The following is a 109,347-nucleotide window of genomic DNA, read 5'->3' as shown; positions in this document are numbered from 1 at the left end:
TAAGAAAAAAAAAACACAACTCTTCCAAAGTGCATGTAATTAAAATGCATGAGACATATTAGTTCAATTCCTTTATCTAATGCCTCGGGGATTTTTTTATTGATTTATCAGGGCAACATTTATACTGACAATTTCCAACAAACGATTCACACGTTTTAAATGACACGCTCTTTTAATATTGGGAACAATGCACATCAACGTAACTTTTTGCACTTATAATTTCTGTTAATCGTCATTCAGGGTTTAGATAAAGCTAAAATAGGTGGACAAAACATTATTTTTAATTACCATTAAAAGCTACAATAAGTTAAACAGATATGAATCAAAATTTGGAAAAAATAAATAGATAAACATTTATGTTGAATATTTGCATACTTACATGCCTTTATATAGTATTATGATATCAATTCTATATATGCATGTGCACTTAAATAAAGATCATTAAAATGTATTTAAAAACACATCATTCTATTAATTATTCGATTTAAACAAATTCATTTAAATTTTATTACAGCAGAAAGATTGATGTAAATCGTTGTCTTACATAATAGAATTATTTTAAGACATTGATTTATAATTCAAAAGTGACAAGTTGACCCAAAGAATGGGACGATCGAATTGACCATATTAGGGACGAGTTGACTCGTTGAGGACAAGTTGACTAAAAGTAGGGGACAAGTTGACCAAGTATGTGATGAGTTGACCACGGGACGAGTTGACCTGACATTATAAATATGATACTCAGAATATATGATATGATATCTCAGAGACTTGGGGCCGGAAACGACCGGAACGGCAAATTAAATAGCCCCGACATAACTGTATGAATCCGGTAACGGTCCGTACATGAATTGAAAAAAGTCAAGCCCCAAATCATTAAATATGAGGATTGTAAGTAATTTTTTCGTTAAATTTGTGATTTAGGTCCACTGGTCAGTCTTTAGAATGACATTGTTTTTCTTCTTTTTTTCAAATTGAAGATGCATTGTGTTATACATTAAAATAGTTTGTAATCAGCTGATAACACATGCTGATAATCAGGACCAAGAAAAGTCTATTTTTTAGAACCTGTCAGAATTTAGAGGGAGGGTATTGCCTATTCATAAGATAGTTTCAGTATCTAAACTTGTTGTGGTACAAATACGTAGACTAATGAAACCCTACTTGGGGACCTAGACTTTAAATGCCACTATTTAGAAAAAGTTCAGTCCAAATTAGACTTGTCAAAGAGACATCATGATCATTTTTTGACATCTTTTTCCAAGCCCAACCAGGACTGCATTTATATATCAATATAAAACAACTTAACAAGTGAGAAACAAACATATTAATTAATGTTCCTGAAATATGATATTTTATGTCCTCCAGAAGATAGCAGAAAAACTGCTGTCTTGCTAATATTTCAAAATCCTCCCTCAAAAACATTATATAGTTGAAAGAAATCGAAATGACACTTTAAAATATTCATATTTTAACATTATTGCTCAGAAAACAAACAGTTTGCTTTCCCACCAACGGGAAATACCTTCTTTTATTATACCACCGGGTTTTTTTTCTAATATCACGTGATCGTACAGGACAATATCGCGACCTGTGCTCCGGAACGCACGGAATCCTGGATTTTATCAAACATACAGGGATATGAATAACCACTTTTGTTTTTAGCTCGACTTTTCTATGAAAAGGGGAGCTATCCTACTCGCCCCGGCGTCGGCGTTGGCGTCACACCTTGGTTAAGTTTTTCGTACCACCCCACTTTATTTCAGAAGTATTACAAGTATGGCTTTGAAACTTACCATACTTGTTCACCATCATAACCTCCATCTACAGACAAGAGTACATAACTCTGTCAAGGTTTTTGACAGAATTATGGCCCTTTTTTGACTTAGAAAGTGTATTGAGCTTGGTTAAGTTTTTTGTACCACCTCACTTTATTTCAAAACCATTGGAGGTATTGCTTTGAAACTGACCATACTTGTTTACCATCACGACCTTCATCAACAGACAAGAGGACATAACTCTGTCAAGGTTTTTGACAGAATTATGCCCCTTTTTGACTTAGAAAATACATTGAATATGGGTAAAATCCACTTATTGCCTTAACCCTTTGAGATATTGCTTTGAAACTTTTAATGCTATTTCACATCATTACCCCCATCTGTACGCAAGAGAAGGTAACTCTGTCAAGGATTTGTTTTAAAAATTAAGGCCTTTTATCGACTTAGAATCTTGGTTAAGTTTTTAGTACCAGTCCACTTTTTGACTGAACTGTTTGAGATATTAATTTGAAAGTTGGAATACTTGTTTACAATCATGATTCCCAAACATGTCCAGGAGAAGGTAATTCTGTCAAAGATTTTATTTGAATTATGGCCCTTAACTGTCAATGTTTTGTATTATAGGCAAGCACTAAAAAACTTAAAAAATGTAAAAAAATTCATTCCTATCCACTTGTTCACTTTACCATAAATTATGTCATAATAAAATAATTCTTCACTAAATATCTTAATGCTCATGGCCATTGTTCACTTTAAAAATACAGAGATTCTTGTATTGCCTTTTACTGCAAAAACTTTTTTTATTGGCAAGCAATAAAAAAGTCGAGCGCGCTGTCTTACGGACAGCTCTTGTTATACTTGTAGTAATTCATGGCACTAAAAATTATAATTGATTAATTATTTCATATATATGATGACCAATTTATCGATTTAACCTTTAGCTTGAAATAAGATAGGGGCCTACTTAATGACGAAAATTGATAAACGATTCCAGGCATACCAGATACCGGGATTTTTCCAGATCACTGTTGTGACATGTGACGGCGTTAAATGAATTATCTTCTCCTATTTACATTGGCTACTGCGTTAGTAACGTAGTAGATTATGGAAAAGAAAACCCGATATATTAACGCTTTTGTCAACATTCTTTCTTGAATTAAGGTGTCAGTAATGATGGATTTATACAATAAACCTTAACAAGATCAGTTATTACCATTTACTTGAAATTTTATTTCATTTTTTTCATTTTACCATCTGGAGGTCAGTGGCTTTAAGCCCGAACGGGCATTTTCACCAGCCTGATAAATGCAGTCCTGTTTGGACTTGGAAAAAGATGTCAAAAAAAATGATCATGATGTCTCTTTGACAGGTAAAGGGGAAATAATTCTCACAAAAGTGACAGTAGCTTAATATTTTTCTTTCTGTTTATGTCAAATATTATTCTCAATAAACAAACAAAGTATATATATTTCTTTTCTAGAAATATGATTTTTTATGACATTAGCCCAATCGGGCATTCACCAGCCTGTTTATGTACATGACAATTAGAAGTTGTTGGGAGTGAAAGCTACCAAAGCACGTCCACTTCCTCTTGAGTCATGGTCCGCCCAGCCCTGTCCAAATGTACAGTCCGCCCTGGTATGGTCCGCTTCATCCTCTGATCATCTACTGGCTATGGACATTGTTCATTCCAAACATAAACCACAGCTGATACCTTTTCAAGTTCAGATGTAAGCACAAACTGACTGACCTTATTACAGGCTTTAAAAGTAGAGTTTTTGTCATGATCCTCTCATCAGCTTTTGTGGTGAAGTTAAGATCCATTTTCTGAGAAAATATCAAAGCTGTTAAAAGCTTTACACATTGAATACTTGAATATCTGATTTACATGCAAAATCAATATTAGTAACAACCTCCTGAAAATTAGCCTAAAAATTATGGCATGACTATTGCCATAGCTCTTGCATGGATTAAGATTGATTTGAATAATACTAATAGCCCTTAGTGAATGTTAAAGTTCTGCCTTAAAGGGTATAAAGCTATATCTTCTGAAATATCTTTATAAAATTATCAGCAGTAAAATTATATTGTTTCAATAATCTTATGACAATGACAATGGTGGATTCTTGAAAGAGTTGTAACATAAATTACCATATAAATATTGTTAATAAACAAAATAAAATGTTCCGGCACAAAATATTATGCTGCTATTTCAAGTAAAGTTTTAACCATTTAACAATGATTTATTACGTGCCCCATTCACTTTTGAGGCAATATACTACCATGTTTTTTTCATAAAGGCAATTTAGAAGTAAAATTTTTGAAAATCAGAAAAATAATTTTTGCAGCAGATATTCATTCACACTGTATAGCATTTATTATACATTAACTACTCAAGGTATAATACATGTCATCATGATGATAAAAGTCGAAACCATAACTCTGGCATGGATTTGGAATGAAGAATTGGGGATTTGGCAGTATGCAACTTTTAGATTTTTTGCCCAGAAAAATTTCTGACAAATTGTTGAGAGTAAATTGTATTTATTACAATTATTCAAGATAAAAATTGGAGAAAAGCCAAAGGTTATTTCAAAGCACTCACATATATACAAATATTTTGGCTTGCTAGATTTTTCCGCAATACCGAAAAACAGCTGTATGTACAATGTTATGTAAGAAAGCAAGCTTGACTGTACACAGACTGTAATAAAATAAAAATATTTTGTTAACAAGACCACATGGGCTAATTAAACTAGAGGGCCATCCGACTGACTTACAACATAAAAGAGGGCAGTACACTTCAGTAACATTAGAATAAGGGGCCATGGACCTCTGTTAAACAAAAGAAATGGTCCCATGATCTATTTAAAAGGCATGTCCATCTGGCTAAAATTGAATAAGGGGTTTTGTTCTGTTTACAGTTAGATGGCCACTTATACCTTATATGTGGTCATATGGACAGTCCATGTCTGAAATTAAACTTGTCTGGACTACTCATTGAAACTACAAGATTGATAGATACCTCAAGAAGCTAAGCATATTTAATGGGTTTTCTGGTTGAATGATTTTTGGCCCTTGAATAAAAAATGTGTTTTGGCCAGTTAATTTTTTTCGTATCTCCAGCTGCACAGTAGCTGCAACATGCAATCGGCTATCATCAGGCGACACATGTGATCAGTGATTACTCTTGTATTGATTTATTGAAGAGAAGGAAAGTACTTTTATTTATCTTCTGTCTGTGCAGTTATTGTCTTCATACTACATACTGATTATAATGACAGTGAACTATAAAATCTCCATATTCCAATAGCAGTGACTTCCAGTTTAATTATCTATATATACATCTTTACTCTGATTGCAGGTGCTTGCCGATATTTGTTGGTAATAAAGTTGTGTATTGAGACAGTAATAGACACAAGCTTATAATTGATCAGCTGTTCAGTTAGCAGTGACAATGCCTATTGATAATGTGAATAAAAGTAAGAGTAAAGGACCAGGACAAACTGCACGACAACATAGTACGGGAATGGCGGGACGTTACGATTCTGACACTGATAATCCACTGCCTGTAGCATTTAGGTATGTTCTATTGATTTCTTTAGTTCTTTAATTGTAAACATGTACTTAATTGAAACTACATGTATATGTTTACAATATGTTTCCTATTATTGTATTGATTAATTAATAGGATATTGCTGTGGTGGGCAATGAAAACAGGAGAAAAGAAATCTCTATTTAAAGTAAAATGTAGAAAAGTTTGGTCACAATGTAAAAATGGTGAGGTATTATACCTCTGCTCAACAATGTTTAAGTAGGGAAAACTGTCCATCTGTCTGTCCTTCTGGATGGCTGTTAGTTTTTGTTTGTTAGGGGAACCATTGGAGATATCATAAATTACATGTAAAAATAATGTTTTTATACAATGATGAAACATCAAAAAAATACAGGTCAAGTTCAAATTTGGCCCCAGATCAAGACCAACCACTAAATTTTCACATAGATAAGATGGCAGGTGAGGGTATGAATTGCCTTTTAATAAGGCAATGCTAATTTTTATGAAAGTCTTGAAATTGTATTTAAAGTGAAATATTGTCAAGTGATCAAGGAAAATAATTTACACATTGCAAACGTCACTTTTAACCCATATAAATCATCAAATAAAGGTCAAAGTGTACACAAATAATCTTTACTTCATTTACCGGTAGTCACTCAGTAGAAATATGGTGATATATGCTGTAAAATCAGTCATTCTTTGAAAATAGCATGTACAGCATTACTTGAATTGGGAATATTTTTACTTTTCTTAAAGTCTTAGTACATTGTTCTCAAAGTTGTAATTATCAGAAGTATATTATAAGAAATGGTTTAAAATATATTATTACTCTTTGTTTGGTCAATTTATGGTCACTAGCAATCTTGTGTCTCAATATGTTGTCCAAGGGCTCCATAACCACCATTAAAATGCATTGCATCCAGTCTCATAATATGTCGGACATAATTCCTACAAAAGTATCCTGGGAAAGTGTTTCTTCAAGTCTTTACTAAAATTAACTTGATACTACTTTTACACTTAAGTGAATATAATGACTTCTAGGAAGAAAGCATAGGTAATGTGTCTAACCATCCTGGACCTCTTGTTAATTTTTCAGGTCAAGATTACATCACTTGTTTTCACAGATTGAAAAAGAATTTGAGACAGTTTATGCAGAAAATCTTCTTTGTAAGTAATAACTTGAATCAAAAACACTAATTTAAATTAAGAACAGTTTATGCTTACCTGAGAATTCTTTGGATTAAAGTTTATAAATTTTTCAGTTGACATCAAAACTTGGTTCAAACTGAATTTGACCATCAACTTAATTGACCCTGACTGTTAAAGTCATATTGAATTTTGCTAATATTGGCTATAACTTTGTAATTGACTGATTTGATTTAGATAGACTACAAAAATGGCATGATGAATATTTTTAAGCTTGACCTTGAAATGACCTTGACCATCAAGGTTGAATTATTGAATTTTACTAGAATTTCCTTAACTTTGTTGTTAATAGCCAGATTTTATATATTCTTAAGCATAACAACACTTATGAGAAAAATCAGCATGTTGAATCATTTAAATATGAATTTGTCCTGAAGTTGTTGAGATGATCTTTTGTTGGCAGTTTGTGGTTAGTAATAACCAGTATTTGGTCTCGGGATATAAATTCAACAAATTTGCTTCTTATATATAGATGATTACTATATATTACAGTACAGGACAAGGTGGAAGGTCTTCAGGAGAGATTAGATGCTTACATTGCTGGAGATAAAAGTGGAGTAGAGAACCTTGAGATACCTGATGGTGCTGCCAAGGCTAAAAGATGTAAGATATTAAAACAAACCTTCTGTCACAGTTGTAGACTTAACCACAATAAAGGGATATTTTTTGCCGCCAGAACTAAAGATTAACAGTGAGGTTATTGCCATATTTAGGGACTTTTAAAGTAACAATTTTTGATGATTTTGTTGTCTCTCACATTGTTTTACTCAAGGGATCATAAGCTGCTCTTCATAAAACAGACAGAAATTGTCATATTGATGGTACCATGATGTCAAGTGTGTGAACAACTAATGATGCTTCAAACTTATCTATTAAACATTTTCATGATGAAATGTTGAGTTCTGAATTCTGATTAAATTTGGTTCCCTATAACTTGCATTTTCCACAAATGAGTATGACGAGGCTCTAAATCTGAGCCTGCAAACTTTTTCAATTTAGCCATATTGTTAATGTTTTAAATCAAGTCCCTGTGGTCAATTTTCTGAATTTCAAGATATATTAATGCCTTACTCAAATTCTATTTAGTACAGAATTGTTTGGTTTACCACATTTCTATTGAATATAATGTTTTCAGCGGCCAGTCATATATCACAGAAGATAAAGAAGTCTTATATAGCATCCACCAGTAAACTAGTGTCCAGTTTTAGACAGGCCACACCAGCATATTCTGTTGTGAAAGATTTTCATGGACACAAAGATGGAGTGTGGGAGGTGAATGTATCAAAGTTAGACAATAATATTATTGGAACAGCTTCAGCAGGTACTTTAAGTGATGCATCCATGTACAATGTATCCCTAGTAAACTATCATGTATGCATTTTGAAAGTTGACAAAGTTAATATTTTTTAGCTCGACTATTCGATAAGAATAAGTAGAGCTATTGTAGTCACCCGAGCGTCGGCGTAACCACTTATGTTAAATTTTTTGTAATAGTTTAAATATTTTCAAAGTCCATTGACATATGGCTTTGAAACTTTGCACACTTGTTCACCATCATTACCCCAACCTGTAGACAGGAGGAGGTAACTCTATCAAGCATTTTGACAGAATTATGCCCCTTTTTCGACTTAGAATTTACGTTAAAGTTTTTGTAATACCTCAAATATTTTCAAAGTCCATTGACATATGGCTTTGAAACTTTGCACACTTGTTCACCATCATGACCCCAACCTGTAGACAGGAGGAGGTAACTCTATCAAGCATTTTGACAGAATTATGCCCCTTTTTCGACTTAGAATTTACGTTAAAGTTTTTGTACTACCTCAAATATTTTCAAAATTCATTGACATAAGGCTTTGAAACATGTTGAAATTTTATACTCTTCTTTGAGAGCATAATAGGACTCTCTCCAAGGCCTATAACTGTAATATGGATTTAAAGAAAAATTTTGCCTTTTTCTTTACTTAGAAAATTTTACCTTTTAATCAAGGCGTTTTTTACTATCAAGCACTAAGAATAGTCGAGCGTTGCTGTCCTACCGGCAGCTCTTGTTAAGCATGTTGGAAATGTTCAAAGTAACAATCAAATAAAAATGTCACATTGTAACTGTTTGGTATTAAGCATTTTCTTTTACCATATGTGTTTAAGTCCTGACATTTGGGTCAAAAGTAGCCTCACCTACTTACATAGTTTCATATAGGAAAAATTTTAAAATTCTTTTTTCAAACATCAGTGCCTAAAGCTAAATACAATGTATATGTAGCATAGTCTACCAAGATTTTACTTATTATAACATTTTAGTCAAAATTTGCCCCACTCTCTTGATTTAAAATGTCAGATAATCATAAGGAAAATGTATAAATCTTTAACCCTTTACCACATGAGCACATTGTGAAAATGGCCGTTTTCATTAAAAAGCCTCCTGTTACTAGTTCAAACTGCTATGAAACTATGAAAAATGCTTCAGTACTGATGAAACTTGGCACTAATGTTGACTGGACCATAGCCTCTGTAACAGCATGCTCAATTTTTAATTTCCTTTTACCATGACAACGAGAGGACATCTCAAAATTGCCAAAAATCACTATTTTGCCTCGATTTTTTCCATCAAATTTATTTTAAAGTGCTGCAAACAAAAAATTGTGTTTGAGGCCCAAACAGGACATTTTTTTTACTATTTGAGGCCTAAAAAGGGGGGTATAAAGTGTGTTGTTTCAAGTATATATGAGGTAAAGGGTTGGGATGTTCTTTTCCCAAATACTCTGAAGACACGGATGGAAATCATAAAATAATCAGTAACATTTTAGATCATGTCAAGTATAAAATATGTATATAGAAATAATAGTCATTTACATGATGAACATAAAAGTATACAGCTGAAAACACATGACATTGTTAAAAAGAATCCCATGTACCAAAAATGTTAGCAACAAGGTGAATTTTTTATAGGGGGAAGAACTTTAGAAGACAGTGGCTTGTGGTTGACAAATGATTTGATTGTCATAAGATTTTAGTACATGTATCTTATGTTTCTACTTACCAGATCATACTGCTAGAATATGGAACATAGAAACTGGTCATTGTTTGCTACAGTATGCCGGACATCAAGGATCTGTGAATGCAATCCGGTTTAATCCAGTAAAAGATTTAGTTGTAACAACATCTGGTGCAGGGTTTGCACATATCTGGTCTCCCCAAGTGAATTTACCACCTCATGAAATCATTGTAAGTATTGTTTACAGTATCAGCAGTAATCTGTGAATGTTTCCCTATACCCTACAATATATTTAAATAGTATTTAGCTCACCAGAGCATTTTGTGCTAATAGTCTGCTGGTTCTGTCTATCAATAGTTTGCTCATACAGTTTCACTATGTTTAAATCATCTTTTGTTTTCTTTCCGTTTATTATAACCATAAATGTGAAAAATGTAATTAAAAATAATAAAGGAAATGATCCACATTATTAATTTCAAATAGAAGAAATCACAAAGGAATTCTTGTCTTACATTGCTGTAGCTGATTTAAATCACTTTCTACTTCCTGAATAGAGGTAGGGCAAATATCAGATTTCTTTTATTCAATGTAATATCACAACATTAAATAATAAATAACATATACAGATATCTAATAGCTGTCTGGTTAGCTCAATAGGTAGAGCATTGGATTGTGAATCAGGTGACCCAGGTTCGATTCCCTAACAGTACTTGTGGAATATGAGGAAACCGGGTCATATCTCAAGTAGGGCTCAAAATTGTAATAATAAATCACTAGCTTCAGAGGCAGACACCTTAACCTCTCTGCATCATATCTTCAGTTGAATGGATACTAAAAAAGTTGACAAAGACAAGTTATTAGTTGTTATTCTGCTTGTAGATATGTACATATATATATCTGAATTTGTTTACAGAGATCACATTCATCAGGAGAAGATGACCTTGATATGTCCGAGAAAGAAGACATGGCTGAAGGTATTTGTACTCTTCTATACTTTAAATACCCTCACTTTGATGTGGGGGTCATGTAGATTTGCTCTTGATTGTATATCAAACGTGAACCCAACCTTACAATGATGTTTACTGAATGTTATCTTATGCATGATACCACACCAGTTATCCCAGAGTTATGGCCCATTATGTAATTTCTAAACACTGCTCCTTGAGTAAATGATAAAATATTACAAATTTTACACAAATATTTACTAAGATGAGATGATATACATATATTGAATATGTTAGTTCTCTTGCACAAATTTGAATCATTCTGATTCAGATATTTTAATTGACCAATAAACTAAGACTTTGTTTTTGAGAAGTTTCAAATGCTAATTTATTTTTTGGTTTTAGAAGCTGATATGAACCAAGGGTTTAGGGTGAGGTATAAGTTTTTTTGGGTGATGCTCCATCATCCTTTGCAGATCTTATATGCTGTTTCCTTTAGACTGTCTGACTGAAATTTATTCATGGCCCTTTTAACTGGTCACTCAACTACATACATGTGAAATCTGACTGTTCTGCCTTAGACTACTGCTTTTAAGCTCACTTGTGCAAAAAGTGCTTAGATGTATCTTAATGTGAATGTTTGTGATATGAAACTATTGTATTATTCAATATATTGGTACAGACTTACCTGAACAAACAGTCAACAACACACTCCGAACTCCAACCAGAGAACTGGTAGGTCATCACAGTGTGGTTATAGCAGCTGATTGGCTGAATACTGGAGATCAGGTGATCACAGCATCATGGGATAGAACAGCCATTTTGTTTGATGCAGAAACAGGAGAAAATATTTCCATTCTCACAGGTATTCTTTTCTATGCATTTGAATTTATATACAAATTGCTGTTGTAGATTTACTTTATCCATCATTATTTAAAAAAAACATTTGGTCATATGGCTGAAGAGACTTATTATGTTAGTTGTCCTTACTCCTTCTGTTAACAATTTCATGTCCTTTCTTTGAGATCATGCATCAGTGAGATGATGCTCAAAAAATTAGGTAAAAGGTCACATTTCAAGGTCAATAGTTTGAGAACCTTTGCACATTATGTTACTTATTCCAATCTGATGCAAAAGTAGGTCACCTGAGCTTAAACTTTATCTTAAAAATGAAATCTTTCAGAAACATATTTAAGAACATCTCTCAACGACTAGATATTCACCAAACTTCACAGGAATTATTCTTACCTTTGGTGATAGGTGATCATCACCAAGTGAAGTACAATATAGGTTTTTAGCTTCAGTTTTCAAATTTGGATCACTAGTCACTTAAATATGTGTTATCAAAATCTGACCATTAATGACTTTGAATGTGACTTAGCAATCTACTTGATGTTTGAAGAAATGAATCTCAAGTAAGTTGTTTTACAGTTGTCTTGATATTATTCTGAGTTAACCTTGATATTTTGTAGGTCATGATCAAGAACTAACAGAAGTCAGAGCACACCCTGCACAAAGTTTAGTTGTGACCTCTTCAAAAGATACAACTTTCAGACTTTGGGATTTCCGTGACCCTAACATGCCAGTGACTGTATTCCAAGGGCATACACAGTTTGTACTCATTTTAATGCTTATACAAACATTATACCATTTACATGTACACCTTCATTTTCAAATTATTGTTATCACCAGTTAATAAAATCGAAATGTATAATGAACTGCAGTTGTCTTCAACAAATGGATACTTAGGTTTTTACAGGAACAATAGGAAACAGTAAAAAAAAATTGATGCCAATATATTTATATTTTTATGGCTAAAAGAACAGTTGTAAGACTAGCCACTTAAATGCCAATTTATAGGAATGTCTTTCAGTTCTTCAGTCTGGATCATACCTTAAAATTGGTTTGTCCAAACTTTTATAAAACTTCATAATTATACAATGTATATGAATAGAGAGATATACTATAAAGGTCACAAAATGCCATAAAGGTATTTTGTTTAGGAAAAGTATAACTACTGATAGTTGGTTTAATTGTAATAAAACTCTGCAGGATATTTTCTTTTTATATTATAGAAAGAAATATATGCTGGTCAAAAACTATTTGAGTCATATGTGTGCTTTTTATTTACAGCCCTTTTAAAAGGGGAAGATTTAGATGTTAGCTATATAAAAGAATTAAAAAGTCTGATGATAATGATAATATTTCATGATAATGATGATAATTATTTAAATTATATTGAATATTTGTTTTAAAGGCCAGTAACAACAGCTGTGTTTGCTGGACAGGAGAAGGTTGTATCTGGTAGTGATGATAGAACAGTTAAAGTATGGGACCTTAAGAACATGAGATCACCAGTAGCAACTATAAGAACTGATTCATCTGTTAACAGGTAAAACACTCTCTTTTTTGAAATAACTAAGAAATTTTTTCTTACCTTCCCTGGGCATAATGTGCTCAAAGATAAGCTGGTGAGATTTTGTGACATCCTAATTTCTGTCATATAGTTATTCATTGTTATCCACAAAATCTTTATAAATTATCTATTTCTTAACCACTAGGTAGAATTTGTACAAACTTTACATGAAAGATTAATTGGTGGTTCACTGTTATAGTTACATAGGTGGTTCACTGTTATAGTTACAATTTGTATTGGTCTAATGCACAAGGTAGTGACAGGGGTTAAAATGAATTTTATGACATGAAAAGGGTTTAAAGTGACTGAATATTTAAATGAAAATTTTCAAAAATTGTACAATCATGTTTTCATACAGATGATACAGAAATTTACTGACATTTTTTAGCTCACCTGTCACAAAAGGACATGGTCAGCTTTTGTGATCGCTTTTCGTCCGTCTGTCCGTCCGTCCGTAAACTTTTACTTTAAATGACATCTCCTCATAAACCACTAAGCCAATTTCATCCAAACTTCACAGGAATGTTCCTTTGGTGGTCACCTTTAAAAATTGTTCAAAGAATTTAATTCCATGCAGAACTCTGGTTGCCATGGCAACCGAAAGAAAAAAACTTCAAATATCTTCTTTTAAAAAACCGTAAGAGCTAGGGCTTAAATATTTGGCATGAAACATCATCTAGTCAGTGACTACCAAGTTTGATCAAATAAATGCCCTGGGGTCAAAATTGGCCACGCCCCGGGGGTCATTGATTTTCCTTATTTGTATATAGTAAAAACTTTAAAAATCTTCTTTTAAAAACCCCAAATAGCTAGAGCTTAGATATTAAGCATGAAACATCTTCTAGTGGGTGTCTACCAAGTTGCTCAAATAAAAGCCCTGGGGTCAAAATTGACCCCGCCCCAGGGGGGGTCATTGATTCTCCCTATATGTATATTGTAAAAACTTAAAAAATCTTCTTTTAAAAACCCCAAAGAGCTAGAGCTAAGATATTTAGCATGAAACATCTTCTATTAGGTGTCTACCAAGTTTGTTCATGTAAGGGCCGTTTGGTTAAAATTGGCCCTGCCCCAGGGGTCATTGATTTTCCTTATATGTGTATATATAGTAAAAACTTTAAAAAAATCTTCTTATAAAAACACATAGAGCTAGAGTTTAGCTACTAAGCATGAAATATCTTTAAGTGAGTGTCTACCAAGTTTGTTCAAATAAAAGCCCTGGGGTCAAAAAAGTTCCCTTTCAGGGGGGAGGAGGGGGGTCATTGTTTTACCCTATATGTATATAGTAAAATCTTAAAAAATCTTCTTATAAAAACCCCAAAGAGGTAGAGCTTAGATATTTATCATAATCTTTTTCTGGGTGTCTACCAATTTTGTTGAAATAAAAGCCCCTGGTTTAAAATTGCCCTTGGCCCAGGGGCCTATATACAGGTGAGCGATTTCAGGGCCATCATGGCCCTCTTGTCTCTTAATTTAGGTGATTTAGTTTGATTTTTTTTCAAGATACAAAGAAATATTCATATTATACTGTGCATTCATCAATATTACAAAATTTCATCATGTCTGGTGCTTTGAAATGATGATATTTAGCACATTTTATAAATGAAACTGCATACCTAAGATGAGGTGATTGTGCCATTATAAATGAAGTTGTAAATTTATACCCTGCTGTAAAAAGGAATTAATGATGAAATTAATTTTCCTCTGGTTGTTTATTACGGAATTGTTTTGTTGCACTTTGTGATTGGTTTGAGGAATATTTTCAGAGATTATTATTAATATTAGAGATTTATCTTTTGATATCAGATTATTTTAGCCTATAACATTACATACTTTTATACATGTAAAGAATGTAATAATTTCTGCCATACAGACTTTGTGTGTCTCAACAAAACATAATTGCCATACCCCATGACAACAGACACATACGTTTGTTTGATATCAATGGTAACAGAATAGGACGTCTGCCTCGAAGTAACAGAACTGTAAGTTCAAAGTTGATGTATTGATAACTTAGTATGTTTAAATGTTTTGATTTTGGTAATTTTTGAATTTGCATTCTGGGAAAGTAAATGATACATAAAGAGGAGAAAAGTAAAGAACTGTATAACTTTTGTTTAACAAGCATGTCTTTGATTTATCTTATACAAATTTTATATTGTTTATATGAATCCAGTTATGCTTTAGACAATAAAATCTTTGATGTTACAAGTTAGGTACACTTCCATTTCTGACTTAAAGCTTAAGCATCTGAGAGGGGCCTATCAGAGATTTATTCCCAATTCAATGCTTAAAAGTACATAAATGATCTGTGCTTAAACTGTATTGGTTTGACTCCAACCCTGTATTTTAAAGTGATCTAGAAACTTGTCATTGTTAATTATTAATTAATATACATGTATTATTACGCACTTTGCAGGGTCACAGTAAAATGGTATGTAGTGTTGCATGGGCAGACGACAACACCGTCTGTAATCTATTGTCCTGCGGGTTTGATCGCAAAGTGCTAGGCTGGCATATAAACTTACAAGTGAAGGAATAGTTGAATACATGTCTGTGTTTACAGAATAGTGACATCTCTTCTTACAATATAACTTACAGAGTGAACATTTCAAAGTAAAAGTCCAACAAAAGTAAACAGTGAAGATCTTAATTTATTTATTTATTTATTCATAAAATGATTTCAATTAGTTATGAAATGTTGTCTGAACTCTATACTAACATGAACCATGTTGAGATTATACAATCGAACATTCTGTTTGCAAGAGATAAATTTTACAAAGCTTACAGCTTGTATTGTACAAAAAGTTAAGAAATTAACTATTTAAATGTGATGGTGGCAGCTCTGCTTGGGTTTCAACCGTTCTAGGTGGAGATGTATCTAGCACAGAATGCAATGCCTGGAAAAATCTAGACAGCAGAAAAAACTATGCTGAACATTGACTAAGAAGAGGAAACTCATCAGTTATTGTACCATTTTCAATATGATTGATTATCAACAAATCTCAATGTTCAATGCTTGCAATCGTTTCTTTGACATGTTATTATTTATTTAGCTGTTTTTATTTAAGACTATATTTACTTTGTGTACGTTCTCAACTCTGATATAATTATGAAAGAATCTTAATATCATTTTGTTACATATTTGTAATACGTAATGTTTGGACACCTATTGTCAAGGGGAAGTGGGGTATTTATTTCTTTAGGTGATATTTCAGTTTGTTTTACTGTCTTTTTTACAACATGAAAACTTTTCAAATCTGGTAATACACAGAAGCACATGGTATCTTATTTCAGTTCCTATTCATCAGTCATATGTAAATAATGTTAACCTTTGATTATTTTACCCTAATTAATCAAGTGAAAGGAAAATATACATTTTTTAAAAATTAAAATTCAGATTACTATAAAATATAACATGTCCCATTTTTTCAAGCTCAAAGTAGAATATATGGTTCCATAGAATAATTATGTTTCATTTTTACAATAACGCAAAGACTGTGTAGTATTTATAGGTATTTTTGAAATATTAAATTTAAGCATAATATATCTTTAATGATTTTAAGGGGTTATCAGAAAATAGAAAGGTGACCTGCAATGTATTAATTACCGTAATTATCTGAGATAATCAATACTTGTAAAGTGCCATATACCAATAAATGGTAAAGTTTCAATAATTTTTTATAAACAATAAATACGGGATTGTACTGTTACTTCAATTTGGTATTTAGATGTTTAATTTGGGAGGTATTTGTTTTACTGTTAAGTGTATCAAATGCTTTTGCCTTGTATAGCTAATTCTCTCCTGTCTCTAATAGTGAGCAATTTCTAATATATGCCTAATATAGCTTGTAATTTGTTATTACTTACATAATTAACTTTATTGATAAGCAAATTGAAGTCTACACTATTTTGACATGTTATTTCCTGAATGAAACAACTTGTATGATTATTTTACTGTCAGCTGGGGGAAAACGTAGCCAACATTGACAAGTAAAGTAGTTATATTACTCAGCTAGTCATCTAGAAAGTCTGTTTGTTGATGTTGATCATAGTGACATAGACATTGATGATTTGATTCACGAAACTTATAATGACATCACTTCACTAGTACCTTCTCTCTGTTAAATTTAGTTGTGATTGAAACCAAATGAAATAAACTACTTTTAGATTCCAGAATTAAATTAGAAGATAGACGTATATGAGATGAACTTGCAGACTGATAAAATTGAAACAAAACATTGTAAAAAGTCCATTGTTATAGGTTTTATTTTTGTAATCAAATCAATAGGGTAGTTGACAGTGTTCATTTTGCTCATCAATAGAATTGGGAAGAAATAACCAAGAGTTAACTAAAATATGGTGACTTACATTAAGCCAGCCAGTTGCGTGAGCAACGATTCTTTGTGCAATATCACATTATTTATTGTATATTTACTAATCTCTAGTTTTCAGCTTGACTATTTGAAGAATAGAGTTCACTCTTTGGGTAAGTTTTTGTGTGAAAGTTGATATCTTCAATATCACTGAAAGTGATGGGTTGAAACCTCACACAAATAGCATAATAGAATGTTACTGTCCAAGGCACGTAACTCTTACATGAATTATAGACTGTTTTGAACTTGGAAAATTTTACATTATCCAGGCTCTTATTTTACTATCAAGTACTGAGAATAGTCGAGCATGTTGTCCTACCGAAAGCTCTTTTTTTTCTTTTGTTGTTAATATTTATACTGTTGAAAATGTTCAATTCTTTTCAATCTCGATAAAATATGTATTTTTTTTGCCAGCTTTTTTTAAGCTCACCTGTCACAAAGTGACATGGTGAGCTTTTATGATCGCTTTTCGTCCGTCCGTCCAGCGTCCGTCCGTAAACTTTTACTTTAAACAACATCTCCTCATAAACCACTAAGCCAATTTCACCCAAACTTTTCAGGAATGTTCCTTTGGTGGTCAATTTTAAAAATTGTTCAAAGAATTTAATTCCAAGCAGAACTCTGGTTGCCATGGCAACCGAAAGAAAAAAATTAAAATATCTTCTTTTAGAAAACAGTAAGAGCTAGAGCTTAAATATTTGGCATGAAACATTATCTAGTCAGTGTCTACCAAGTTTGTTCAAATCAATGCCCTGGGGTCAAAATTGGCCCCTCCCCGGGGGGGGGGGGGGGTTTATTGATTTTCCATATATGTATATAGTAAAAACTTAAAAAATCTTCTTTTAAAAAACCCAAATAGACTAAGTACAGAGTTATTGCCCTTTGTTACTTTTCCTTGTCCGGGGCATAACTTGAAAACTACTGGTTGGAATTCAAAACAACTACATACAATTGTCAAACACAATAAGGGGAAGTGCAGTGCACAAGAACCATAACTCTATCTAAAGTAATTACAGAGTTATTGCCCTTTGTTGCTTTTCCATTGCTTTTTTTTTTGTCCGTTGCATTTTCCTTGTCCGGAGCATAACTTGAAGACTTATGGTTGGAATTCAATATAACTACATACAATGGTCAAGCACATTGAGAGGAAGTGCAGTGCTTAAAAAACATAACTCTATCTTTACTAATTACAGAGTTATTGCCCTTTGTTACTTTTCCTTGTCCGTGGCATAACTTGAAAACTACTGGTTGGAATTCAAAACAACTTCATACAATTGTCAAACACAATAAGGGGAAGTGCAGTGCACAAGAACCATAACTCTATCTAAAGTAATTACAGAGTTATTGCCCTTTGTTGCTTTTCAATTGCCTTCTTTTTTTTGTCCGGAGCATAACTTGAAGACTAATGGTTGGAATTCAATATAACTACATACAATGGTCAAGCACATTGAGAGGAAGTGCAGTGCATAAGAACCATAACTCTGTCTTAAGTAATTACAGAGTTATTGCCCTTTGTTACTTTTCCATTGCTTTCTTTTGTCCGGACCATAACTTGAAGACTAATTGTTGGAATTCATTATAACTTCATACAATGGTCAAGCACATTGAGAGGAAGTGCAGTGCATAAGAACCATAACTCCATCTTGACTAATTACAGAGTTACTGCCCTTTGTTACTTTTCCTTGTCCAGAGCATGACTTTAAAACTACTGGTTGGAATTGAAACCAACTTCATACAATGGTCAAGCACAATAAGGGGAAGTGCAGTGCACAAGAACCATAACTCCATCTTGACTAATTACAGAGTTATTGCCCTTTGTTACTTTTCCTTGTCCAGAGCATAACTTGAAAACTACTGTTTGGAATTCAGTACAACTTCATACAGTTGTCAAGGACATTCATATGAAGTGCAGTGCACAAGAGCCATTACTCCATTTTGACAAAATACAGAGTTACTGCCCTTTGATACTTTTCCTTGTCCGGAGCATAACTTAAAACGTACTGGTTGGAATTCAAAACAACTTCATACAATGGTCAAGCACAATAAGAGGAAGTGCAGTGCACAAGAACTATAACTCTATCTTCAGTATTTATAGAGTTATTGCCCTTTGTTCTTTTTCTTTGTCTTTCTGGACTTATTACAGAGTAATTCAATTAAACTTCATCAATGGCCAACCACATTGAAAGGAAATGCAACAATTATCTTTAATTGCCCACAACCATAACTGTATGTTTCAATTCTTTTACAAGGTATTCTGTTACTCGTAACATCCTCATTTCCATCGCAGACTTTTGGGGGTATTAATCACATTTAGTGATAGTTCTAGTTGTTTTTCCCTTTATGTATATTGTAAAAACTTTTAAAACCTTCTTTTAAAAAACCCAAACAGCTAGAGCTTAGCTATTAAGCATGAAGCATCTTCTAGTGGGTGTCTACCAAGTTTTTTTCAAATAAAAGCCCTGGGGTCAAAATCGGCCCCACCCCAGGGGGTCATTGTTTTTCTCTTTATGTATATAGAAAAAACTTAGAAAATCTTTTTTTAAAAAACCTTAAGAGCTAGAGCTAAGATATTTAGCATGAAACATTTTCTAATGGGTGTCTACCAAGTTTGTTTAAATAAGGGCCCTGGGGTTAAAATGGCCCGCCCCGGGGATCATTGATTTTCCTTATATATATATAGTAAAAACTTAAAAACTCTTCTGTTAAAAAACCTAAAGAGTTAGAGTTTAGATATTAAGCATGAATAATCTTCTAGTGAGTGTCTACCAAGTTTGTTCAAATAAAAGCCCTGGGGACAAAATTGGCCCGCCCAGAGGAGGGGGTCTTTGTTTTTCCCTATATGTGTATAGTAAAACCTTAAAAAAATCTTCTTAGAGCTAGAGCTTAGATATTTATCATGAAACATCTTCAAATGGGTGTCTACCAAGTTTGTTCAAATAAAAACCCGTGGGTTAAAATTGGCCCTGCCCCGGGGGCCTATATACAGGTGAGCAATTTCAGGGTCATCATGGCCCTCTTGTTGTTAAAAATGTTATCTTTAAAATTCTTTTCCAAACTTCTAGGCCCACAGTCACAAAGGTCACTTTTTCACTATATAGTGTTTCAAATAAAAAAAACTTTAAAAAAAACAGCAGCACCTAGTGTGTTATGATATTTGGGTAGTTGTATGGTCTGGTAAACTTCTATCATATTTCATGATATCAAGGCTCAACATATTATTTATAGCATATTTTGCTGTATCTCAAAAGGAATTATTATTAGATGATTTTTGACAAGAATAGCTAAATTTGTTATGGTCTGCAGAGCTTAATTTTGACAGAGATAAAATTGATTTTAGGTTTGAACGTTATTTCTTCAATCACTGGTTAGATTTTGACTTAAGAATGAGACCCTTGGGAAGTACTTTACAATAATAGCTGAAATTGTTACTGTTCACAGAATAAAATGGCTACCAAAGCTAAAAATAGACATAAACCTTTTAAGGTTAATGACATCTTTTTAAAAAACAACAGACAACTAAACTTTGACTAAATTAAACAAGAATGGTCTTTGGGTTGTACTATACAAAACAATTAAAATTGTTTCAGTCCAATGACCTTAGATATTTTTCTCTGGTTTGAATTAGGGCTCTCTTTTGTGTTCATTTTTATTTTCGCTATGATTTATCTTTGGACAGTATCCGTCTTTGATAAAATATACATGTAATATATAATAATAAGTATTTGCTTGTTACTGAAATATTTTCTGTTTATATTATTAAAAAGTAAATTATATTTTGACTGTTTTGTATTCATTCTTTATCATGAGGGAACACTTGTTGTTGTGTTATATTATTTCAAAACAATTTAATGATAAATTTGGAAAGTCATTGTAAAACTGATAAAATTTTGAGGTGATATATGTAGGAGATATTTCGCTTGTAGCATTGCACAATGGACCTCTACTTGAGTTTTATATCATTGGCAGGGGTATAATTTAGCCCTGCCTAGATTAATGATCACAATGTGGACTAAGGGATCTACCGCTTTGAACATACTTCAAATTTGAACCGCAAGTTAACTTTCATAGTGTTTGCAAGAGGATGACGTTGAATGTGACTCACCTGTATCGAAGAAATATGATCTTTTCAAGCAGTAGATTTCAGGTGAGCGTTCATAACTAATGATGGCTCCATTGTTAAATTATCTTATAAACTTCACTATTTAGCTCATCTGGACACAGTGCTCTTTTAATAATAAGGTGATGTTTGTATGTAATTCACAATTTCTTAAAATAACATCTCAAACCACTTGGTAAATTTTCACCAAACTTCAGGAATGATCCACATGTTTACCTCTTCAAAGATTATACTATACAAATAGTTCCAGTTTGATTAATTAGGTCACATGAGAAAAATATAGACTAAGAAAGAAATTAAAAAATTTCAGAAATTTTATGCATAATGCCCAAATCTTAAATAAATGTATGGCATGACACATTACCTTTTGGTTCTCTACAGAAGTTTCCTGATCGCCCATGTTCTATACGTTTGACACATTTAAATGATTTTAAAAACAAGAGCACGCTAGGTGGAGCGTTATATGCCCGAAAAGTATTTTTTAGTAAGGATGAAGCATTTGTAAGGCATGGGAATATTTCATATGAATATCATATGAATAATTGTGGAAAACGAAGTAGAGATAAAAGATACCATTCAGAATGCTCCTTCAAAAAGCAATTCTATATAGTTGAAGAACCTTCATATATATACAGTTGCTATTTCCAAAGCACCACCATTAAGTTGCTATCTTGTAAGTAAAAATGTTAAGATGGATGGACGGAAAGACACCAGGGGTATAACATAATATAAGCACATTTTAAGGGCATGTAATTAATGTACTCAGTATAAGTGATCATCCTATGAAGTTTGACAGTTGTAAAACTGTTAACAATAGTAAGGTCATTTGATATTGACCTTGTGACCCCAATATAGATATGGATCTCTTATTCATATAGGCAATCATCATATGAAGTTTGAATACTGTAAGCCAAATGGAACTTCTATTATGCTCCAGAAACCACAATTTTCAGTGTTAAGGTCATTGTGACCCTGACCTTTGACCATATGACCCTAAAATCAATAGGGGTCATCTATTGGACATGGCTGTTCATCCTACACAATTTTACAGCTGTAGGATTTATACTTAAGTTATTGAGCGAAAACTGTTTTCAGTTTTAAGGTAACAATGACATTGACCTTGTGACCCAAAAATCAATAGGGGTCTTGTACACAATATTGACAATCTTCCTATGAAGTTTAAACACTGTGGACCAAATGGAACTTAAGTTATGCTCCGGAAATCAAATTGCTAACGGGCGGACGGACGTCAGGGGGTATAACATAATATGTCCGAAATTCTTTCGGGGATATAAAAAATGCATAATAATTTACAAAATCATCAAAAACAAACGCAAGTCCCGTTGTTTACTCATAAAAATATGCGTAAAGCTGCAGGATATACCAAATATCACCTTGCATTAAAACATAATTAAAAATTTACAATGACGTTTATAACACCAAATTTTTTATTACATGTAGATAAAAAAAATAAAATCTGTTTCAAAAAGCAAACGTGTACTTGTACAAACATGGGTTCAACAACTATTTTACATACAGGAAAAGGATAAGTCTTATAGAATTCTTCCCCTTTGGCAAACAATATGGTTTGTCTGAGATAAGTTGTAAAATAGAATATACTAGACGAGGGAATAAGCAATATAATGATAAAAAGGTAGAATTTCAGTCTATTATAGAAACTTTTTTATGTAAAAAAAACCTGAAAGGCTATAAAAAGAGAGGAAGAAAGGCAGACAGAAGAAATTATTGTGTCATATAATGAATAAGTCAGAAGAAAAGTTTTTTATGTTCTATTGAAAATTGATAAATTTTCCTCATATGAAAGACCTGGGACTCCGCAGAGAAAAACATGAAGATTAATGTTTGAATTACCAAGCCGTAGGTAGGAATGTTTACCAACGACATCGTATGTACAACACTCAAATAAGAAGCAAGAATAGTATTGATTTACAACATTAATACGGCACAGACAATTACACAGTGTGATAAAAAATATTCCCAGAGATGTACAATATATGAGCCGCGTCACGACAAAACCAACATAGTGCGTTTGCGACCAGCATGGATCCAGACCAGTCTGCGCATCCGCGCAGTCTGATCAGGATCCATGCTGTTCGCTTACAAACCCTATTATAAGTAGAGAAACAGATAGCGAACAACATGGATCCTGATCAGACTGCGCGGATGCGCGGGCTGGTCTGGATCCATGCTGGTCGCAAACCCATTATGCTGGTTTTGTGTAGGTGCTGTTTATAAACTTTATGTGCAACTCATGTTAAAAATCACGCATTTTAGTGTTGCCATAATATACTTAGTCCCAAAAGACTAGTGTACTTCGGTTATGATATTCGATCAGGAATAAAATTAATGGGAAATTCATCGAGTGACTTATTGCTATAATAGATATATGTTGAAAGCAAGGTAATTAAAACAAAATTGAAAGATCGATCTTTTAGATATTGAATTGAATTTTATTCTCTTTCTTTCCAAATTTAAATTTGCACCTGCTAAAATTAAATTGTTTCAGTTTCTGATGTAAGATTTCGCTTTTCACTACACATCAGTTGATGAAATAAAGTACATGTATATCGCAGAATAACGAATTTAGATTCTTTAATATCCTTCAAGCAAGATATTCACACTGGTAAAACACGTAGCATCATGTACATGTACAATCTTTTTATCACTTGAAGGGTGCTTGTCCTAAAAATACTTATAATAATTATAATTTTTAAAAATACTTGAATTTCTATAGTAGTGCCTTTTGTAAAAAAACAAACGCTGAGGCAGGGCAACATACGCCCGAAGGTATCACAGACAATAAAACCTGTACGGAAACCATTTATTTTACGGAAAATTTGGTTAAAATGGGCATAACTCTTTCAATGATATGTTGATTTTCAGCGAAAATCAAACTTGACAAATGTTTTGATATAAAATACGTATATAATAACATACATATATGCCAAGTAGAATAGAATAACTTTTATTTCCAATCAAGGGCCATGTTAAATGACACATAAATCACAATAATAATGAGATCGAGCAATGATCAAAAAAAGATATTATAAACACAATCACTGAAATTGCCTACGGAAGGACAACGTCATATCAAAATACATCACGAAGTTTCTTCGGGCTTATAAAACATTGGGAATTGCCCAAACTCATTATGAAGTAAATGTTTCTGAAGACAAATGACACGCTTCTTCACTTTTGAATAGAAAGAAACGAAATGTAATGTTGAAGGCCCAACATTATCAAACATGATATGTTCATGTTATCATTTTTTTGTTCCATGTTATTGTCTCGTTTACATTTCAGAAAAATAAAATTCGGTAAATTAACATAGTATTATTGATAAAAAGTATGTATTCGTAAAAACAATTAGTCAGCAACCTTTAAGTTATCAAATACCTAGAGTTACGCCCGCCCTCATGTAATGATACAGAATGGTCAGGAAAAATGATGCACGGGAAATTTCGACTTCCTACATACAAATATTTTGCCATCTTCGTCGTCTTTAACAATGAACTAATAAAGACAACTGACTTAATTACAAATGTCATATGCTATATCTTTGTTTTTGTGTGGTTTTTTGTTGTTGTTGTTTTTTGTTGTTGTTTTTTTTTTGGGGGGGAGGGGGTGGGGTTAAGAAGAAGAAGAAGACAGGGGTTGATTCCTATCACGAAGCAAAGAGATCAAAGACGGGTTATAATTGCAAAATAATTCTAGAGCATGTTCCTTGATTGATGAGGATAGGATATTAAAGATGGCAGATATTCGGGAACTTTTAATCGAAGGTTGTAAAACATTATATTAATGTGTTTATATCTTCTATCCAATTAATTCCCATCTGAAGATTTTCTTGTGAAATAAGTGTTTTTACACCAGATGCGGTACTTGTATCTATACACATGTATTTGTTCTTGTTGAGAATGCGTTGAATTTTACCAAAATACATCACCAAATTACACAATTGGTTTTCATTTGTTATCAATTATAAAATATGTGTTTTTTCCTGGACTAGTCTTGCTTTCAATCGACCTCAACTGTTTAGTTTGTACTGAAAACTGAAATAGCTGTGTCAAAATAAACGTGTTTTGATGTTACAGTTATTAAAATACGTTCTTGGGGGGGGGGGGGGGGGGGGGGTATCAAAATACGTACAGTCCGATAACCATATTTTTCCAAATACAAATGTAATTATAGCATAAAATAGAGTCATTTGCCCAATGTTTTAGATATAAAACGGCTTGAAAAATGCCACATGGCGTTGTCGGGGAATATTATTTTAAATTCTATTTTATTTTAAATATTATGTCTCATTTAAACAATTACATATATAATCAAAATAATATTTAAAACATGCATAGCAAACAAATATTTTGTATAAGCGATTACCAAACAAATCGGGCGTTTCGGCAGAGTCTTGAAGAGGACAATAAAAGCAATAGAAAAAAACACGTTTCTAAACATTAGTTCATACATTTACTTGCACCAAACATGACAGCACAGGACGTGTTCACTTTATTTTTAAATGTCTGGCCGTCATCCTAGACTGGCAGCTGACACTTTGCTGGAAACTGTTCTCAATGTGTTATATAAGTGAACAAGAGATATAGTAACGAAACAGAGAGGACATATCCTAAATTAGTTCCTGGAGTTAGTGTATTAGCTCGTAATTTGTCATCCAGAGGAAAGAATAAACTAGCTCATGATTAGAATCACCATCATTATGTCATTATCAATCAACCAAAATTCTGGCATACCTGTCAAGGGCAACACTAAGGAAACAGATTTAGAAAAAATAATAACAATAAAGGCATCGAAATGATTTCTTCAACAGATTTTAACAATGATACAGTCAGGTTATGTTAAAGATATGAATGGTTGGTTGGTTGGTAGTGGTTTGTTGGTTGATTGGTTGGTAGTGGTTTGTTGGTTGGTTGGTTGGTAAGTAGGTAGTGGTTTGTTGGCTGATTGGTTGGTAGTGGTTTGTTTGTTGGTTGTGTCACATCAATTTTTTTGTAAACTTTTCAGCTTACCTAATGCAGGAACACACTAGGTAACATTCCGCGCATTTTTCCTGGCACAGCGGGCACCTGAGTAGAAACACCTACCTTCCGTATGCTAACTCGATAGTTTCCTCACTTGAAAGAATCGAAAGTTCCTAGCCGGGTTTGTACCCACTGCGGTGAGGGTCATTGGCTCGAAGTCAGTGAGTAAACCACTCGGGCACAGTGGCCTCAGTGAGTGTGAAGATACAATGTGTAAGTTCTATTCAATACTAGACAAGATCAAGAGATACATAATAATACCATAATTAAAAGTGGTTGTAAAAAACATCTCCTTATTTAGACAAATAATTTTTGTTATTTAAATTATTTGCTTGGGCGTTTATATTTAGCTTTCAATATTAAAACTTTTTGCATGATAATTACGTGCATAATTTATATTATGGAGAAAGCTAGGTAGACTCAGTGTATGATTTACGATACGTGTAATACTTGGCTCAATACGAAGAACCTGATGGACAGGAAGAGTCGTAATTTCCGCTATAGTTCTAGAATTTCTCAAACAGATTTCGTGGGGGAATCCTTTCACTTGACGAAAATTTATTTGGACAAATAATTTGGTTCCTTTAAGAATTTTCGAAGAAAACTTCACGCGCCGTAAGTACCAGTATCTTTATGCTATGTGTTTAAATAATTAGCACAAAAATGAAAGCGCAAGTGTTGATGTAATCGGCAATTTTAAAGCAGAAAACGTTTTTACGATGCACAACAATTTTCTAAATGGCAGTTTGAAACGACATAGCTGTAGAAATATTGAAAATTATATTTTTGCATTAATTTTTATATCACAATCGTAAATTTGTATTGTAGCCTCATAAAATCAAGGAATATAATTGATATTGAACTTGCTGTGTGATTTTTGTGCCCTAGTATTAATCTTACAAACATATATCTACAATTATAGTTATGGTTTATCGGCAAAATTCTATTTCTTGAATCAAAGTCACGCTGCTTTCCATTAGTTCAACAGTTTTCATCTCATGGGTTAATTAACCTGTTAACCATACGGTTATTTTGGTACTTTCATTAGAACTTACAATAGTAATTTAGAGAATTCTCAGTCACGTGTAATTTTCTTCTACATTTGAAATAGCATATCCCCGTTTATTTTCATTATACACCTCCGAAGAAGTATGGTATATTGCTTTGCCTATGTCCGACGGTAGACCAAACCGTTTCCGCCCAATAACTTAAGAACGCCTGGGTTCTAAGAGCTTCAAAACTTGGTATGGAGATTGGTCATGACCTGTCTACCAATCTGTATACCTGTACTTTTGATTCATTTTTACGTTTTTGTAAACAGGCAAAAAAAGCTTCAGCTATTGTGGTTTAGCAGATGTTTTTAACAAGAGTCCGAACATAATTTTTGTGAAAATTACAATCTATCTTAAAATCTGATCAACACATTTTGACAAGATCTTCCCATTTCTTTTTGGTTGCCCATAACAACCAGAAATCTGCCGAGAAACAATTTTTGTACAACTTTGAAAGAGGATCAAACAAAGATCGACATGACATTGCCACAGTGCTCTTTCAGAGTAGTTGGAGGAATGTGGACAGGTAGGCGATGGACTGCATGTGATAACAAAAGCTCACCTGTGTGCTGTGGTGAGTTACTATATGTAATGTATATATATGTTGACAGTGCCAGTATCGTGACAATACCTCACTTGATTTAGGTGAGCTGAAACATGTCTCATTTGCATCAAAGGCTTCTTTAGTTATTGATGTGAATAAACTAAAGTAATTGATATTCTTTCTCAGCAGAACAATCAATCCATCATTACCCACATTATTTCATTGAGAACTCTGGAGATAGCTGGATGACTACTACAGCCGTATGCTTGTATGTTAATTTCTAGTCAAGCTTGTATGTTAATTCCTAGTCAAGCTTGTATGTTAATTCCTAGTCAAGCTTGTATGTTAATTCCTAGTCAAGCTTGTATGTTAATTCCTAGTCAAGCTTGTATGTTAATTCCTAGTCAACATTTCTTTAAAACAATGGAGTTCGTTTGTTGTAATTGATTTAAAGTCATATGAACATTTAATGTCATATGGCGACTTTCCAGAATTACTGGTGTTTTAAATGTGTTCATTAGTTCAGGCACAAACGGGCAATGGAGTAGAACCACAAATCTTATTACATATGCTAGGGTTGATAGCTTTCTCATGAAATAACTTAACCGGAACCAGGGTCTTTCAAAGACCATGCCGGGACCCAAAACAGTGAGCGACAAGTGATTTCCAGCCAGCTACCTTCACCACTTAGTCATAGAGGTCTTCATTGGCGACGCCGGTGAGCGGCGTCGTCTCTTATGGAATGCTTTTTATTTTGGCCTATGGAAGGAGTTGTTATTATTAGCAGTTAATGTCATGTTGTGTTAATTAGTTTAAAGTCTTGAATGATAAAAAATAACACAAATGTACATAGAGACAAAATTTATTCGCAATAAGGAAAAAGAATGCTCCAAGATTGACATGTCATCTCATTAGACTATTATATGAATAATTCAACAATATTTATTCATATATGCATGCTTTTCAGATGATAACAGTGGTTTAACTAACAATGCTAATAAACACTAACAAAACTATTTTTTTTAAAAATGATTTAGTAAAAGTATGTTTCAAAAAACACTGATCATTTTAAAAATACTAAAAAAAATAAACAAGGAACAACTGCTTCATAATACTATGGCTCTATTTTTACTTTTTCAATATTATTCAAATGTACAATTAAATGATATAGTTCTAAAATTATTAAGCTCATCTGTTAAGAAGAAATATTGGTCAATCTTGCGTAGTTTACCAGATACAAAGTAATGAGCAATACATAATGGATTTGCTTAGAAAATATGCCATAAGCTGAGATAATGTGTCTAACAATCAAAAAGTTATGCTGACTGTAAAAACAGGAAAGTTTCTTCAACAATTATCAAAGAAACTGCAATTAAAGCCTTATTTTTCACTATTTCTGATAGCAACAAAAATTCTTAATCCTTATTTGCTCACCTGGTGTGACCACTCCAGAGGAAAATATCCTAGTTCAGCCAACTTAAATTGATTTTGTCTTTGTACACGAGTAGTGACCCCAGGGGTCACTAAAATCTGCTTAGTGACCAAGTGTCATCAAAAGGTTAGTTCTATTTCTTTGCTATAGGTAGTCAGTCATTTAATTATGAGAACTAGAACAATTTAGCTGTTAGGATCATTCCTATTGAATTTCATTAAAATCAACCAAGGGTACTAGGGTTGATAAGGATATTTTTAGATCAGCAGACCTTAAAGTTTACATGTCGTAAAAAGCTTCATTGCGGCCTATTTGAGAGATGTTTTGCTTTGGCAGCCATCTTGCCCAGCAGACCAAAAGAATCTATGTTAAATCACCCAGGGATGATTCCAATTGAGTTTCATTAAATTCTTTGCATTACAATCCATAGCAGACGTAAGGTATCAAGAAAGACAACCTTCACTCTGGCACATAACATAACAATGTGTATAGGTGAGGTCAACAAATCAGCATTTTTAAGATCTGATGAAAGAAACATAAAAGTACAATATTTTAAAATATATTAAGAAGCTAAAACTAAAAATTTAAGAAGAAAAATTGTCTAGCTGATATAAAAAAAGTACACTTACTAGACTAGACAGAGAAAAAACAACAAGCATTAAACGACACTCAAGTTTGCCAATGTTGCTCACCTGAGTATACATATAGATATAATTATAGAAAGGTACCATGAACAGGCTTTTTCTTACTTTAAGACTATAACTTTAATTTCTTTTGATGATAGCCGCTTTACAATGCTACATACAAAATAAATTAGCTTTAATAAATCTTTTGGCCACATAGTTTCTAACGAAAGGATCTTCTTACCTGTATTATTTTAAGAATAACACAAGGCATTAAAACAAACATCAGGATAATTTTTAAAAGCTTTTTGCTGTTCATTTACATGTACATTTAGTGACCTCCTGTATCAGGTCAATTTTTAATAAAGAGAAATTAATCCAACAGCTATCATTGGGGATTGCTAGGAAATGTTACAATCTAAATATCTTAATTCTAGGTTTTCTACATTGGTTTCTATGACAAACACATTATTAAAGATTTAAAAAAGAAAAAAAAGGAAGCTTACATTTCAAACTTTTAACTTTGAAGAACCATACAATCATTCCCATGAAGAAACAAGAGGGCCATGATGGCCCTGAGGTCGCTCACCTGTATATAGGCCCCCCAACCAACACCCCCCCCCCCCCCCAACGTTGCAGGGCAAATTTAACCCAAGGGCTTTTATTTGCACAAACTTGGTAGACACCCATAAGAAGATGTTTCATGCTAAACATCTAAGCTCTAGCTCATTGGGTTTTTCAAAAGAAGATTTTTTAAGTTTTTACTATACACATAAATGTATAGTTAAAAACAATGACACCCCTGTGGCGGGGCTAGTTTTGACCCTAATTCTTTTATTTGAAAAAACTTGGTAGACACTTACTAGAAGATGTTTCATGCTTAATATCTAAACTCTAGCTATTTGGGTTTTTTCAAAGAAGATTTTTAAGTTTTTGCTATACACATATAAGGAAAATCAATGACCCCCGGGGCGGGGCCAATTTGGACCCCAGGTCTTTTATTTGAACAAACTTTGTAGACACTCACTAGAAGATGTTTCATGCTTAATATCTAAACTCTAGCTTTTTGGGTTTTTTCAAAGAAGATTTTTTAAGTTTTTGCTATACACATATAAGGAAAATCAATGACCCCTGGGGCGGTGCCAATTTTGACCCCAGGGCTTTTATTTGAACAAACTTGGTAGACACCTATAAGAACATGTTTGATGCTAAATATCTTAGCCATAGCTCTTTGAGTTCTTTAAAAGAAGATTTTTTAAGTTTTTACTATATGCATATAGGGAAAATCAATGACCCCCCGGGGCGGGGCCAATTTTGACCCCAGGGCTTTTATTTGAACAAACTTGGTAGACACTTATTAGAACATGTTTCATGCTAAATATCTTAGCTCTAACTCTTTTGGTTCTTTAAAAGAAGATCTTTTAAGTTTTTACTATATGCATATAGGGAAAATCAATGACCCCCTGGGGCGGGGCCAATTTTGACCCCAGGGCTTTTATTTGAACAAACTTGGTAGACACCTATTAGAACATGTTTGATGCTCAATATCTTAGCCATAGCTCTTTGAGTTCTTTAAAAGAAGATTTTTTAAGTTTTTACTATATGCATATAGGGAAAATCAATGACCCCCGGGGCGGGGCCAATTTTGACCCCAGGGCTTTTATTTGAACAAACTTGGTAGACACCCATTAGAACATGTTTCATGCTAAATATCTTAGCTCTAGCTCTTTGGGTTCTTTAAAAGAAGATTTTTTAAGTTTTTACTATATGCATATAGGGAAAATCAATGACCCCCCGGGGCGGGGCCAATTTTGACCCCAGGGCTTTTATTTGAATAAACTTGGTAGACACTCACTAGAAGATGTTTCATGCCAAATATCTAAGCTCTAGCCCTTATGGTTTTTTAAAAGAAGATATTTAAAGTTTTTTCTTTCGGTTGCCATGGCAACCAGAGTTCTGCATGGAATTAAATTCTTTGAACAATTTTTAAAGGTGACCACCAAAGGAACATTCCTGTGAAGTTTGGATGAAATTGGCTTAGTGGTTTATGAGGAGATGTCATTTAAAGTAAAAGTTTACGGACGGACGGACGCCGGACGGACGGACGCCGGACGAAAAGCGATCACAAAAGCTCACCCTGTCAACATATTTATAGAACATATGGAGAAAGATCAAAATCAATGACAGATGATGGCCATGTTTAAATAATAAAAAAAGATTACCTCAGAGCACTAGTGAACTAATTATAACCCAGTCTCCTAACTCATAAACAACACCATTTAACACTTAAATTCTATTTGTTTGGGAATACTATAACCACGACAACACCACAAAATGTATGATCTTTATACGATATCTAACATGCATTTATTATTAAAATCTTGTTACCAAAGAAAAAGTAATATTCACATGTATATAGTTTCATCAAACTAGCTTAAATCATTTTTAAATCATTTTTTTTTTTTATAAATTTTGTCGATTTTTGTTATTTGCAAGCAAATATGCTTATTCTTCATAAAGTCATCTATTTACATAATGTTTTCTCAACAAAAATCATCAAGGGATCTGCTATTAAAGCCTTATTTTTCACTATTTCCTGATACATCTATCTATCTACCCATAGTTTCATTAATCTCGACATTTACATTTAGACTTATTTGGGCCTTCCCTTTTAATATTAACATCATAAGTGTCAAGTAACAAGAATTCTGAAGAAGAAGAAAAAGGAAAGAAAATTTTGTGTAACTACTGCCAGAGAACTAATAAATGGGAAAACACACTTTTCGAATCTGCATCTTCTTTCTCAACAAAAACAACATAAAAATACTAAAAACACAAAAAAAATATGTAAAAAGAATTCATCAAAATATGCACATATTCTCAAATGTGAAGTTATATGAAAATAATTGATCCCTCGCCAGGGAAGTTTAAGCAAAAAACAGGCATGATAGCAAGTTCTCTTTATCTCAACTTCCAGCTGGTATGATAATAACTATAGGAGCCGTGTCACGACAAAACCAACATAATGGTTTGCGACTAGCATGGATCCAGACCAGCCTGCGCATCCATGCAGTCTGATCAGGATCCATGCTGTTCGCTAACCAACTCTTTTACAAGTAGAGAAACTGATAGCGAACAGCATGGATCCTGATCATGCAGGCTGGTCTGAATCCATGCTGGCCGCAAACCCATTATGTTGGTTTTGTCATGACGCGGCTCATATGATGATTGTAACTTTGATGTACAGCACTGATGTAGAATGACACCCACAGCGACTGATATTTTAACTTGACATTTATATCATCAACACAAACATTGGGTCTGAAAATCATAATGACCAACTTTAGAGAGATGACGCTGGTACATTCCATATGTACGGAGCCCCTAAGGTGACATTTTCCACACTTTTTTCCCCGGAATTTAATTCGTTTTTACGAAATAATAATTCGTAATTACGAAATAATAATTCGTTTTTACGAAATATTAATTCGTTTTTACGAAATATTAATTCGTTTTTACGAAATATTATTTCGTTTTTACGAAATATTAATTCGTAATTACGAAATATTATTTCGTATTTACGAAATATTAATTCGTTTTTACGAAATATTATTTCGTATTTACGAAATATTATTTCGTAATTACGAAATATTAATTCGTAATTACGAAATATTATTTCGTATTTACGAAATATTAATTCGTAATTACGAAATATTAATTCGTAATTACGAAATATTATTTCGTAATTACGAAATATTATTTCGTAATTACGAAATATTAATTCGTAAAAACGAAATGTTATTTCGTAATTACGAAATAATAATACGTAAATACGAAATAATATTTCGTAAAAACGAATTAAATTTTTTCTAGCGTTTCAAAGAGTTTTGGTAATAGTTATAAATAAGGCCTCAAAACTAAGTTCCTGACTTAATATAAGGCATGTACATGCAATATAAATAGTGATTTTTGTTCTCCCCAAGTTTTTTAACTTTACACTATTGCACATAAATTAAAATAATCGCATGTTAATAGCGTTGAGCCACAGCCGTGATGGTACACGCGCTAGGAAAATTTACTTAAAATGGGGGTCCTGTGCTTCAAATCGTAACACGGACATTTCTTATAATAAATTGTGAGGAAATATTTATTTTAAATTGATTAGATTAGTGAAAGTCTGGACCAACCCCCCCCCCACCTCGTCCCATTAGTTTTACTAATGTATATGATAAAAGAACGGAATAATATAGCATGTTTCTGTTTTAAAGATACATGTCGTAAAAGATTGTCTCAAACATTAAAACATTGCTGATAGGAACATGTATTTGACAATGGGGAAAAAAGACCATTTTGGATAGAGAATGACTTCTCACTCAAAAACCCTGTTCACATAAATATAACAACTTGAGAACCATTCGGCTTATAATCGCAAAGTTGATCAAGGCATGTAAATGACCCATTTGTGAGATTAATAGGTTCTTTATCAAGCTCAAAATGACCTTAAATAAGATTTCGTAAAAACGAATTAATATTTCGTAATTACGAAATAACATTTCGTTTTTACGAATTAATATTTCGTAATAACGAAATAATATTTCGTAATTACGAAATAATATTTCGTAAAAACGAATTAATATTTCGTAAATACGAATTAATATTTCGTAAAAACGAAATGATATTTCGTAATTACGAAATAACATTTCGTTTTTACGAATTAATATTTCGTAATTACGAAATAATATTTCGTAAAAACGAATTAATATTTCGTAAAAACGAATTGATATTTCGTATTTACGAATTAATATTTCGTAAAAACGAATTAAATGCCGGGGGAAAAGTGTCGAGAATGTCACCTTAGGGGCTCCGTACATATGAGAGCCATAAATGATGTCTTTTAATTACTGTTCAATGAGGAAAATATTTTGATCTCGCCTGCACGACTTCATGAAGGAAGTCAGAAAATAAATAAATACTATATCAGTCTATCTAAAATCAATTTACTCCTACCCCTTGGGTATTTAAATAAACTTGGTTGAATTCCGAATGCTTGATATCAAATATCTAAGCTTTATGGCTTACACTTTCTGAGAACAAGAGCTGTCCGTAAGACAGCGCGCTCGACTTTTTTATTGCTTGCCAATAAAAAAAGTTTTTGCAGTAATAGGCGAGATAAAATGTGAAATATGCATATACTACTGATTTTAATTTCAAGTACAAAAAGAGAAAAATAACTAGTTGTTTGATACCCTTGAATATTACAGCAATGTTTATATGACATAATTTATGGTAAAGTGAACAAGTGGTTAGGAATGAATTTTTTTAGATTTTTTAAGTTTTTTAGTGCTTGCCTATAATACAAAACATTGACAGTTAAGGGCCATAATTCAAATAAAATCTTTGACAGAATTACCTTCTCCTGGACATGTTTGGGAATCATGATTGTAAACAAGTATTCCAACTTTCAAATTAATATCTCAAACAGTTCAGTCAAAAAGTGGACTGGTACTAAAAACTTAACCAAGATTCTAAGTCGATAAAAGGCCTTAATTTTTAAAACAAATCCTTGACAGAGTTACCTTCTCTTGCGTACAGATGGGGGTAATGATGTGAAATAGCATTAAAAGTTTCAAAGCAATATCTCAAAGGGTTAAGGCAATAAGTGGATTTTACCCATATTCAATGTATTTTCTAAGTCAAAAAGGGGCATAATTCTGTCAAAAACCTTGACAGAGTTATGTCCTCTTGTCTGTTGATGAAGGTCGTGATGGTAAACAAGTATGGTCAGTTTCAAAGCAATACCTCCAATGGTTTTGAAATAAAGTGAGGTGGTACAAAAAACTTAACCAAGCTCAATACACTTTCTAAGTCAAAAAAGGGCCATAATTCTGTCAAAAACCTTGACAGAGTTATGTACTCTTGTCTGTAGATGGAGGTTATGATGGTGAACAAGTATGGTAAGTTTCAAAGCCATACTTGTAATACTTCTGAAATAAAGTGGGGTGGTACGAAAAACTTAACCAAGGTGTGACGCCAACGCCGACGCCGACGCCGGGGCGAGTAGGATAGCTCCCCTTTTCATAGAAAAGTCGAGCTAAAAATGGACTCTTACATTTTTTCTTTTAAAAATTGTAAAAGGTAAAATATGTTTATAATACAAGCTGTATTAAGGCCCATACAGTTCACTCAGAAAAAATCTGGATAAGAATCAAATGTGCTGATTTTATTTTCATTTCTTTATAAAACTGAAGTTCACCACATAAGGCTAAAAATTAAATCAAAATTATCATATCAATTTTAAGATTAAATTCAATTGTGAATTGCCCGTATCTTGTGAAATAATAATAAATTTATTCTAAATCTCATGAACGTGCTTTTTCACGTAAATCTATGAGAATAAACAATGTGGAATATTTTTCATCTTTGTTTTTAATTTTAATCCTGATCCTTAAATCTAAGTGAACACGTGGCCTGGAGATCAGTCAAAGATATATTGGCACTGAATCTGTTTTTGCTTGAAATAAAATTAAAATAAAACTATTACCATGCAAATTGAGGCAAAATATGGCAGTTAAGGCCTCTTTCAGTGGCCATAACTCTAAAAGACATATTATGATGAGGTCAATTAAAATATAGCAACAAAATCTACTTGTTATACAAGTTCTCGGTAAGTTTGTTTTAATGAAAAAATAAAATGGAACTGCTATGTTGCAAACAAGGCAAACTTGAGAGCAAACATAAAGTGACTTTTGAAATCTTTTGTTTCAAGTACAGTTTACATTACAATGCGTGATGAAGATGAAGAATTATGCTCTTTGGTCTGTAGAATACAAGAACTCATCCTGTTCAACAGGCTTTTTCACCCATTGGCCATAACCAGACTTCTTAAAATGTTCCACGAGTTTATTTCGCATCTCCTGATATTGAACGTTCATTGCTTTGAGCTCTCCATAAGATATATTTGGAATTTTAGCCAAGTCAGTAACAGTTGATATTCTGCCTTGTAATGCATAGAAACGTTTCAACATTTCTCGTTTACAAAGCCTGGATTCTGTTCCTTGTTCCAACTTTCCGGTAGTCATGTTGATCACCTCAAGGCCCTCATCTCCATCACACCAGTTGACAGCAAAGTTTGGGGCTTTGCCAAGTTGCCTTTGCTCAGGATTGTTGATTCCACTGAGGTTGGGTTTATTGATGCAGTAAGGCTTAGTAATACCTTCCATGTTTGCCAGACGTCCGTACACAGCTCGTGCTAGATGTTCGTTGTGGTATAAAGAGCCCAGAATGATGCTCTCTATATACACAGGCTGAATGTAGTGGCCCAGCAAGGCACCTGAAAAAATAACACTAAAATATATCAAAAGGTAATTTAATAAGAAGTTAAAAATATTTTATGATTTTTTTTTAAACTTTGCACGAAAACAGAATTATTTTTGTTAAGAAGTTATGAATATTTTATGATTATTTTCTAAAACTTTGCAAGTGCAAACAAGTATTACATAAGTTATTTTTATTATGTTAAGATGGTGTCATTTTTACAAACATTCATCTATTAACCATTATTCTGCTATTAAGAAATAAGATTTCCCCTCAAACTACATGTATATTGCAATTTTCTCAAAATACTTAGCAACAGGTTCATACATTCTTCGATTACTTTGATGTCAAAGACAAGTCAGTATTGTCTACAGATTTATTGTGTAAGAAATATAAGTCATGTGTAATGTTTGCCTCAAACCACTTAATATTTTCTTTACTTTTGAAATATGCCTTGTTGTAAAAACAAATTAAGACACAAAGTAAGAGTGACATAAATCTAATAAATTATTCGAAGTAGAAATTAAAGACTATCTATCAAGGTATTTGGCAGATACCAGTATATAAGCTTGGACACTACTCTGGCAGTCACATACTTAATTGACCGAGACAAAATAAATCTACCAGAGATCTAATATTGTCAACTTATTATTACAAACATAAGAATCTTGAAACAAATGTTACACTGTTTACCAGATAATAACAAATTCAACTATTTGAACAGAAAGTATATTCTATTATGGAAAGCAAAGTCTTCTATCAGCAATGTAATTTAACAAGAGACCCAAATGGGCCTAATTGCTCACTTTAGTTATTGGAAAAAGAGGAAAAGAGCACCCTGATGACCCTAATTCAACAAATGTGACTTTTTAGAACTTGATGAATCTTTTTAAACAATTTTTCAAATTATGAGATCAAAATGTGAAAAGGAAAAAAAAGCTATGAAACAGGGGCACATTTTTAACTTATGGACTTGGTACATAACCAATAAACAAGTTTAAAGTTAATACCTTTGTCATTATTTTGAGAGTAGACAATATTTTATGTCAAACCAAAACTTTCTTAAGAACACAGATGTCTTCACATTCTCCCATCATGTCAGTGTACCGACAGACTTTCTGACCAACCCCATGTTAGTATGTATGCTTATAATAATAAATTCTAGGATTACACACCCTTTTAAAATTGTGTCCCATTTTGATAACAAACAATCATACCAAGTTTAAAGCAAATATTTTGAAAGTTTCTGAGGACATGGACCTTTACAATAAACTAGAGGATGCTTTTGTAAAAAAGCGCATGTCTCCCCCACTGCTGAGAATAACTGTGAATGGAAACAGGAATGGAAATGGAGATAAGATAATGTAAATACCCGGTAGTCACTTCAATGAAGGCTGTCTATGGATGGTTTCTATTGTTAAGGTTGTATGAGAAGATGCTTCCTAAACTGTTTGTTTTTAACCAGGTATTCAATTTTGAAAATCCTGGTTATTCAATCAGCGTATGGCAGGCGGGCGTCAAACGAAATTGCACTTGATGGTCATATCATATATAGTTTCACAAATGAAATTAAATGAAATTGTGTCTGCTCCATAATTCTTCAAACCTTTAAAGGATTTTGATGATACTTGAAACAAACGTTCATATTGTCAGATTTTTTTACACTATTGAAAGACAACTCAAATTACAATGTATGTAAAATCATGATAACTGTAGTGTGTTGGGATGACTCCACTCGTTTTCACAATGAAGCCTCTCTGGTAGATACTTGAAACAAAAATTCACCACATCCAGAGAACGTGTAGAGTACATGTTTCGTATGGCTGGTTCCAAGGTCAAGGTCTACTTGACACTTGAATGTCATATCATATATAGTTTCACAAATGAAATTAAAGGAAATTGTGTCTGCTCCATAATTCTTCAAACCTTTAAAGGATTTTGATGATACTTGAAACAAACGTTCATATTGTCAGATTTTTTTACACTATTGAAAGACAACTCAAATTACAATGTATGTAAAATCATGATAACTGTAGTGTGTTGGGATGACTCCACTCGTTTTCACAATGAAGCCTCTCTGGTAGATATGGTCAATAAGTGTGTTGTGTGCTGTAGTAGCCTTGTTTATTATTTGTTTAAAGCGATGTCGTAACATAGTGTGGGTCAATGGATGTTCTAAATATTGAATGAGGTCAATGTTGAAGTCTCCTAGAACTATGCAGTTTTCTGTTGGTGAATTTTCCAAGACAAGGGTAAGCTTTTGAAGGAACAAGTTAATCGGCAATGACGGAGGTTTATATACAGAGTAGACAGACAGTTGTTTAGCTAAAAGTTTTACAGCAACACACTCGATTCCACATGCATCCGTGGGTATTCGTTCATAAGCAAAGTCTTGATGAATGAAGAGGGCTACACCACCTTTAACAGTTGACTGATTAGTGTCCAATGTATTCAGATGATTATTATTATAATCTCGACACTGTAATTCTACATTATAGGTCTGGAGGGGATTTCTGAATGTAGAATTCTGGTTCATCCAGGTTTCTTGCAGGGCAATGATATCCATATGTTGAAGGAACAGATTGGAGGTAAATTCTTGAAGATGTGGTAGTAAGCCTTCGCAGTTGTGACTTGCAATATACATATGGTTGGTATGATCAAAACCTTGATCTGGTTCAAGAGAATTCCATCCTGGTAATGTGTTAGCCTCTGGCATATGAGACAATTTGTTTTGTATTGATGGGTCACAATATATTGCGTCAAGGTTGAAGTGGTCCTCTAAAAGGTGCAGACCAGAAGAAGATGTGACACGACTGAGAGCTACATAAAACATTCCAGGTTGAAAAGCTCCTTCCAGAGTGTGACCTTGACCTTTGACCTACTGACCCCAAAAACAATAGGGATCATCAGCTCTATAAGACCAATCATCCTATGAAGTTTGAGGGCTGTAGGTCAAATTGAACTCTAGTTATCATCCGGAAACGAGAAATTGACCAACGGTCACTGTGACCTTGACCTTTGAACTACTGACCCCAAAAACAATAGGGATCATCTGCTCAATAAGACCATTCATCCTATGAAGTTTGAGAGCTGTAGGTCAAAAGGAACTCTAGTTATCGTCCGGAAACGAAGAATGGACGGACGGACTGACGGACGGACGGACTGACGGACGGACAGGGCAAAAACAATATGTCTCCCCCAGTTTGAGGGTTGTAGGTCAAAAGGAACTCTAGTTATCATCCGGAAATGAGAAATTGACCAACGGTCACTGTGACCTTGACCTTTGACCTACTGACCCCAAAAACAATAGGGATCATCTGCTCTATAAGACCAATCATCCTATGAAGTTTGAGGGCTGTAGGTCAAAAGGAACTCTAGTTATCATCCGGAAACGAGAAATTGACCAACGGTCACTGTGACCTTGACCTTTGAACTACTGACCCCAAAAACAATAGGGATCATCTGCTCAATAAGACCAATCATCCTATGAAGTTTGAGGTCTGTAGGTCTAAAGGAACTCTAGTTATCATCCGGAAACGAGAAATTGACCAACGGTCAGTGTGACCTTGACCTTTGACCTACTGACCCCAAAAACAATAGGGATCATCAGCTCTATAAGACCAATCATCCTATGAAGTTTGAGGGCTGTAGGTCAAAAGGAACTCTAGTTATCATCCGGAAACGAGAAATTGACCAACGGTCACTGTGACCTTGACCTTTGAACTACTGACCCCAAAAACAATAGGGATCATCTGCTCAATAAGACCATTCATCCTATGAAGTTTGAGAGCTGTAGGTCAAAAGGAACTCTAGTTATCGTCCGGAAACGAAGAATGGACGGACGGACTGACGGACGGACGGACTGACGGACGGACAGGGCAAAAACAATATGTCTCCCCCCGAGGTGGGGGAGACATAATTAAACCAATGCCAGTGGAAGGGTCATGACAATAGTCAAAAAAAATATTCTACGAAAAGTTAAACAAACAAAAGTATGTTAACAATTAAAATATTGTTACTTATCCACATTCCAAATGTTATCAACATTACTTAATTACATTTTAAGTTATTTCAGGATCACTGTCCAGACAGTCTAATGGAAAGAAGGCAAAGTTGAAGCACCCAGTGGTGTAATCACTGACTAGTTATTGTGGTCTTCATACAAGAGGACCAACACATGGCAAAGCAATATATCTCCATTTCTTTGAAGAAGAACATAATTAACATACATGGTAAACTCCACTTACTATGATATCATATACAAAGATATTCTATTTACAGTGATACAAATAAGTTGACAAATAAGTTAATCCCTGCCAGTTACCTATATAATGCAGTGAATATACTAAAGATAATATTTGTTTGTTTGTTTGTTTAATTTTACGCCTTTTTCCAACAGTATTTCAGTCATATAGGCGGGTAGTTTCCTAACCATCGTTCCTGGAGAGTTACACCAGTACTAGACTACCTTCCTCCGCGCTAAACTACCAAAGCATCTCCCGGGGATCGAACCCACGCCAGAGAGGTACCTGAAGTAGAAGTCATCGACTCTAACCCCTCGACCACGGAAGCGGTCTAAAGATAATAGATTTAGCAACATTTGGGTTTAAGCTATGCAGAAAGTGATATAGTGACTTGATGCTCTGTAGCAGAGTTTACTATTATTTATAAAATTCCCTTTCTAAAACTCACCTTGAATGCCAAGAAGGTTCCAACGAGCAATTTTATCACTGCAGGACATAGTTAACAGCCTTTCTCCTTGTATGACTCCATCCCAGGTCTGCACACCAACTGCCATTCTGACAGGAATCGTCCCCTCTCCAGACTCTATCTTTGTTCGAAGCTGACCTCTGGCCTTTCTATTAGGATGTTTATCTCCCCCTTCATTCTCACTTCCTTGCTGAATCTCATGTGGAGAAAATATTCTGGAATCACCACATGGTGCAGTACTGATGTACAAGTGGAATTTTACATCATCTTTAAGCTTACAACCTTTCTCACACATCTCAAACACAGAGTCTTCTATCTGATAAGGGTCATTGGAAGCCATTTTTTCCAGTTGAGAATACAGAAATCTTATAGTTGATCTGCGTGCTAAAATTTCAGCATGAAAGTCATTTACACTTAACCCGCTAGTGCTGAGGTACTCGCCATTTATACATTTTGTTCCCGCTGATACACATAGCACCTTTGACTGTGACAGGTCCTCACCACGTGTCATCACCATACCAGCAAGCACTTTTCTCCGTGCATACTGACTCTTCAAGTCATCAGTAAGTTCAGCAAACTTGCCCTGTACTAACTTGGCAACATGGTCTGCTAATGCTGAAGGTGGTTCTCCACTCTCTGTGTTGTTAACAGGCATAGCTCCTGTAACATAAATAAAACATTACAAGTCAAACCATCGAACAGTACAAAATTTCTAATCATACGATACAATTAAATAAATAGCAAGAATAACTCCATTGGTCCTAGAGAAATTAACATTACAAAAATAGTGAAGGATAATAACTTTGCCTGTACATTACCAGGCCAATAACTACAACAATAAAATTTTACCTCAAGCACCAGTTGCATTAGGATAAGATAAAATTTTCTACAAAGTAAAACTTGGTAATTGAGTCATCTTTATAAATAAAGTAGAAAGGGCCACCCATGATATAACCAAAAACTAAAAAAAAATGTTGTCAAAATTCTATTTTTAACTTTTGCATTACTCTATAATGTTTATTGACTTCAAATATAAATTGAGTCCTGAAAAATTAAAACAAGAGCACCGCTAGGTAGAGCAATATATGCCCGAAAGTGTTTTTTTTTTAGTAAGGATGAAGCATTTGTAAGACATGGGAATTAGCTGTTCATCCTATAAAATTTTACAGATGTAGGTTGATTAATACTTAAGTTATAAATAATGACCTTAACCTTTGACCTTGTGACCCCAAAATCAATAGGGGTCTTCTGCCTAATATGGACAATCATCCTATGAATTTGAACATTGTGGGTCAAATGGAACTTTAGTTATGCTCCGGAAACTGTTTTCAGTATCAAGGTAATAGTGACCTTGACCTTTGACCTTTTGACCCCAAAATCAATAGGGGTCTTCTACCCAATATGGACAATCATCCTATGAAATTTGAACATTGTGGGCCAAATGGAACTTAAGTTATGCTCCGGAAACCAAATTGCTAACGGACGGAAACTGTTTTCAGTTTTAAGGTAACAGTGACCTTGACCTTTGACCTTTTGACCCCAAAATTAATAGGGGTCTTCTACCTAATATGGACAATCATCCTATGAAGTTTGAACATTGTGGGCCAAATGGAACTTAAGTTATGCTCCGGAAACCAAATTGCTAACGGACAGAAAATTGCTAACGGACGGAAACTGTTTTCAGTTTTAAGGTAATAGTGACCTTGACCTTTTGACCCCAAAATCAATAAGGTTCTTCTAACCAATATGGACAATCATCCTATGAAGTTTGAGCATTGTGGGCCAAATAGAATAAAAGTTATGCTCCGGAAACCAAATTGCTAACGGACAGACGGACGGACAGACGGACGAACATTTGATTATTATGAGCTTCATTCTGTAGTTAAATAAAGAACAAAAACTCATAAAATTCAAATTAAGAGCTATTTTTTTGTTTTTATGAGCTTATTTTGCTTATGGACGTTGGTCCAGGTGGTGTTTATGAGCTGATTTGCCTCATTAACATCAAAAGTTGGTACGTCCGCCAGGGGGTATAACATTATATGCTCTTTCGGGCATATAAAAAGGAAAAAAATTCTAAGAAGACTGAAGGCATGCATGATATTTTCATTTGCTTTTTTTTCATAAATAATACATAATAAATAAAGTTTGACAGAAATATCTCCATGGTTTGTCGAGAAATATTAGACTTTATGCTGTAAGCCTGAGTGGGTATTGCGGACAGACTGTTTAATGTTCCATTATATATGTTCCATTACATGTAGATGATATTTTATAGTGAGGATAACATGTGGTATTCCCATTCCTAATTCACTTTAGTTAGTTCTATCTTCTACTTTCCCAGATCAGCAATTAGTTCCAGATCTGTACATTTAACAGGCCAATATCCCAGTTAAGGATAAAATAATTCAAACATCAACTGAGCAAAACTGGACAAGTAATCCCTAAGGTATGTCACTTCTAAACAGATATTATTTCTGCATTAATAGAGAACACTTAGAAATTACCAAGCAACAGGAATCTCTTTTAACCCTTTGTCCTGCTGAAACCCGAATTGACGGACTTGTACAACTTTTGTCATGACTTTTTGTTAAGTATCCGATTGATATTAAGTGTTGTTACTATTTTTTTTTTTTTTGGTTGGGTTTTTCATTGTGCCAACACTACAGGTCATATTGAGACTTTCCAGATTTATTGGTGGAAGAAGACATCATATGGTGGTACTCAAGTGTCCTTTCGTGCCTGAAAATGCACAGAGGGGCACCTGAGGTCTTCCTCCAAGAATAAAACTGGAATGTCACTATATGACGTATACAGTGTTGGTGCGAAAGAAAAAAACAACTCTAAATAGAACAGTTCTATTTTGGTAAATTTATTTATAACCTTTATAAGCTTTAACCGTCTCTACATCCCTGTAGTTTTATTTCATTTCCTTCTCATACAATTAAAACTGTGTATTTATAGCCAAAACATATTCTTTGTTCAATAAAATAAGGATTAAGAGGAAGTTATCTGGAGTCTATAAATAAATAATTTCTGTAAACTATAGACCATGTATAAGATGTCTTGCCCTCAACTCCTAGAAACCAATTATGTACCTTGCTAAATCTATAAATGCGTTTTATTCACACCTGATGTCTTATAAAATTAATACTGTATAGTAGGAATTTCATGCGGAGCTTTAATTTTCACTAAATCTGCTGTTACGAATGACAATGCAGAAATAAAGAATACAAAATAATATGAGATTGTGTTTGTAAGATTATCTGTGGTAAACAGTTGTCAATGGGAAATAATTAATAGTGTTGCTTTCAGGAAAAGAAAATCAATAGGTGAATAATACACATTTTTACAAACCTCTATTCATATGATTTAAAATTTACACATAGAACAAGTGAAAGAAGCAAGTCTCAAAATACCAGTCATATTGTAATGAGTAGTTTATGCACATAATTATTATATTTACTTTTTTTATTAACATAGTTTTAGTAGATTATTGTAAAATTTTCTACCGTCAGTACAATAAAGTTGAGGTTGCAAGTAGAGAGATGATTTCAAATATCAATGAACAAAAGCACCATTGTAATAGAATAAAAGCACATCTAATGCTGTTATAGAGATTCTAGATTTAACATGTTTATGAACTGTCTATTATAAATTTGAGGGACATCAATTACGTATTTTGGGAAAATTTAGATAACAATTGAAAGTTGGCCTAGCTCTATACTCTATAGACAAAGGCTAATCACTTTAGGTTTCAGCAGGATAATCTTTAATCATTATGTATGTCTGCTAATTTCACAGTTACTTCCTTTATATTACAGTAATTTACTTTGCCTTAAAGTGATGTCTCTTGTCACAAGTATGCTATTTGCTTCCGAGTTCATTAATGATTGTCAGAGAAAAATAGTTTTTCCATCAGTGCCATTATCTCAGTAATAAAATAAAGACATCATCTATAATATTGTCACCCTTGCACAATCATGATATATCAACTTTGACTTTGTCAAAAACAGTAACCATACCTTTCAATGTATGTAAATGAAATGGTTTTGTATTTGTAAGTAAGTTTACAAATTAAGTAATATAAACTAGCCTATGGCATTTACTATAAGTTGTCAAATTATGCAGAAATTTGTCTTACTCCATTAGCAACAGGGTTAAATTTGGATATAGAAATAAATTTTGCCGTGTTTTGCATGAAACATTCCAAGATGTGCCTGGACTATATAACTATTACTATAAATAAATATTTTTAAGTTTGATTTTTGAAGTGTTATTTTACTCATCTCAAGTTATGCTGCTTTTAAAGTAACTGTGGGAAATGAATAAAACAGTTATTTAACTTGATAGTTTTATGGCTTTTGTCTTGGTAAGCAAGTGTGTAGTGTTAAGCAATTGGTATAAGTAAAACATCCTCAAAATGTTAAAAGTTTAGATAGACTACAAATCTGACAGTTGAATTATTATATGTCTTTCTTCAGAGACATAAAAAACACCAATGTTTGTCTCCGCTAAAATAGCCTTCTATACAGTATTAATATGCAGACTTATTACATATACAGCAGTAGTAAAATATACAGACAAAAGATAAAACACGTTTTGCAAATCAGTTCCTTTGAGAAACATTTCTACATTAGCATCACGCCACTCAGTAATTTATTCTTACTTAATGTAAATAATAAAAAGAAAAAACTTACCAGGTCCCCATGAGAATGTAAGATTGTAGATTTTAGCTAGAGCAGCTTGGGCCGCTCTTGCCTTCGCCAGCTTTTTGTTTTTGGCTGTTCCAGTAAATGTTTCCCCATCAACAGTCACGGCCATTGTGAATGTTTTAGAATGTTTATCACCAGTTTCTGACATACACTCATACTTGAGGTTTGGTTTGAGTTCATTGAGGATCATTATAGGGTTCTTGCCCTCATGATGTTGTAGAGCTTTAGATTTTTTCCCAGCATTCACACCAAGACCATTACCATTCTGGGACTGTGATTGAGCAATTGATTTATCTATACCATCTGCACCTTCAAAATTCTGAATAAACACTTCAGGATTATCAGAAGTAAAGTCAACATTCATCTGAGGCTGACGTCCAAGGGCTGCGTGAGCATCAGAAGCATTTGGAAACTGTACAAATGATTTGAGTGCCTGCTCCGCAGCAGATAACTTGGCTGCTTTCTTAGAATTTCCTTGTCCAGTGAAAACTTGATTATTTACTTCAACTGACATGGTAAATACTGGAGCATGAGTTGGGCCGGTCTGTGAAACCACAGTATACTGAATACCTGAAATAGGATTTATAATAATTTTACTTTTTTATTTTGCTGTTTTATATCCTTAACAATTTTAGTCAGTTTATACAGACAATAAAATGTTTAATTACTTTAGTCATCATACTGGTCAACAATATTTAAAACAAGAGCTGTCGGTAGGACAGCACGCTCGACTATTCTAAGTGCTTGATTATAGTAAAAGAGTCTTGATAATGTTAAATTTTTTAAGTTCACAAAAGGGCTAATTTTTTTTTATTAATTCATGTTATAGGCCTTAGGGAGAGTCTAATTATACAGTATTGGCTTGACAATTTGGAAGGTAATGTCACAAGGGTGTTTTATTGAGTATAATAATACTAATTACCTATGAATACATAAATTTGACAGAAAATGTACAAAGTCTTGTTATTAAGATGTTTTATCAAGTAAATCACTGCTTTATTATTATGAATGCATAAAATTGTCCCAAAAAAGGCACAAACCCTTCAGTAGTTACTGAGTTAACAGCTTAGAAGCAAAACTTTACCATGAACAGCTTACAAGCAAAACATTACCATGAATTTCTAAGTTGAAGAAGGGGAGAAAAATCAGCCTAAATGCAAGATAGAATTAAGGATATTTGTCAGTGACCTACAATTATGACCCTAAATGCATATGTGAAGTTTTAAATAAATATCTTTAATAGTTATTGAGATATGTAAAACTTGCATGTAAACATTAACCTAGAGACTAAGTAGAAAAGGGGATATGAATCAGCCTTAATGCAAGATAGAGTTATGGAACTTGGTCAGTGGCATACAATTATGACCCTCCAATTATGACCCTAAGTGCATGTGTAAAGTTTCAAGTAAATATCTTTGAAGACCTTTAACCAAAATTTCTAAGTTTCAAAGGGGCAAATAATTCTGCAAATATTGCAGGCAGAGTTATGCAATTTTGCAAACGGATGTACATTGTTACTATAAAAAGTATTTTAAATTTCAATTGAATATCTCAAGCAATGATTGAGATATTCGACTTTACAAAAAAACTTTAATCAAAATTTTTAAGTTGAAAAGGGGCATAATTCTGTCAATATTGTAGGCAGAGTTATCCAACTTGTCAATCTGATGTACCTTGTTACTATAAATAAGTATTGTAAGTTTCAATTGAATATCTCAAGCAATAATTGAGATATTTGACTTTACAAAAAACTTTTACCAAAATTTCTAAGTTAAAAAGGGGCATAATTCTGTCAATATTGTAGGCAGAGTTATCCAAATTGTCAACCTGATGAACCTTGTTACTATAAATAAGTATTGTAAGTTTCAATTGAATATCTCAAGTAATAATTGAGATATTTGACTTTACAAAAAACTTTAACCAACGCAGACGCCGACGCGGGCGCTGACGCCGACGCCGGGGCGACTACAATAGCTCTCATATTCTTCGAATAGTCGAGCTAAAAACATTATATTCTCAAAAGCTAGGTTAAATTTTTATGCTGACATACCACAATTATATAAGAATATGGCATACATAAATCACCATCTTCAAATGAATATTACCATAAATGGAACCTTACACTTTTTTGTATCTTAAATTTTGACCACTATCCATTGCCTTTTTTTTTACAGAAAGAATCATATTTTGCTAATTTTTAAATCGACATATGCATAGGTTAACCTCTCTATGTGAGAAACACTTATAAAGAATATGTTAAGAACATTTGCAGTACTTTTCATTATTTGTTTCCAAATAAAACAAGATGAATAATCCCTATACTAACTGGCAGGAATTATGCCTATATTATTCTCATCTCTTTTTTTCTAACTGACTCTGAAATACTCAGGCGCCTACACTTCCCCATTCACATGACACTGTTCCCATTTTACATAAATCAGCAAAATGTGTTTGGAATACTTGAGGAAATTTTTTTTTTTACAATTTTAGGACTTGTTCAGTGCTTAATATTTTTAGTAAAATATTGGTCCTTATCTGTGATTTTTTTCAGTCATCGAAGAAAAATATCTTTTTAAATGGCATAATCATATGTTAATAACACAGTTGACAAGTTATAGGCCTGACTTTTAAGTGATTTTTACCCAGTATTATCACCTTTATATATTCTATGTTCAGTTACAATAACCTGTGAGTCTCCTTCAATAATCTGTTAACCATCCTTCAGTAAACTTAACTTATGAGATATCTGATAAGGAAGTCTAGAATTTCAAACACCTTCCACAAGCTTTTACAGAGTAAATTTTTAGACTCTGCCCCATCATTCGGCCTGTAATTGAATTTAACCTAAGAACTCTCCCAGGAATAAACAACTAAAATTGAAAATTTTCCTTTAAGGATAATAATCAAATTAAGACACAATTTCAAGATATTTAGACAATATTTGCTTAGAGTTAGTTGACTGACAGAACCTTGCTGTACTTCCATATTTTAATATTTTCAAGATGTATGTTCATTCCACACTTTAAATTATGAAGGAAATTCTACGGTCATATTATCTTGATACAATGTTGTTGTACATTAATGAATTAACTTTACATCCTTAACATCTCCTTCTTTGGCGCAAGGATGGAGAAAAGACTTAGCATATATCTTCTTAAACTCATTATCATAGTTAAGTTGGCTTTAATCATATATATCAAACGAATTTTCCTTAAATATTTTGTACAATATTTCTAGTTCTAACCTTAAAATCAATTGGTGTCACTTACTGCCAATGGGAAATGGCCATACCAAGCTTTACAAACTTTTTCTCAATAAGACAAGGATTTTACACAAAGTGTAACTGTGACATTGATCTAATGACCTCAAAATCGTCAGCGGTTATCTACTAGCGATGGGTAATGTCTCTACTCAGTCTTATGCCTTGTTAAGTTACTGATTGGACATAGGAACTGATGTACAAACAAACATGTAAAGACCATCCAACATAGTATGCTCCCCACTTTTTAAACGGGGATATAAAATTAAAAGTATCAAATCTTAACCTGGTTTCAATTCATACAGATGCATCAATGCATTCTTTGGCTGAGCTTGAGCTTTGAGTCGTTTAGCATTCTTGCCCTGGGGCCCAGGAAAGGGCCGTTTTTTCCCCTGCATATCGGCGTCCCCTTCACCTTTGTCTGTCACTTCTGATTCATCTGGAAAAAAACCCAAATTAAACACAGCTTGAAAATAACAGTAAAACAATAGAATATTATACAATCTAGTAACATATTTTAAAACAATACAAATGCAATAATGTAAACTTTACTTTTCAAAATAAGTACAGAAACAGGCAGCCAACAGGTAAGTCCCACTCTACATCATGAATAGCAACATAGAGTAAGTTTATCTACAGTTATGTCGCTTACATGGAAAATTCAAATATGCCTTAAATCCTAGTCAATAATTCTTTCAACCTCAAATACCCAACAGGTTGTCAAACAAAGTAAACCAAATAATGACTAAAATCATGAACATTCTTCGAAACCAAGTCCCAAACATCTGCTAATGAAAACACTTGTAACCATCAAGTTATCACAGATAAAACAGATTGTGTAGTAACCTCACAAAATTACCTTCATAATAAATAAAACTGGCAAAAAAATTACATTCTGACAGTTACCTAAATACTGGTAATGTTGTTTCATACCAAACCATCATTCTGTGCGTCACTGAATTATGAAACAACTGCTGTTGGAATTCAGTTGAACATCTGGTTTTCTTATAACCTCTAGAACATGCTTTTACATTAGATATGCTGTCTTGTAATTTGGTATTAACATGGATGAAAAAAAAGTTAAGTCAACAAAAAATACAAAATGCAATTAGCTGTTACCTATAACCACATCTCATCTGAGACCAATTTGTAATTGAGTTTTGTAAACTTAACTAAGCTGAAAAAGACTATCCAGGGGTGTCAAGGGAAATGTCAATTTTGTCATTATACCAAAATGTAATGTTGAAAAAAATATATACATGTAAAGCCTTGAGGGACTTCAGGTAAAAGTTCAAGCAAAGTACCACGCATAAAATATCGGATGACATTTAATTAATAGAGGGTTGATGCATCTTTTTAAATGCATAAGTATCTGCATGAGTACAAGAATGTATTTAAAGCTCAAGTCCATAACTGTCGCATCCTGCATTTCAAGTGTAACTGTAATGTCATTTGCAAGTAATGTTTTGATTATGCAATAACCAGGGCCATTATTGCAGTTAGCTTTTGTTACATGGTGCCCTGAGTCAGGCATATAAAAAAACAACAATGTACATGGTGCATGCTTATATCCTATTAATGCAGTTTTTTTTTCCTCCTGCATGCCCAGTTTATATGAAAGAATAAAGTTTCTACAACTAAAGATAAAAATATCTATTTAAGCCTTGGTGACCTTATCTCAAATGATAAGTTAATGATGAAATGTGTCCTTTCAAATGAAAAAAATTCTTTTGTATATTTTTTTCAATGAATACAAAAAGTTTAGCTGAGAAAAGGACATTTTCTATTTGTTTCAGTTATGAAAATTACTGGCTGACCTCGTTTTGTTTAAATGATGCTCTAAATCAAAATATTTATCAAGAGAAAATTAAGTATTCAAATTACAGATATTAAGAGTTTTAATGGTAAGATGTCTAATAAAATAACATAATAAAAATCAGTAATGTGTTCAGTATTAATTAATAATCTCTAAAAAAACTATCTAGGTCTGTTCAATAGTTAAATGATATTTAATTATTTACATGAAATACTGCAATTTATATATGGAAAGAATTGAAGGGAGAAATAATATTTTAATTAAGTATGTACAATCTAAGGATGTTTAATAAAAACAGCTACAAATTTCTTGTCCTTTGATTAACTTAACCCCCAATGATAATACAGGGACAAGTTGTAACCCCCACTCACTGAAAATACAAACTAGTTTACTAAAACAGTTAATAATAAGTTCTAACTTGTAGGCAATAACATATATATATCTTACATTTTGTCAATGTTTTGAAAGGATAAGGCATTAAATAGGTAGTTTATCAACACAAACATCTTTTTTAAATGTATTGTTTTTGTATAATTATGTCTATTAATGGACTTTGGACTAAAGAGCCATTGTTTAAAAAAATATTTATTTTATAAAGGTCTACTAGGCCATCATATTGTAAACAATGGCCTCCTATGTGGTTTTTTGACACAGAACATTTTCTTAAAACTTTTAATTTTGGCCCTTTAAAGGACAATAACTTTGGAGTCCATTAATGATTTTATCCATTACTTCTATTACTGGTCAATGTTTTATTTAACTTGGTTGAAACAACTACAGACTGACCTTGCATGCACGATTTAATCTGGGCAACTTATAATTCAGTCAAAAGCCAGTGATGGTCACCAACCAGTAACAAATGATCACCATGAATATATACCAGTAAAGTATGTGTATGAATTAATGTTTGTCACATTTAAGATCTGAAATTTCCAGTCTGAAAATGTTTATAACAATTAGTCAATATTTCACTAACTCAATGAGAACGATCAGCTGACAACATCAACATCTGCTATATTTCACAAAGTAATGGAACATCCACTCTGTTTTTTTTTCTTTTCAGCAACAATAAATATACAGATATCATTTACCTTGTGGTAGAAATAAATCCTGGTTAATACATAGTGACACAAGAAACTGATAACATTTTACAATCAATAATTTGACCAGTACAGCTGCTACCTGATCACATATGGTAGAATATAAAATACTGGCACTAGTAATTTGTTTGACAGTTGTCATGGTATTAAAGTCTTCCTTACATTCTGTCACACACAGGTAGCATTTTAATATGATTTCCACTGAATAACAAAACTACCATATTGTAAAACATGTCACATCAATTTCTATCCATGCCATTTTTTTGTAGCAAATGCAAGCCAATGAAGAGAATAAAAATTCAAATTATGATTCTGAAGTTCAAGTGAACACATTCAGTAGGTTTGAGAACTGTTGCTTAACAGGAATTTTCTAAGTTCACAAGGGCCAAATTATTCAAACAAAATCTATTTTAGAGTGATGGGCCCTGAATAGTGACTTCCATTATCAAGATCTCAAATACATGAGTGAAACATCAAACAAATATCTTTTATGATTAATGAGATAAGATGTTGTACAAGAAATCTCAGGCATTTCTTTAACAGAATTATTGTTTAGTCAATGTAAGGGTGAGAAGGATTGGCCCACATTTAGTTGAGCTAAAAATTGATGGTGAATAAGGTGCTAATAAAAATTTACATGCAATGACAGAAATATAGATTTTATCCATAATAGTAAAAGAAGGGTGCTAATGTGTTTGTAAGTGCTAAAACAGAATGTTTCCAGTGGCTCATAGCACATTATGCTTTGTAATAATGAGAATATAAGTAAATAAATATTAGATGGTGTATAGCTACTTTCTCAAACAAAAAAAAAGTTATAAAAAATAAATGAAAATATATCTGTTTTATTAAAGATGTTTTAGTATCTTACTTACAAAATAAAAAATAATCCAGTCATGGTTTCAGATATACATGTACCATACATAAAACTAATGGCATTTATTAATTCTATTTCTAAGACAATGACAGTTTTACAATCTGATATTGCATTCTTTGTAATGGGTCAAGCCTCAAACTTCTTTATATTTACTAAAACTGTCAAACAACCCTACATTCTTTGAAATTCAAGACCTCCTTTTTTAATCAAATTTACAAATTTTCTCCATTATTTCTTTATAATATTTTATTGACCTTATCAATTATGCATACATAATGGTGCTTATATGAATATTCGATCCAACTTCATCAGTGCCCATCTCTTATACAAGAGTTGAGATATAATGTTTTCAATACTTATACAAGCCCAGGCAGTGAATGACAATCAGATCTGTAGCATGAGAGAAATCATTAGTTAAAGTTCAGCAGTTGCTATGTATCATTCCATGCCTTTTTTTCTTTCTTTTCTTTCCCTTTATTTTTTTTTTCTTTTAAGAATATATTTCAACCAAACAGACTAGTCATGTTTTAAACATACATGATAAAAAGTTACCAAACTTTATCGCCAGACTAAACATTACATGAGCTTTATAAAAACTAGGCATATAGGTTTATGTTTTATTAATCTGTTTATCGGACATCCATAGTCAATGGGTTAAGGTTGTTAACTTCAAACCACTTGCCCCTCACTGCTGTGGGTTCCAATCCTGACAGGGACATTGGTGGATTTGTTTTCATGTAAGCTTACGGAACATTGGTGGTTTTACTCTGATGTTCGTCTGTACCTGAAATAATGCATGGAAGGGCACCTGAGGTCTTCTTCCACCAACAAAAGATGAAAAATCGCCATATGACCTATACTGTGTTGGTGCAGTGCAATCTAAAACTAAACCAACAAGGCAGTCAGGAGGACAGCTAAATCCCCTTCTGCAGCAGACATAAATGTGTACTTCTTGACATTTAACAGACCAAGACCTTGATGTTGTGCCATGTATAAGCATATAGTCTCATGATAGCAATTATTTGTGCCAAGTTATTTAAAATCTTCCATAAAGTCAAGAAGTTAAGGAGAAAATTTAATCTTGACCCTGGGGGAAGCAACCTGGATGTTGGGTCCTGCACATCATGTCATAATGGTGATAATTTCTGCCAAATTATTTTAAAAAATTTCAGTGGTTAAAAAGTTATAGAGCAGACAAAAAATGTAGACTTTTTAACACTTGACCTTTAAGTGTGCCCTTGATCTTAGGGGGTAGCAACCCAATTATTGCACTTTGCACATCGTCTCATAATGGTGATCACTTGTGCCAAGTTATTTCAAAATATTTTCAGCGGTTTAAAAGTTATGGAGCGGACACAAATTGTAGAATTTTAATACTTGACCTTTCAGTATGACCTTGACCTTGGGGGTAGCAACCCAATTATTGCGCTCTGCACATCGTCTCATAATAGTGATCATTTGTGCAAAGTTAAATCAAAAAAATTTTCAGCAGTTTAAAAGTTGTGGAGCGTTCACAAAAGTGTTACGGAGGGACTGACTGATGGACTGACAGACGAAAGACATTCCTATAATCCCCTATGTGGAAGGGGATTAGCGATTACAAATGAATGTTTGGAAACATAGCAAGAACCAAAACAACATAAACTGGACAGTGGAGCCCTATAAAAGTGAAATGATTGTCCATATTATCACTACATGCAAAGCAGTTATCAGCAAAAGAAATATTACTGCAGTATATGTTGGGTTGATGGAAGTATTATAGCTGACTTGTGCATTTATATGATACCTGGGGATAGCCTAATACAACATTTTTGGCAGGAAGAAACATTAATCATTGATATGTATTTCTCCTAATTCCCTCTTGTTTAATCTATCTGTTTAATATTTCCCACATGCACATAATGGTCTTATTCTGGGCATTAAACTGCCAATATCCCAGTTCAGGAAAAAAAACAACACCACTCCAAAAATAAGTCAACACACCAGTGTTATGTACTTAATAAGCACTGATAATATTTCTGCATTATTAGAAAACTCTTGAATATTATTGAACAAGGATTAAACCAGGGTCATCAAAGCAGAGTATCTTTTTTTAAGAGATATCTCTATTTAAGTTATTGTATATCCCAGCTTATAAGAGGTATCCACTTAAAATACACACTCCATAGTTAAGACAAGTAACTGTAGGGGGTTTTGAATTTACCCTTTTATAAAACAATACCACATTTTCCAATTATTACAAGGGAAATTGCATTGTAATCAATGAAGCAAAATTAACAGAGGTAATTAATGTCCAAATCATAAATTTTGCCCACAACATCACCTTGTAAAGTTATTTTTTCTCTCAGTTTTAAAGTTAATATAATTGTTAGATTAATGTAACAGTGCTGCTGGCTGATTGATTACAAAAAGATTCCTGGTATTTCGTAATAGAGTTTCTCCAGAATTAAGAATATTTTGGAATTTCAAAGTCAATCCATGATGGGGGTACAAACAAACTTTTAGTGTTACACTGAACGATGGTATTAACTATATTGAAATAAGTGCAACACATGGGACAGTAATGCACTATGAAGTTATAAAATTGAAAGTTTCTTTCCCCACATATTTAGGAAACTCATAATTGCTGAATTCCAGATCACATACATTGTACAAATGTGTGACAATACATCAGTCAAGTGAAATTATATATTTTGGTAGTATTTACCAACAAAATAAATGTATGTATAGCCATCATCATAGTTAGACCAGGTCATTTTTCATCCCATGGGCATAATCTGAATATTTTAAGACCTTAGTGAACATGTTCTTTCTGAAAAGAACATACTATATTTAAATCCTTTTTTAACTGACCTCAGTGTGACCTCTTTTTTCCTACTGTGAAGTTTGATCAAAATCTATTACATAATTTTAGAGGAGATATTGTTTCAAAGACATTTTGCTTCAAACTGATCATCAGTCAAATACAATACAATGTATATTGTTAAAGCACTTTGTGTTTGTGTTGGCTTCAACACTGGAGACCTAGAAGTTTATCCAAGCATCAGTCTTCAAGTTCATGTTCATGTTACCACATATAGAATAATAATTAGAGAGAAAATAATTGACTACTGTGGAGACAGACTGATATATCTACACTGGTGATGAAAAATGTCTTCATACCTTCTCTTTCATCATACTCCAAGATAAATATCTGAGTTATCTCTCTTGTTAAGGGACTGCCAATCAATCAATCAATCAATCAATCATAAAACTAAAGCAAAAACTAAACATCATCATCACATGTATATACAAATAAAAAAGCTGCAGAAATTAACAGATATCGTTCAGAATATATCTTATATTCCATGTTGGCAGGATAATCAATTTTCCCAATTTTATTTCGCTTCTATCATCGGTTCACATCTCTCCCTCTCTCTACAAAAATGTACTAATCATTTTACTTACTGCAGTAATTATACTTCCTATATGTTGTATAATTTCTCACACAAATTGCTCATCAAAATAGTTTTACACTGTTATCTTACAGTTTATTATGCTGTCTGTTTTTGTCAAACTTTACTGTAAAATCACTACAGTTTTAGAGCCAAGCACTTCTATAAAGATAATCCTGTGGTATATCCACATTATTATAACCAAACTAGCTAAATTATTCTTAATAGAAGTTTATATGTATAGTTTATTCACTTTACTTTAAACTTTGTAAAAAAAAAGTTACCACTTTTTCCAATAAAAGAAACACACAACAAAACAACAATGAAACAGCTACTTTGATTATGCTATTTTGACTTTACAAAATCAAATGGTTTGACAGTATTTATTGTTTTCCTAAACATGATAATCATACAAAAACATTAGCATGCTCCACTGTTCCAAAACAATACGATATTGATTATCAAAATAATTCTATTTTAAGAAGTTATTATCTTTGACTGATATGCCTGACTACAGTTATTTTTATCTGCACACACAAGCTGTAACACGAGTAATTCAATCTGGTTTAGAATAAATAAAACAACAAAACTTTTCATGATGATAACAAAGACATTTTTGTTCCAATCTTTTAAGCTCAGATGGTATTTCTCATTCTGTTTGCATAGATTAAGATTGTTATTTAGCATTTTTTCCTGTTTTTATTTATGAACAACTACTGTGTTTTGTCACAAAACTAAACAAAAATCTTAAACTCAGGCCATTTTGTTTTACACAAGAAAGAAAAGTTGAGTTTTCCTGTAATAACAAGTTTATGAAAGTAAGGGATTCCCAGGGGCCAAATTTACCAAAGGGAATATTTTTTAGAGAACTAATATTTAAGCTCTGTGTATAATAATAATAATCTCTTTTGGTTAAATCTGTCAGAATTTGATATAATTACAGAGAAATGATTCTTAGTGACTGTCTACCATTGTTGTTCAAAGAATTTTAATTTGTTAAAAAACAAAAACCAACAACCATTATTGGGCAAGTTTGTCTCTTCCGAAAAACTTTACAAACCATGTACATGAGTATTCAAAATCTTCATTTAAATTTCAGTCCAATTTCTAAGTAATAATGGGGCACAATAACTTTGTCAAAAATACAATGAAGTCTTGAAAACCTATCAGGATAAAGATCCAGTATGCATGATTGTATATCCTACATCTTCATATAAATAAACAAACAAATATTTACCTCTTAAATTTACATATCTACACACTTCAATCCACTTATTTATAGTCCATAAACACTTTTTTTATAGTCCATTATAATTGACTCCTTGCAACTTAAAAGAGTAATTTCACTGAATTCCTGAGGCAAATTTTAACATCCTATTCTGTTTGCCATTTTGAAACTATAACTACCAAGAATAATAATCTATTTTGTTTATTTATTAAAAGTGCCACTGTGAACTTGTACTCCATTAATTAAAGATAAAAGTAAGACTGCCAACATTAAGTATTTCAGCAGGCTAAACAAATAGTTTATATTTGTTCAGGTCTTTAACCATATCACAACTATCACAGACTGCTACTCTACAGTAGATAATGTCTAATAGAAAGCCACTATATTACACATAACTACAGCCTCGTCGTCATCGACAGTATATGGCTAGTCAGTATTGGGAATAATTTCTCAAACTAATTTTCAAAATGTCTTTTTTGATTTCAATAACAGTAGTGGTATATTAAGCTATTCAAAATTTCCTTCTCTAGTGAAATCTCCATCTTTTGTATTCTGATTATAATGATAGGGTTATGATGAAACAACTCAATTTTGAACCAAGTTAAAGAAAGTATTATAATGTTAGAATAAGAGGCTTTATAGGACAATTTAATAATGGAATGTTTCCTTATTTACAGCAATAGAAATATATTATTGCTATAGGATACTGAAAAATAACATGACATTAAATAGAAGTCCAAAAATCTCAAATAGTAGTTTGTCCTCAGAATGCTTACATGACAAAAAATATTATGGGGCTAATTTGGCTAAATAGGTCTGAGGCTGACTTGGTTTGGTGCCAATTACAGTTTGTTTGGATGAAATTGTCTTGGGACTGATTTGGTATAATTCAAATCCTTCATTCTCAGAAAAAGTCATCACCGGCAACTGGCAAAATATAAATAAATATATAAACAAGAGGACCATCCCAGTCACTCTGACTAACACAAATCTTGTCCAACCTCACAAAAATAAAAAAAAAAAATAATTTAATTAACCAAGCAACCATTGTGGCTGCTCAATTCTTTACCTCTGGGCAACAACTAGAACAAACTTCATACTGAGGCCAACTTGACCATATAATCCATGAACAAACTTCATACTGAGGTCTACTCGACCATATAATCCATGAACAAACTTCTTACTGAGATCTACTTGACCATATAATCCATGAACAAACTTCATACTGAGGTCTACTTGACCATATAATCCATGAACAAACTTCATACTGAGGTCTACTTGACCATATAATCCATGAACAAACTTCATACTGAGGTCTACCTGACCATATAATCCATGAACAAACTTCATACTGAGGTCTACTTGACCATATAATCCATGAACAAACTTCATACTGAGGTCTACCTGACCATAAAATTCATGAACAAACTTCATACAGAGGCCTACTTGACCATATAATCCATGAACAAACTTCATACTGAGATCTACCTGACCATATAATCCATGAACAAAAGTAATACTGAGGCCTACTTGACCATATAATCCATGAACAAACTTCATACAGAGGCCTACTTGACAAAATAATCCATGAACAAACTTCATACTGAGGTCTACTTGACCATATAATCCATGAACAAACTTCATACTGAGGTCTACTTGACAAAATAATCCATGAACAAACTTCATACTAAGGCCTACTTGACCATATAATCCATGAACCAACTTCATACTGAGGTCTACTTGACCATATAATCCATGAAAAAACTTCATACAGAGGCCTACTTGACAAAATAATCCATGAACAAACTTCATACTAAGATCTACTTGACCATATAATCCATGAACAAACTTCATGCTGAGGTCAACTCAAAGATTCTAGTTTCTAAAACATTGTATTCCTAGAAAGTAAACATTTATATGACCTTATAGATTAGGGCCCCACAAATTCAACTGGGGAGACTAGCTTATGTTATGCACCAAATATCTAAACTCTTGGCCTTGTAATTTCTGACAAGATTTTTTTCCAGTTTTCATTTTTATAATCAATCTTTATAAACCATAATTTCATCAAATCAAATCAAAATCTTCATATATTATTCATTACCCAACAAAAGAAGAAATAAATTGCCTCTGTGTTGATTAAATTCATACCAGTCTGAAGATACAGGTTTCTTGTAATATTAATCTACATTACTTTCTTCTCTATCATATATCATACCATACTGAATCAATCATTTCAACATTTTTTTTCCATCAAATAATTATTGAGACTAAACATCCTGTAGGAGTACACCCAAAGATTAGTGTTTAATCTTCCACTGGCTTCTAATAAAGTGAGTTTTCATAAAATATGCATGTGAACACTCCTATCTGAGGTCTGCACTAACTGCAGAAACTCAAACACTAGAAAAACTATTACAGTACTGTAGTTTGACAGGTGATTAATTTACTAATGCTGGAAGCACTGCCAAATGACAGTTTATTAAGGAGTTAAGATGTACATCATTTTTCTTTTGCACTAATTGGTGGGTTAAGAGAAAACTGATTTTTTTTCTTTCAGTAAAAATATGTGAAACATCTTCCTGTGAAATTGAAAGACTTCTAAAGATTATTGTGGCTTTGGTACAATTTTTCATTAAAGGAGATGTATTTTTATTTACTGTTACATGCATATATGATTTGGTCCATTCAGACACTATTAAAACATAATAGGCAAACAAAATCCTGATTGTGCTAGGGCTTTCAAAGTGTCATTAAAATTTTGATTTAAATAATTGAAACAACTAGTTTCAATGAAAAATTGATTATTTCATGAAAACTGCAGTTTAGTCTATGAAACATTTCTACGGTTGATGAACGCATTTTTATTTGTAGACTGCATGTTAATTAGTCCACTAGAAATGTTATAAAATTTGAAAAAGAAATGGCAGATAAATTAATAATATATCATTATATGTAGATGTGGTACCGTACTCGTCATTGCCCGGGGAAAGGTAAACACTAAGCAGATTATTCTACCAAATGGCATGGTCATAGAATATTAATTGTTTTAGTTTTTTTTTCAAACAACTGAATAAGTAAGTGGTGATAAGAGATTCAGCCATTTGTTTTGGTAGTTTTTATTATCGTTTTTGAAATAAATAAATAAATCAGTTGATGACTTAATTAACTAATTAATTGATTGATTGATTCCGAACAAAATGATAATAATATTAATAATTCAGGAAAAATGAACAAATTCATTTGTATGTTTCATTATATTCTATCCTGTATCGAGTGGAATCGAAAACGTGAACCATAGAAACATGTACTGCAACTGCAATACAGAGCTGATTTTGAAAATAATATACATGTGTTTATTGAAGAAAACATGTAATGTGAGTTCTTCACATATATACGTCTTTCGCATTATATTCTATTCTTTATTAGATATTTGTGATGGAAACCCGTGATACCTCTTTCTTTTAAAGAAACAAATTAAGCCTCAGAAATAAACACAATTTCCATTAAACAAGAGGGCCATGATGGCCCTGAGGTCGCTCACCTGTATATAGCCCCCCCCCCCCCCCCTAAACATCTAATTTCTAGCTCATTGGGTTTTTTAAAAGAAGATTTTTTAAGTTTTTACTATACACATATAGTTAAAAACAGTTTTGACCCCCGGGCTTTTATTTGAACAAACTTTGTAGATATTTACTTAAAAAGATGTTTTATGCTTAATATCTAAACTCTAGCTATTTGGGTTTTGTCAAAGAAGATTTAAAGTTTTTGCTATACACATATAAGGAAAATCAATGACCCCCGGGGCGGGCCAGTTTTGACCTCAGGGCTTTTATTTGAACATACTTGGCAGACACCCATTAGAACATGTTTCATGCTAAATATCTTAGCTCTAGCTCTTTGGGTTCTTTAAAAGAAGATTTTTTAAGTTTTTACTATATGCATATAGGGAAAATCAATGACCCCCTGGGGCGGGGCCAATTTTGACCCCTGGGTTTTTATTTGAACAAACTTGGTAGACATTCACTAGAAGATGTTTCATGCCAAATATCTAAGCTCTAGCTCTTACAGTTCTTTAAAAGAAGATTTTTTAAGTTTTTACTATATGCATATAGGGAAAATCAATGACCCCCCGGGGCGGGGCCAATTTTGACCCCAGGGCTTTTATTTGAACAAACTTGGTAGACACTCACTAGAAGATGTTTCATGCCAAATATCTTAGCTCTAGCTCTTTGGGTTCTTTAAAAGAAGATTTTTTAAGTTCTTACTATATGCATATAGGGAAAATCAATGACCCCCTGGGGCGGGGCCAATTTTGACCCCAGGGTTTTTATTTGAACAAACTTGGTAGACATTCACTAGAAGATGTTTCATGCCAAATATCTTAGCTCTAGCTCTTTGGGTTCTTTAAAAGAAGATTTTTTAAGTTTTTACTATATGCATATAGGGAAAATCTATGACCCCCTGGGGCGGGGCCAAATTTGACCCCAGGGCTTTTATTTGAACAAACTTGGTAGACACTCATTAGAAGATGTTTCATGCCAAATATCTAAGCTCTAGCTCTTAGGGTTGTTTAAAAGAAGATATTTAAAGATTTTTCTTTCGGTTGCCATGGCAACCAGAGTTCTGTATGGAATTAAATTCTTTGAACAATTTTTAAAGGTGACCACCAAAGGAACATTCCTGTGAAGTTTGGATGAAATTGGCTCAGTGGTTTATGAGGAGATGTCATTTAAAGCAAAAGTTTACGGACGGACGCCGGACGAAAAGCAAGCTCACCCTGTCACTTTGTGACAGGTGAGCTAAAAGGGGGGAGGGGGGGGAGAATGCATTTTATACTGTTGTCAAAATGCATTAAAAACATGTGATTTACTTATAATCTAACTTTGATCTGAAGTAAATAGCACAGAATGTGAAAAAAAAAAAAAAAACAAGAACTGTCGGAGGACAGTAACGCTCGACTATTCGAAAATTTGTCACAAGGGTGTTTCATTGAGTATAATAATGCTTACCTATATGAATAACATAAAATTGTCCGAAAAGGTACAAACTCTTCAAGTTTCAATACATTCCCTTCAGTAGTTATGCAGATACAAGCTTACATACAAAATCTTAACCAAGAATTCATGAGTCGAAAAAGGGGCATAATTATGCAAAGAAGCAAATCAGAGTTATGGGACTTGTACCAATCATCTTAGATAATCACAGAGACCAAGTGTGTGAAGTTTCAATCCATTCCCTTCAGTAGTTATGAAGATACCAGCTTACACGCAAAAACTTAACCAAGAATTTCTAAGTCGAAAAAGGGGCATAATTATGTAAAAATGCAAATCAGAGTTATGGGACTTGTGCCAATCATCTTAGATAATCACAGAGAACAAGTGTGTGAAGTTTCAATCCATTCCCTTCAGTAGTTATGGAGATACCAGCTTACATGCAAAAACTTAACCAAGAATTTCTAAGTCGAAAAAGGGGCATAATTATGTAAAAAAGCAAATCAGAGTTATGGGACTTGTGCCAATCAACTTAGATAATCACAGAGAACAAGTGTGTGAAGTTTCAATCCATTCCCTTCAGTAGTTATGGAGATACCAGCTTACATACAAAAACTTAACCAAGAATTTCTAAGTCGAAAAAGGGGCATAATTATGAAAAAAAGCAAATCAGAGTTATGGGACTTGTGCCAATCATCTTAGATAATCACAGAGAACAAGTGTGTAAAGTTTCAATCCATTCCCTTCAGTAGTTATGGAGATACCAGCTTACATACAAAAACTTAACCAAGAATTTCTAAGTCGAAAAAGGGGCATAATTATGAAAAAAAGCAAATCAGAGTTATGGGACTTGTGCCAATCATCTTAGATAATCACAGAGAACAAGTGTGTGAAGTTTCAATCCATTCCCTTCAGTAGTTATGGAGATACCAGCTTACATACAAAAACTTAACCAAGAATTTCTAAGTCGAAAAAGGGGCATAATTATGTAAAAAAGCAAATCAGAGTTATGGGACTTGTGCCAATCATCTTAGATAATCACAGAGAACAAGTGTGTGAAGTTTCAATCCATTCCCTTCAGTAGTTATGGAGATACCAGCTTACATACAAAAACTTAACCACAGGGACGCCGACGCCGACGCCGACGCCGACAAATGGGTGACTGCATTAGCTCGATTATTCTGCGAATAGTCGAGCTAAAAATGTAAATAATATAAACGAATAATGGCAGGTTTAGGCTTAATGGGCAGATCAGCAATTTAAAAACACTGATTTTGCAAGATATCAGAAATCGTGCCTAAAGAAATTATAATTAAAGCATAAATGTGTTGCTTTAAAACCATAGAAAACTTCGAATATCACTACATGTGAAAGAATTTTATGCTATACAGTATATGTGTGTCAAACTTGTTTGCAATTTTCTGTTTACAATATACAATACAATGTATCAATTTTGCAATGTAACATTGCAGCAGGGATCAAGCCTAATGACCTTTTCCGCACAGTAGAAATAGGGAATAGTATTCTTTTTTAATGATTGTTACATTTACAGCATTTTATGTATATGGCTATTGCATACTTTATTTTGTACATTACATTTTCAGTTTTGAAACGTTAATAGTCGTAGATTGAATGCGTAATCATTGAACTTGGTTATGAAGTTTTAACGACTTATCAAAATGCGAGCATGGCCTCTAAAATCTCATTAACCCTAGGTGGTCCAGTGCAGTAGAATTAATAAATTAAACGAGACTTACCTGGAAGTTGAAGTTCAATTTTTATTCTACTGCTACTGGACCACAGGGTTTATTGCCCACCCGGTTTTCCCTCCCATATGTACATGTATAAGCCATTGTCGCATTTTGAATAATTATGTATGCTCTGAAAGTCTGCGTGGTCATCTGATAAGATCATATGTTCATCTCATTAAACCCTGTGGTCCAGTAGCAGTAGAATAATAATTGAACTTCAACTTCCAGGTAAGTCTCATTTAATTTATTAATTCTACAATATCCATTGTTTATGAACAATCACATGAAAGAGGGTTGATGCATATTTACAAGTGCAGAATCACAAGCTATTGAAAGACTGAGCCAACATGGTGAGGAATTTAGTAAGTTAAATGGTTTCCTTACATGTTGATACACAAAAAGGTGTGTAAGTGCTACTCTTGCATAAAAATATACATCTGGTTCAGTAATTTTGCCTTTCATAATTTGTTTTTCATATAATCAAACCAATTTCATCATTATTTTTACATAGAGCCATGTTTTGATAATGAAACTACTGGGACTGTCATTGCAGTAGTCTTTTTTACATGGGACCCTGCTGAAACCAGTAAGACTTGAAGTTTATAGGAATCAAACTTAAACATGTTCTGATATAACATATTTACATGCCAAATATGAACAAAATAATTGATATCCTTCTACTGACAGACAGACTGAGACCAAATATGGTGCCATTTCTTATATTTTTTCTATTGTTTCATAGGGGGGCATTGGCCCCTGATTCTATTGTTACAGAATGAATTTTATTGTTCTCTTTTGTTTTGTTCACAGATGGCTCCCATTATTTATTTCTGGTAGTGCCATTGAAAGGTCAAACAACACCATGCCAATATAATCCCAGAAGTTCTCGGGCGAAAATAAAAAATAAAATCCCAGGTGTCCTAGATTCAAACCAACAGTTTACCAACATATATTGTTTAAACAAACACAACAATTATACTCACTTGGAATTGCAGGCTGCTCTTCTGAAATACAAAAAAAAACAGCATCAGCAATTTTTCAACAGTTTAAGAATATAAAATAAATTATGAACCAAAAGAATCAATATAGATGTACACGTAAGGTGCATAATAGGAATCAAATATACAAAAATTAGCTAAATATTCCAAAATAAAATTCTCATTTAAATTTTTTTTTTAATTCTTTTTTCTTGAATTTTATGAATGCAATGTTGCTCTAACCTTTTCTGTTTATCATAACTTTTCAGGGAAGGACAGCTTCCCCCCCCCATAACTTGTCAGAGAAGGACAGCTTCCTCAACTCCCTCACACCCCAAAATAATGATAAAAAACTTTTGGCCCAACATTTTTGTATAATTGAATATAAATATATATTTATGTATAAATGACTTTGTTTATTATGTGCAATAAATTATTTTTAAACTATAAAACATATAACTGTCCAAATAACAAGGGGACAACAACAGCGATCGAGTTTGCAGAAGTAGCATATGTGATAATTGTGTCACTGTGTGTCAGGAATATGTAAGACAAAACACAAACAACCAATCACACTTGTAAGTCCATCAACATTACTATTTAGTTATTGAATCATTTAAAATTAATCAAATAATATGATATCCACTAATGTATATGTTTGAAAACATCTCGGACATCCTTGATTTATGTTTGATTGGCAATACATGTTTTTAGATTAGCTTTAATTATTAACATGCCTTTGCCATAAATAAAATAACCTGCAGGAATATCATTTACCCCATCAGTACAGGAAACAAAAATTTTAAATGCAAAATATCCTCTCCTAAGACAGACTATAATCTGTACCTTGACTTAACTTACATGTCTGTAAAGATGTACAGAGAATAGTTAAAGGTTGTCCAGTAATCACTGAAACTGAAACTAAAGGGTACTAAATTATTTAAACGTATTTCACATCCTCATTCAACTTTGCTTCTATAGGAAGAAAATTGTTTTTGTTACGCTGTGATTTACGACAGCTCAGCACCAGCCCCATTGATTTCTGGGAAAATTTAAACAAAAACATTTAAAAAATTTCAACACACACTGATTACTTTGACATTTCTGAAGAATATAAATTGCTCCATCATCTTAAAATCACCATATTGCTTAAACAATATTACACAAAGCAGTGACAGATTGTAAAGTGAAACAGCTGAGCTGCACTCAAGCAAAACAAAGGACAACTACCACATCTTGTATATACTGATAGAAATGAACCAAAAGCAAGCAATTAGATCATACTGAAAATCTAACATCAATTAAAATAGTCTTTGAAATAATGCATAACAATTAGGTTTTTAAATTTTTATAAATTGTGTGCCCTATTTCTTCATCAAACATGAAAATTACATAGCAATGGGGGAAATATGGAGGATAATGATCCATGTAACCTTAATTCTATCATTGCAAGTTATTTTAATTTTTTCAAAATACTAACATTTCAATAAAGACTCTGTATGATTTAAAGTATGAAACTTTAAATTGATGTTACAGGTACAACTTGGACAATTAACTGTTACGAAAATGCTATACAAAACACATATTAAGGTGTCATCAGAAACAACTGTCAATGTTTCTGTTTTGATTAGTGAGTGATGGAAATCAGATGAAATTTGTCCCAATCGATCATCGGTTCAGTCGGATGGGACATAATCGATAACTTTCGAATAAAGTCGCGTTAAAAAGAAATAGGGAAGTAACATTTCTTACCAACGCACTTGATAATATTTAGTAACACGAACTCCATTAAGCACTTTTCAACACAGTTTTAGCCTTATATAGTCATAATTTTAGGAAATAGATTTTATTTTTCAATGGATGTCAAATAATACCATTCACATCACATTATATCTACTATTGTTTAAATCTCTTATTGATCCTGTTCAACTCCAAATTGTCTCTGAGATGATTTTTTGCGATCGGTGAGGTGTTCCAAAAAGAAAATTAACGTCAGAATTAATTCCCTTTGATACTTTAAACGTTTTCGACTCGCGGAACAAATTTTTGTGAATCGATTATTGTCGTTTTACATAACAGTAACTGATTATTCGCGACTTGCGACAATCGGAACATCACTAGTTTTGATACATTTAAAATACTGCATGTCTGCATCTAATTTTGTGATTTTTTTTTTAATTGTAGTGGTTATTAAGTTCACTTTAATTACCCTATTTTATGCATATTTTTCTTGTTTTCTTATAATACTGATTATAGTCAATATTATTAAAATATATAAATTCTACAAGAATTTTACTTAATTCCTTCACTTAATTCATATTTATGTTAGAAAATGTATATAATGAATGAAAGATAAACTGCAAATCTTCATGCAATCATTTTTCAAAAATTATTAAAACTACAGTGTCTATTTTCATTAAACTGCTAATTATTGGTTGGAGGCTGGAATTCATTTATCAATGCCAAGGTAAACAGGTACCAGGCAAATAAAATAACATTTCCTTTCTGTAAGTAAAAATATAATTTGTCTGCAAAATGGGTGTAACAGAAGAAGAAATAAAGAAACACTACAAACTCATGTATTTACTTGTAATACTTCAACATACTCAATTATTTAAAGTACTGCACTTTGTGCATGGAGAATAGCCACTTAATAGAATGATAAAAAGTACACATTGTTCACACTTTTCAACAGTCTGCATCAGTTAGACATTCCTCATTCTCAAAACATAAACTTTCTGCTGAGTACAAGTTTCACTTCTAAATTTGTACTGCCTACAGCAAAGCATCACAACCGTTAAAAACGCCATTAGAGCTTATTTACATGTTAAAAGACAATAAAAAAACTACTCTGTGTCTAGGCTTTATGCTTCTGTAGGCGAAACTAACTCTGTAGGCGAAAACTTACAGTGCTGTTTACATAAAATGCCTATAGAGACAGTTATTTTTTGCATATTTAAATATCATTTATAAAATTATTTATGTTAAAAATGAAAATTTAGTGTATGTGTGACTTAAGTTTTTACATCCATGGCATTATAAATTTCTCAAATTAGGGAATACTGGAATTTAACAAGTTTAGGACTCCTTATTTGTTCCAGCTGGGATCATCTAGTACCCCCACTAGTACCTCAGACAATACCTCAGCTAGTACCTCTGCTAGTACCACCACTAGTACCTCCACTAGTATCTCAGCTAGTACCTCTGCTAGTTCCTCCACTAGTACCTCAGATAGTACCTAAGCTAGTACCTCAGACAGAACCTAAGCTAGTACCTCAGACAGAACCTCAGCTAGTACCTCAGACAGAACCTAAGCTAGTACCTCAGACAGAACCTCAGCTAGTACCTCAGACAGAACCTCAGCTAGTACCTCAGACAGAACCTCAGCTAGTATCTCAGGCAGAACCTCAGCTAGTACCTCAGACAGAACCTCAGCTAGTACCTCAGCTAGTACCTCCACTAGTACCCCAGCTAGTACCTCAGAAAGAACCTCAGCTAGTACCTCAGACAGTACCTCAGCTAGTACCTCAGAAAGAACCTCAGCTAGTACCACAGAAAGAACCTCAGCTAGTACCTCAGACAGTACCTCAGCTAGTACCTCAGACTAGTACCTCAGCTAGTACCTCAGACAGAACCTCAGCTAGTACCTCAACTAGTACCTCAGGCAGAACCTCAGCTAGTACCTCAAACAGAACCTCAGCTAGTACCTCCACTAGTACCTCAGACAGAACCTCAGCTAGTACCTCAGAAAGTACCTCCACTAGTACCTAAGACAGTACCTAAGAGAGAGTCTCAGACAATGCCTCAGCTAGTATGACTGCTAGTTCTTCAGCTAGTACCTTATCTAGTACCTCAGACAGTACCTCAAAGAAAACATCAGCTAGAACCTTAGAGGGCCTCAGCTAGTACCTCAGACAGTACCTTAGCATCTTGTCAGATACCAAGCTGTCACTTTATTGATTTTTTTTGTTTTATCAAAGAAGAATGCCTCCAGAATGATGGTAAAATGAAAATATGAAATAAAATTTCAGCTTATTGTAAATACAGGTCTAATTATGTTTAATGTGAAAAATCCATTTTGACTGTATTGACCTATTGAAGAAATTCAACAAAATGGTCAATAAAACATGTCTTTTCATGATCCTATGATCTTGTACACCAGATTTCAGGATGTTATTTCAAATAAGTTAATGTTAAACTCTTATCATATTTCAATAATGATTTAAAATCGATATAGTAGTTGTTTATTATGCACACCATTCTGAAGTCCAGGCATCCCCTGATTTTCACATCACCGTCAAGTTGCACTAGAAAACAACCTTGATGATATTTAATGAATGCCAGAATATGAACATAAGAAGTAAGAAAAAAACTGTCAAAATATGCAGTTTTAAAGTGATATTTCTTTCTACTATTTTATATTAGTAGATTTTCTGTTTTCTTCTGGAGGCATGCTGTTTTAATTTAGAGAAAATTGGATAAATTCAAAAAAGTAAGCAAACAGCACTTTTAGCAGATGACAATTTTCCCATAATCTCTGAAAATAATACTGTGATCATAGCAAGCAAAGAAATTAACAATTATTCTTGTCAGATGAGTTCTTTATAGCAATTTTATGTGCAAGGACGACCTTTTTCGCCAAAAATAATAGAATTGGATAAAATGATTAAAACTTGTGTTGATGTTACAAGATAATATTACCTTATGAAATTAGAATAACTGTGACAGTGTTAATAATTACATGACAATTATCATAGACGGTGATCTTACACTTTATAAATTAGCGACCTCCCAATGGAAATTTTCTTTAAAATCATGCAGTTTTTCTAAAAATCTAACCTTAACACAGTAATAATTTTTCCCAAAATCAAAAGGCTAAGGCTGAAATTAAAGTGAGAAACACCACTGATGGATAATATAAGATTGTTTACTATTTGTGTTTGTGACAGAAATTCTGGGAGTTTGAAAATTTGGTTAGCTCTGATTAATTGTAAGAAATATTGGGAGTATAGAATGACTACATCTATAGTGACAAGACTGTCTGTAACTGCTAGCTTCAGGCATACAATTCAGATACACGTGGAGAAGCATTTGATAAACTATACAAGAAAAGCATTGATGCAAAGCATCAAAGGGCGACGCCAAAAGAATTTGATCCAGGTTTGCACCTAAATACTTAACAAAAGACGTGTACTTTATAGCAGTACCATTTCATGTGACCTGGAGGCTTGGCCCAGTTTATGTTGAAACTTAAACCAAAAAGAATAGACTCTGTCTTGCCAAGATGCAAAGACAATTTATAATCAATAAAACAATCTTAAGATTTACTTTACCAGATACAAGGATACCTGAGTCATCATCATATAATGGCAGGCACAAGTATCACACCTGGGAAGAAAAAATATGACCAGATTGATAAAAAAATCTGTGTTCATCTTAAAAGTGTCAAAAACCAAAAAAATAAATGTAAATAATGACCCCCTTTAAAAATATACTATTAACTTTAAAGTATATTTTTAAAGGGGGTCATCATTTACATTTTTTTTTTTTTTGGTTTTGTGGACACTTTTAAGATGAACACAGGTTTTTTATCAATCTGGTAATATTTTTTTTCTTCCAGGTCTGATACTTGTGCCTGTGCATATAATAAATGCTTATTGCTTAGGGTTGCAACATGTCAATGACATATATTAGACATAAAAGAGGACCTAAAATAAACATTCAGGGGACACCATAGGTATTCAGAGAGAAGGAGTACCAGCCACATTCACCAGCTGCTATCAGAGATAAGACTTGAACCATGCAAGAATGTCATTACATATGGCAGATGCTTGAAGTTCCATGAAGAAGAAGAAAAAAGAACTTCTTCATGTGCAGTATAGTGTGGATCAACTGTACCAAAATGCTTTTTGTAGATTTAAAAGTATCACGCAATACTGCCTTTGTCCATTTCAAATTAAATGCAATCTATTAAATGAATCAAACATGTGTCAGTGAAAAACCACTTCAAAACCTGACTGAAACTGCCTGACCATGACTCGAACCCATGACTTTCAAAAAGACCAACTGAGCTATCCGGCCGGCTACACATTTTCTCTATAATAATGAAACAGTTCTAAACCTAAACCTTTTTCCCCACTATATTGATTCATGTACTTGAATTTCTGATGTTTTATTATTACAGAGCATAGTAAATTAAACTAATGGTTATTTGCAGAGTAACAGGATGAGAAAAAACTTTCAGCTTGACCAAAAACTCAAACCTGTGACCCACAGAAATAATGTACCACGGCTGTAGCGATTGAGCTATCTGGCCGCTTACACATTTTCTCCCCTAAATAGTGAACAGTTCTAAACCGTGACAGATATTTAGATTTTAAATTAACAGATAATTAATTCTTAATTAATAAATAAGAGAAAAAAAAACCTTACATACTCATAGTCTTAATTAAAATAACAATTTATATAATTATTTATTGTATAATTATTTTTACTAAAAAGGGCTAAGACAGTTATTGGTTATGCCATTATTTTATAACAGGTCAATTTGAAAGTGAATATAACTGTGCTGAATACATGTACAATATCTATAAGAAATTTTATGAAGGCTGATTTGTATTTTACATCAAGGGCACAGGCCGAAAACATGAAAATGCAACAAAGAACCACTTTGTGGTAGATTGTATTTCATGTTTTCATCTGGCGCGCCGGTTACTTTTGTACTTGGTTGGTTTTCATGTGGCACAAATACACCCACTATAAAATTTAGTTTTACAAAATTTATTCAAGGACAAGTATCAATCTACTCTATGAAAAGTCTTGTTGTCGGGTTGACTCAGGGAGACCTGGAGGTTTGAGACCGGTGTCCCTCCATTACAAACAGATAAGGCAAGAAGCTGTCCTTTTCAAACTATGCAATCATGTTAGAAAAAATTAGAATAACTATTCAGGAACATGATTTTTTGAGGCTTTATCAATCTATATTTGCTTGATCCAAAGTTTCAGGACATTTTCAATCAATACATGTATTATCATTTACATGGTATAAAACTTTAAATGAAAGTCTCATCCTTTAATAATAATGACATTAACTGCAACTCTTTAAAAATTCAGAAAATATTGTAAGTCTCATTCATACCAATATACTAAGATATAAATGTATGCACATAACATTAATAATTCCAAGTTTCTATTAAAAAAAAATATGAAATATTGGGTATATAAAAGCCAGTAAAAGTATATATATATCAATATTCACTCATCAGGGCCTCTATGTTTTTTGATGACCTTACAACTGGTAAATTTTATAAAACAAAAAAATTGTAAGTAATACCTAAGATAGACAGAAAAGAACAAATATTTAGTAAACATGAGTTACTTCCCCTTGAAATAAAGGAAACATTTGAAACCAAAAGAAACACCCTTAACATCAATATTAAGAAATGTTGCAGGTCATTTTCTTAATTTATATAATGCCATGCAAATTAATGGTAAAAGTATTCATAAAAAAAGTAGATGGGCCATGTGACAGCAGTAATTGCAGAAAAACTCGGATAGCTGTCAAACATCCGGATACTGGACACTTTGTAAAAAACAACCATTCTGTTCAACAGATAAACGTAATATGGATAAAATCAATAGGCATAATCGTTTACAACAGTCCATTACCTATCCTAATACTCATTTGCAGGTGAACTTTCTTCTTGTAGGAAAGTTTTGAAAATATATAAATGAATTGAACATCAATGTAGACCACAACGATATTCGAAATCCGGGTTTTAGCATTGTCAATAAAACAAAGGGAACAAGCTGTTAATCAGAGCCTGCAATTTCGTGAAAATAATATCACAATGCACATGCTTTTTATATAAAGTTATTAAATACAAATATAACAACATATTTGTTTACTTGATTTTTACGAATCAAAATAAATATAATTAACACAACATGAAATTAACTGCTAATAATAACAGCTCCTTCCATAGGCAAAAATAAAAAGCGTTCCATAATAGACGACGCCGCTCACCGGCGTCGCCAACAATGAGTGAATGGGAATCAATAAAGAGCAGCTGCCAGGCTCATTTCTAATGTGATATTTGATAAAATGAAGCTGTATCTAATATAGATGTCTAAATCTGATAGTGGGCAAGGGGGAGTTTCATTCAATGTGAAATTAATCACATTTCTTTATAGTAATCCAAAGCACCATCATTCTTTTTTTAATAAGCACTTAGAATAACTTTCTTTATCTTAATGCTTTTTAAAACTTGCGTGCTTGACAAGACTTTTGAAGATTTTTGTTGATCTTTTCTATAGAGTTCTATTACCAGTCTAATCTGGAAATTGCACAAAAGAAGCTATTAAAAATAAATCACATGATTACATTCCTGAACTTTTTTTAATTTTGTAGAGGACAACTTTCACATACCAGGCTACAAACCAAAATTTCTTTTGGTAGGCCAAATTTTGAATTCAGGGGCATGATTATATAACTTTTGTAAAGGACAACTAGGTTATGCCTGAACTTCAGGCAGACAAGAAAATTCACCCTTTCAAAACACAAAGGGGCAAATGTCCTAAAATTCATGTTAATTACTCCTTTTTACTTTTCTTAAAATCTTATTTTTTTTAAATTTTTCTCAAGTTTGATTTTCTTGAAATATTTTGGCTCATCTGGAGGCATGCAGCTTTAAACTATATACCGTAAGTCTCAGTAAAATAAATGACACCAATGGTGACAAAAGTTTTAATCGTGGGACATTATTTGTTGAGGTTTTATATATCATACTGAATAAGAAATATTTAAGCTGTGCACATTACAAGATTTTGAAATTAGTTCTAAGCAACTAAATTTAACATGTAAATGTAAGCCTGTGCTCTTTTTATGCCATGCTTATATAACCATTGCAAAGATCCACATGAATATGCTAATTGCCAAAGATCTAAGCTATTCTTTTATTTAAATTTGATATTCTATAGTATATAAGGAAAACTTTGACCCAAGAGGTATATCTTTTGTAGTGGACTGAAAAGCAATGTTGCATGTTTATTTACTGTTATTTCTGAGGTGAAGATTTTTTAAAGATATTATCTATATGCGCATCAGATTGATATGACTTTCGTACAGAGCCAAGTCAACACTCATTCTGGTGTAAATTTATCAAAATCTAGCTTAAGTCTTACGAGGAGAGTTGTTTAAAGACTAGAACTGCCACTATCATGGCGTGAATACACCCGCATACCACTTTGTCAGAATCAACAGTGGCCATTTAAAGCTCAAGGACAACCTCCCTGTCAAATCTGAGGTTACTAAGCCAGTGCATTGCTAAGTTATGTATTCTACATGCTTCAAATGTGAAAATGTCAAAAACAATACACTGCAGACAGGCATTCTTAAGCAATTAAGGGGAAAAACTGCTTTTTTTCAAGATCCCTGTGACCTTGACCTTTGACCCAGTGACCTCAAAATCAATAGGGGTCACCTTATGGTCATGATCAACATCTATGCCAAATACGAAATCTTAAGTTAATGGGCAGACAAGCTTTTTATAGTCAAGGCCCCTGTGACCTTGACCTTTGACCTGGTGACCTCAAAGTCAATAGGGGTCATCTACTAATCATGACTAACCTCCATGCCAAATATGAAGACTGTGGGTCAAAGGAATCTAAAGTTATTGGGCGGACAAGCTTTTTGAAGTCAAGGCCCCTGTGACCTTGACCTTTGACCTAAAAATCAATAGGGGTCATCTACTAATCATGACTAACCTCCATGCCAAATATGAAGACTGTAGGTCAAAGGCATCTTAAGATTTTGGGCGGACAAGCTTTTTGAAGTCAAGGCCCCTGTGACCTTGACCTTTGACCTGGTGACCTCAAAGACAATAGGGGTCATCTACTAATCATGACTAACCTACATGCCAAATATGAAGACTGTGGGTCAAAGGAATCTTAAGTTAATGGGCAGACAAGCTTTTAATAGTCAAGGCCCCTGTGACCTTGACCTTTGACCTGGTGACCTCAAAGTCAATAGGGGTCATCTACTAATCATGACTAACCTCAATGTCAAATATGAAGACTATGGGTCAAAGCAATCTTAAGTTATTGGGCGAACAAGCTTTTTATAGTCAAGGCCCCTGTGACCTTGACCTTTGACCTGGTGACCTCAAAATCAATAGGGGTCATCTACTAATCATGACTAACCTCCATGCCAAATATGAAGACTGTAGGTCAAAGGCATCTTAAGTTATTGGGCGGACAAGCTTTTTGAAGTCAAGGCCCCTGTGACCTTGACCTTTGACCTGGTGACCTCAAAATCAATACGGGTCATCTACTAATCATGACTAACCTCCATGCCAAATATGAAGACTATAGGTCAAAGGCATCTTAAGTTATTGGGCGGACAAGCTTTTTGAAGTCAAGGTCCCTGTGACCTTGACCTTTGACCTGGTGACCTCAAAATCAATAGGGGTCATCTACTAATCATGACTAATCTCCATGCTAAATATGAAGACTGTGGGTCAAAGGAATCTTAAGTTATTGGTCGGACAAGAAAAAACCGACGGACAGCCGGACAGCCGGACGGACAAGCTGATTCCAGTATACCCCCCTTACAACTTTGCTGTCGGGGGTATAAAAATGTTTATGACCACCAGCAATAAACATCATTGGTAAAAAAAAATTCTCACTTCTTAGTACCATACTTCGTATTCAGATAAGCTCATTATTTCATGACAAAGAATGAAATCACCAATTCCCAACAATACGCTCCGGAGCACTTGATTACAATAGTTCTTTGAAAATTTGATTAAAATTTCATTAAGAAATATAAAAGTTGCACAAAGAGTGTATTATAGTCTATAAAATGAAAGTGAAAGGGCCATTATTCTCCATAATAGAGCCAGGCAACACTTTTGTGAAATTTTAGTAGAAATCTCTCAAGACATTAGGAGTTCCACTGAACTAATCGCTTATGCCCACCTAAACGCCCACCAACTTTAACAAATATCGGAATATTTCTATTTGAAAACCTGATATATATTACTACAATTATGCAGAAAAGCAAAAGAAAAGACGTACAAAAATTATTGCAGTCTCAGATGAGCTAGAATTTAGATAGGACAAAAGAGGTCATATTGCTGAAAAAATATGCTCTTTGTATAGTTTCTACAGAATTTACTTCAAGTTTGTGTAGGATGCCATAAGCTTAAAACCAACAGTACTTGAGTATTAAGTTTCTTGTTAAAAAAGTAACGGCTTGCACCTGGCTGGATTGAACCCATAACACCAGTAATTTTTAGATTACTAGTCCAATTTGTTAACTACCTGGCGATGTCACCATGCCACATCCTTTACATTATTATCTCATAACTACAAAGCACCAAGTCAATCCTTTTTATTTATATTTTAAAATCTGCCAAATTTTTTGTATATTTTCTATTACCATTTTTCAGACATATCACGCCAATCCTATCCTTAAAACTTAGCATGGCACTAAGGCTTGTGAAAGAAGGCACATTTTGTAGTCAATTGATCAGTCCAGTCAGATAGGAGACTTGCAATAAAACAATCACCCAAAATGCTACACAATTGTATTCTTGGGACAAATATACTAGGATAATATCGGGGAAACTTTGCAATCATTCCTTAATAAAAACAAATTATAATTTTGTAGCATTTTCTCTTTCTACATCCCATGGGTTTAAATCTTGAAACAGAAATGTGTTTGGTGAGAATTTTATGTTACTGACATCACAAATTATTCCACATATTGTCTTATGTCAGCCATTTTCAAGTAAGAACATCTAACTTTTTAAACAACATATAAACATTTAGCTGTTCAGTATGTGTTTTATCAAAGTCTTTGCTTTTCTAATAAAAATCATCATAAAATACAAATTATTCAAAAACAAACACAGAAGTTTCAGTCCTAAAGATAATGTCATGTCATCTGGCCATGTGTTTGCACAAAAAAAAATTGTTTTCATTGCTGCATGATACTACTTATAATTGATCATATTTAACTGAGATAATTTGATACATATATAAAATTATAGTTGCTTATTTGCAATGTAATAGACATAGCATGAGATTTAGGGAACAACAATATATATTACAAAACTATCTTGATCTTGATTAAAATAAGGATCAATTTTTGGCCCAAGATCAATGTGGGCCTTTCCAAAGATTACAGTTTTATTCAAATTGTCTGACAGGCCGCTACAATGGGACAATCAATACAGTCAAGGTTGACCTCGTTTACGAAAAATAAATAGCACATGGTTTTGTTTGCGATGCTGTATCTGAGCTGTTGACCTAGCAATAAATAGAAAAGTCAAGCTAAATTTTTCACAGCTAAAAACTGGAAAGGTACATTTGGATCAATATCTTGAGTAAAGTAGCTTTCTAAGATTTTACTATCTAAAGCCATTACAAGTCCACTATTACTGTTAAATGGTTTATGCCAGGAGGGTATTGGAACATGTCATTTCCAGGCATGGAAATCTGTTACCATACCTACACTGATAAATGAAATTGAAAGAGTAAGAAAAAGTAACAAAAGGAATAAATATGAAAATAATGCAACTTTGTGTACCCTTTAATGGAATAAGGGTCTATAAAACAACTGATTTATAAAGAGATTATGTAGCAAAGAGTTACAATTTTTGTATTTCTCAGATCTATAATCAATCAATGAAGTTTCAAAATTATAAGGCATACAGGAATTGACCTATAACCTCCAACAAAGACCATGACCTTGAATATTCAGACATGTGTTTTGCAAGTAAGATATCATCTGAAATTGGTGAAGATATATGCCAAATATTCTGACAATCCATCAAGTAAATACAAAATTATGAGCCAGACAGGATTTTCACTTTTCACCTCCAACTATGACCTTAACATTGAAAGCGTGGACATGCATCTTGCACACAAATCATCTTTTTATGGTGATCATGTGTATCAATTTCTTTTGAATTCCCATTATGCTTGCAGAAGTTATGGACACACTGCACAATACTTTGCTGATGTGACTCTGACATTTAAGCTTGGAACCGGAGTTTTGCTTGCAACACGTCATCCACTTATAGTGATCAAGTGTACCAGTTGGTTTTAGTTGAAATTACATCATGCTTGAAGAATTTATGGTCATGACACAAACTCTCACAGCACTTCAGACTATATGACAAATACATTTAGTTCAACTCCTTGCTGTTACCTTGACCTTTGAAACCTGGGTTTTGCATTAGACATATGTCTACTAATGATGGTTTTCTGTGCCAATTTATTATGAAATCCCTTGATGTATGTTGAACTTATGGACTGCACACATGTCAAACTTTTATTACAATTAGGACTATATTGTGGTGTAACCTTGACTTCTGAGCTGGGAACCAGCATCTACTAATGGTAGTCATGTGTACCAATTTATTTTGAAATTCCATCATACATGCAGAAGTTATGGACCAGACATGAAGTATAAACTTTTGCAAACTGTTACCATAAGTATGATATGTTTGTATGGACAGACAGACAGACAAACAAGGGCCATACCATAAAAATTATAAAGTTACCTTCAGGCTTATAGACAAACATTTAAAATTCTGTACAATAGTACAGACAATTTTATAGCAGCCAAATAAAATGTTAATGAAAACAATTACTCAAAGCTCTGAACAAACAGGCTTGATTATTTTGGTATACAATTTTCAAAACAATCAATCAAGTCAACTGCTTTGTCAACATTTAAAAAGTATTTCCCTCTGAAATAGATAAATAAACCCCCGGCAATCACGGCTATTTCATCAAATTACAACAAATCTAGCCAGTAATACATCTATTATCCTTCACTTAATATTCTGAAAAAGTAATTTACATTATTGGCTGACTTATGCAATCCACCTAGTCTAAAAATCTCCAGAAATAATCTAGTCTAAAAAGCCCTAGAAACAATCTATTACAGTTAATGCAAGATTTTGAAACACCAATCCTGTTTCCTATGTAATATATCGGTCAGGAAAACTTATTAATAAGAAAGAAAAGTCTTCTTTTTCTAAACAGAGTTTCTGTGATAAAATAACATATATTTTACATTCATGATCTAATGGTGATATGAAAACCATTGTTTGTTATAAATTTGTTTGTTTTGCTTTGTTTATTTCTTTATTTACTACACTTGAATCAATTTGAAAAATGCATAAGTATGATTCTAACACACAATTTTTTTAACGATCAATTTTAATGAGTAAAGCTTCCACTAAACTATCAAATATTGACATAAAGAATCATGAGCTTTTATTATATACAGTAAAAGAATTATGAAACATGCTTAATTTTCTTTTCTTTTTTTAAATAAGTTTATATTAAACTGTTTATCTGCATGGCCTAATTATTCAAGTTTTATTACATTCATAAACTAAAACAACTGACCCCTTGGACAGACTAATTTTGATCATAAGGGCATAACTTGAAAAATCTTTGAACAGGACTACTAGATACTGCTGGACACTAGTATTAAATGTCAATTCTCTTAACATTATGGGATTTAAACCAGAGGATTAAACAGATAAAAAAATAAATAAAACTGCTACATTATAGAAATATACTTGATATGCAATTTTGACTTTTAAGGGGTGGGGCTTTTACTCTCTCATTCATGGAATACCTAACTGAATACTAGAACCAACTAGAACTATTGAAGAATGTGATTCATGCACCTACCTATGTCTTGTACAGAAACTGTCTTAGAAGTTAAAGAAGTGGAAAATGGAGTATTTTTTGGCAAATAAAATACATAAAACATCAAAAGAAATTGTCCTGGGCCAAAAGAAATACAAAATTGAACAGGTAATAGTATCCAAGACTTTGAATCGTAAAATCACTCTATGTTACAAAAATCTTTCAAGAAACAACCGCAAGGTTATGAAAACAACAAACTTTTCAGTTTTTTTTTCTATTTTTAAAAAATAAATAATCAGACATAGCTTTAAACATTTAGATTTAGAAAAACCAAAACTTTTGAATTCACCAACTTAAATCGTGAAAATGTAAAATGACTTGATTTATCATCTTCTATTTATATGGGTGGTAGTTTATTAACACACAACTGTTATGTTGTTCACTGTATACTCTACATGTATTGATTGATTTGAGTTAGAAGAATTCCAGAAATTTAAATTACCTGTTTTACTGAACAGAAGCTGTTGTCAAACAATTTTCAAGATCTGCCAACAATGTCACTGTTGAGCAACTGTTTATACATATACAATGTGTAAAATTAAAATTAACAAAATATCATTATGCCAAATGTGCTGCAATCATTCTTCTGTTTTGTTTGTTTGTTTGTTTCATTTTACGCCTTTTTCCAACAGTATTTCAGTCATATAGGCGGGTAGTTTCCTAACCATCGTTCCTGGAGAGTTACACCAGTACTAGACAACCTTCCTCCGCGCTAAACTACCAAAGCATCTCCCGGGGATCGAACCCACGCCAGAGAGGTAACTGGATTAGAAGTCATCGACTCTAACCCCTCAACCACGGAGGCGGTAATCATTCTTCTAGTAAACAGATAAGTTATCCATTACATACAACAGACTCATTAATCTATTTGAAGACATACAAGGAGAAATTAATATTTTACACTAAGACATTTGAACATCAAACCTTCACAAATCAAGTATTGTCAGTGCACTAAATAACAAACAAAAGTACGTTTTTCATGGAATCATTTTCAAAAAAGATCCTATAATTTAAAATATAACAGTTCTGGAAAAGATTTGTTGTCCAGATTTTTTTTTGTACAAATAGAAGACCTAATGCAGACTTTCCAGTCTAAAACAGTAAAGGGACATAACTCAGCATGAACATTTGAATTATAGTGACATTTAAGATTCACCATGCTGTCATCCACATATTACCATACACATCAATTCTTAATGAAAACTGACAAATCTGTTCAATATTTGATTCTGGACAGAAATTGTTCATGAAACAAGAGGGCCATGATGGCCCTTAATCTCTCACATGTGAATATTATATACTAGTAGCTTACATGGACACGTTTTTATCATTAACTTATCCCTATCAAGTTTCATAAAATTCAGCCAAGCACTTAATGAAGGGATGTCACAAGCAAGCAGCCATCTTTTCAGCAGATTGTACAGGTAAGTAATAGAAAGAGCACCGAAACACGAGGCTATCTGATTTGTACGAGGGGGCTTAGCCCCTGAGTATAAATCAGATTGCCGAGTGTTTTGGTGATCTTTCTCTTTTGTATCATAGTCAAATTCCCTGTTGTCACAATTTTAAAGCCCGGGAAAAAGTAACCAATGATCCGAGCATCTGAATATGATATTTCTGCCGCTTTCCCTTTCTCGGCCGTCACAATATGTAAACCCCAGCAAAAATGAGCCAATCAACGGGCATGATCTGAAGTGCGGGTAACTGATACCTGCACTCAAGTTACCGCACTGTGCATGTATATGTATACGATTTAACTCTGACACTTTTTCAACAGAAAGGTCCCCAAACTATGATACAATGATTTTTATCATATTTTGTACAGTACATTTGTATCACCAAAGGTAAGTACCTATAAAATTTAATCAAAATTTCCCAGCAGTTGAGGAGATGTCTTTTTTTAGATATGCCAATAAGCTTGAACAGCAAAAAAGAGTTGAGCTTTTTTTTTTCATAAAGTACCATCAAATGATCATTCCTGTAAATGTTTTATTAAAATTTGCAGTATGGTTGAGTAAGATATGTTGGTTAAAGCTTGTTTAACTCTGGCACCATTCATGTTCAGCAGACCAAAAACGTTTAAGCAAGCATTGTAAAAATACACCTTATGATCACTTCTATAGTTTCATAAAAATCTAACAAGCAGTAACTGTTAAGGGGGAGATGTCATTTAAAGACTTTACTATTTATTGCTTCGGCTGCCATATGTTAAGCAGACTGGAACAATTTAAGTGATACTTATAACATGTCACCTAATGATCAATTCAACATATACCCATCAGTTTAGGAGGAAACATCCTTACAACTTATTTCTTATTTTCTCAAGGGGGCCATTTTATTCAACAGACCAGAACCATTTTAACAATTTTTGTTAAGGATCATCTTATGACCTTTCCTCAAGAGTTTGTTTAAATAAAAAACATGATGGAAGGAAGGTATTGTTTAAATCTCAATTTTATTCAATTTTAAATTCTAGCAACCATCTTCTTCAGAAGATCAGAACAATTTTATCATTGTTGTACCATCACTAAAATGGCAGCTGTTTTCTATTTTAATCTCTGGGGACCATCGATTCAGCTGATAGAAACACTTTGAGCAATTTTAGTACAGGACCACTCAATGACCATTTCTGTAAACTTTTATCAAGCTCTTGTAAGCTGTTGAAGAGATGTCCTTCAGAGCATATTTCTATTTTTTGCTCTAGCTGACCAATTTGTACAACAGATCAGACACGATTTAAACAATATTTGTGGAGAACCTCACTATGATAACAACTGGTTGAGGAGGAGATGCTCTTGTGACCATCTTGTTCAGCAGACCATTTGAGCAATTTCTATATAAGATTATCCAAGGACCATTCTTTTACTATTGAACAAGGGCTTTAGGAGGAGATGTTATTTAAGTGAAATGTTATCTTTATTTCTTTGGTAGGTTTTTACGCTGGTTTTAACATATTTTTCTGATAATATCCTAGTGTCTGTCCCTCTATCTGGCTTTCCTGAGTAACTAACCAGTAATTACCCATTTCACTTTCAATACCCCATGACTTCTGAATCAGCCATAGGGGACAAACGGCCATTACGTTCAATATCCCAGATCAATTATCACAGAGAAATCTTTCCTTTACTGAAGATCCAACCAGCAACCCTTGATTACAAATCAAATATTGTCCCTATTGAGCTAAGCAGGCAATCTTAAAATGTTAACAATCACAAATGCTGGACACAAGGTGATCACTATAGTTTGCCTTAACAATGTTCAGTGAGCTAAAAATATAGCTATTTAAATTTTTTAAAGGGCTTTAATTCAAAAGCACACAAATGTACTTAGATGAAATTTAATAAGAATCATTTTCTTATTGAATTACAAATTTTTGCCAAGATCTATTAAAATCTAGCAATTTCCCATATTAAATTTACAAAGAACAATAACTAAAGAATGTACTTTTGCTAAGATTTTTCACCTTTGACCCTTATATATAACCTTGACTTTTGAGTTACAATGCTGGTTTTCCCCTAGATGTGGATAATTGAGAGGGAAAGATTACTCTCCATATATTAAACAATATGAAGCTTACAGCAGCACGCCTCCAGATTCATGCTAATTTTCATGAAAATTTTGAAAATGTATTTGAAAGTAAAATATTGTGAAGTGAACAAAAAAAGTAATTTACACATTGCAAATAGCACTTGCAATCCATGTAAATTAAAAAAGAGATGTCAACATATACATAAATACCTCTTACTGCGTTAGTAACGCAGTAGAATTATAGTGATTGATCCTGCAAAATCAGTCATTAATCGCACATAACATGAAAATGATTAATTAAACATTTAATCTTTTTACTTTTCTTAAGATCTAAGTATATTTTTATAAAGATTGAATTTCTGGCTCATCTGGAGACGTGCAGCTTTAAATCTACAATAATAGTTTCCTAACAATTTTTTACACCAATGCTGTAAGATAACCAGTGTTACTTTACAATTTGACTTGATTAGTAACTTGTCAGAGTAAACTTAGATGATTGAAATGGTTGAAAATAAGTGCAGCTTTCAAATGGATGTCATACCCCACAGAGCAATGACCTGGGGTGCCCTTTAACCTTTGACCCCATGACCTCTAAGCGGGTCTGGTGGAAACAGCTTATCAAGGTCTTACCTGTGATATTGGGAGGCTGTATTTGGAAGGAGTTCTATTATGGTCAAGGTTAAAGTTTGTGACAGACAAATCAAAGGTATACAAAGTACACTCAGAATAAAGCGCTTACCTGGCACACATAAGATGTTGAACATCTTTATAAGAGCATATTTTGCAGCTTCTTGTTTTGCTACTTTCTTACTACGTCCAGTCCCATCAAACTTTTGTCCTTCCAGCTCAACACTGTATGTCCATACCTTGTTAGGGCCCTCTCCAGTGTCAGATACAAGCTCAAACGTCAAACCTGACATGAAGAGAGTATTCAAGTAAAATCACACCTTCTCTTGCTTGCTCTGTCACTCACAAACAATATTTAAAGCTCATATACTAATTATTAAATGTATCTATAACAGATGTTGATATAAAATAACAAGCGACTATTCTCAGTACTTGAAAGTAGAACAAGGGCCTGGATAATGTAGAAGTTCAAAAGGGCCATAATTCTGTCAAATAACTAGAACTATCACTAAATGTGATTAATACCCCCACAAGACTGCTTCGGAAATGAGGATGTTACTAGTAACAGAATACCTTGTAAAAGAATTGAAATATAGAGTTATGATTGTGGGCAATTAAAGATAGTTGTGGTTCTTGTATGTTGCATTTCATTTCAATGTGAGTGGCCATTGATGAAGTTTTATTGAATTACTCTGTAATAAGTCCAGAAAAACATAGAAAAGGAACAAAGGACAATAACTCTATAAATTCTGAAGATGGAGTTATAGTTCTTGTGCACTGCACTTCCTCTTATTGTGCTTGACCATTGTATGAAGTTGTTTTGAATTCCAACCAGTATGTTTTAAGTTATGCTCCGTACAAGGAAAAGTATCAAAGAGCAGTAACTATGTATTTTATCAAAATGGAGTTATGGCTCTTGTGCACTGCACTTCCTTTTAATGTCCTTGACAACTGTATTAAGTTGTATTGAATTCCAAACAGTAGTTTTCAAGTTATGCTCTGGACAAGGAAAAGTAACAAAGGACAATAACTCTGTAATTAGTCAAGATAGAGTTATGGTTCTTGTGCAATGCACTTCCTCTCAATGTGCTTGACCATTATTTGTATGAAGCTATATTGAATTCCAACCATTAGTCTTCAAGTTATTGTCCGGACAAAAAAAGCAATGGAAAAGTAACAAAGGGCAATAACTCTGTAATTAGTCAAGATGGAGTTATGGTTCTTGTGCACTGCACTTCCCCTTATTGTGCTTGACCATTATATGAAGTTGTTTTGAATTCCAACAAGTAGTTTTCAAGTCATGCTCTGGACAAAGAAAAGTAACAAAGGGCAGTAACTCTGTAATAAGTCAAGATGGATTTATGGTTCTTATGCACTCCACTTCCCCTTATTGTGTTTGACAATTGTATGAAGTTGTTTTGAATTCCAACCAGTAGTTTTCAAGTTATGCCCCGGACAAGGAAAAGTAACAAAGGGCAATAACTCTATAATTAGTCAAGATAGAGTTATGGTTTTTGTGCACTGCACTTCCTCTCAATGTGCTTGACCATTGTATGTAGTAATATTGAATTCCAACCAAGGAAAATGCAACGGACGTCTGGACCGACCGACCTACCACCGGGTGACTCCTATATACCCCCCAAAACTTCGTTTTTGGGGGTATAAATATAAGGCTTAAAGAGTTATAGGCCTTGTATGGTGACCTTTCATTCTCTTAAAATAAAGTTTCAAACCATTCTCTTCAGTAGTTTTGGAGATACCATCTTGCACACAAAAAAACTTCACCAAAGTGTGATGATGATGCCAATGCCTGGGTGAGTACAATAGCTCTTCCTGTTCTTTGAATAGTTGAGTTAAATGCTAAGAAAGAATTAAACACAGATGGTGCATTTCCCCTTTTTTCTTTTTTTCTTTTTTTTCATTAAAAAATGGATGTACTAAAGAAACTGACAGTTATCATTGTAAGCAATCATGTACAGTGAAAATTCAGTTATTTGCAACATATACATGTGCCAGTTACAAGCTAGTGTGTGTTTTAATAAATAGAAGTTTCTTCAGAATTACTATTAATTAATAGCATGGAACTGTCCATTTTAAAGCTATATTGATTAAAGTTACTAGCCTGATTTATTGATAATTGTACTAGAAAGTACTGATGGCCACAATAGTTTACTAGGTAGGTCACTGGGATCACCACGGTTCTTTATGGTCAAAACGAAGGAAGTCAAGTGCTTTTGACATGTTTATTTTCATAAGATATTATGTAATTTTTCTATGTTATTTTGTCTTTCTTTCAATTAAATATGATCTAATTTTTCTTTTCTTTTTTTAATATGTATGAATTTTTAATAACATGTGTACAACTGAATTTACAAATACATTTGAAATACAATGCATTTGAAATTTTATCTGCTGTGTCTATATTTACTCCAGTTTTTTCTGTGTTCATTGTGTCCCTGTGAAACATTTAATGTGTGGGGTATTCATGTCCTTTACTTTAAATTCAATAAAAATGTATTGTTTTCTTCTTTTTTTCTCTCTAATTTTAATACAGAAATAATATCTGTCTCAGTGGTATTTGTTAGCTGTCTGAAGTTTTGATGTGTAGGTATTGACAATGGAGGGTGGGGCATTTACATGTTTTAATTTCCAAGATTATAAAATTTTTACCTTTTCTCTTTTCATTAAGAAGCATTGTTGGGTTCTTGTAGGATATTTCTGGTAGATTTGGGTTACCATCTTCTCCAGTTTCAACACCTCTTTCGTTTCCAGCATCGCCCATGTGGACATCCCCATCTACTTCTATCTTTGCTTGCTCTATAATAGCTGTGGCTTTCTCAAATGCTGCTTCTTCATTCAAAACAGCCCTCCTCAATGCTTCTTCTAATTATTTAGAATAACATTTAATGTAAACTTTGACATAAGGAAATGATATACCTGTTAAAATGTATGAATTTATCGTATTTACACATTAAGAGATGTCAGAAGAATATTAATCCCCCTTGATGTGCAGTCTCTGAGATACAGGACAAGTTATAGTAGAATAATGTGAATGAAAAACTAGATGCAAAGGGGAACATGTTTGTTTGTTTGATTTGGGTTTTACGTCACACCGACACAGTATAGGTCATTTGGCGATGTTCAAGCTTTACTGGTGGAGGAAGACCTCAGGTGCCCCTCCTTGTATATTTTCAGGCACTAATGGGCACCTGAGTAGAACCACCGACTTTCCGTAAGCTAGCTGGATAGCTTCCTCACATGAAAGAATCCAAAGTCCCTGTCGGGATTCGAACCCACAGCGGTTAGGGGTAAGTGGTTTGAAGGGGAACATGACGAGCCCAATAGTGGTGAAAAGATTTAATAAAAGGGGAAAACCACTGGCATGCAATACAGTGACTCATTTAGGTTTAAATTTGACATAAATGTATAAATCTATGGCTAAGTACACCCCTAATTGAGGTTGACATTTGTGCCAAGTTATTTAAAAATCCATATACATGTATCTATGGTGAAGTTACAGCCTTTTTTAAGCAATGCACTTGTTTTCACATTTGACATCTAAGCACATAGTGAGTGTGGAAGAAAACAGAAAATGTAACTGAGACAAAAGTAACTATGTTTCACATAATATCCAACTGTCAGAACAGACAAACATTTTATGCTGTGCTGTGCAAATCTCAATGACCAACAGTCCATCAACCTCAACCCCAAGATATGGTATAATACAATTTCAAGACACTTACATATTAAATATCTAAAATTATAATCCACATATTAAGATTATAAAAGAATTTAAACAAGATGTGCCTGTATGACAGGAAGCGCCACTATTCTTTATGTCACATAATTAAACCAAGAGTCTTGATAATAAACAAAACTACCTGCAGAAAGATGTTCAAAACTCGGTTCTTCTTCTTTCTTTACTTCGGTAATCATTTCTTCCTTCATTGCCAAACTCTCTGCTGTGTCCATTGTGGGCATTTCTTTTACCTCTGCCTTAGTCTTTACTGGACTTTTTGCTATAAAAACGAAGCAAAAGAGAAAATATTTAGCTTAAATAAAAGACAATTAAAAGAAACAAAAAATTCAAAGTTGTCCAGGGTAGGTATGGTTTCTATTCATGCATACAGATATGATATAACCCCTTGCTGATATGTAATATAAACTGTTTTATATAAGAAAAGTTAAGACAAAAGTCTCCATCACTTTCACAGAACAATTTTACCATAAACCAATTTATAATACAGTCAGCAAAGCTTTACATCTTAATACCTGTATTCATGATTAAAAGTATAATATTCATTACTGACACAAATTTGATTAAAATAAAAATTGTTGGCTTTTTTTGTGTGTTTTTTTTTTAGTTTCTATCTTCAAATATAAATGTTAATCAAATAAATAATCTATTTTATGAAACTTAACAACTTGTGAAAGTTGTTGAAATATAAATTTGGATTAAAGAGAAATAAAATGAATTTTCAACATTGTTTTGATAGATCTATATCTAAAAAAAATTTCTCGAAAGCATCAACTGACAGTCATTTTGTTGACTGACTCATGATTTTCATTAATACCATACATAGCATAGCTGTCACAAATGTGGTGTGCATACTGAACCTTTAGGAAATGTATTTCACTATTTCTCATCTTAAACTTGTCTGTACAAAGAATTTCAACAGCAAATCTTGTTTATAACAAGTGGTCAACTGATATATGTACAAAGATTTCATTGTGTCATTTGTTACAATAAACAGGGATATCAGTGACACCAATATATATACTCTGATGCCACCAACATTGCTAGATTAAAAGAAAAAGTCAAAATTTCCAGCCTTAATGACCTTAACCTGCTACATTAGTGCAATGTTTATGCCTTGCTTTGAATTTAGAACAGTCCTCTTCAAAACTTTAGGGATTTCAAAATCAAAATACAAATATTACTCACAAGCAAATAAGAAAATGCATGCCTTTCATGGCAGATACACGAGTACCTTTACTATAGTAAGTTTCCATGATAAATGTAATGTATCAATGAAGACTGTAACTATTAAAATGAGAAACAGTATACAAGATGAGAGGACAAAAGGACAAATCAACACTAACACTCTGCTACTGAATAAAGAAAAGTGTAGACTGACTATGAGTGGCCACAATAGTTCACTTTGAGCATACCAGTTTTGTGCTTTGGTGAGAAAAAATGTGATTACTTTAAAAATTTAATTTGAAGGATTTCAAGATTTCTTCCAGTTTGTGTAAAAAACAATTTTTTTTCAAGTATATCAACAAAAACTTTTTTCCTCTTTCAGACTATATACAGACAAGAAAACATGAAATGCATTCCAAAGGGAACAGTAAATTCCCACAAAGCAACACTTCTCCACTATGCATAATACCAAGGACTATCTCATCGAGTCTTATTTATACAGACATATAAATTATGCATGTATAAGCAAGACAAGGTAATACACTGTAAATGACACTATTTGGTAGATATCCAGTATCCACATAACACACTGCACACTGTATATCTGGCCATGTATCTATTACAGCACTGAGACACTATTCACACATTTGACAAAGAGTTGATGCCCTTGACATGTTTCTCACTCACCACACCACAACAAAAACAAGATGGGTGCATAGACTGCACAAGTCTGTTCCTGGCCAGCATTACAGCCATGTTGTCAGCTGATACTTCTCCACCTCTCAGCTAAAACAATAGCTGAGATTTCCATGCTGTCTTGCAAGATGTGTAAGTTGAAAAGAATCTGTGCATGGCAACAAAATTAAGCATCAGTTATTATGCTTTCATGACCTTATTTCAATGCTTGAATGAAAGTCTATTAAGTTTGCCATTAGCCATTCAAATATTGCCTTCAAAAATGCTGTAGGGGCAACCATTTTCACTTAATGGTTCACTTCCACTCATGTCATTCTGATGCTTTATAATACAAGACGGCAACAATAGCCCTTGGTCACTCACCTAAGACCCATTGCTAGAAAAGGTCATTATTCTTCAAAGAAATGTGTCATTTGCAGAAATGCAGACTACTTTTAACCCCAGGGCCAAGATTGTTATTACTTATGTATGAGTCCACTAGACAATACTATGTGCCAAATATCTAAACTAAAAAGGCCATGTAGTTCACATAAAAAAATCTAAATGTGTTTTCCTTTATAAGTCTATGTAAAATAATTGATCCCTGGGGCAGGAAATTTTTTTACCCTTTGTGTATTTTTAATATAATTTTTGTAGAGGGCATTAAGGTGATCCTACATGCTAAACATATAAATAAGCCTTTGGCATTGTAGATTAAGAGATTAAAAAAAAATTCAGTCAATATCTAACTCTTGTGACCTACTTATGCAACAACTGGAACTATGGATTGTTCCTATGAAGTTTGTTCAAAATCTACCATGTGGTAAAGAAGATGTTGTTTAAATAAATTGTGTACAACATCAGATTTCGCTAGACGGACATCATTCTATCACAAATGAAAGATCACCTGTAAGCACTGAGTGCTCCAGTGAGCTGTAAAACATAAGGTCTGTTATATTATTAAACTTAATAATACTGCTGATCTAATAACTTATGCTTCATACAAGAAGTTTAAGTAAACATGTACTAGTAATATAAAATCATAGATCCACATGTATACCAAATATTCAATTCAAACAACTTTTCAAAATTTAAACTATTTGCTAACCTACAATTCCATTTCAGGACAGTTTGTAAGTTACTACAGGCACATGTCTGATAGATAATTAGGCCAAAATAAAAAATATGTCTGGTTCAGGGAACCCGACCTACCCTATTTTTTTACCCCCCTACCCTAAACTTTTTTTTTGATTTTCGCTACAAAATTTTTTTGGTACGAAAAGTTTAACTAAATGTTTGGGCAATCTCAAACAAGAGGGCCATGATGGCCCTGAGGTCGCTCACCTGTATATAGGCCCCCCCACCCCCGGGGCCAATTTTTACCCAAGGGCTTTTATTTGTTTATTTGAACAGACTTGGTAGACACCCATAAGAAGATGTTTCATGCTAAACATCTAAGTTCTAGCTCATTGGCTTTTTTAAAAGAAGATTTTTAAAGTTTTTACTATACACATATAGTTAAAAACAATGTCACCCCTGGGGCAGGGCCAGTTTTGACCCCAGGGCGTTTATTTTAACAAACTTTGTAGATATTTACTTAAAGATGTTTCATGCTTAATATCTAAACTCTAGCTATTTGGGTTTTTCCAAAAAAGATTTTTATGTTTTTGCTATACACATATAAGGAAAATCAATGACCCCCCCCCCCACCCCCCGGGCGGGGCCAGTTTTGATCCTAGGGCTTTTATTTGAACATACTTGGTAAACACCCATTAGAACATGTTTCATGCTAAATATCTCAGCTCTAGCTCTTTGAGTTCTTTAAAAGAAGATTTTTTAAGTTTTTACTATATGCATATAGGGAAAATCAATGACCCCCTGGGGCGGGGCCAATTTTGACCCCAGAGCTTTTATCTGAACAAACTTGGTAGACACTCATCAGAAGATGTTTCATGCTAAATATCTTAGCTCTAGCTCTTTGGGTTCTTTAAAAGAAGATTTTTTAAGTTTTTACTATATGCATATAGGGAAAATCTATGACCCCCTGGGGCAGGGTCAATTTTGACCCCAGGGCTTTTATTTGAACAAACTTGGTAGACATTCACTAGAAGATGTTTCATGCCAAATAACTAAGCTCTAGCTCTTATAGTTCTTTAAAAGAAGATTTTTTAAGTTTTTACCATATGCATATAGGGAAAATCAATGACCCCCGGGGCGAGGCCAATTTTGACCCCAAGGCTTTAATTTGAACAAACTTGGTAGACACTCACTAGAAGATGTTTCATGCTTAATATCTTAGCTCTAGCTCTTTGGGTTTTTTAAAAGAAAATTTTTTAAGTTTTTATTAAATGCATATAGGGAAAATCTATGACCCCCTGGGGCGGGGTCAATTTTGACCCCAGGGCTTTTATTTGAACAAACTTGGTAGACATTCACTAGAAGATGTTTCATGCTAAATATCTAAGCTCTAGCTCTTATGGTTCTTTAAAAGAAGATTTTTTAAGTTTTTACTATATGCATATAGGGAAAATCAATGACCCCCGGGGCAGGGCCAATTTTGACCCCAGGGCTTTAATTTGAACAAACTTGGTAGACACTAACTAGAAGATGTTTCATGCTTAATATCTTAGCTCTAGCTCTTTGGGTTCTTTAAAAGAAGATTTTGTAAGTTTTTACTATATGCATATAGGGAAAATCAATGACCCCCTGGGGCGGGGCCAATTTTGACCCCAGGGCTTTTATTTGAACAAACTTGGTAGACATTCATTAGAACATGTTTCAAGCTAAATATCTTAGCTCTAGCTCTTTGGGTTCTTTAAAAGAAGATTTTGTAAGTTTTTACTATATGCATATAGGGAAAATCAATGACCCCCTGGGGCGGGGCCAATTTTAACCCCAGGGCTTTTATTTGAACAAACTTGGTAGACTCTTACTAGAAGATGTTTCATGCCAAATATCTAAGCTCTAGCTCTTAGGGTTTTTTAAAAGAAGATATTTAAAGTTTTTTCTTTCGGTTGCCATGGCAACCAGAGTTCTGCATGGAATTAAATTCTTTGAACAATTTTTAAAGGTGACCACCAAAGGAACATTCCTGTGAAGTTTGGATGAAATTGGCCTAGTGGTTTATGAGGAGATGTCATTTAAAGTAAAAGTTTACGGACGACGGACGGACGACGGACGCCGGACGAAAAGCGATCACAAAAGCTCACCCTGTCACTTTGTGACAGGTGAGCTAAAAACTTATCATATAAATGTTATACGATGTCAAGTGTGAGATGTCAACGGCCATCCAAGGGGCAACATTTTGGAGAAGGTGAAGTAACATGTTTTAGGGCATTTGTTTGATAAAAGTGATTCAGACGAGAGCTGCTTCAAGCGAAAAGATGCTAACTGTTTGCTAGTGTCATTCTAAACTTGTTGACAGTGATAATTTTTATATAATTCTTTACCAATACCATTCATATTGAGACTAGAGTGAAACACACTATGCTGGAAGTTACAAAATGGTGTTTGCATTGATTGATTACAATCTCTGTTTAAGTATGTTATGCAAGCAACACATTTAAAAATGGAAAATAAGACGTTTCAAAAAAAGAAAAGAAATGAAAATCCCTACCCTCCTAATTTTTGGGCAAAGGTTTCCTGAACCAGACATATTTTTTTATTTGGCCTTATAATAAGGTTGTTCTATACAGTTTATCAATTTTATACTTCTCACTAAAACCAAAAGAAAACAAAAATCTTTTTTAAATACTGATATTTTAAAGGAAATGATTTAATCAAGTACGACCAAATAGCTCAATCAATTTTCATCCAAGAGTCAGACAGTTCCAGACTGCATATTTTTGATTTAGTGAGAAACACTCATAGCCAGATTTAATGTTATATTGACCAGAAAAGATTGTCAGTTTTATTAACTTTGGTTATCAACAAGAACCGGTTGAACCGGATGATGCTCCCCGAATAGGTTTTTGACACAGAAAAGAATACCAATTGTAGTGTCAGAGTTATGTACCGGACAAAGTTCAAAGTGTAAAAATGAACAAAGGGCAATTACTTCAAAATTAGGCAAGACAGAGTTATAGTTCTTGTGAACTGCACTTTTACTCAATGAGATCTTTCTACTTACAAAGTTTCATGTTGATACCTCTTGTTGTTTCCGGACAAGAATAGCGGAAGGACAGACGTATATGCCATTTAAATAGACTAAGGGGCCATTTCTTTTGTTATTTTCTTTTGTTTAAAAGAGGGCCATGGCCCCTTATTCTATTGTTATGGAATGAACTTTATTGTTCTCTTTTGTTCTGTTTACAGTTACAGGCCCCCTTACTTTTCTTTAATAGCCTGGACGGAAAGACGTGCCACTTAAATGGACTAAGGGACCATTTCTTTTGTTATTTTCTTTTGTTTAAAAGAGGGCCATGGCCCCTTATTCTATTGATATGGACTGAACTTTATTGTTCTCTTTTGTTCTGTTTACAGTTACAGGCCCCCTTACTTTTCTTTAATAGTCTGGACGGACAGAAGTGCCACTTAAATGGACTAAGGGACCATTTCTTTTGTTATTTTCTTCCGTTTAAAAGAGGGCCATGGCCCCTTATGCTATTGTTACGGAATGAACTTTATTGTTCTCTTTTGTTCTGTTTACAGTTACATGGCCCCCTACTTCTCTTAAATAGCACGGACAGACGGACAAAGCAGCTACTATATACTCACGCTTTGGGGAGCATAGAAATTAAATTGTTTTAGCTTAGATTTAGTACAGACACAGGAAAGGGTATAGACCTTCTGAAGGTAACATAGGTTTTACATACATAAATGTATGGTATACATATTGCATACCGCAAGACACATTGATAAAATTGCATAAAATGAACAAAATAGGTAGTAACAGTTTTGTCTGTCATTTCAAAGCAGACTAGATTCAAGCAGATTGGAAAATTATAAGATGTTGATGTAATTTGTAATATTCTTTTATTTCTAATGGGTGCTGATGGTGACAGGACAAAACCTCCTCAATTGATTTTTTTGAAAAACAACCAAAAGCCCTACTTCCGTAGGTGGACAAAAGCACTTCTGTTCAAATTAATACCTTTTTCGAAAACCTAGCTAAACACCCTTTTCCAGTACATTACAGATTTAGCTCCAGATGGGGATTTACACCTAATAAAGTACACAGCATTATTATGCCATATTTCTATTTTTATCATTATTTTATTATCTATTTCAAATTTTAAAAAAATTGAATTGTTTATAATGAAAATCTATAAATTCAAAACAGTTGTAGCGGCACCTGCCATAATAAATTGAAATTTTTTCTGCTTTTACATGTATTTTTTGCATGTAATTATTTGTAATGTTATTGTTTTTTGGTGTTTTTTTTCTTCTTCATTTCTAATCCAAAAAGGCCAAAATAATATTTATAGTTTATCTCTATAACATCCCATTTAGGTGAATTCCCCAGAGCCATGTATATATTTTAGATCTAAAATAACTAATTATTTCGAATAAACCCAGACTTTGGTGAGCTGTTTTCTGATTGGTTTCATTTTAAAATTATTATATAGAATCCACAAGTATGACTTATATCAGAGACATAGATAATATCAACATCTCTGCTTATATACTTTTTGTAGAGAACCACTAGCTACATTTCTTCTTAGGAACTGCAGTGCCCAGATTGTAAATTCCACTTGTCCGCTCGCAGTTTTGTGTAGAATTTAAAAGAACTCAATGCAGGACAAGAAGAAAAATGTTTCATGAACAATGGATTTAGAAGCTACTTGTCCTGCATGATGACACGGATTTATATTACAAGGATCGGACACTTTCGTTTAGCTTAAAGTCCCGTCGCGCGCATGCGCGGAATCGGATAAAGGTGGACAGAATGAGATGGCGGAACGCTCGGAGTGTGAAATATGACATATTTTCACAAGAGTATGTGGTGTTATTGCAGCTCTGTGAAAAATTATACACATATGAATGTATAGATACAGTATTATTTTGTGCAGCTAAAGTATTAATATATGAAAATATGCCGATAGAACGCTGCGACGCTTAGTTAAAAAGTACCTAATTTAAAAAATATTCGCCTATTGTTTAGGCATACTCTCTACACTTTGACGCCCTTTTACGTCAAGCATAGATTATTACCGCGATTCAGATTAAGATTATTATTTTTTACATGGTTTAATGGTGGCATTGCAAAAAAATGTTTCTTGATTGCTAAAATACTTTTAAAGAAATTCATGTTTGAGATGTGTCTTTATTTCTGTGAATTATTTCCAAATGATTTGTACATGTTTTATTTGATCTACCTGTATGTTAGTATAAATATAGTAAATATTCTACTAATTAGTGTATTAAATATATTTTCAGATCATTCTAGACATTCGTTCATATATAGATGAATTCATTAGATTGGCAAGGAAGAAACTTTTATTGGCATATAGAACAGCTGTTTTATATATATATTTTTTTTGAAACAGATTTTTTTCATAGTTATCCTTCACAATTCACGTCAAATGATTTATTTGTCATATGTTTATTTTCATTATTTTTCAAAGAAAGGACTATACAAATTAAGTTGTTTATTTTCAATTTCATTTATAAATGTTAATAAAGAAAATAGATTTACATTGTATTTATATATATCCTCTTCAGAATCATTTTCTTACCACACATGCCATGGACTGTAGTTAAAGACCGCGCACATACAACATATACATTCAAATTCTATTTGTTTTTGAAGATTGAGTGTTGAAATTATCACATGTAACCTGATAATGAAAGTTTGAAAATAAAGTTTTTCAATTATCACTTGTTACCTGGTAATTAACCCCCTTCAAAAGTAATTAAACTTCAAAGAAATTTAAGCGATGTGTAAAAAATTACAACAGTTACTTTTATTTCGCATAATACTGACTCAAACTGTAAAGATTTTTATTGTTTTTTAGCGTTACATTAAAAAATATCAGAAATATCTTTCTACAGGCATTCAAATAAAAAGAATAATTAAAATATACGAGTGAAATAATTAAAATATACGAGTGACATTAAAAAGGCCGGAATCGAGACAGCCACACGAGAGTACTTTACTGTTACGATGATTGTCTACTTCACTGCACCGACATTTGGAAAACAGATTTACAAAAAAAATAATAATGATATAAATGATGAAGAAAATTTAAATATCCTATGAAAATGGCAATACATGTATTGACAATATCAGCAATATCTTGTATTTAAAAAAATGAATAAATTTACTTTACGTGTTGAGCGAATTGTAAAGCCCGCAATACATTACCCGTAAAACAATTGTGCGTCAATTAATTTGACTACATAACCAAATAAATCTTAAATATTGCATCTTTGATCAACTGTGAATAACTTCCATCGGCTTCTTTTTTATTTTGAAATTGAATTTATTATGTTACCGTAATAATAAATTTCAAATATCTGCTTTTTATATAAAAAATGTAAATTTACCGCGGATTTCGTCAAGTTAATTTCTTAATCGTCGTTGCAGACAGATAGTCTGTATCTTTAAAAAATAAATTAGATATTTGAATTAAACAAGCATTTTTCTTGAAAATAAACTTTAAATTTCAAAAATCGGATAATAAATGGAAAAGCTATATGGTATTTTGTCAAGTAGGTATCCGTTGCGAACGGGCATTTTCGCTTAGCGCCGATAAATTATCAATCGATGTACCTTTATCAGGTGCACGACAAGATATTTAAGCATTTATATAGGGTTAACTGGGAGTGTCCTAGTCCTATAAATATGACGTCGCTTTGAGATATTTTTGCTTCTGGGCAAAGCAACGTCATATCGAAATTGCTCAAAAACCCATAGCATGTTCCGCCAGAAAATCGGGCGGAACGAAAAACAATGAAGACAGCGTGTATTTACATATTTTTTGACCTATTTATGAACAAAACTAAAAAATAAATACCTTTTGACAAAATAATTAAACTGTCACATCCGAAAAATCATGATTAAATCCTCTCATGTATTTCAATTCCTTTTACAGCCGATAAACAAATGGCGGCCGTAAAGTGCGCGAAATCTGATTGGCTAATTCAAATGCAAGCGTTTAACTGAGTCAGAACAATCTAACGGAATATTTTTTTAACGAAATAATTGCCCATGCACCGTCAGTGTGTTTGAATATATTTTTCCGTTCAAAAATTTGGAATCAATCTGTAAAGCACCTTGTTTAACCAGTATGGCTGATAGACAAAAACAGATTGATGTTTATATTTTATTTTAAATTGATAAGTACATCGTTTGACAGTTTTTGTGTATGATTGAGCATGAAATTGAAAGAAAATATGATAATCTTTTGAATAAAGCTTGCAAGGCAGGACAATAGACATTTTTGTAATTTTTTATGATGCTATGCGTTTTTGAGCAATAACTATTAGACGTCAGGCTTGACCGACAAAAACTATAACAAGCCTGTAACGTCTAATATATTGGACTAGGAGTGTCCGATCCCTGTAATTTAAATCCGTGATGATGAGTGGCTCAGAAATTCATATTTTTTCGATGCCTGCCCTGGGCTCTGCAGTGTCTAAGAATATTCAAAAACATGTCAGAGCAGTTGTTAATGTTTTGCCCAGAAATGAAAACACGCTTTTGGGAATGAAAACAAACTGACAGACGAAGTGTCTGCTACTACGTGTCGCGAAATCATGTGGCAGAATATGGACCAACTCAATTTGTTTATGTTAGAAGTTAACAACAGTTAAGATATTGACCTTCTTTCTCTTGTGTAGGGGATATTACATTATCCTTCGTTGTTTGTCTTCTATTATTTCTCCTTGGTGGCATGTTTTCGTTTTAATAATGATTTAGATGGCTGAAAAATTATTAGCACTCCTCGATTCCCTTCGGCAGATCTCGTCTTTCCGAGGTAGATCGGAGGCGATAATCGGCACTTTCCGTCATTGCAAACTTCATGGTCGGCAACAATCGCATCTTCTCGGCTCTTTCCGTCAAACTACGGATAAACGCTCCTTTTCGCATAATATCTATATATGCGGAAAGGACTTACTATTTTGTATAGGGTCCATATGGCCGGTAAAATTGACATATTTTAGTCAAACACCTTAACATTAAAGTTTTTGTGGAAATTGTTTTAAATCTTTAGATTTTTTTCGTAAAACAGAACAATATTTTACAAATTTCTACACAAAAGTCACATTTAGTTCGTTAAAATGTACGCTTATGTCTGAAACAATCATAACTGTTTGTAGAAAAATATAATTTTTTTATTAAGAAAGCAAAGATAGTTTTAATATTCAAAATTGAGCAATATAACATTTAGTAATTTTAACTAAAAAATGAAAAAACTAGAGTATGACACAATTTACCGCGTTTTAAATGATGACATATGTGTTTTCAAAATGTTTGACCTATGGTCTTCATCTGGACCATTAAATCTGATTTTGAATGAATATGTTGTTGTATCCTCGTGTCATACAGCAGGAAATACCTACATGTTACAGCTTATAAATATTTTTATACCATAAGTTCATCGAGTTTCAAAGCGTTAAGTACCGTGAACTAGGAGGAGCACAGTATTGGTCGGGGACCATATCAACCGGACACTTTTTGAACATTTTTTCCATACAGATTTCATAATTTCAAACATAGAGACCTGAAAATTTGACAAAGTACAGCTATGTTCTTCTCCTAACTAACAAACAAGTTTCTGATTATATTGACACTTATATCTGAGGCTCGTCAAGGAGGGTATCAAAATTACCTGAATTGTCTACACTGACAGTACCATGTGTCCGGACAGATATGTACATGATGCTATTTAATTCATTTAAATCCTTGGGTGTTCTGTTTTTTTATTCTTATTATGATTAACAATATTTAAGTAGCAAATGCCCACGTTTTGGATATTCTATTGTTTACTCTGCATATGATTACAGCTGGTATATGAGGTCAGGTATTGCACTCTTAACGCCCAAATTTTTAACATCAACATTCTTGAGATAAAAATATTACCGTAGAAATAAATCTAATTACTTAATTAAAGAAGAAACAAACATTTATTGTTGTTAAAAAAGTAATTAACTGAGGGGGCTTTTTCGGACGATTTATAGACAGTTTCATTTTTTGCAGACACTCACACCTCCAGAGACTATTATTCCAGATGTAATATATACGAGTATAGCTCCATCACTTCTCAGACACTTCACCCCTTTTTTATGAAATCTGTCTGAGACCCTTAATTCAGTCTCCTTAGTGTGTGTGTGTGTGTGTTTTTTTTGTGTGTTTAAGACAAATGAAATCGAATAATGTGAATTATTTTCAACGTATTTGGATTAAATTTATAAAAAGCAACTTTGATTAATCATCTTGACATATCGACTAAACATTTTTTACATTTTAACTATGCTTGAATTATGAAACAAAAAAATCTCGCACCAACAACTGTCTGTATCATTTATATAAATCATAAAATTATATTTGCACAATTAACCAAAAAGTTTTAGAGCCACACAACCAGTCCGCTGAAAATTACAGGGCCTGGAAATTGGGGTACAGTTTGGTCAGTTTTGCAAAGAATGCACAATCAGGACTATATGTTGTTAGTATGTTTAACTTAAGTTTGTTTTATTTTAAGGCAAATGAATTCCAGTGCATCTATTATATTTTTTATTGTATTGTGAATATTGTGGCATTGAATGAAAGTACATGTATCAAATATGTTTATACGCTGATTAACAAATTGTTTTATAAGTGGAAATAATATAATTCTCTTAATCCATTATTGTTCATTCTCCAGCTTTACATGAAATTCAATACTATATTTTTAATCCTATATTATTTGTTAAATAGAAACATGACATCTTTACAATTTGTGTATTTATATTGTAGTTATGATGTACTATGTACAAATCCAAAATAAAATTCTGTTCAGTTCTGTTCTGTACCTTGACTTATTGACTGACAGACTGACTGGGTTATTATACGTACAAACTTATAAAATCATTGCGCATCATGTTCTCAGGTTGACAGTATCCCTTCCCGTCCCTTATTATTCTTTTGGCAGTTTATTATATTTCATGCTTCAAAATTTATTCAATCATTCTTTTTAAATGTTTCTATGATTTGAACAAAACGTTATATTTGAAGACTATTTCATTTTAAAATTCCACATGCGAATTTCAAGAACTTGTTTCGGGAAAACGGAATCACCTTTATTTAGAAATTAGAACATAGGATATCTTATTACATTAATGTGTTTTGCCATGATAATTAATGAGTTGCACTTCAGTAACTACAGAAATAAGAGGCCTTTTCAAGAAGAAAAACCGATGGATGGATAATTTTATAAATAGAATAAAAATAAAGTATTTATCAAATGCCATGAATTCCGAATGAGCTTACATAGAGTAGGAACAACAACAAGCTGTCAAAACTGCTCTATCTCACTCAATCAGTTCAATAAGTGATATTAGTCGCTACTTCCATCTAAACTCTGGTAATCCAAGCATTTTAGCCGGAAACTGAAAAAAAATAAGAATTGACAATGCCATATTTATTTATCTGTCTATTAATATCAGGAATTAAATCTTAAGTTTGTCGAACACCATTTAGACATCTTAATTGTTAGAGAGTAAAGAACATTTTTGCAATAAACTTTTCAGTCAGGTAGAAGTTTTTTAAATGTTTCAGACAAAATAGAGTCCAAAGTCCAAAACAGCAAGATTGGACATGTCGCAGGCTCGTTTGTTGAAGTCTGACCACGTACATGGTAAAATTTTGAATTTAAAAACATCCGCATGCATATGTGTTCATGCAGTGGTGATCATGAAACCTTCGATCAATGTTGCACAGTAGTGCCGTGCCATTCCATGAAAAGCAGCATATGTTCCCAAAAAAAGAATGAGTGTTTCCTAAACGAGAAAACAATGGGCGGAACTGGATAGAATGGAATTTCAAAGGGGATCAGAGGTTAATATTAAGCCTGCCGAAAGACGACTTCTTTAATTCCGATTTCAAGTAAATACGTTTGAGAAAGCGATTTCCGGGAGTTTGCAGCCGAACAACGCTGTTGTAATTATATTTCACTTATATATATTTCACTTATATATTGTTAGCATGGTAAAATTTTGAATTTTGGAATAGTTGTCGAAGACCCGAATTTAAGATACCGAAACAGATCTGACGCAAATTAACGTTTGCTGGACACGCAATTAATTGCAAGTTTAAACGATTGTCACATATGATTCGGGGACCAGTTTTGAATATAACATTGAAACCATGTCGTCTGATACCGTAGGAGAACTTGTATCATTATATACACGTTGATGCCATATTACTTTAGTGTATTAATATTTATTTCAGAACAAATTTTTAAAAAAAAACGTCATCAAGCAGCTTAAACCTTTCTTAAGCCTTCCTGGTAACCTTCGTGCTGTGTATTCAATATTGAAATAATTATATCTTTGCACCTCTCTATTGTTGTTGCTTTACATTCTTCAGCACCTTTATGGAACAATTACAATTAAACCTAAATTTTTTATATTGGTTTGAATGTAACCAAATCTCATCATTTCTTAGAATAATTTTGACTAACACAAATAGTGTTGATAATAGTTATATATAATAGGATATATAAATATCACAAATGTTGGTCGAATATACCATTTTCTGCGGGTTATATAATTGTTCAAAGTATTCTTTTCAGTGTTCTCTTATAGATAACTGGTCTAGAAAACCAATCCTGTTAAATTTCATTTCTGCACAAGGTCTTTAACTGGACGTTTTCCTTTTGAGTTTATGAGTTGCCAAAATTTGTTCCGATCCATATTCTAGCATCAGCTTTTGTTAAGAACTTTTTGTTAAGACAAAGATCCATTATATTCCTTGATTAGAAAAGATCATCTTGCATATGTGAAAATTAATTCATTCTACATAAGAAAATACCACATTTATGCTAAATCCAAATTTATATCATATTTTATAAAATAAGAAAAATATCAACGACACATAGCCATGAGATTCAAATTGTAATAAAATGCCATATATTCACTGATTAAAAGAAGTCCCCTTTGTACACTCTCGTTTGCGAAAATGAGATAATCACGTGATTGAAAAAAATTACTGTTGTCCTTTTCGCATAGAAAGTATTGTCCCTATTTTACCTAACCTATTGGTAATAGTCGAGGTATTCCGAATGGGTTCATGTAAACAAACATGGCTGCGCCCGGCGAGAGGAAATATTTCCTTTGTATATTCTTTAGTGTTTTAGGTATTTTTATAGGATTGTCAGTGTTTGCAGTTTTTGGATTACATTATAAAAATTGGAATGCTTCACTTTGGGGTCTTTGCTCAGGTAATTAATTTTTTTAAAAACATTGAAATTGCATAATTGATAGCCAGGTCAGAAATTAGTACAACCCCACCCTGAACCCGTACTAACTACATGTAATTTGACATGTCAGAGACATTGCTCTTAGTCTTAGGGCTGTATTGTGTTGGTTTCAAACAATTTTAGAATCTGCCCACAGCAAAAATCCTTACCATAACCCTAACCCAAAAACATTAACCCTTACCTACAGTCAGAAGTAATCTGAGTGATTTTGTAGAGAAACATAAATTTGAAGAAATGATATTGTTAGTATTACCTTTAAACTGAAAACAGTTTCCGGAGAATAACTTAAGTTCCATTTGGCCCACAATATTCAAACGTCATAGGATGATTGTCCGTATTGGGTAGAAGACCACTGTTGATTTTGGGGTCACAAGATCAAAGGTCACTAGCTATTACCTTAAAACTGAAAACAGTTTCCAGAGCATAACTTAAGTTCCATTTTGCCCACAATATTCAAACTTCATAGGATGATTGTCCATATTGGGTAGAAAACCCCTATTGATTTTTGGGTCACTAGGTCAAAGGTCAAGGTAACTTTTACCATAAATCTGAAAACAGTTTCCCAAGCATATCTTAAGTTCCATTTGGCCCACAATATTCAAACTTCATAGGATGATTGTCCATATTGGGTAGAAAACCCCTATTGATTTTTGGGTCACTAGGTCAAAGGTCAAGGTCACTTACCATAAATCTGAAAACAGTTTCCGGAGCATAACTTAAGTTCCATTTGGCCCACAATATTCAAATTTCATAGGATGATTGTCCATATTGGGTATAAAACGCCTATTGATTTTTGGGTCACTAGGTCAAAGGTCAAGGTCACTTTTACCTTAAAACTGAAAACAGTTTCCGGGGCATATCTTAAGTTCCATTTGGCCTACAATATTCAAACTTCATAGGATGATTGTCATAAGGTCAAAGGTCAGGATCACAATGATCTTGTGGTTTCTGGAGCATAACTTAAGTTCCATTTGGCCCACAGTGTTCAAACTTCATAGGAAGATTGTCAATATTGAGTAGAAGACCCCTATTAATTTTTGGGTCACAAGGTCAAGGTCATTATTATTTTAAAATTGAAAACGGTTTTTGCTAAATAACTTAAGTATTAATCAACCTATAGCTGTATAAATGTATACGATGAACAGCCATGTCCAAAACATGACCCCTATTTATTTTAGGCTCAAAAGATCAGGGTCACAATGACCTTAAGACTGAATATTGTGCATGTCGGAGCATAACACAAGTTCCATTTGGCTTACAATGTTCAAACTTCACAGGATGATTGATTGCCTATATTGAATAAAAGATCCATATCTATATTGGGGTCACAAGTCAATATCAAATGACCTTAATATTGTTAAAAGTTTAACAACTATCAAACTTCGTAGGATGATCACTTATATTGAGTACATTAATTATATCCCCTTAAAAATTTGATTATATTATATTATATCCCTGGCGTCATTCTGTGCATCCGTCAGGGAAAATTATTTAATTCCCATGTCTTACAAATGCTTCATCCTTTCTAAAAAAAAATCACTTTCAGGCATATAATATTCCGCCTAGCTGTGCTCTTGTTGTAATTGTGATATATTTTTTTTTAGCAATACCAGCACTAATAACGTGTATAGTTCATGTGAGAAACAGAAGACGTAAATATGAATTGTGTCCAGAGAGACTGAAGATGTATATGCTTACAGGATGTTTTGTTCAGTTAACGGGTGTTTGTGGTTTTGTTACTTATATGACCTTGGCAATAACATTGAAACAAGGTAAATATAGCTTTATCTCTATAACAGGAGTACATGAGATACAGTTGAGTTCACACTAAAGGTTACACAAAGTGCACTAGGAGTGCACTAGATGTGCACTACTAGTGCACTACAAAGTGCACTAGTAGTGCACTTCATAAGTGCACTTTGTAGTGCACCAGACCTATTATATGTATTAAGCAGTTACCTTTTATTTCACTGAATAGCAATTTGACTTTTACAAAAAGATAGAAAATATAGATATCTGTTTAATAGTTTTTCAATAAAAATTTGAAATTGTGATTATTGGATTTTGTAAAATATGGCGTAAAATATTAGAACAATAAATTTCAAAGTCATTAATTTTACTGATTTTGTACTTTAAAATTTAATTGTTAGAATAAGTAATTTAAATATAAATAATTATAACTTTAATGTTGATAAGTGCATAAATAAACTTAATTGATATTTAATATGATTCTATTTTATTATAATCTGGTAATGAAATATGAAACATTGAAATGCTAATCAAACAAAATTAAGTCAGTTCTTTTTTGGGGGGAGGGGGAATTATACCGTAGTATTAGTTATTTTTCATCTTAACTTATAGTTGTTTTAGTTATAGGTAATGATTTTAAGCATTAATAGCCTTTAACACATTAAAGAATTAATATGTTTATAATTGGCCTAAATTTTGTCAATTTTATTTCATTTATAATCTCTCTTACCTTCTCAAACTGAGATTTACCTTGAAGATTAATATAAATGATATATATTATTCTGAAAATAAATATTTATATATAATGGTGGTATGTTTTGATATGTGTGGATTAAGTATTGATATGTACCTGTGGGATACTAGTATACTTAAACTGACATGGATATTAACAAAAAGATTAGAAAATCTGTCAATTCCATTTTTTGAGACGACACCAATCTTTTTTCCTTTTTTTTATGCATTGTAACATTATTATGAAATATGATTAATTTTATGAGTTTATTATAAATTGCAAAAATATTCATTTTTCTTTTTGTACTATTTGTAATGAAATTTATTTGCACCAACATATCCAGAGAATACAGAATTTACATCGCCTAATCTGGCTTATGTTATTTACCCTGAGGGACTCTCTTATCAGCAGGGTACTATATCAAAACACCTATACACAGCATGACTTTTGACACTTTAATCTCCTGTATCTGTTTTCTGCTCATATTATGATATTAAATTTAAAAAAAAAAAAAAAACAAAAAAAAAAACAAAAAAAAACAAAAAAAAAAACAAAACAAAAAAAAAAACCAGATCTGCATTAAAGTGAAAAGGAAGTTGCAAAAGTTTTAAAATCATGTATTTAAATAACATTTTCTTTAAAACATATTATCTTCTAAATGCGTAAAAACTGACAAGGCAAATTTGTCAAATCTATAATAGTAAAAAATAACATTTCCCAGTTCAAAAACTAAAAGATGCTGCAAATTTTAATGCAGAATTGCAAGAAATGTGAAAAAATATTGATACAAAGTCTTTGTAGAATAGTTAACACTGATACTGGTTTTAAACCAGTAGATTTTTATAATAAGATTAGAAAATTCCACTTCAAAGACAATAAATGACAATAATATCTAACGTGCGTTTATGACATTAAGATTATTTTTTACATTTGATTATACAAAAAGTATAGTCATTTATCGATGACTTACATGTATTTTGGGGGAAAAAAGGAAATTTTCAATAAATATTGCATACATTTGCATTTTTGTTATTTACCCTGAGGCCCTCTTATCAGCAGGAGACCAGTGTAATGAAAACAGTCGCTCTCAAAAAAATACCAATACACAGCATGACTCGAAACTTTCCTCTTGTATAAAAACATTCCCTTTATACATTACATTTTTAATGTAGTAATCTTGAATAAAGTTATCAATTTTATTTATTTTATGGAAAAATTTTAATTATGTATATCTTTAAATAGTATGCAAGCATTTTATGGTTGAAAAACATAATAATACAGTGTATAAAATGTTTTAAAATCAATGAATTAATATTCTCTTTCAATCTTGAACATGAGGAATTGCCTCTTAAGTTATATATTATCACGGATTTATATTAATAGTATATATAGTAATATAAATCCGTGATATTATTATGCAGAATGGCAAGAAATGTGGATAAATGGATACATATAGAAAAATTCCGCTTTAGAGACAATAATATCAGAGACATGGATAACATCTATCTATGTCTCTGATAATATCTATTATGCATTTATGCCTTTATGTTTTTTTTTGTATATTTGATTATACAAAAATTATGGTCATTTACTGAGTGCCAACGCCTGATGAATCCCAGGCTTATGTCTAACATGCATTTTGAGAAAACCAGGGAATTTCAATGCATTCTTATAAATCTGCAAAATTGACTGTTCTTTGTTATTTACCCTGAGGCCCTCTTATCAGCAGGAGACCAGTGTAATGAAAACAGTCGCTCTCAAAAAAATACCAATACACAGCATGACTCGAGACTTTCCTCTTGTACATGTATAAAAACATTCCCTTTATACATTACATTTTTAATGTAGAAATCTTGAATAAAGTTATATCAAAGATATATAAGATATCAAATTTATTTATTTTATGGATAATATTTAAATTATTTGCATAATCATATGCAAGCATTACACAGTTGAATACTAAATTATCACAGTATATTGATTGTTTTAAAATCAATGTATCAATATTCCCTTTCAATATTGAACATGATGAATTGTCTCTAAGTTAAATATTATAGAAATAATATTTTAGCTTAAATATAACCTTTCCTTGATTTGTTTGAGCTTATGAAAAAAAGTTTATGATGTAACAAACTAAATTAATTGGGCCAGAATTATCACATTGATTTATAGCATTTATACACTAGAAAAATTGAAATATATGGCCATTTAAAAACACTTATTTAATTATCCATTACGGAGCATATTTAAATTTAACCTTATTAATTCTATAAATTTGATTTTAAGGGGTATTATTTTTCACTTACAGTTAAATACTGGTTAATAAAAATATGATTACAATAAGCTTCAACATAATAATCACCTAAAATGTTAAAACTGCTGATTTTAAAATTTACTTATTTATATTCATGAATAGGCCATATATATATTTTCCCAATTTTTTTTTTTCATAGAGCAGCGTAACAATGGATGCCCCCCCCCCCCCCACTTGATATACAATTACCCAATAAACCATTTAGGTGTCACCTTCCCTGGCCAGCCTGGTCATATGGTCTAGTGCACTAGAAGTGCACTTCTAGTGCACTTCTAGTTCAGCTCTAGTGCACTAGAAGTGCACAAGGGTGGGAAGTTTAGTGTGAACTCAACTGTAAGTCATTATAATCACTCACTTTTTGTTTCAATATTATATCTAAACACT

General features: G+C 32.9%; 3 protein-coding genes across 4 annotated transcripts; 2 read left to right on the top strand and 1 right to left on the bottom strand.

Annotated features, from left to right (window-relative positions):
- The first annotated feature begins 793 nt into the window (after nucleotides 1-793).
- LOC132715600 (WD repeat-containing protein 37-like) lies at nucleotides 794-17,663 on the top strand. Its single transcript, XM_060698617.1, has 12 exons — nucleotides 794-891; nucleotides 5,143-5,360; nucleotides 6,431-6,501; nucleotides 7,033-7,143; nucleotides 7,676-7,861; nucleotides 9,584-9,765; nucleotides 10,449-10,509; nucleotides 11,162-11,344; nucleotides 11,952-12,090; nucleotides 12,737-12,871; nucleotides 14,766-14,877; nucleotides 15,312-17,663. The coding sequence occupies exons 2-12, from the start codon at nucleotides 5,236-5,238 to the stop codon at nucleotides 15,432-15,434; spliced, it is 1,428 nt and encodes a 475-aa protein (XP_060554600.1). The 5' UTR covers nucleotides 794-891; nucleotides 5,143-5,235; the 3' UTR covers nucleotides 15,435-17,663.
- Nucleotides 17,664-35,192: 17,529 nt separating this feature from the next.
- On the bottom strand, nucleotides 35,193-99,687 carry LOC132715598 (double-stranded RNA-specific editase 1-like). 2 transcript variants are annotated; one of them, XM_060698615.1, is made up of 10 exons: nucleotides 99,528-99,687; nucleotides 90,774-90,930; nucleotides 89,044-89,181; nucleotides 87,833-88,045; nucleotides 85,275-85,448; nucleotides 66,278-66,298; nucleotides 50,381-50,533; nucleotides 46,821-47,405; nucleotides 42,103-42,780; nucleotides 35,193-37,426 (listed from the first exon to the last, which is right to left on the bottom strand). In XM_060698615.1, the coding sequence occupies exons 3-10, from the start codon at nucleotides 89,141-89,143 to the stop codon at nucleotides 36,900-36,902; spliced, it is 2,451 nt and encodes an 816-aa protein (XP_060554598.1). In that variant the 5' UTR covers nucleotides 89,144-89,181; nucleotides 90,774-90,930; nucleotides 99,528-99,687; the 3' UTR covers nucleotides 35,193-36,899. The 2 variants fall into 2 exon arrangements, with proteins under 2 accessions (XP_060554598.1, XP_060554597.1); XM_060698614.1 differs by lacking the exon at nucleotides 90,774-90,930.
- A 4,258-nt stretch (nucleotides 99,688-103,945) lies between these two features.
- Nucleotides 103,946-105,939, top strand: LOC132715599 (heme transporter hrg1-B-like; the record flags this gene model as incomplete). The annotated part of the gene is given in 2 exon segments (XM_060698616.1): nucleotides 103,946-104,128; nucleotides 105,772-105,939. Coding segments are annotated over 2 exon segments (307 nt in total), but the record flags the coding sequence as incomplete, so codon positions are not given.
- Between the last annotated feature and the right edge of the window lie 3,408 nt (nucleotides 105,940-109,347).

This window comes from Ruditapes philippinarum, unplaced genomic scaffold, assembly GCF_026571515.1.
Source record: "Ruditapes philippinarum isolate M1 unplaced genomic scaffold, ASM2657151v2 ctg1115_1_1_1_1, whole genome shotgun sequence".
NCBI lineage: Eukaryota > Metazoa > Mollusca > Bivalvia > Venerida > Veneridae > Ruditapes > Ruditapes philippinarum.
This window is presented reverse-complemented; position numbering and strand designations above follow the sequence as displayed.

Bases quoted from the DNA above. Each gene is read 5' to 3' on its own strand.
- LOC132715600 (XM_060698617.1), top strand. From the start codon at position 5,236: ATGCCTATTGATAATGTGAATAAAAGTAAGAGTAAAGGACCAGGACAA. The intron at 12,091-12,736 runs GTTTGTACTCAT...TTTGTTTTAAAG, and splicing joins GTATTCCAAGGGCATACACA to GCCAGTAACAACAGCTGTGT. The intron at 12,872-14,765 runs GTAAAACACTCT...TCTGCCATACAG, and splicing joins ACTGATTCATCTGTTAACAG to ACTTTGTGTGTCTCAACAAA.
- LOC132715598 (XM_060698614.1), bottom strand. From the start codon at position 99,600: ATGCCACCAAGGAGAAATAATAGAAGACAAACAACGAAGGATAATGTA. The intron at 50,534-66,277 runs GTGAGTATAATT...GTTTTTTTCCAG, and splicing joins AGAGCAGCCTGCAATTCCAA to ATGAATCAGAAGTGACAGAC. The intron at 42,781-46,820 runs GTAAGTTTTTTC...TTTATGTTACAG, and splicing joins TACATTCTCATGGGGACCTG to GAGCTATGCCTGTTAACAAC.